Source organism: Geotrypetes seraphini, chromosome 14 (assembly GCF_902459505.1).
Source record: "Geotrypetes seraphini chromosome 14, aGeoSer1.1, whole genome shotgun sequence".
Taxonomy (NCBI): domain Eukaryota; kingdom Metazoa; phylum Chordata; class Amphibia; order Gymnophiona; family Dermophiidae; genus Geotrypetes; species Geotrypetes seraphini.
In genome coordinates this window covers 18,009,435-18,131,896 of record NC_047097.1, presented here as the reverse complement: position 1 = coordinate 18,131,896, position 122,462 = coordinate 18,009,435, and the positions used below count along the sequence as shown (strand labels likewise).

At 44.7% G+C, this 122,462-nt stretch overlaps 2 long non-coding RNA genes across 4 annotated transcripts in view; one reads left to right on the top strand and one right to left on the bottom strand.

Moving 5' to 3' along the window:
- Positions 1-21,785: 21,785 nt before the first annotated feature.
- LOC117348655 lies at positions 21,786-84,589 on the bottom strand. Of its 3 annotated transcripts, none has more exons than XR_004537024.1 (8): positions 84,451-84,589; positions 82,341-82,458; positions 77,052-77,169; positions 26,630-26,785; positions 25,741-25,836; positions 25,095-25,167; positions 23,825-23,970; positions 21,786-22,684 (listed from the first exon to the last, which is right to left on the bottom strand). It is a non-coding gene; the product is annotated as an uncharacterized LOC117348655 (long non-coding RNA). The 3 variants fall into 3 exon arrangements; XR_004537023.1 differs by lacking the exon at positions 84,451-84,589 and adding an exon at positions 84,188-84,307; XR_004537022.1 differs by lacking the exons at positions 77,052-77,169; positions 82,341-82,458; positions 84,451-84,589 and having other exon boundaries at positions 26,630-28,645.
- Positions 84,590-117,154: 32,565 nt separating this feature from the next.
- LOC117348006 overlaps positions 117,155-122,462 on the top strand; it is a 6,106-nt gene continuing 798 nt past the window's right edge. Inside the window, exons 1-2 of the long non-coding RNA XR_004536889.1 lie at positions 117,155-117,468; positions 117,582-118,142. This is a non-coding gene — a long non-coding RNA (uncharacterized LOC117348006). The remainder of the gene's footprint in view (positions 117,469-117,581; positions 118,143-122,462) is intronic.

The following is a 122,462-nucleotide window of genomic DNA, read 5'->3' as shown; positions in this document are numbered from 1 at the left end:
ACATATCTGTCAGGTATTTTTTTTTTCCTTTTTGAAAAACCAGTAGAATGAACTGGTTTCTGTCTTGTACAATGGGTGAGGGGGGAGTGGCACCTAATCCACCCATCCCCTGTTTGTACCGGGCACTGTTGTCCTCTTCTGTTGAGTCCTTTTTTGGCCGTTGTAATTTGTAGAATTCCCTCCCAGCTCATAGGATGACTCTCTGTTCTCACATGAAAGTGACAAGAGGAAAGAGAAATAAATCACATGCAAGAATTCAGTCTGTCTTTTTGGTCCTAGAAATCATTTTCTATTGGTATGGATTGAATATGTGGTACATCTTGAGTATGGCAGTGAAGGTTGTAGGATGACATTTAGATACAAGAAACGTCAGAAGTTTGCAAATAACGTGTGGCTGGTTATGCACCCCAGTAAGGAGGGTAAGGTTGAATTTGAAAAGTTTCTGAAGTAAGCCGCCTAGGATTTAGACAGATAATAAATATTTTAGATAAATAAACTCACTTCACTTATCCAAACCATCTGAAACTTTTGTGGGATTCAGACTGTGAAAGTGTGCCCAGCACCGACCTCATGTTCTAAATTGCTAGGGCTCCTGAAGCCGTCCCAAGCACTGGATTGGGACGATTCATCATGGCTGTTTTATTGCAGGGAGGCTGGGCTTCAGGCAGCAATTCATTGCTCGCATCACCTTTATGCATATATTCGATTAGCAGCTAAAAGCTCTGGTGGCAGCTCCTCCCTCCCCCCAGGCCTGAGCTCCCTGCCAACCACCACCTGCTTCCCAGACTCACCCTGCTGCTCCAGGGGGCAACACAAGGGAGGGTAGGAGAGGCATCACTCCCCAGAAATGCTGAATCAGATTCATCGCACTGACACTGTTGTGCTGCATTGATCTAGGACCCCCTTCCCCAAGCCCATTCTAAACTGAATTGCAATCTACACCAAGTCTGCTCAGTACTGGCCTTAGTACAGCGGTCTCAAACTCAAACCCTTTCAGGGCCACATTTTGGATTTGTAGGTACTTGAAGGGCCGCAGAAAAAAATAGTTAATGTCTTATTAAAGAAATGACAACTTTGCCATGAGGTAAAAGCAGTGCAATGTGCAGAAAGTGAAGTTTGATCATTTTTCACTTTCTGCATGTTCTAGAATGTTGCCCACTTCACTGCTGTAACCACGCAAGCGCTTTCCTACGTCTACGCGATTGTCGTCTCCACTCCACCTCACAATCACGTACAGATGCAAGAAAGAGCTTGCGTGAGGTTACAGCAGTGAGGCGGACAACGTTCCAGAACAATGGTAATATACCGAGGGCCTCAAAATAGTACCGGGCTAGTACTGCCTTAGTACCTGCTAATTTTGTGCCTCCGATACAGATAAGTGCTGGGGCCAAAGTATAGAATTACCCTGAAAGGAACGTTTCATTTCATTTGTTGTGTATATAGAGGTTCTCGACCCAGTCCTTGGGTCACATGCATATGGATATCCTGGTTGGGTGCGTCCCGAGGACTGAATAGAGAGCCTCTGTCCTAGGCAAATTTCAAACAAATACACACAAATTCAGAGGCAAGAGAGGGAACGGGTAGGGGAGAGATGAGTGTGCAAGAAAGTCAGCATTGGTCTAAAAGTCACATCACATAGCCATTTCTTTTTGACCAATTATGCAACTTGATCCAGAAATAAGGCAGATATCCTGAACAGTTTGTTTAGTAAAAAGGCAGCGGCGAGAAGCTCAAGAAGAAGCAGGGAGTTGGCCTAACTCTGCTAGCGGGTAGATTACATTTCAACAACTGCCGCTGCTGGGTCAGACCAGTGCTCTAAATGAGTCCAGCCTCACCTGCGTACGTTCCAGTTGAGCAGGAACTTGTCCAACTTTGTTTTAAATCCCTGGAGAGTGTTTTCCCACACTGAGGACTATCATGGCAGTCAGTTGGACCTTAGCAGAAGCAGGTAGGTTTCATGATTTTCATAGCCTGCCTATGGGTTTGCCATCAAGCAGGCTTATGGTGGTCCATTACAGACACTGTGCAATATTAGGAAAAAGAAGCAGTACAGCTTCTGTAAAAAAAAATAAACCAAGAGACCGTTATTGCTACAGAGCTGAGACCCCCAGCCTCTCTGGTACCTCCAAACAGTGGCCCAGCATTTAGCATCCTTGGACTGAAAGGCCTAAACATATCAGTTTTCCCTTTCTAAAAACAGAAAAGAAAAAAAAAGCCAAAGGGAGTGATTTGATACACCACCTTGCTGTGGTTACAATCAAAGTGATTTACATTTATATACACATACTTACTATTTTGCGGCCTGTGGTCTGTACTAGTGCTGCCCACTCTTTGCAGCATCCTCCAGCTTCCCCCCTGGCCTCCCGGTCTTAGTTTCAGCTAATTACCGCAGCCTGCAGAGAGGATTGCCGATGCTGTAACGATCCAGAGGGGCGGGACTGTGGCAGAGGGAACGTCCTGCAGAGTCCAATGGCAGCCTGCAAGGAACACTACAGGAACAATCCTCTCTGTAGGCTGTGTTCATTTGCATCCTCCTCCAGCTTCCCCTCTGGCCTTCCAGTCTTAGTTGGGGAACATGCAGGCCTTCGAGGGGGGTGGGGGAAGATTTACCTCATGCAAAATTGTCATCCGCTATAATAATTCCCTTAGCGCGCATGAGTACTTCAAAGTTGGTGGGTCCGTGGTGCCGTGTCCCCGCATGCACAGTAGAGTAGAACTTTGCGCCGGTTTCCCCATCGCCCTACTTCAACAGTTTCCAGGCTCCGTCCCGCGCTGCTAACGTATAGCGGCCTGAAAAACAACAAACAAGTGCCTGCTTCAGTTGATTTCCTGATCTCTGACATCGGCTGACTTCTGACTACGCCGTGCTTGCCGGCTTTCTGACTCTGTTCCTCCGAAACCGGAGACAGGGGGAGGGAGAAGAAGCACAGCGCTAGAGCCCCCGGAGCATGGCCGTAGTCGCTTCCAGGCATTGAAGGAACATAGGGCAAGGAGGGAGGCTTCAACTCGCTGCTCCTGCTTGCTTTGGGCCTTTCTCACTGCCGGGTCCTGCCTTCACAGAAACAGAAAGTAGGTGTTACCCAGCAGCGACAAAGGCCCGAAGCAAGCAGGAGCACTGAGTTGTGAATGCTGTGCTGCCGAAAGCTGTTTGAGACCGTGGGGGTGGGAAGAAATGCTGCTGATGGCTGTGTAAGACTGGGGGGAGGGGGAAGGAATGCTACAGCAGCACCCTTTTGGGGAGACAGAGGGAATGAGGGAGAAGGAAGACCAGGGAAGGGGGGGGGGGGGAAGAGAAATGCTTTTGTTGCATAGTGGGGAGGTAAAAGGAAGGGAGATAGGCTATAGGAAGAGACAAACAGAAAGACAGAATCAGAGAGAAAGAAAGACAGACATAAAAAAATAATGAAAGAAACACCTCAGCCCCCCATTGTACTAAACGTCTACAAATTTAGCACCCGTTAAGATGTAATGGGCTAAAAAATTTTCTGCAGCCCTCCAAGTACCTACAAATCTAAAATACGGCCCTGCAAAAGGTTTGAGTTCGAGACCACTGTTGTAGAGGATCTGCATTAAAGATAGTTTTCACAGCAACCTGTGAACTTCCCTACACAGAATTTAAGTAAGTCTCAATAATGGCCCATTTCCTAGCGACTTTAGTATGCAGAGGCAAGGACTTAGAGATTAGCATTTCACGTCAATGGTGTAAAAGCACTGACTGCCACCAAAGTGGATATTTAGTGAGTCAAATGATTTCCAATGAGAGAAGATTAGTCGCAGTGCAATAACTAAGAGTGTATTAAATAGAGCATGATGTGTATCAGAAATCTTAAGAGAAGGAGCCTCCGATATAAGGATGACTATAGTAACGGATAGATTTGATTGTATATCAGAAATAGAACATACAGCAGACCAAATGTCATTCCGATAAGATTGTAAGCATGGACAATCAAATAACATTTATGTAGTCTTTGAGGCGTCCAGTTCGTTTTACGATGCAGAAGAAACACGGATCGTAACGAGTCGGCAGAAGGAATCGTTCTAAGAGTTTTGGACCAAGCCGTCTCAGAAGGAAGACAATTAAGAACAGCCTTACCGGGTCAGACCAACGGTCCATCGAGTCCAGTAACCCGTTCTCACGGTGGCCAATCCAGGTCACTAGTACCTGGCCAAAACCCAAGGCGTAGCAATATTCCACGCTACCGATACAGGGCAAGCAGCGGCTTCCCCCTAGGTAGGATTCGAACCTGATTACTTGCATAGTAAGTAGGGGCATTTATTCTCTGAGCCAGCAGCAGATAATCTGTATTAAAGAGGGAATTAGCGAACAATTTGTAGATGTTCGATGCTACATGTCCCCTTGTCGACAACGATGAAAACAAGGAGATCGGGGAAGGAGCATCTGCAGTGAGAGTAAGGAGGATATTTCATTTTTTTTAAAATCACTCTAGAGAGCCGAATCCGGTAGGGCAAACGTAGTTTGAAGTTCGGCAAAGGAAAGGAGCTTTAGGGCTAAATTGAAGATATCACCCAGAAACCAAATTCTAATCGGGGCCCATTTAGCCCAATAGATGGGAGAGTTATCAATCTGAAAATGGGGATTATGCCAAAGAGAAATTCTAGAAGTTTAACTAGATCCAATAAACAGAGTTGGAAATAACGGGATTATTTTTCCTAAGAGGTGCTTCTGAGGTTAGTAGAGGCACGAGCGATGCGGAAGTATCAAGTAAAGACAATTCTAATTGCAACCACAGCGGACAGTAGTTTGAGTAAGAAGAGAACCGTCGGCCAGCCTGTTGTATAATAAAAGCTTTACGATAAGTAAAGAAATCAGGCAGGAAGTAAGTTTCTTAAGTGCAAGTTGTGGGGGTTTATTTGTGCAAATAAAGGCAGAATATGGGAATAAATCGGGGATCCCACCGAGAGAGACGAAGGGAATGCCAAGACCGCAATAATGATTTTGCAGTAGATATAAGATCGTCCCTATTATATTTCATTGTAGCCGAGATATCTTATGTGGGAAGACCAAAGTAAGTTGTAAGCTAACATAGAACTCCAGAAAGGGAAACCCTAAATAAATATACTCTGAGAGCTTAAGGACATCTGCATAGCCAAGAAGAAGGAAATAGACCAAATGTCCATCAAAAAAACAATCTTAAAAACAGACAGTTAGGTATTGATAGTATACAACAGAAGAAAATCATAGTTTACGGGAAACTAGCCCACAAAATAATTCTTTTATTTGCGCCGGTCCATAGGTGTCAAAAGGTTGAAGAACAGTGCTCTAGGAGCACAGTAAAAGGAGATCACATCAGCAAGTCCAGAGATTGTCTAAAAGAGGACAGGGAAAAACAGATCGACGCAGAGAGCGTGATAACAAGCGACTAGTATATACGGTAAGAATATAGATACGAGAAAGTCCACTCCTATATTCCAGAGATAATTAAACCGACGAAAAGAAAGAAAAAATTAGTTTAGCGATACGATTGACAAAGAGAAGTCTATAGGTAATTACTGAGACGGCTCGGGGAAATCCTAGGAAAAGCAGCCTAAAATCCATGTCACTCCTCGGGATCTACCTAGGTACTCGGGACCCGGGATGGCCGGCGGCGGAAACAGGAGTCTGTCCCACTAAGGCAGCTCTTACGTTCCTATATTAAACAACACTACAATCGAACCTAAATACCTAAACCGTGCCATAACCCGCAACTCTGCAAACTAAAAATAAGCATAATTACACAAAACAAATCTGTTCTACAACACACTCGGAGTAAAAGTTTACAACCGAGCACACGAAGGTTGGGTCGCCGGTATCCTCGTATCCCTCAACCACCTTTCCGGCATCAGTATCACACCACTCCCATTACATCGAAGGTGATAGTTTCTTCCTTCGCCAGGAATTTGCACCTAGACACAATGAAATAGAAGTTCCAAAAACTTCCTGATGTGAAAGCCTGGCTGGCTTGAGGGATGAGTGCTGGGTTAGTAACTGGGGGTCGAGGGTCTGAGCCTCAGCTAAGGAGTAGGATCTAAGTTGTGCGTTTTTTTCAACGACTAGGATTTGAGCAAATATGGCTAAATAGAAGTTCCGAAAAGCTCTAACTGTAAAAGCTCGCATGGCTCTAGGGTTGAGTGCCGGGTTAGTAACTGGAGACTGAGGGTTCGAGTCTCATCTAAGGAGTAAGATCTAAATGATGAATTTTTCATCGACTAGGTTTTGAGCTGATATGGATAAATAGAAGTTCCGAAAAGCTCTCACTGTGAAAGCTCGCATGGCTCTAGGGTTGAGTGCCGGGTTAGTAACTGGAGGCAGAGGGTTCGAGTCTCATCTAAGGAGTAGGATCTAAATGATGAATTTTTCATCGACTAGGTTTTGAGCTTATATGGATAAATAGAAGTTCCGAAAAGCTCTCGATGTGAAAGCTCGGATGGCTCGAGGGTTGAGTACTGGGTTAGTAACTGGAGGCTGAGGGTTTGAGTCTCATCTAAGGAGTAGGATCTAAATGATGAATTTTTCGTCGACTAGGTTTTGAGCTGATATGGATAAATAGAAGTTCCGAAAAGCTCTCAATGTGAAAGCTCGGATGGCTCGAGGGTTGAGTGCCGGGTTAGTAACTGGAGGCTAAGGGTTCGAACCTCAGCTAAGGAGTAGGAACTAAATGATGAATTTTTCGTCGACTAGGTTTTGAGCTGATATGGATAAATAGAAGTTCCGAAAAGCTCTCGATGTGAAAGCTCGGATGGCTCGAGGGTTGAGTGCCGGGTTAGTAACTGGAGGCTGAGGGTTCGAGTCTCATCTAAGGATAAGGATCTAAATGATGAATTTTTCGTCGACTAGGTTTTGAGCTGATATGGATAAATAGAAGTTCCGAAAAGCTCTCGATGTGAAAGCTCGGATGGCTCGAGGGTTGAGTGCCGGGTTAGTAACTGGAGGCTAAGGGTTCGAACCTCAGCTAAGGAGTAGGAACTAAATGATGAATTTTTCGTCGACTAGGTTTTGAGCTGATATGGATAAATAGAAGTTCCGAAAAGCTCTCAATGTGAAAGCTCGGATAGCTCGAGGGTTGAGTGCCGGGTTAGTAACTGGAGGCTGAGGGTTCGAGTCTCATCTAAGGAGTAGGAACTAAATGATGAATTTTTCGTCGACTAGGTTTTGAGCTGATATGGATAAATAGAAGTTCCGAAAAGCTCTCAATGTGAAAGCTCGGATGGCTCGAGGGTTGAGTGCCGGGTTAGTAACTGGAGGCTGAGGGTTCGAGTCTCATCTAAGGAGTAGGATCTAAATGATGAATTTTTCATCGACTATGTTTTGAGCTTATAAGGATAAATAGAAGTTCCGAAAAGGTCTAGATGTGAAACCTCAGCTGGCTCAACGGTAGAGTGCTGGGTTAGTAGCAAGGCCCCATAAGGGTTCAAGCCTCAGCTCGGGGCAAGTACTGGGTTAGTAACAAGACCCCCTAAGGGTGGTTACTGATCCCAAGTAAATAAGGAGGGGGGGGTGTATACTGGGTGGGGCTAGGGGAGGAGGCCAGAGCAGGAGGAGGAGGAGTAACAAGACCCCCTAAGGGTAGTTACTGCTCCCAAGTAAGGAGGACTGGGTGGGGCCAGGGGAGGAGGAGGAGGAGTAACAAGACCCCCTAAGGGTAGTTACTGCTCCCAAGTAAGGAGGACTGGGTGGGGCCAGGAGAGGAGGCCAGAGGAGGAGGAGTAACAAGACCCCCTAAGGGTAGTTACTGCTCCCAAGTAAGGAGGACTGGGTGGGGCCAGGGGAGGTAGCCAGAGCAGGAGGAGGAGTAAGTAGGAGGGGGGGGTGTATACTGGGTGGGGCCAGGGGAGGAGGCCAGAGGAGGAGTAACAAGACCCCCTAGGGGCCAGAGTGGAGAGCAGTGTAGGGAGAGGGTAAAGGAGGCTTAACAAGACCCCCTAAGGGTTCAAGCCTCAGGGGGAGGGGGAGGAGTAGCAGCAGAGTAGAGGCCAAGGGAGGAGCCACCAGAAGAGGAGCCAGAGAGGTGGGCCCACCAGAAGAGGCGTGATGGAGCCGGATGAAGAGGCGGAGAGGTGGGCCCACCAGAAGAGGAGCGACGGAGCCGGACGGAGAGGTGGGCCCACCCAGAAGAGGAGCGACGGAGCCGGACGAAGAGACGGAGAGGTGGGCCCACCCAGAAGAGGAGCGACGGAGCCGGACGGAGAGGTGGGCCCACCAGAAGAGGAGGAGGAGTGGTGGCGGCGAGAGGAGAGGTGGCAGAGAGAGGAGGAGAGGTGGTGGAGGCGAGAGGAAGAGGAGGAGGAGGAGGAGGAGTGGTGGTGAGAGAGAGAAGAAGGAGGAGGAGTGGGTGGTGGTGAGGAAGAGAAGGAGGAGGGGTTATGCTGCTTTTAATAATATTATTGCTGCCTCTCCCCCCCCCCCCTCTGGCACCTGTTAGAGACAGCTCTCCTCTATTACAGCTGAATCAGCTCTAAGAGCTGTCTCTAACAGGTGCCAGAGGGGGGAGAGGCAGCAATAATATTATTAAAAGCAGCATAACCCCTCCTCCTTCTCTTCCTCACCACCACCACTCCTCCTCCTCCTTCTTCTCTCTCTCACCACCACTCCTCCTCTCTCCGCCACCACCACTCCTCCTCCTCCTCCTCTCGCCGCCACCACCACTCCTCCTCCTCTTCTGGTGGGCCCACCTCTCCGTCCGGCTCCGTCGCTCCTCTTCTGGTGGGCCCACCTCTCCGTCAGGCTCCGTCGCTCCTCTTCTGGGTGGGCCCACCTCTCCGTCTCTTCGTCCGGCTCCGTCGCTCCTCTTCTGGTGGGCCCACCTCTCCGTCCGGCTCCGTCGCTCCTCTTCTGGTGGGCCCACCTCTCCGTCTCTTCGTCCGGCTCCGTCGCTCCTCTTCTGGTGGGCCCACCTCTCCGTCAGGCTCCGTCGCTCCTCTTCTGGGTGGGCCCACCTCTCTGGCTCCTCTTCTGGTGGCTCCTCCCTTGTCCTCTACTCTGCTGCTACTCCTCCCCCTCCCCCTGAGGCTTGAACCCTTAGGGGGTCTTGTTAAGCCTCCTTTACCCTCTCCCTACACTGCTCTCCACTCTGGCCCCTAGGGGGTCTTGTTACTCCTCCTCCTGCTCTGGCCTCCTCCCCTGGCCCCACCCTCCTACTTACTCCTCCTCCTGCTCTGGCTACCTCCCCTGGCTCCACCCAGTCCTCCTTACTTGGGAGCAGTAACTACCCTTAGGGGGTCTTGTTACTCCTCCTCTGGCCTCCTCCCCTGGCCCCACCCAGTCCTCCTTACTTGGGAGCAGTAACTACCCTTAGGGGGTCTTGTTACTCCTCCTCCTCCTCCTCCGGCCTCCTCCCCTGGCCCCACCCAGTCCTCCTTACTTGGGAGCAGTAACTACCCTTAGGGGGTCTTGTTACTCATCCTCCTGCTCTGGCCTCCTCCCCTGGCCCCACCCAGTCCTCCTTACTTGGGAGCAGTAACTACCCTTAGGGGGTCTTGTTACTCCTCCTCCTCCTGCTCTGGCCTCCTCCCCTGGCCCCACCCAGTATACACCCCCCCCTCCTTATTTACTTGGGATCAGTAACCACCCTTAGGGGGTCTTGTTACTAACCCAGTACTTGCCCCGAGCTGAGGCTTGAACCCTTATGGGGCCTTGCTACTAACCCAGCACTCTACCGTTGAGCCAGCTGAGGTTTCACATCTAGAGCTTTTCGGAACTTCTATTTATCCTTATAAGCTCAAAACCTAGTCGATGAAAAATTCATCATTTAGATCCTACTCCTTAGATGAGACTCGAACCCTCAGCCTCCAGTTACTAACCCGGCACTCAACCCTAGAGCCATCCGAGCTTTCACATTGAGAGTTTTTCGGAACTTCTATTTATCCATATCAGCTCAAAACCTAGTCGACGAAAAATTCATCATTTAGTTCTTACTCCTTAGCTGAGGTTCGAACCCTTAGCCTCCAGTTACTAACCCGGCACTCAACCCTCGAGCCATCCGAGCTTTCACATTGAGAGCTTTTCGGAACTTCTATTTATCCATATCAGCTCAAAACCTAGTCGACGAAAAATTCATCATTTAGTTCCTACTCCTTAGCTGAGGTTCGAACCCTTAGCCTCCAGTTACTAACCCGGCACTCAACCCTCGAGCCATCCGAGCTTTCACATTGAGAGCTTTTCGGAACTTCTATTTATCCATATAAGCTCAAAACCTAGTCGACGAAAAATTCATCATTTAGATTCTACTCCTTAGATGAGACTCGAACCCTCAGCCTCCAGTTACTAACCCGGCACTCAACCCTCGAGCCATGCGAGCTTTCACATCGAGAACTTTTCGGAACTTCTATTTATCCATATAAGCTCAAAACCTAGTCGACGAAAAATTCATCATTTAGATCCTACTCCTTAGATGAGACTCGAACCCTCAGCCTCCAGTTACTAACCCGGCACTCAACCCTAGAGCCATCCGAGCTTTCACATTGAGAGCTTTTCGGAACTTCTATTTATCCATATCAGCTCAAAACCTAGTCGACGAAAAATTCATCATTTAGATTCTAATCCTTAGATGAGACTCAAACCCTTAGCCTCCAGTTACTAACCCAGTACTCAACCCTCGAGCCATCCGAGCTTTCACATTGAGAGCTTTTCGGAACTTCTATTTATCCATATAAGCTCAAAACCTAGTCGACGAAAAATTCATCATTTAGATCCTACTCCTTAGATGAGACTCAAACCCTCAGCCTCCAGTTACTAACCCGGCACTCAACCCTAGAGCCATGCGAGCTTTCACATTGAGAGCTTTTTGGAACTTCTATTTATCCATATCAGCTCAAAACCTAGTCGACGAAAAATTCATCATTTAGATCCTACTCCTTAGATGAGACTCGAACCCTCAGCCTCCAGTTACTAACCCAGTACTCAACCCTTGAGCCATCCGAGCTTTCACATTGAGAGCTTTTCGGAACTTCTATTTATCCATATCAGCTCAAAACCTAGTCGACGAAAAATTCATCATTTAGATCTTACTCCTTAGATGAGACTCGAACCCTCAGTCTCCAGTTACTAACCCGGCACTCAACCCTAGAGCCATGCGAGCTTTTACAGTGAAAGTTTTTCGGAACTTCTATTTAGCCATATCAGCTCAAAACCTAGTCCCCAAAACTTAATGAAGCACCCGATACATTTCCAGTGATAGGAGATGAAGGAGTAGGCTTAGATGCCAAAACTAAGTGTCTCTCAATAGGGCCTGGGAGAGTTGTTGTATTAGTTGGTAATAATTTAGGATTTACCTTACGTTTCCCCATACTCACAACATGAACAAAAAAATAGGCAAATTTCTCAAACCGTTTTCTCTACTGCAACGGAACTCCATCAGGACTCCAAAGGGGCGTGTGCCATAAGGCATGCCCCTTTGTCCATGCCCTGCGGTCACGCCACAGGAAGTGGCAAGTTCTTAACTCCGATGTAGCCCTGCCCCTTGAAATCAGCACGGGGAAGTCAGGAACAGCTGACAGGATGAAAAAAGCTGCAAAGCCACCGGGTCTCTCCTCTCTCCCAGGCAGAAGTGCCTCCTCACTCTCCAACAGCCACAGGAAGTGGCAAGTTCTTAACTCCGATGTAGCCCTGCCCCTTGAAATCAGCACGGGGAAGTCAGGAACAGCTGACAGGATGAAAAAAGCTGCAAAGCCACCGGGTCTCTCCTCTCTCCCAGGCAGAAGTGCCTCCTCACTCTCCAACAGCCACAGGAAGTGGCAAGTTCTTAACTCCGATGTAGCCCCGCCCCTTGAAATCAGCACGGGGAAGTCAGGAACAGCTGACAGGATGAGAAAAGCTGCAAAGCCACCGGGTCTCTCCTCTCTCCCAGGCAGAAGTGCCTCCTCACTCTCCAACAGCCACAGGAAGTGGCAAGTTCTTAACTCCGATGTAGCCCCGCCCCTTGAAATCATGGGGAAGTCAGGAACAGCTGACAGGATGAGAAAAGCTGCAAAGCCACCGGGTCTCTCCTCTCTCCCAGGCAGAAGTGCCTCCTCACTCTCCAACAGCCACAGGAAGTGGCAAGTTCTTAACTCCGATGTAGCCCCGCCCCTTTTGATTTGGCTTTAAAATAACTGGAAAGCCCTGAGCTATGAGAGAATTTGTTGGTCTCAGGCTCTGGTTGTCTTCTGATGACTTGCTTGCCAGGGTCTCCTTCTTTCTTCTTTCTCCCTGCTAACCATCCATCTTCCATCTCTGTCCTCCCCTTCCGTTTCTCTTCCCTTCCCAGGAGATCTGGCATCTTTCCTTTTTTCATCTGCCTCCACAGATCCACCTTTTCTTAACTACCCTTTCATCCAGCATCTCTCCTTCCTTCCCCACCACCCCAGGGTCCACCATCTCTCCCTTTCTGTTCCTTCCCTCCCTAAATCCCATTGTCCATCATCTCTCTCCCTCGCTCCCTCTCTTCTATTTTCAGATCCATTTCTTCCTCCCCAAAGTCCAGCATATGCACATCTCTTTGAACCCCCCCCTTCCCTCCCTCTGTGTACTTCTATACCAGGGCCCCCCTCCCATGAAGGTCTGTCCCCCATTGAAGGTCTGTCCCCCTTTGAAGGCCTGCTCCCCCCCTGAAGGCCTGCTTGTCCCCCCCCCTTGAAGACCTGTTCCCCTTTGAAGGCCTGCCTCCCCCCTTGAAGGCTTGTCCCCCCCCTTGAAGGCCTATCCCCCCTTGAAAGCCTATCCTACTCCTGAAGGCCTGCCTGTCCCTCGTAAAGGCCTGTCCCCCCCCCCTTGTATACCTGTCCCCCCCCCCTTTGAAGGCCTGCCTCCCCCCCCTTGAAGGCTTGTCCCCCCTCAAAAGTCTATCCCACCCTTTTGAAGGCCTGCCTGCCTGTCCCCCCCCCCCTTCCCCGGTGTCCGGCTTCCACCCCCCTGGCCTCCCCGCACTGTTTACCTTCCAGCCAGAAGAGCCTGCAAGCAAGATTGCAGTGTTAGCGATCTTAGTACCGCTTCGGAGCTGGTTCCTCCGTCGCGGTCCTGCCTCTTCTCTGACGTCAGAGAAAGGGGTGGGACATTCCTCGCTCCTGCTTTAGGGGGCGAAGGGGGAGGGTCAGATGAATCGGGAAGCCGTTTTTTTTTTTTTGTTTTGAACCGATTCGAATCGATTCACCCGAAGTGAATTGGTGAACCGATTCGAATTGTAAATCGGGTAGCACTACTGCATACTGAGTATATATTGTAAAAACTCAATAACTGCGGATGGGCCGATGCTATGTTTTCCCAACCTCTGGGCCAGCGAGGCTTTCTCACTAGGACCTTTTCGGAACTTCTCCATGTCCTCTTCTGGGCTTAAGAGCGCTGCAGAATAGAGAAGAATATGTAGAGAAAGACCAGTTCTCAAGAGCTGCTGGTGGCTCAGAGAATAAATGTCCCCGCTTAACGTGCAAGTAAGCAGGGGTTTATATCCTACTTATTACTTTAATTTAAAGACTATATTAAAATACAAGAGCCCGTAAGTTGCTCTCTTATAATGAATGACATTTTCTAACATATAATAAAAAGTTTAATGGATTTTGAAGTTTGAGTAGACTCTAGTTTAATCCTGTCAGGTGACATATCTCATCTTTCCCCCCAATACACAGCCAGTGTCTCATGTCTGATTGCTGTTGAATGCATTCAGTGGAAAGGCTCTGTACGGTGCCTGATTTTCATGGGACAGGGAAAGGAATCCTCCAGGTCTGATCCGTCAAAGAGATCGCTGCGGCACTGACGGTCCTGAGGCTTCAGATACAATCCTGAGCAGATAGGAGATTTCAGGTGCTGGAGATGGATTTTATCTCTCCTTCCTGTGATTCACAGGAGAGAAGATTGAGGAAACAGAGACGGTGTTAGGATGAGAACCTTCTTTATTCACAAACATGATGCAGAGACAGGTGTAAATTAGTTTGTGTGCTATTGGAGATATATACAAACATCTCTATAGAGCAGGTGTATCAAAGTCCCTCTTTGAGGGCCGCAATCCAGTCGGGTTTTTAGGATTTCCCCAATGAATATGCATGAATATGCATACAAAGAAAGAAGTGCATGCAAATATATCTCATGCATATTCATTGGGGAAATCCTGAAAACCTGACTGGATTGTGGGCCTCGAGGAGGGACTTTGACACCTGTGCTATAGAGGAAACTAACCCACAAATGCAAAAACAGTAAAACCTCGGTTTGCGAGCATAATTCGTTCCGAAACCATGCTTGTAATCCAAAACACTTGTATATCGAAGCGGATTTCCCCATAAGAAATAATGGAAACTCAAGACGATTCATTCCACAACCTGAAAACTTTAATACAAAATACCATATGTACTCGTATTGCAAGACCTCGCTCGTTTAGAACAGTCGCTACACTCCCGCAATGTCGGAGAGAGAAGAACCATCGGCTCAGTTGTGAGGATGTGATGTGTGCATACTATATGTACTTGTATTGCAAGACATTGTTTGTTTATCAAGTTAAAATTTAATAAAATATTTTGCTTGTCTTACTTCTACTTCCACCCTTCACATACAAAAAAAACTATGATACACAGCCAAGCCCCACAAGACCGCTGCATCTACTCTGACCCAAGAGACAAACACCTCAAAATCCTGACTTAATCCTTCAAACGAAACAACCCATAGAGGGAGCGTCCCTTACAGTGACATACAATCCAGAGCTGGAAAGACTGAGAAGAATCAGAAAAGATCTCAAGCCGCTACTCCAGGAGGATGAATGACCGAGGGGCCGATTCTCACTCGGTGCTTTAGCAAATAGCGCTGGATCCATAATATAGTAACATAGTAAATGAAAGCAGATAAAGACCCAAATGGTCCATCCAGCCTGCCCAACCGTACATGCTCCATAAAGTAAAATAGCTCCTCAAAACTGAATACTAATAGCATGCAAATTATATGTGCACTGTGAACTAAAAGTACAGGGGGGGAGGGAGGTGGAGGGAAGATATGGCCAGACAAACCTGGAAGTGAAGCACATATCAGTGTCATTCTTCTGCACCGGGAAGGGGTAAAACGTGGATCTCATCCGCACGTCCTTAAAAATCTTCATTTATTGACCGATGAGGTTTCATATTTCGTGTGTGCAGGTCTGCGTTTTAGCCCTTCATTCCACCGCTGTATCTGTCGCCGTTTCTCGCCCCACGGATCTGTGGCGACAGTCTGACGGACCCTAATGCTTCTTCCTCCCTATGCTGAGACTAAATGTGGCAAAAACCAGACAGGATCTGGGTTCCCTATAACATCATAAATCATAAAATTATACTGTTGTCACCCCCCCCCACACCTCCACGGATTGTCCTTTCATGTCTTTCCCCCCCCCACCCCCCAATTCACTCCTGACTTTCCCCTTTATTTATTTTATTTATTTATTTATTTGTTTAGATTTTTATCCCGTCCTCCCAGTAGCTCAGAACGGTTTACAAGTAAACATTCACAATGGAGTGAATTGGACATACAAGATTATACAGTAGATTTAAATACTTGGACATACAAGACTGTGCAGCAGTGTAAATATAGGGACTATACAGCAAATTAAGAACAGTAGTTTAAATATAAGTAGTTTAGTTTAGATACAAGTTATTTGAGTATAGGCTGAGAGTGGACTATACAGAAATTTTTGGCAGAAGATTAGAATGGAGAAAGAAGTGTAGAGGTGGGGTTTAAGGGGTTGGGTGTAGACTGAGGGTGACCTTTAGTTGAAGAGGAGGGTCTTTACCATTTTCCAGAATGTCATTAGTGAGTTCTGTAGTCTGAGTTGAGGGGGAAGTTGGTTCCAGAGTTGGGGAATGAAGTGGCTGTAGGAGCGTTTGCGGGCGGTTTCTGAGAGGAGGGACCTTCCGGGGGGAATGCATAGGCGTATCTCCGTTTCTGAGCGGAGGGTGCTGGTGAGGATGTAGATGGGTAGCTTGGATTTTATGTAGGAGGGGGTGGTGGCATAAATTATTTTGTGTGCTATTGCCAGGGCCTTGAATGCACAGCGTTGGTTAATTGGGAGCCAGTGTTCAGTGTGGAGTGCTGGGGAGATGGGATCATGGTAGTTGAGGCTGTGTAGGAGGCGGATAGCTGCATTTTGGACCCGTTGGAGGCGATTGAGATCTTTTTTGGTTATTCCATTAAACAGGGAGTTGCAGTAATCCATTCTGGAGAGGACATATGCGTTGAGGAGTTGGGCTAGGTCAGGTGTGGAGATGTAGGGTTTGATCCTTCTCAGTTGGCGGAGGTAGTAGAAGGAGGTAGAGACTACTTGGGATATGTGGAGGGATAGGGATAGGTGTCAGTCTAAGGTTACTCCTAGGCTGCGTACTTGATCTGTTGCCGTTAGTAGAGTGGAGTCCCATGATAGTGTTGGGCGTGTGTATTTGGTGTTTTTGTTCCTGATCCATAAGAGTTCGGTTTTAGAGGCGTTCAGTTGTAGTTTGTTGTTTGTCATCCAGGTTTTCATGTCAGAGAGGCAGTGTTGGAGGTTAGCAATTTGGGATGATCGGTTTTCGCCTAGTGGGAGGAGCAGCTGGATGTCATCGGCATAGGAGTGGATTTTAATGTTGTACTTTTGCGCTATATCAATGACAGGTCTGATGTAGAGGTTGAATAGGAGGGGGGATAGAAGGGCACCTGTAACTAGCGCACATTTGTGTTTCAAATATATAATGACACAAATCATTTGCTCATGTCTGAATATCCAAGAAAAGATTTTCCCTTTATCCTCCAGCAAGACAATCTCCTTCACATTTCTAACAAGATAGTGTCCTGACCCCTGAGCTTATATTCCACCCCAGCCCCACCCCACCCCCAGGAAGAGGATGGTTTAATGGAAAAGTCTCTTTATTATCCCCCCCTCCCCCCCACCTTGCAAGAAAACCTCCCCAGTATCCTGATCTTTACTCCATTCCCAAACTCACTTCAAGTTTCCAGGGCTGCATTGTCCAGTCAAACTCATTAGCTGGAGTCAGCAGAGGAGTTGGAATTAAAGGAGAAGAAATGCACTTCCTGCCTTTACAAAACAGCTGTCAACTTAACCAGTTCAAGGAAGTCTTGTTGGCAAGTCCTGGTTTTGAACTTATGTCCCAAGACAGAGTGGGATTTGTAGTCCCTGTTTCCTACCCATTGAAATCAGCGTTGCGGGTCCCATAATGCACCAGGATAGGGTTAGAAATCCAGGACCGGCCCCAAGTTTCCTTCTTGGAACTGAGCAGTTTGGAAACTGTTATGAGGAGCTTGGTTCTGGGGTGTCAAATTGCAATAATGGAGGGCTGCAAAACAGTCCGGTTTTCATGATATCTTTAGTGAATATGCATGAATATATTTGCCTACAAACAGATCACCTGCATAATCATTAGGGATATCCTGAAAACCTGGCTAGTTTGTGGCCTTCCAGGACTGCAGTTGGGCTAGGAAGGGGTGAAGGGTATTGAAAAGGATTGTGGGAGAATTGTGCTGTGAAGAGCAGGAAGAGGGAGAAAAGAGATGTAAGGGGAAGAGAGGCTGGCTGATGGAGACAGGCTGAGAGTGGAGCTGTAGGAAGAGGAATAGGAAGGAGTTACTTACTGGCTGGGAGTGAGAATGTAAGAAGAAACAGAAAGAATTAGATGGTCCCTGCTTGAAAGAGCTTACAATCTCTTTTGTGTTTAATGTACAGCGCTAGTGCTATAGAAATAACAAATAGTGGTAGTAACTGTAAGTGAGAGAAGGGTGAGTGAAGCTATGGAGAGAGGAAGGGGGAAAGGGAATGGAACGGGGTTACTGGTTAGGAGAGAAAATGCTGCTATAAAGAGCCAAAAGTGTCTGAAAGCTATATCAGATTTATGAATAAAGGTCTCATCCTTTTACACTGCCTCTATTTCCTCTCCCGTGATTCACAGGAAGGGGTGATATAATCCGTTTCTCCAGCACCTGAAATCTATCTGCTCAGGGCTGGCTCTGAATGGATCAGACCTGAAGGATTTACTGCCCTATGAAAAGCTGGTATTGTACTGAGATCCCACCAATCCTTTCCACTGAATGCATTCGACAGAAACCAGACATGAGACATAGAGAGTTGTGCGGGGACAGAAATCCCACCCGTCCCCACCCATCCCCAGGAGGAATTCCTCCGTCCCCACCCGTCCCTATAAATTTCAGAAATAGTTATTTCTTTTAATTATGGTATTGAATTAAAGGCTCTGGTAGAGACCCATTTTCAAATAAGCAAAGACACTTTATTAATTGGGAAGAATACATACTTTGTAAATGGGTTTCTACCAGAGCCTCTAATGTAAATATAAAATATAAATACTCAGCTGATGAGGACCTCCAAGCTATGTCAGCTGAGGACTTCCTCTGAAGGTGGCCGGGGCTCCCTTTAGCCAAGCTTGGCAGGCAGCAGTAGCGTCCCTGAGTCACAGATGCTGGCACCTCAGTGGCTCATGGATGCTGCCAGTGGCTGCTGCTGCACTTAGTGGAGGGGAGTTCTGGCTATCTCTAGAAGAGGTCCTCTGCTCACGGTGCTTGGGGATCACCACCAGCCACAGCCAGGGGTCAGCAAGTACTTCAACTGTAGAAATAAAACCAGAAAAGCATTTCCTTTTCTTTTGAACACAATACAAAGACACTATATACATTTCCCAAAGCTAACATTTTTATTTTTGTTTGACTGGAGAATTATTTTTCCAGCAAGTTGGTCCCAGTTTCTTTTTTCCGCTTTCCCATCCTCTGCAAATTCTTCAGTTGCTGTCCATTGGTTCCTCCTAGCATGGTCCTGCATTTATCCCTCTCTCATTGCCCAGACCATGTGCAGCATTTTTCACCCCTACCCACCAGCCCCATGCCCAACATTTATCCCTCCATTCCCTTCACCACTATGTCCAAAATTCCTCCCTCTTGCATCCCTTTCAATCTGTCCCACTGTTCCCTTTCCACCACATTTCTCCCTCTCATCTTTCACTTCCCTATCTGTACCTCCCTCCCTCTGACCAAAAGTTCTCCACTTTCTTCCATTCCCCGTGTACACCATCTTTCTTTCCCTCTCCTTTTTTTACGCTCCCAAACCCAACTACCACTTACCCAGTTTGAACAGGTTTGACCTTGAGTGCTATCAGCCTATCTTGAGATATTATATATATTCATATCTCCAAACACAAAGGAAACATTGAACTAATGTGCCCTCCACTTTCTGAAAACATGTGAATTTCTTCTAAAGTTTGACAATATTTCCACAATGCTACAAAATAAATCATGTTTATTCATGCCTTTAATAAATCTTAATCTTCCGGTTTCTCACAGTGACTATGTCAGCTGAACAACTCACGGGCCAGCCCTATTGGTAGTGGCTGAACCGAGGGAAATCTTTAGGCCTGTTTACTAAACTGCAGGAAGCAGTAAAGGGGCAATTCTATAAAGAGCGGTAAAACTTAGGTGCCCAAAATCTATGCACTAAAATAGTATTTTATAATGGCATTGAGACACTCAGATTCTGTACCTGAACAGAGCCTAAATTGAGATTAGGGTACCTAACTTTAGGTGCTAAAATTTACACCAGTGACTCTCGCATATCCACAATGAATATGTATGAGTAGGTAGGGTGGACCCCCCCCCCCCCCTAGGCTCGCCCCATCATGCTCCAGTTCCGCCCCCAATCCTGCTTTCCTAGACCCAACCCCAGCCGCCAGGTGAGAAAGCAAGCAAGCAAATCCCATCCACTGTCCTAGATAAAACCCTTCTCCAAGTAATTTATGTGAATTTTGCTGGCCAAGTAAAACCATACAGGAAACTTATCAGATGCTTGCCTAATGATGGCAGGTGCCCAAACAGTGTCTGTTCTACCTTCAAGGCACAATAACCAAAGGTCAAGTACCAGATGAGCCGAACAGAGACTAAACTTGCGGTACTTTTTTTTTTTTTTTTAATCTAGAGAGGTATTGGGAACACTGGCACTCATGAAGTATAATGGTCAGGAAAATGCAAAGAAAGACACTATAGCTAATAGAAAAGATTAAACTTAGATATGTAAGGCATATCAAAATCCCTAGATGTCCCTAAAATAAGAGATCCTCAATATTACTAAACTTAGAATATTTCCCTGTATCCAGAAGTATCTGGCATAGTAACCTAGAATAGAATGAGGGCTAAAGTTTTGACATCTATTTTACCTAGCCCCCTGGATAGACACCTTGTAGCAACTGGTGTGACTGGTCAAAATGTGAACACTGACTCTTTTTCAGGGGCATCATTCAGCCCTTTAGAGCATGCTCCACCTCCTTCTCCAAATACAGCTCGAGGTAACAGTGACTCAATGACTGGGTCTACTTCTCTTCTGACAGGTTCACCTGCGCAATTAGCATCCTCCCTATGGACCTTTGGGGAGATGCCTAAGGCTCTATCCCTTCACAATAAGGCCTTACTAGCACAGAAGTCCCGGGAAGAGCCTCAGGATGCTTCCTTATAAGATTTGTGGGCGATTAATACTACCGTGGAAGGGTTATTGCAGTCAGTGGTAAATTGAAATATTACATTTTCAGAAGAAGTAGTGCATAAATTAGAAAATGTGGATGATAAATTTGAAAGGTCTGGAGAAATATATTGTAATAATTGAATCCCAAATTACAACTTTGCAAGCAGTTTCATCTTCATCTGTTACAGATTTACATTTTATTCATACTCGATTTGAACTCATGGAAAACATGTTGAGGGCAAAGAAACTACACCTACTCAATTTTCCAAAAACTTAATTTGTTAACATCAGATATTTGTTACATAACTATTTTAAAGAAGTTTTGAAATTGACTGACACAGAAACTTTGTCCATAACAAATTCTTACTATATCCCACAGCAGAAAAAGATTTCTGCTGAGCTGGGAACAGATCAATTAGAACCAATAGAATTTGATCTGATGGGTTTCCTGGAAGATTCACAGGATACAATACATACAAGATCAACCCTACTGGTGACATGTGTAAGGGAAAGAGATAAATCTTTAATAATGAAAGCATATTATCAAAACTAACATGTAAAAGGCTGTGGAGATAGAGTTTCCATTTTTCCAGATGGCACCAGGGCAACTCAGTTGAAAAGGAAGGCTTTTTTGGATCTGAAACCTAGAGTATTAGCCTTGGAAGCTACATTCTAGCTTAAGTTTCCATGTAAATGGATCTTGAAATGTAAAGATTGTAAACATACATTTTGGGATTCAATACAGCTTGAACAATTTTTGCAATTGCATGAAACTAAAAAGTAATATCCATCGGACTTCAATAGGAAAGCACCATTGATAGTTGATTTGTTCAATCATGATTATGTTTTAATTTTCTTGCTGATCAGGTTACTTTCCCATTATGTGGACTAGAGGATTTGTAATAAGGAACTTTATTTTATTTTAATTTTTTTTTTATTTCCATGTAATATCCTTTCCTTGTTATTATATGTAGTAATAATAATGTTTAAAAACTCAATGAATAAAAAACAACAACAACCTAGAATTGAATGCACTAAGATTGTAGAATAAATGCAAAGTGATACTCCTAAGAAACCCAAATATATGTGTAATAGATAAACATGACCCAATGAATATGCATTGAAAGCAATGCATGCACATAGATCTCATGCATATTCATTGGGGAAATCCTGAAAACCTGACTGGATTGCGGCCCTCAAGGAAGGACTTTGAGACCCCTGGTGGAGGTGTATTTTTTGGGATTAAAGTAATCATAAATCAAGTGTTTATCATAATACAGGCTTGTTAAATTATATATATATATATATATATATATATATATATATATATATATATATATATATATAAAAAGGAAAAGCACAACAGTTGCACAATTAAGAGAAAAATGTGAAAATCCAGATAAATTACATAACTAACGTTAACACCTAAACAAAGCAAAATTTCTTAACAAGAATGCATCATAAAACATATGACAACAATTGACAATATAAAACCAAGGAAAATGTAAAGGAAAGTGTGGATTGGCTGGTAACTTGTGCAAACTCTTCTGACAGTAGATTCGCAACAGTCTCTCAAAATCAGGAGTTAGCCACAGTCATTAGCTTGATGTCTTGTGAAGCTTTAAAAGGTATGTATGTTTCCTTTTGATTGGAAGTTAAACCTGTTCACATCATCACTGGTTTATAAAAAAAACTTCGTATACATATCAATAAATAAATAATTTCCATTCATACAGAATCAAATATTTTTCAAAAGTTTCTTCAATATAAGTAGTGTAAGCAAAGTTCAATGCATTAGATCATGTCAAAAAAGTGACCAGAATCCCAAACTAACTAAAATATTAGCGAGGGCTACAGCTCAACTTCACTTGTATAAACGGTTGTGGAGGCGTAGGGCATAGAATCACAGTAGAAGAGAAAAAAAATGCACTCATCTGAAGGTGTAGTCCCGGTCTTTCACAACTGAGGTTTATTTTTCTCCGTTGTATTATGATTTTTCATACAGTTGGTGTTTTGTCAACAGTTCGTGTATATGTGGCATGAATGACTCCCTGCTATTAAATATCACCTACAATACATTTTTGATACATATTTACTGATTATATATGATTGTATTCCTTAATATATTTAGTTGTACAATCCTTTTGATTGGAGTCATAACAGGGCAGAGAAATATGACTGTCCATAGATTTCACGTATGCAGTCTGGAAAGGTCCCCTGTCTGCCTGATGCAATCTGCAGACCTCATCTTCTACCATCTACAACATAATCAGAGGCAAAACCACATTAATACAATTTCCAAATGACCAACTATTAAATTGCAAATTCATTAATATCTAAAGGAGAAAATTAAACTTTCTATTTGAATGAACTACTGTCACTGTAGAAGGTTCCTGTTCCAAAGAGCTTACCTGTCAAAAGATAAGTTTAATCTAACACTATGCTCAGTGTCAACCCTGCCATACAGTTGATAATTGTCAGCATGTTCTGTTGGCTTAACCAGCGTCAGCAAAAGCCTATGGAAGATTACATCCATCATATCTAATCTTGGGCATACCTAGATTACATCTAGGTTATCAGTATTTAAGAGTAACAAACAAAAGACCTCGGCAGAAGCCTAAGGGTCAACAGACATGATAAGATGTACTAAGGTAGTTAGGGAAGAAAAAGACCCCAGCTACAGAATCTAGATATTTTACAGTAACTCCAATTTATGAGGGACATTTCACATCTTATTTACCAGTATTTCAACCAATTTACAGAAAGACATGGTTACATAACATCTATTATTGTTATTTTCTAAATATTATAAAAATAAGAGGTTAAAATCCTTATCCTCTTCTCTAGAGCTTTTGACCATCTCCTCTTCGCTAAATTCTCTTCAGACCCATCCATCGGTCACACCCAAGAAAAACACGCATTCATGCAGGCAGACAGTCAGTCCTTTCTCTCTCACACACAGAAGCAGTCTCTAAATCCACTCTGTATTCATAAAACTCAGCATATTTCTGATGTATTTTTTCTTATAAGCATGGTATCTCTATTGGAATAAATCTTTTTCTGCACAAAATATTCTTTCACTGTTAGCTATCATTGACACTGTTTTCACTTCCAATCATTCACGTGAGACGCCACACTTTTTTTGAGACGGTTTGACACGCGACTTTCTTATTTCAAAACGAGTTGCGTCCACGTTTCAAGCAGCTACTCATTTGTTTTATGATTCTTAAGACTCCTGAGGCAGGCCTGTTGGCCGAAACATGTACATGTCGAGTCATTGAATCATTGATTGTACCATCATGACATTGGAAGAATTCAAGATTTGTACATCTACAGATAAGTTTGTGGACACTTTTTTAGTGCACATCTGTCTTTTTGGATAATTCCACTCTTCTTACCTTTGGCCTTTTCGAGTAGTACCATGTCCTTCTTCATGTATGGCGACCAGTGCTAGATGCAGTATTCCAGGTGAGGGCGTACCATAGCCCGGTACAGCAGCATGATAACCTTCTCCGTTCTGTCCGTAATCTCCTTCTTGATCATTCTGTATGTTTAAGTGAGAAGCAAGATAAGACTCCTAAGGATTTATGACATAGACAAGTAACTAGAACTTGCACATACAATCACACACATACACACAAAAAAAACCCATTTAAATCTTGTTTCTGATTACTTTGAGCTCTGTTTCACTCATTAAAGCATTGAATTGCAAAGATCTCTCTACACCTTTAGTTTAAACAGGCTATTTCTAAGGTAACACATCTAGAATTTGACTCGTGCAAACTCTCAGAACCTTGAAATGCGTTGAATGCTTGAAAGGATGGGGTAAATCTATTAGTACATCCCTTTAACAGGCAGCTTAATGAAAAATATACCTGAAATAAAACAATTTTTATTCCTCGCTCCTCTTGCTCTCCACACTTTTTCTTTTTTTTTTTTTCCAAAAGTGTACAAACTACTTTTAACGTTTTAGTACAGGAAGCCTATTTGTCTGGTCATGGAAAAGATATCCTAAATTATTTATTCAACTATTGTATTATCCTAATTCTGGAGAGCCAGTCCCGTATCTACTACAACAATATTTCTATCCAGCTAAATTAGCACACTATATGGTCACATAGGGCAAAAACCTACACTCTCTCCCAGATCTGCTGGAATGTTCAAAGAATGCCAGCCCTTATGGTTTAATAATTAGGGGCTATGCTGTGTACTCCACATCCCTCTAGAGCCTATAATGATCTGTAAATTAATTCCCTGTACTCTTCAGTACTTTAATTTAATTGTAATTTCTCTATCTGCCTTTATAGATTATACTTTAAAATTCCTCAACTGGCTAATGTAGTTAGAAAAATCTCACATCAGCCCCTCCCTGTTCACCACAACTGGGAATGAACCTCCTGCAGTGTCCTTGCTTTAATTCTAAGATCTATACCCAGAAAAAAGTAATCTGTCCCTTTGCCCTAATCTAATTTTTTCTTTTATATTAACATACATATACACAATGGCACATGCACTAATGCTGTAACTTTATAACTCTTATATACAGGCCTCATACAAAAACACATTATACTATCATTAGATAATATTATTCTGTGTATAATTTTACAGGTAGCAAATGAATATCATTTAATAAAATAAAGCATGCTTGTTTAAAGAATTTATACTTACAGTTGGCTGGCCATGCCTTCCATAACATGCTTTCATAGTTCATACTTTATTAAAATTTGATAAAACGTGTCTCCTGGAATACAAAGTGTTGTACATTAAAAATGTAAATATGAGTAGGAAACAAACAATGAATAATAAACATGGAACTTCCAAGAATGACATACTTGGTTGGGGTTAAGACATGAGAACAATAGAAAAAAAACGGAGGAACTACAATTTATTAAGAAAAAGCACATAAAAGGGAGGAACAGTAGGGAAGATGTGACAGGTCAAGATACAATTTTAGCCTCTGTGTCCCTGGGATATTTACAATAGCTTTTCATACATACAAATTCAACAATTCAGCCTTCATGGGATACTCGTCGCCTAGTTTGACAAATTCAGCAGTGCAGCCTTCCATGGGATACCTCTGCACTACCAGTTTTATTTTTGTTTTTATTGCATCACCAGAGCCAACTGTAAGGACACAACATGATCACACCAAGTGCTTTTCCTCCTGCCTATATGGTTCACTCTTGAGTGGCGAATGAAATGTACATTTTTTTGGAAGTGCACGTGAAGCCACTAAATTGGTATAGGAAACATTTTGGCTATTAAAAGATGGTAGCTTCAGAGGTTCCAAAGAGCTTGTCAGCAATGATTTTACCATCATATTTTGGCATGTTGCCTCCAAAATCTGCTGGCATGATATCAGGATCAATCTCCTAAAAAAGGCTTCCAAGTCTTCTCCGTGGACAAAAACCTGTGGTAACATAAAATAAGCATGCGTCTCAGAGATGTGGGTGTAACATTCAAGTTTCTTCAAGTTTCTTTATTTTTGATATACCGTTTATCATACAAGTATCTAAATGGTTAACAATAAAATAAAATATAAAAATTATAAAACTTAAAATAAAAACATGGCTAAGCTAAAAGGAGGGAAGCACTTACGCATTTACGTACATGATACGAAAGGGAAACAAGGAGAGAGGAGAGTTTATAAATACATTGAGATGGAAAATAAAAATAAAGAGAGGCAAAATGGGAAAGGAAGTACAATTGGATACGGGGGGGGGGGTTGCATCAAAAGAAGCATATTGATTGTCATTGAGGTTTTACGAAAGAGGAACAATGGTTGTTAAAATCAGGGTTTATAAGGTATAGGCGTCTTTAAATAGGAAAGTTTTGAGTTTGATTTTAAATGTATCTAATGAGTTTTCTAAGCGAAGATCAACAGCAAGGGCATTCCACAAAGTGGGAGCTGTAACAGAGAAAATAGATGTGCGAGTAGTGTCGTAGAAGAGTTCTCTTATTGAGGGGATGATGAGGAGATTTTGATTACTAGATCGAAGAGTCCTACAGGATGCATACGGAATTATATTAGGCACATTAAACCATATTTTTTTGTTGTGACACCACATTGCCATTTACCTGATCACATCTATACATTAACTCAGAAACGACATAAATAGAGGGGACTGGTGAAGCTGAAACAAAGCTATTTACATTGACACCTTAATGACATACGAAGTGGCGAGAACTAACAAGTGACCCACCTCATCAAACGTGATCTCTTCATAGTCCCAGTTCTCAATGTCGAAGAGGAGGATCACCCGGCCATACTCGTCTCGATTGGATTCAACGCCGGGGTATCCAGCTTCAATCTTGCTACGCACAGCCTCTGTGTGAATGTTCTCAAAGAGCTCTGGATACTGTTGGCGGAAGTGGACATAACCTTAAGGGTCAATTAGAGGCAAAGGGTTAGAAAACAGCAAGGAAGATAAATAACATTTCAGAATGCTAGGAAAACAAGAGGAAGAATTCAAAGTTTGTCTAAAGAAATACAAACAAAGGTGAAGGATTTCAGGAGGCTGGATGACATCTGTATGATCTCCGACGGGTACGATGGAAGGATCACATGCATTGGTCTATCCTGGAGAGTAGTACTGCCCTTTTATGATTCTTGGTTTTACTTTCAGTGAAAGCAATGCAAAGGAAAACCCGATGTCTCGATCTGTCGTCTGGAGCTATATAGTAACTCTAAACTTATATCTTCATACTGAGTAAAACCTTTGGTCAGTTCACAATAGAATAAATACATTGAAGAGTTCCCTTCTGATTTTATAACTTCTAGGGTCAGTTTTGCAAATTCTGTCTAGTAGAGAACTCAAGAGAGCAAGACTGCGTTTTGTTGATTAACAAGTTTTCAGATGTCATGGTAAGCTGAAACTGGAAATCTTTGTTCAGATGAATTTCGATTGCCATTGGGATGAAACCCAGTCATTAGAGGGTACTGACCCATCTAGAAGACAAGATGTGTCTCACAAAGCTGCTAAAATTAGCTTGGCCTTCTTTTGTTTTAGGGAGAATCACTGAATGTTAATTTCATAATGAAATTATGCATAGTTTGAGATTCAACTCTGGCCACCTTGTTGGGTAGACCGGATAGCTCATACAGGTCTCCCCAAGGGCCATTATTCAGACCGTGGGAGGCAGCCTAGCTACTTGCCATGGTTGGCGGCAAACCTGGCATTGAATTTGTGGTCTTCTAAGTTCAGCCACAGTTGACATAGCCGGCCAAGCCAATATTCATCTGCTGACTAGCTAAAGCATAGTGGTCAAAAATAGATCAGCTATTTATGTGGGTATATCTGGCTGCTAGACTTAGCCATCAGCCAATGAATATTGGCACTAGCCAGCTGTGTTGCGCAACATAGCCGGTGATCGGGACATTCAGCTGGAGATAGCCCTATTGCCCATTGAATATTGGTGGTTAGCCAGCTTAGAGCCAGATGCTCTAAAATCGCCATTAAAATCCCGTGGGTCACTGTGGTGCTGGTATCTCATCAGATCTTAATACAGTGATCGATGTTCAAACAACTTTGCATGCAAATGAGTTAAACAGAGGTCCTCCCCCCCCATCCAATCAGTCGTAGGAGAAAGTGAATTACACATATGTAGAATAGCTACATTGCAGGGATGAATGAGCATCAACCATGACTTTTGGTAGTGCATCTTTTGCGCACATCCTAAGAGGCAAGGGACGAAGAGCTAACAACAAAGCATGCAAATGTGAAAACGCAAGATATATATGCTTTTTCTTTAATATGCATGCACGAGACACGCTCATTACACATGCGTACATTATGTGGACCCCAATCCCATAAAAGTATTTTTATGAACTTCCACATGCAATCAGCAGCTCAGACCTGCCTGTATAAGCTTCTAACAAACATGTTTCAACGCTACCGGCACTTCCTGACCTGTCACAAATTTTGGATCCTTAAAGGCTGGCTCTTCATGTTGTGCATCATCTGGGCAATCGTCAGAGTGCCCATTTTAATACTGATGAGCTCGCTGTAATCCATTTACAAACAATTATCGGAGGCTGCTATAAACCACAGAGAAGAATCCATTTTGGGCATCAAATGTTAGGAGTTATCAAGAACGGAATGGAAAACAAAGATGAAAATGTTATAATGCTCTTATATCGCTCTATGGTATGGCCGCACCTCGAATACTGTGTGCAGCTCTGGTCTCCGTACCTCAAAAAAAGATATAGTGCATTTAGAAAAGGGATATAAAAATGATTAAAGGGATGGGATGAATTCCCTATGAGAAAAGGCTAAAGTGGCTAGGGTTCTTCAGCTTGGAGAAGAAATGACTCAGGGGTGATATGATAGAGGTCTATAAAATACCGAGTGGATTACTTGTTCATGTTTTCCAAAAATACGTGTAATTAAACTCTGGAATTAACTGCCAGAGAATGTGGTGAAATCAGTTAGCTGAGCGGGGTTTAAAAAAGGTTTGGATAATTTCCTAACAGAGAAGTCCATAGGCCATTATTGAGATGGACTTGGGGAAAATCTATTTTGCTACTTGGGATCTAATTAGGTACTTGGGACCTGGGTTGGCCACTGTTGGAAACAGGATACTGGGCTTGATGGACCTTCGGTCTGACCCAGTAAGGCAATCTTTATGTTCTTATGATGCTAAATTGTTTAAAACTAGTTGATCGTTAAAGGCACGGTGAGTTTTGAGCACATGGGCCCTAGTTCTATTTAGCCAGCCAGGGGCCATTCCTGACCAGCTAAATAGTGATGAATATCATGCAGACTTATTTTGCTTGCTCATATTAATTGGTGATTTTCTAATAAAAAGATGCAAATTAAAAGTAGCAGCAGTTGTTGAGTTCTAGGGCCTTCCCTTCGCATGGTTTCCCTTTTACCCCTATCTGTGCACATCCTGTTTTGCAATGCTGTAATAATACAATCAATAATAATAAAATGTTAAGCGGCAACTTACAACCTAATCCTAGGAGACCTAAACCTCCATCTCAAAGACCAATCCTCCAAACAAATAGAAAACCTACTGTCATTCCTCGAAGCCCTAACATACAAGATTTTAGACCCACAAACCACACGTGAGAAAGGTCACCAGGGGCAGGAAGTAAGATGGCGGCGGCGTGATAACAGCTTTTTAGTTGAGCTCCGTCGGTTCTTACAATTATTACCTTACTATCCCAGACTTTTAGTCTGCCAAACATGCCTCATACCAAACGTTAGGGTTTTGTCCGGATGGACCCTCCCACACCAGGAAATAAGTCGATGGAGCACTTCTTTACAAGTTCTCTGGCCAATATTGAAGGGAGCAGGAACCCAGCGATGACTCCGATGGAAGGAGCCACCGGAGCAGTGGGACTTGAGATCTCGCTCTCCCTTCCGGCAACCCGACTGCCATCTATTCCGGTGTCAGCAGACATTGAGAGCGTGAGCTCTGAGGACCTGACGAGTCCGACAGCTTCACACATAGGAGGGCCTCACGCTGGTTTGAGCGCCAGAGAATCAACAGCGGTAGGAGCGGATGATATCCACTCCTCAAAGGTGACTTTAGACGGCATTTGGCGAGTGCTCCAGAAGTTAGAAGCTGCTTCCACTAAAACTGCCAGTGAGATCTCAACGATAGTGAGTAAATTGGATGATCTTACAGTCTCTGTGCGTAATATTCAATCTGATACCAAAGTTTGACCAAGTCAATAAAGAAATTGCTTCACTTCAAAATCTTACTGCAACATTTACTAAAGAAATACTTTTCTTTCAAAGGAAAATTGAACAACTTGAAAACCATAACCGAAGACTTAATCTTAGAATTTTGAATTTTCCGAAATCTTCAGTTACCTCTCCATTGGACGTGTTTAAAAAAATACCTTATTGAAAATTTAAAAATTTCCTCAGGACTCAATTCCACCTATAAATAGGATATACTATCTTCCTAAGAAAGTTGGTTCTTCACCACAAGACGCAAAGGCTGCCGGATCACAACCTTTGGATTTAAATAACTTAACTGATATCTTAGAAAACTCCCAGGAAGAAATAGAATATCGGGGTACTTTGATAATATCTTTTGTTTTTTTAACAAGACCTTAATGCTATACTGAAAATATTCTTCCGACATGTTCCCCTCATTGAAAATAATAGGAACTAGACGCCATGACATCTTCTCAGTCATGGCACCTCTTATCTGGAATACCCTCCCCCTATATATCAGAAACATCAAAGATCTTAACTTATTTAAAATTAATCTAAAAACATATCTCTTCAAATCCTCATTTAACCTTTAGAATAACTTCTCAGCGTACATCTAAACAATTAATACGTCCTCACACATTTTCCCCAACCTAATCGTTTGGTCCTACCCATATCATACCCCTTTCTTCCCTTGAGGAAACAACAATTTGTAACTTTTATTCCCTAATGTCCTTTCCTAATGTTTCTTAGTTCGTCTGTATTGTCAATCTGTCATAGCCCTTTGAAAATTGTTAATGTAAAATAACTTGTTTTACTGTTTTATACTACTATCCTTTTTATTATGTAATTCGCTTAGATTTAATAGGCGAACCATCAAATTTTATTAAACTTGAAACTTGAAACTTCAGAGAATTTGGATATTCCCCGACGTTACAAAATCTACTCAAGATCGGAGGAAACTGTTCTTACTAATGAGAGAAGAAATTAAAGCCCTGGGAGCTACTTTTGTATTAAGTTACCCCTGTAAATGCTTAGTAAGATACACTGGAATTAAATATGTCTTTTTCCTTCCTGAGCACCTTCGAACCTTTTTGGACACAAAGAAAATTAGGCCCGTGAAAGCACGTTAAGCCATTTCTTTTGACAATTGTGATTTTTCTTAAGACCTCCTTGTCTTTTATAAATTGCTTCTCCATATCTTCTTGAGGGCTAATTAAGTGTTTAAGGTTATGATTAATTTTTATATATAATTCTTAAGGATTCCTAAATTGTGATTAGCTTTACCTTAGCATTAGCTTTGAGTTCTTTATAAGCTTGGGAACTTTTCTTTTATGGTATACTCTGTATTACTGTAACAAGTAGATACTTGTGATTTCATTTAAAAAAGATAAATAAATATTAAAAAAAAAAAAAAAGAGAAAGGTCACCAACTAGACATCGCAGTCTTCATGACCCAACAGCCCTTACTGCCAGTGATTCAAACATCAAATGAAAAGTGGTCTCGATCCCTCTGGTCAGACCACTACACATAGTCCTTCAACATCAACTGGACCAAAGACAAAACCAAACCAAAACCCAAAATATCAACCTACAACTCACGTAAATACATCGACCCCTCCAAATTCTGGACTAAAACAGATGCAAAAATCCAAGAATGCAACCCCATGGACTTCATCTCACAATTGTGCAGGATAAGCACAGCTACCCTAGATGAGCTAGCTCCAATGCAAATAAAAAACAGAATTAGCAGACGATCAGACAAATGGTTCAATAACGAACTACTCCTACTCAAAAGACAATGCAGACTAGAAAGAAAATGGAGAAAGAACAACCAAGAACCCATGAAAACAGCATGGAGAAAACTAAACCAACAATACAAGCTAATACTAAAAGAAAAAAAGAAAGGCACACTACACCAACCTAAAAGAAACCCAAGACACAAAAAAACTATTCCAAATACTAAAAAAACTCACAGACACCAAACCCTATCTGGCCAATGACATCCCTCCCCCCTCAGCCACCCTTTTAGCTGAATACTTTAAAAACAAAATTACAACTGCCAGGACTACCCTCACCGGAACCCCAACCCACCTAGAAGAGATCACAATGCCGCCCCCCCCCCCCACAGAAAAAGAATCAGCTGCGGCAAACAGAACTTGGTCCCACTTCCCCACTATACAATGATCCGACCTTAACAAATTCTACAAAAATTATAGCAATTCAGCCTGCGATCTCAACCACTGCCCTCCATACCTATTAAAATCCTCCAGTATCAAATTCCACGCTCTCCTCTTACAATGGATACAAACCATGCTTGCAGATGGCCTTTTCCCGCAAGACCTCAGCGAAATCGTCGTCACCCCGATCCTAAAAGACCCTAAAGGAGCAACAGATCAACCATCCAACTATAGAACCATAGCCTCAATACCACTTTATGTCAAACTAATGGAAGGCCTAGTAGCCAAACTCCTCACCAACTACCTAGAAGACCACAACATACTCCACCCTACACAGTCTGGTTTCTGAACCAATTACAGCACAGAGACACTACTAGGTTCCCTCCTGGACACAGCTAGACAACACCTCAGCACAGGTAGAAAAATGCTGATTATACAACTGGATCTCACCGCAGCATTCGACTTGGTAGACCATAACATCCTACTACAAATACTAGATACAATAGGAATCACAGATAAGGTACACACATGGTTACAAGGATCCCTACAATCAAGAACTTACAGAGTAAAGTTGAACAAAGAAAAATCAGAACCATGGCCGGGGCAGGATTAATTCGTCGAGGGCCCCTAGGCACATGAGTACACTGGGCCCCCTGCCCTGCCCCACCTCACCATGTGCCCAGGTGGAAACAGGAAGCTGTGTCAGAGGGATGCTTTGGGCAAGCAGCACCGCTTGCACAACTACAGTTCCCGTTGCTTTTCATACCCACGTCGCTTGCTTGTCTTACTTTCCGTCAATGGGGGGGCTCCATTGCCGATTGGGGTGGAGCCCGCGTTGCCGGTCAAAGCTGGAGGGGCCCATCGCCATTTGGAAAAAACAATGTTGATGCCCTCCTTCATCAGGCCCCCCCTGACAATTTCGGGCCCTAGGCACGTGCCTACTTGGCCTATTGGTTAATCCTGCCCTGACCATGGTCCAACCCCTGCAGTGTGCCTCAAGGATTTCCACTATCCCCAACTCTCTTCAATCTCTATAATGCATCCCCCGGCACCTGCCTGGACAAATTAGGCTTGACCTCCTATAGCTATACAGATGACATCACCATGCTCCTTCCTTTTGATCAACCAATGTCCTCCATGACAAACTCACTACACAGGATACTTGAAACAGTAACAACATGGATGAAAAATCACAAACTGAAACTGAACCCTGACAAGACAAAATTCATTCTTCTTGAAAATAATAAAACCCCAGCCATAACAAATCTAGTAATAAACTCAATCACATACCCAATACAACCCACTCTAAAACTTCTAAGAATGACGATAGACAGATGCTGTAGCTGTACCATGCAACCACAAATCAACAAAACAATACAAAAATCATTCACGAACATGAGAAACTTGAGGGAAGTTCAAAAATTCGACAGAACACAATTCCAGCTCTTGGTCCAGTCCCTAGTCTTAGGTTTTCTAGACTACTGCAACATCCTCTATCTCCCCTGCCCTACAACCATGATAAAACAACTACAAACAGTTCAAAACACAGCACTAAGACTTATCTATTCACTGAGGAAACACAACCACATCACAGTGGCATACCTCGATTCACACTGGCTCCCAATACAAGCAAGAATACTATTCAAATTCTACTGCCTACTATTTAAAACCATAATCAGAGACAGCCCAGACTACCTAAACAACCGCCTAATCCAAACTATCTCTATCAGACATAGGAGAACCCACAAACCGTTCACGCATCCCCCAATCAGAGACGTCAAACGAAAAAAACTGTACGATGGCCTTCTAGCCACACAAGCAGCAAAACTAGACTACCAACTCTCCAATTTACAGATAACGACCCCAGACTACAAATCGTCCAGAAAAGAAATAAAATCCATGCTATTCAAGAAATCCTTGAAGACAAACTAACACCTCAAGACTCGTCCCAATTTTCTGAAGCAACCGGCTTTACTCTTCAATTCCTCTGGAAATGGCTAGATAACTCCTTTTATAATCCGCCTTGAACCGCAAGGTAATGGTGAAATAGAAATCACTAATGTAATGTAAATTACAGTTAATCCTTGATTCACATGAAAGGAAATGTCCACAAGAAAGGGAAATACGTAACATCTGGGATGGTGTTAATTGAAAATGTGGTGTAAGATAGAAAAATGGTAAACACTGCCCCCTAAATTACAAGAAGAATCTTAATTTTTCTCTTGATTAACACAGGCATTCTGAAATCACCTTTTCTTAACAATAAAAAAAGCTTTTTTCCTGTGATAGTGGAGTATTAGATCATCCTTATCTTTGTTACTCCCTCCATTAGAACCAAGGGCTAGATTAACTGAGGCCATGGATCGGATCCGATCCGTGACCGGGGGGGGGGGGGCCGATTCACGAATCGTCCTCATGCAAATGAGCGTAATCAGACTCGCACCCCCAACCGATTGCACGGATCGCTCTCCAGCAGTCCCGACACATGCACAGACCATCTCTAGATGGTCTGCAAATGCGCTGGCCCTCTATGCCTGGCAGAGCTGGAAAGAAAACTTTTTTGTTTTTTACTTATGTTTCACGTCAGTCTTTTTGAGTCGAAAAATACATGATTTTATAAACTGTACAACGCTTAGTAAATTTTAATAAGTGATTTATTAAACAAAATAAAAATCTTGAAACTTGAAACTACTATTTCACGAGCCCGTGGTTTTAACCCGCTTTAAACCTGCGGGGAAGGGCAGGAGAGTCGGGGCGGCGAGAGCAGAGTCGGGTCGAGTTCAGGGCGGCTAGTCGAGGAGGCAACAGAAAGGAGAAACTGGGGAGAAGCAGATTGCCACTGTGTGAAGACATTTAAGAGATTTGGGGCAGAAGCAGGGTGGCGAGTTGGGGCGGTAAGAGAGATTCAGGGCAGAGAGGAGAATCGGGGCAGGAGAGCAGGAGATGCAGTCGGAAAGCACGTGAGCGACTGGTCCCCAGCAGTCGCTTCTTTTGTTGATCGGCCAGCCCAGTCGGTGCTCCAGATTTTTTTAGTGAATCGCTGCCTGTCTACATTTGCATGACGTTCCCCCTCATTTGCATGCGTGGATCGGATCGGAGGTTGCTCAGCTCCAAGGTTAGTGAATCGGGTCAGGGAACAATCGGATCGCAAAGTGGTCGGGACATTATCGGTGTCCTTAGTGAATCTAGCCCCAAGTCTTTTCTTTAAACAGGGAAGATAAGCGGGTGACATCTATCTGGCATCCCGCTGAGCACATGGCTATATATTCCCTATCTAGCCTTTCTCTTTCAGTCAAATGCCCCAATAACCATCTCCGGTATCATGCTTCTCAGTTTTCTTCATTTTGTTTTTTGGGGGTTTTTTTGCACTTACTTGAGGAGAATTCAACTTCAAAAGCTAATCATAAAGTGTTAGGTTAGTCTATTGAGATGGTGCCAGCTTGTTGGTTTTCACTTCCACGAGTCCCTCATTATAAAGTGCACAAAAAGTTGAAGAATTGGGCTGAATGTGAAAATGTGAAGCTTCTCTCAAGCTGAACAAAAAGTTGCTGATCAAAAGTAAGTGTTTAGAATGTTCTATTTGACCTACAAAGAAGGAATATTTGACTTTCAAAATCCACTTAATGCAAGAAAGAATGTCTTTCTTCAGATTTATGTCAGAGATTTACATAAATGATGTAAAATGCAGTCTAGTGCAAAAATGTCTTATGAATTCTGAAGTTTTCAGGTAATTTTAAGAACTTGACTCTGGACCAGTGGTGTACCTAGCATGTGTGACACCCAGGGCCCATCATTCTTTGACCCCCCCCCCCCATATCTATATGAAAAATATGATTTTTAGTAACAATCCACATATCGTGCAACAAGAGTGTACCGAGGAAAAGGCAGCATCTTAAACACTGCAGTGAGCACTAGAACACAAACACATACATTGTAAAACTAAACAAGCCAGATCCCGCACAGTCAATTAATCCTGTAGTCAATGCCAACTGAAAACTAAGTCCTTTTCATACACACAGAATAGAAATACACCCTTGCCCAATATGGGATAAACACAAACTAAAAATAGAAATATGTAGACAAAAAAACCGAACCGCCAAGAAACCAGACTCTGCATACAATGCAACACCACACCACCACAGAAACAGTGACACATGTCCCCTAATACTGTGCAAAATATAAAGACAGTAGATGTAAATTTGAAAAAACTGATACATAACAATCACCACTTTACAAATTAACAAACAGAAATAAAACAAAACAAATAATGAGAAATAAGAAAATACCATTTTATTGGACTAATCCATTTTTCAATTAGCTTTCAGAGGCCAAATCTTTCTTCAGAACAGGTATATTGCTGTTATGGTATCCTGTCCTGACCTGAGGAAAGGGGTTTAATCCTCCCAAAAATGGCAACTATTTATAAAGTTTCTTCAATACAGTTACAATACATAAGCTTCTAAAATTTTTCATTTTCAAAAGTTCAGGTATTCAAATAAGCAACACTGAAGGGGGACTTCGTCTTGATAAAGCCTATGGCGAAACATGTCGGAGCAGATAACATAGAAACAGAGTATGACGGCAGAAAAGGGCCGTCGGCCCAACAAGTCTGCCCACTCAAAGAACCTTCCCCATAAAAGAACCCGCCCCCTAAGCATTTTTCCGGAGTGTACCTACATGTTTATCCCATCGTCTCTTGAAGTTGAGCACATTGCTGGCCTTGACAACCTGACATGGAAGACTATTCCAACGATCAACCACCTTTTTGGTGAAGAAGTATTTCCTGATGTTACCATGAAGTCTCCCATCCTTGAGTTTGAGCGGATGCCCTCTTGTTGCCATGGGACATGTAAGGAAAAAGATATCTTCCTCCACCTTAATATGGCCTGTAAGATATTTGAACGTCTCTATCATGTCTCCCCTCTCTCGGCGTTCTTCGAGAGAATATAACTGCAGCCTGCTTAGACGTTCTTCATATGGGAGATCCTTGAGCCCTGAGACCATCTTAGTTGCCATTCGCTGAACTGACTCCATCCTCTTCACATTCTTTTGATAATGTGGCCTCCAAAACTGAACACAGTACTCCAGATGAGGTTTTACCATGGACCTGTACAATGGCATTATAACTATGGCATTATAACTTCAGCTGATGAAACTTCTTCAGATGCAACCCAGCATTTGTCTAGCTTTGGTTGAAGCTTTCTCCACTTGATTGGTAGTCTTCATATCTTCACTAATGATTACACCCAGGTCCCATTCTGCGACAGTTCTTGTTAAGGTTTCATCATTCAGGGTGCATGTTCTGCAGGGGTTACTGCTACCAAGGTGCATAACCTTACACTTTTTGGCATTAAAACTCAGTTGCCAAGTATTAGACCATTTTTCGAATAAAAGTAGGTCCTGCCTCATATTGTCGGGCACGGTTGTGATGTCCACTACGTTAGATAGCTTAGCGTCATCGGCATATAATGTAATTTTACTTCGAAGTCCCTGGGGCAGGTCTCATACAAAGATATTAAATAGTATCAGACCCAAGACCGAGCCCTGCTGCACTCCACTGGTCACTTCCGACGTTTCTGAGGGAGTACCATTTACTACCACCCTCTGAAGTCTACCACTGAGCCAGTCTTTAACCCATGCAGTCAATGTTTCTCCTAGTCCCATTGTATTCATTTTGTTCAATAACCTACGGTGTGGGACACTATCAAAGGCTTTACTGAAGTCCAAATACACTATATCCAGGGACTCTCCCCTATCCAGTTGTTTCATTACCTAGTCGAAGAAGCTTATCAGATTGGATTGACAAGACCTTCCCTTCGTAAAACCATGCTGGTGGGGATCCCTCAGCCTTTCGTCATCCAGAATCATATCCAATCTGTTTTTAATCAACGTCTCCATAAGTTTACACACTATTGATGTGAGACTCACCGGTCTGTAATTTTCAGCTTCTGACCTGCATCCCTTTTTGTGGAGCGGAATGACGTTAGCAGTTTTCCAGTCCAAGGGAACTTTTCCCTTGTTTAGGAAAGATTGAAAAGTCCCTATGCGATGGTTTAAGATCAACTAGTAGCAACTCATGCAATCAACAAGCATGAAAGTAAAAAGTTTAAAAAAAAAAAAATATTTGAAAACCTGAACTTTTGAATAAGAAAAATTGTAGAAGCTTATTTATTGCACAAAGAAAAGCACTTTATGAAATTGGCTGGTGGTTAGCACATTCTGAAGGTTTAACACAAAAAATTCACATTTAAGTTATCAATAGTGAATGGGTTAAAAACTTATAAGCTGCTTTATATGGAAAGTGGGTAACGTAGTGGCAGCCAATAGAATTAAATGGTTAAATATCTATACTATTATAGGGTAACTAAGTTACCGACAGGTCTGCAGGTTTTTTGACAGGCCTGCCTTTCTTTTTTATTCTTTTTTTTTCCCATGGCACAGATATTTTGTGTTGCACATGCAAAATATCTGCCCCATTAAAAAAAAAATAAAAATGGAGACAGGCAGACCTGTCAAAAATGGCTGGGATGGCCCCCAACAAGCGCAATCCCCCCACCAACAAACACGAACCCCTTCCGGCAACCCACAAATAGCAGTAAGAGTAATGGGATTTGATATGTTTGTTATTAAACCTCTTTCTATACCATCTACACTACAAATAAGAACAAAGCGGTCTACAAAATAATCCAATGAAAGGAACTCCATTAAGAGAAAAAAAAAAAAGTCAGACATAGACAAATTTAAAATAATAACACAGACCATACATACTTTCTAGCACATATATACTATGCAATGCAGGTTGTAAGAAAGGATTTCAGTCAGCTGAACTTAAAAAGCGAACTGAAAATAATGAGCCTTAAAATCTCTTTTATATATTTTTTAAAGATTTCTCCTCTCTCAACCTCAATGATAGACTGTTTTATAAACCTGGGACAAGGTAAAGAAATGCAAAATTTCTAGTTGACGCCAAATAAGCCTTAGAAATGCGAGGTAAAGTCTGTCTGTCTCTCTCTCTCTATATATACATATATACAAACTACTTTTCTGTGGAACAATCAACCCCCCACCCTTCCCCCTTTTACAGAACCGTAGCACGGTGTTTAGCGCTGGCTGTGGCAGTAACAGCTCCGATGCTCATTGGAATTCTATGAGCACTGAAGCTGTAACCACCACAGCCGGCGCTAAAAACCACGCTATAATGTTGTAAAAAAAGGGGGGGGGGGGAGGAAAGTGATTTACTGGCCAACACTCATTTTGGTGCCTCCAACGCTAGACCTGTTTCTAAGTATATTTGACCCTTGATTCCAAAAATGGCAAAATACAAGCAAAATGGAATCCCATTCACAATCATTGAAGGATCCCTCAGTTGGTTAGTCACTCAACACAGTATTTCTTATAACTCCGGGGGGAAGGGGGGGGGGGCTTAGAGCATGGAGCTATACACACAGCAAAGCCACACTGTTTTAGCGTATTTCATCCAGAACTTCTAAATGACACCAGTTTTCTCCTACCAGCTCTAGGTTTTGAGATACAGAACATGTGCCATTTGCCTCTCTTCACTCTGCTCGCCCATTAAAAAACCTGGATATTTTAATGTAGTGTTTAAGAGCATAAGAATTGCTACTGCTGGGTCAGACCAGTGGTCCATCGTGCCCAGTAGTCCGCTCACGCGGCAGCCCTTAGGTCAAAGACCAGTGCCCTATTTGAGTGTAGCCTTACTTGCGTATGGTTCTGTTCCAGTAGGAACTTATCCAACCTTGTCTTGAATTCCTGATGGGTGCTTTCCCCTATAACCCATTACTCCAGCGCTCTATGCAGCTCACTGGTTACCAGTCAAAAAGCGATGCATCTTCAAATCCACAAGAGATTCTATCAAATAATTCCAGCCATCATAGCATCCAAGCTACACCTATACACCCCTAACCGCCTCCTCCGCTCCAAAGCAGAACAAAGACTCAGCATTCCCGCAGAGAGATCCCTCCAAATGAGTACGGCGTAACATAGTAGATGACGGCAGATAAAGACCCGAATGGCCCATCCAGTCTGCCCAACCTGATTCAATTTAAATTTTTTTTATTTTTTCTTCTTAGCTATTTCTGGGCAAGAATCCAAAGCTCTACTCAGTACTGTTCTTGGGTTCCTACTGCAGCCCATCTACACCCTCCCAGCCATTGAAGCCCTTCCCAACCCATCCTCCACCAAACGGCCATATACTGACACAGACCGTGCAAGTCTGCCCAGTACTGGTCTTAGTTCAATTTAATATTATTTTCTGATTCTAGATCCTCTGTGTTCATCCCACGCTTCTTTGAACTCAGTCACAGTTTTACTCTCCACCACCTCTCTCGGGAGCGCATTCTAGGCATCCACCACCCTCTCCGTAAAGTAGAATTTCCTAACATTGCCTTTGAATCTACCATCCCTCAGCCTCAAATTATGTCCTCTGGTTTTACCATTTTCCTTTCTTTGGAAAAGATTTTGTTCTACGTTAATACCCTTCAAGTATTTGAACGTCTGAATCATATCTCCCCTGTCCCTCCTTTCCTGTAGGGTATACATATTCAGGGCTTCCAGTCTCTCCTCATACGTCTTCTGGCGCAAGCCTCCTATCATTTTTGTCACCCTCCTCTGGACCGCTTCAAGTCTTCTTAGGTCCTTCGCCAGATACGGTCTCCAAAACTGAACACAATACTCCACGTGGGGCCTTACCAATGACCTGTAGAGGGGCATCAACACCTTCTTCCTTCTACTGGCTACGCCTCTCTTTATACAGCCCAGCATCCTTCTGGCAGCAGCCACTGCCTTGTCACACTGTTTTTTCGCCTTTAGATCTTCGGACACTATCACCCCAAGGTCCCTCTCCCCGTCCGTGAATATCAGCTTTTCTCCTCCAAGCATATACGGTTCCTTCCTATTATTAGTCCCCAAATGCATTACTCTGCATTTCTTTGCATTGAATTTTAGTTGCCGGGCATTAGACCATTCCTCTAACTTTTGCAGATCCTTTTTCATATTTTCCACTCCCTCTTCGATGTCTACTCTGTTACAAATCTTGGTATCATCTGCAAAAAAGGCACACTTTTCCTTCTAACCCTTCAGCAATGTCACTCACAAACATATTGAACAGAATTGGCCCCAGCACCGAACCCTGAGGGACTCCACTACTCACCTTTCCTTCCTCCGAGCGACTTCCATTAACCACCACCCTCTGGCGTCTGTCCGACAGCCAGTTTCTAACCCAGTTCACCACTTTGGGTCCTAACTTCAGCCCTTCAAGTTTGTTCAACAGCCTCCTATGAGGAACTCTATCAAAGGCTTTGCTGCAATCTAAGTAAATTACATCTAGCATATGTCCTCGATTCAGCTCTCTGGTCACCCAATCAAAAAATTCAATCAGGTTCGTTTGGCACGATTTACCTTTTGTAAAGCCATGTTGCCTCGGATCCTGTAACCCATTAGATTCAAGGAAGTACAGTATCCTTTCTTTCAGCAACACTTCCATTATTTTTCCAACAACTGAAGTGAGGCTCACCGGCCTATAGTTTCCTGCTTCATCCCTGTGACCACTTTTATGAATAGGGACCACAATCGATCCCACAGCCATTTCCTACCTCAGCTATGGAACCGACTACCTACACAGATCAGGTCGCTAGACTCACTAATGACCTTCCGCAGAGCAGTAAAGACCTTCCTCTTCCGCCAATCGGGCCATTAAAAACTACCTCCTCAATATACTTCTCCTAGTACTCTTCGCTATGACCAGTCTGGTCTCTAGAATAAGCTCTGTTATTGTCTACTGTAACCTATTTCTACCACTCTCTGGGTGAAGAAAAACTTCCTTACGTTTGTATGGAATCTTTTCCCTTCTAACTTAAGCAAGTGCCCTCTTTTAAGCATAGAAACATGACGGCAGATAAAGGCCTGAAGGAAACATATTAAAAATTAAGGAGTCTTTTTGTTAAGGCACACTAACCAATTTAGCACGTGCTAAATACTAAGGCATCCATTATATTCTATAGGTGCCTTAGCATTTGGTGTACGCTAAATTGGTTAGCACACCTTAATAAAAGAACCCCTAAAAGAAAGTGTACTACATGAAAATCTACTTATTTCATACCAAAAGCACAAGTTTGATACAAACTTTCCAGTCATTCGATGCACAAGAAGCTCCTCTACGATCATAACCATTACTTACCTTTTGCAACTGCATTTGGAAATATGTAAACACACAAACTGCACTTCTCCCAATGTATTTGCGGTGGTTGCGGGCGGAACATAGCCACAAATACGGAAAAACCGCGAATAATTTTTAATATATTATTCGCAGGGGTTTAACAGCCACCGTTTTTACTATTGAAACCGCAAATAACTTTGCAATTTTCTTCATGCATGTTGGGAAGCAGCGTTTCTCTGTGAACGCTGGGAAGCAGCAATTTTGAGGGTGAAAGCTTGGAAACAGCGGTTTTCTGAGTGAATGCTGGTAAGCGCCAAACTTTATCGGTACAATACAGGTACTTTACTCATGATGTAATTTTGGGGGGAGGAGTCAGCATGTGAAAAATTGCGAATAAGCGAAACCGCGAGTACGGAGGGATACGTGTATATCTGCTAACTTGTACGCAAAAACACAAACCAGCTAACAAGACAAAGCTGAAAAACTTGTTAGAATTTAAATCTAAGTGCAACTGTTTTAAACAGATCAGGTTAAGAAACCTTCAAAATACAAATTTGCATAGCCTAAGGAAACCATGCTTATCTAAATTTTTTGCACATAATTATGTAATAACTGAACAAAAAGCGATGTTGTCATTTGAGCTTTACATTTGTATTACATGTGTATTCAGCAGCACCTAACTGGTTAGTACCACAGAATATGCCCAGACATCCAAGAAAAACTTTAGAGGACTGTCCAGGTGCCCCGAGGGATTTCCAAAATCCGGCAGTTTGTCCAGGTTTTGGAAGGCCCTGAATTTGGGACCATGTCTGGAGGGCCTCCAGACCCTGCCCCGAGCTCGGGGGAAGGAGACATGAGGTTCATGTGGGGGCAGGGCTGGGACAGGAAGAGGTGAACCAGGTGTCCTCTTTTTTTTTTTTTTTAAAGAGGAAATCTGGTAACCCTAGGTTAGGGCCTAATCCAAAACCAGCTATTTTATGGGTAATCCGAAGACAGAGTTGGTACTTAACTGGCTAAGATACGTTACATTAAAAGAAATTTTATAAACCACATTTTACCATCTAGAATTCAACAAGAAAGAAAGCTTAACAACTTTCTGGAAATACAAAAAAAATCTATACCTAAAATTGCTCACAGTACTATTTTCCTGAACAGAAAAATTTTTAACCATTTTCGGAACATAGAAAAATTAGATTCTTGTCTTAGAGAAAGTGGAAGAGAATTCCATATAGACACTGCCTGATACGACAAACTTATTAAGAAATTTATACGAGTTTACAGATTTAATAGAAGGAAAACCAAATAAAAATTTCAGCCTCCCTATTTCCCGACCACACTGATTTTAAACAGAACCAAAATGGAAGACTTCCGGTATGACATAGGAAACCATAATATCATTTGGTATCATTCGCAAAGAGGCAAATCTTACATAACAGTCCTTCAGCAATATCGCTTATAAAAATGTTAAAAAGAACAGGCCCAAGAACAGAACCTTGAGACACACCACTGGTAACATCCCTTTCCTCAGAGCGATTTCCATTGACCACTACTCTCTTGTCATCTTCCACTCAGCCAGTTCTTGACCCGTCCCGTCCCTTTTGGGGCCCATCCCGAGGGCACTCAGTTTATTTATTAGATGTCTATATGGAACACTGTCAAAAGCTTTGCTAAAATCTAAATACACCACATCCAGTAAAATCTAAATCCACCACATTCCCTCTATGCAATTCTCTGGTCACCCAATCAAAGAAATTGATCAGATTTGTCTGACAAGACTTACCCTCTAGTGAATCCATTAATAACTGCATTTGAAATCCAAGCATAATAATATTCCATGTGTACACAGCAATATGTTCAAAGGCAACCGCCAATTGCCATAAAGGTCTTGTGGAGCAACAGGAAGTCTACCCGAAGTGAAGCCAAGTATGATTGAAGAGCGAGCGAGGTCCAAGATACACCTACAGTGAGTGAGGACCACCTGGAGGACAATCAAAACTGGATAGTGGAAGATGTATATCAACAGTAACAAAACAAGTACTACAACAAGTTGATATTTAGAAGTTTACCTTCTAGGAGGAAAAGATCTCAGATTTTACCACATAGGGAACATATATGTTTTCTCCCTATAAATTTGTGGCATATGGTTTCTTTCATTGATCAAAAACCTCCTCTATTAAAGATTTAAATTTAAATTTATTGTTTCGTGAATTTTTTATATAATTTTTTATCTTTTTATAATAGTGGAATGAAACTTATTAGTAACTATAATTTTTCTAAAAAACTTTATTGAATTGATTTACCGCAGACACAAACGTGTTTCCTGATGAAGCCCCCTTAGAGTGAAACGGGGCCCGTTGAATAGATGAATATAGAGTGAATTGTTGCTGTACGAGTGCTGTTTCCAGCTTTTAGTTTGTTGGAGCGACTTCAAGAGCACGATGCACTTTACCAGCTTTACCAGCTTGTTAGCTTCTTGAGATAAGTGCCGCTTTTTTGCCAGTTAGATGTGAAATACTGTGGCATCTTTAAGCATTTGCACTTTATGTTTTTCTAATGTGCAATATTTTTCTATTCAGGCATTCAGCACTTTACTTTGAAGCACCTTTAATTGAAGCACTTTCATCAAAAGCACTCAGCACTTTCACAAGATGCTTCTACATATGCAAAGAGGCAGATAAGTAACTTTCTCTGCACTTTATAAAGTTTTTTAGAAAAATTATAGTTACTAATAAGTTTCATTCCACTATTATAAAAAGATAAAAAATTATATAAAAAATTCACGAAACAATAAATTTAAATTTAAATCTTTAATAGAGGAGGTGTTTGATCAATGAAAGAAACCATATGCCACAAATTTATATAGGGAGAAAACATATATGTTCCCTATGTGGTAAAATCTGAGATCTTTTCCTCCTAGAAGGTAAACTTCTAAATATCAACTTGTTGTACCACCTGGAGGACAACCACAAGGAAGACAAGTCCGGCGCAAGCCCAACACCAGGATGAGGGAAGATGGAAGTGCACAGAGGACACGGACCTGCAGCTAGAGAGACAAGAGAAGATAGAGAGGACAGCAATCGTCGTGGGGGACTCCATCATCAGAGAAGTCGGCAGCCACATAGCGGGAGGAAAACAGGATCGGCTGGTGACCTGCCTACCGGGAGCCAAGATAGAAGATATAGTGAGCCGCATCGACAGGATCCTCAACAGCATGGAAGAGGAAATTACGGCAGTGGTGATCCACGGGGGGACAAACAACGTGAGTAACAGGAACTAAAGCAGCGAAGGACTGAAAGATCAAATCTGGATGCTAGGAAGGAAGCTGAAGACAAGAACGCCGAGGGTAGCATTCTCATAAATCCTGCCGGTACCCAGGGCTGATGAGAATAGGCAGACGGAGCTACAAGCAGTCAACGCATGGATGAGGTGCTGATGTGATAAAGAAGGATTCCACTTCATGCGCAACTGGATGACATTCTGGGGGAAGATCAAGCTATTCAGGAAGGATGGACTCCACCTCTGCGGAGACGGAACAAGGCTACTTGCAAGCAATATCAAGAGAGAAATTGAGAAGTTTTTATGTTCAAATCTTTTTTATTGTGAATGCAAAACAGACAACAAAGAACAGAGCAAAATAAAAAGAACCCAAATCTAACAATACAACATTTTTGGGTTTGTGGTTAGTAAAACAAAAGTAGAAAACCCCACCCCCTGCCTCCCCAACCCTACCCAGCCAGCAAAATCCCCTAACACAATCTCCCCCCCCCCCACACACACCCCAAATAAACATACAGAAGAGGACCAACAGGTCTCTAACATCCCAAAGGCCTTGGTAACCTCAGTAATGATTCCCCAATAGGAAGAAAGAGAAAAAAAAAGGGTGTTTGCAGTGACCGATCCCGGAAGCGGGCGCATCGCACAGCAACTAAGCTAAGCAAGAGGATTCAAAAGGAGACTACGTCCTCTAGGAGATAAGGAAGCCAAATAGACTCCCCAAACCAGCAGATAACTACGCTTGCAATGAGGGCAACCAACTGCCTCTCGTGCCTCCCATGTGGCCAAATTATGCACCAAAGATCTCCAGTTCCAAAAAGAGGGCTCAGAAGCAGTCCAGGATTTCAAAATGCATTTGCGAGCATGAAGACACACATTATGACACCATAGGGGACCACCCTTAGGAAGACCACGGAAGACCCCGGGCAAGTCCAGAACCAATTGCTCTACAATACCCGCAATTGGACTCAGAAATAAGCTCCTGAAGTAATGGACTATAGACTGCCAAAAGACTTGGACTGTCCAACAATCCCAAAAGGAATGAACAAAGGTATTGGGATCCCAGCCACATTTCAGATAGAGAGGCGAGTTGATACCCCCAATTTTATACAATTGCACTCGAGTATAATAGGCCCTAAATACCACTCTAACATAACACTCTCGAAACAGCGTTCCCATGATCAAGCTAGGAACTCCCCACAGAGCACGCAGAATATTCCACTGGCTAAGATCCATATGAAGGTCCTGACCCCAGCTCCCTTGTATCCATGACACATCTTTGGGGCCAGTAAACTCCGACACTGAAGTTGAGCGGATCACCACTCCTTCAAAGAAAACCCGAAGGCGCTCTCCCATCGGCTGTGCGATCCGTTCCTGAGGAAGTGAAAGAAAATAGTATTTAACTTGAAAATAGGCGAAAGTATCACCCCAGCACCCGCCCAAGCGATCCCCAAAAGCATTTAGGGGTTTCAAACCTCCCTCCGCAGTCAACAGGTGTTCCACGAGACAAATTCCGTGAGCAGCCCAGCTAAGAAAAGCAGGGTTATCCCGGCCCGGCTGAAATGCTAAGTTCCCATGAAGAGGTAACTGATTTGTCACTCGGGGGTCCCCTCCCAATCTACTTATCAAGCTCCCCCACACAACACGCATTGATTTCAAAAGAATACAGGCACAAAACACAGCTAGAATTTCCTTAGCAGGCAAATGTAAGAGACTAGACAAAGAATGAGGTGCGTAAAAAGCCCGTTCAAAATCCAAAGGAATATATTGTGTTCATCTTGCAAACAATCTTTCAGATGCCAGAGTAAACAGGCTTCATTGTAAAGGCCTAAATCGGGGAGACCGAGGCCCCCCTGAGTCCAGCCACCCACCAAATAATGAAAGCAAACTCACAGCTTACGGGAATTCCACCTGAAACGCGATAGTAAACTGTTTAACCGAGCAAGATCCTTCTTTAACAACCGAAGTGGCAAAGTTTGCAACACAGAGCTAACGAGGGAAAATCACCATGCGCATCAAAGCTATACGGCCCATCAGTGTCAAAGGGAGGTCACCCCAGGCCTCAAGTTGGAGCCTGGTATCCGCCAAAAGCTAAGTAATATTAAGTGAATAAAGTTATGCCATAGAGGTCAAAAGATACACCCAAAAAAACCAAAAGGAGCCCGGAGCCTACCGTAAAGGGAAGGAGTCACCCCATTGAGCCTGCAAGACCAAGGAGGATGGAAAAGCCTCGGATTTGACTAGATTTAGACGGAAGCCTGCATAGTCACCATATTCCCTAATAGTCTCCAAAAGGGCCTGCAAAGAAGAAAACGGATCTGTTAAGAGCCAAAAGATCGTCCTCAAAGGCAGTGACTTTAAAACTTTGATTTCCCAGGAGAACTCCCTTAATGTCCAAGTTCAAGTAAATATCACAAAGAAGCGGGTCAAGGGCCAATACGAATAATATAGAAGATAGGACACCTCTGACGGGTTCCTCTATGAATCTCAAATAAAGATGATCTACAACCATTAACCCATAGAGTGGCCTGGGGCGTATCGCCAAAACAAAGCGACCCTGAAAGCCATATTTAGTCAAAGTAGCATATAGATAATCCCAACGAATGCGGTCGAATGCCTTAAGAACATAAGAACATAAGAATTTCCGCTGCTGGGTCAGACCAGTGGTCCATCGTGCCCAGCAGTCCGCTCACGCGGTGGCCCTCTGAGACTAGCCCTACCTGCGTAAGCAAAGAAGGCAATGCAAGTCTAGAGATATATTCTAAAGAGAGCAAGATTTTGCGCAAATTTTTGGTCACTGATCGACCCTTCACAAAACCAACCTGGGACTCATGAAAGAGTGGCAACAGCCGAGCCAAACGATTGGCCAGAATCTTCGCCAGAAGTTTAACATCAAAATTGAGGAGCGAGCCAGGACGATATGATTCTGGGAGGGCAGGATCTTTCCCTGGCTTTGGAAGGACAATGATCTGAGCCACATTAAGATGTTTGGACATTACTTCAGCATTGATCATCACATTAAACATAGCAGTAAGCGGTGCCACAATTTCAGGTTTCATAATTTTATAGTCAAATATATCTTATTGAGCAAATAGAACTGCAACAAAACTGAGGTAACAAATACAAATCAGCTCCCGCCCCAAACAATCCCCCCCCCCCCAGGTCCTCCATCCAAATACACAGTACCAAAAATATAGCAAAGAAATAGGTATGCCATTCTATACAAAATAAATCACAAAACAAAATCAACAATTAAGCACCCGGCTACGAGCCAAAGGAATCAAGGTAGTCCAAAAAGGTTCCCAAGTACGCTGAAAGATGCGGCCTGGGAGAGAAGAGAGATCCTTCACATCCCACATCAGGAGAGTAATCGTACGGCAACGCCACAGGGAATAGTCCGGAGCATCAGCCTCAAGCCATTTCAGCAAAATACATTTCAGGGCAATCAGGATAGTCTACTTGAGGAAAGCTGCAGCACCATTGGTCCGAGGGAAGTAGTGAGGAACAGTTCCAAATAAGAGCAAGGGGGAACGTCGAATAGTAATATTCCAAATGCTCTCCACAAAAACAAAAATTACAGTCCAAAAGGCTTGAACAGAGGGGCAAGACCAGAACATGTGTCCCAAGCCCGCTTCCGGAGCCTGGCAGCGAGGACAGGTAGCAGTCTCACGGAAGTGTGACAGATAAGCCCTCTTAGGAGAAATATACAAACGAAAGATCAACTTAAAATGTTGTTCCCAAAAGGTGGTGTATTTACGAAAGGCAGGAAGTCGACGGACAGCCTGCAAAAGAACATCAGTGGGCAGCTCAGCAGCAAGATCACGAGACCAAGCCTCTCGCAATTTAGACTGGTCAAACAAAGGGGACTCATCCTTTAAGAGGTGATGATGGAACTTGAGGGGGACAGGAAGCTGGGAGCCAATGGTAAAGGCCGTAGACAATGTCTCTTGGCAGGAGGCTTGTAAAGAACTAGAGGGCAAGGAAGAAATGTAATGATGTACTTGCATATAAGCAAAATAATCTGGTTGGGGAAGATCAAATTCCTCTAGCAACTGAGCGAAGGATTTAGGGTTCCATCATCATCTACCAAATGAAGTACATAATAAATACTCCATTTCCCACCCAGTAAAACTCGGCCCATCTATCCCAGGTAGAAAGGAGCTATTGAAGCGGATAGGAAGGAAGGGAGAGACAGAAGCAGAAAGAGCATGATGTTTACAGATCCAGCGCCAAACCTTCCGCAAAGGACTGTGCAGCACCTTCATAGGAAGAGAATTGGGTACAAGAGAAGGAAGGGAATGAAGATAAGCGCTAAAGTGAGTAGAGTGAAAACAGGAAAGCTCCAGAGAAGTATTGGTGAATGACGAAGTACCCCTAAAAAGATCATTATTGTGGGGCATGCCACAGTCAATAGTCAGATATCTGAGGTTCAATAAGCCCAAACCACCCCTGTACCATGGAGTTGCCGCCCATTTATAAGGCAAGCGGGGTCTCCTCCCAAGCCAAAGAAATCTCTGGACCAGGCGTTCTAGCCGTCTCTCATCTCGGGAAGTCAGATAGAGAGGAAGGACCTGAAAGACATAGAACCAACAGGGGACTATGAGCATGTTATACAGATGCACCTGACCTAAAAGTGAAAAGGGGAAAGTATCCCAAAGTTGCAATATATTCTGAAGGGCATGAAACAACGGATCCACGTTTAAGCGATACAAACTAGATAAGTCCCGAGGAATAGTAACCCCCAAATACTTCAAATGGGATTCAGCCCAACGAAGGGGAAAAACTCCCCTCCACGCCGCTCGCAACTCAGATGGGAAAGGCAAGGCCAAAGATTTATCCAAGTTAAGGGACAGACCCGAGTAAAAGCCAAATTCAGAAATTAAATCCAACGCTAGTGGTAAAGAATCTTCAGGCCGAGTAAGAATCAAAAACATGTGTCATCCGCATACGCTAAGGTCTTCAACTCAATCTCGTCAACCCGTAGGCCCCGCACCTCCGCAAACCCTCAAAGAGTACAAAGCAATGATTCCAGAGAAAGAAGGAACAACAGGGGAGATAGAGGGCAACCCTGTCGCATTCCATGAAGAATAGGGAAGGAGTCAGTGCGGGACCCGTTCACCAATAGCGAAGCCCGTGGATTAGAATAGAGAGAACAAATGGCATCTAAACCCTCCCATCCCAACATGTTCCAGGGTACGAAACAAGAATGGCCAATGGACGCTGTTAAATGCCTTAGAAGCATCGAGACTAACAAATAGAGCAGGAATATGGTGAGAATGACAATGAGCCAGCGCAGAGGACCTTCCGGACATTAACCAATTGACGGCCCCGAACAAAACCAACCTGATCCTCATGGATGAGCGTAGGGAGATGGGGAGCAAGACGATCAGCCAACATTTGCAAATCGTGGAAAGGGGCCCCGCTCAACAGCTGCATTAAAGTAAGCCAGTAGTGGCCCATAAAGAGCAGAAGAAAGAAGCCAATAAAAGTCTCCAGAAAAACCATCCGGATCCGGGGCCCGATCCAAGTGGAGAGCTTTGATGGCAGACTCCAATTCAGCCACCTGAAACAGACTATTGAGAGAAGACACCACGTCCTCTAGCAGGTGAGGAAGACCAGTAGACTGTAAATAATCTGTCAACAAGTCCAGAGAAACACCTTCAGGAGCATCATATAACCGGCGAAAAAAGTCAAAGAGGGCCCCAGAGATAGCAGACGTTGATGTCACCACCCCACCACTCGGGGTCCGAAGAGATAAAACAGGTTTCTTCCCAGATGCAGTGCTAACCACACGAGCCATGAGACGGCCAGGCTTGATCCCGTAACGGTGATAGCGGTGCTGATAAAAAGCCCTCCATTTCTGGGAACGAGAAAGAAGTAGCAAATTTAACACTTCTTGAGTAGTTAAATAGCTTTCCTGAGTCTCACGCGAAGGACGGGAATGGAAGACCCGCTTAGCCAAGCATAAGGCCTGTTCTAAGTTAACGATACCTCTGTTAATACGCTTATTGCGAGCACTCAGGAAAGAGATAATGTGTCCCCAAAGCACCGTCTTCCCGGCCTCCCAAAACAAAAGGGGATCGTCCATGTGGGGAGCATTATTGGTGGAATAATCATTCCATTGAGTCTGCAAAAAGGTCCGAAATTCCATATCCTGAGCAAGATAAAAGGGAAACCTCCAGGATAACGTCCGAAGATACGTAGCGTCTAGGTGAATGTCCACCCAAATAGGGGCGTGATCTGAGATGTTCAATGGACCTATCTCGGCCGTCAAGACCGAAGAAAACAGAGACAAAGATAGAAAAATATGATCAATCAGAGACCAGGTGCCATGTGAACGAGAAAGATGAGTGTAATCACGAACTTCAGGGTGAAGAAGGCGCCAAGGGTCCACTACTGAAAGAGTATCACAGAAATCAGAAAGAAGACGACCCCTAGCACCCAAAGAGGAGACAGGGGATCCAGATTTGTCCAAATCAGGGTGCATCACCAGATTAAAATCACCCATGAGAAGAAGAAGATCCCCAAGAAAGCGAGAACAAAGTGTGAGCAACTGCTGAAAAAAGGCCGATTCTCCAGAGTTAGGGCCATAGACCACAAGGAGAAGATAAGAATGGGCTCCCAAAGTAAGTCGCAGAAGTAAAGATCTACCATCCACCGCTGCATCAAGAACTTGTACGCCTATAGGCGAGGACTTACGGACCAACACAGCAATGCCCCCATGGCGGCCCTGAGAAGAGGCAAGATATACCTCCCCCACCCAAGAACGGCGCAACTTAAGATGTTCAGCGTCAGTCAGACGGGTCTCCTGTAAACAAGCAATATCCGACCTATAGCGCTGCAAAGCAGCTAAAATTTTAGACTGCTTTACAGGCGATGTGATGCCCCCAACATTCCAAGATGCTAGTGTAAAAGGAGTACTCACGTCAGGAAATCAAGAAAAGCACAGCAGAAAGGAAAATAGAAACAGAAGAATACCACCCCAAGGGCCCAGCCATCCCCCAGAGCAGTGCCGAATAAGTGGCAGTGACCATAAAATAAACAAAAATATAGCACATGTTGATAACATGAAACAGGCCAACGACGGACGGAGGACCTCCCATCCCCCAACCCCCACCCCCACCTCAACCCAACCCCCCCCCCTTCCGTTACCACCCAAACCCATTTTCCCAGAAGCCCAACCACCAGTGAAAACCTTGTCTCACAAACGTGGAACAAAGAGAGAGTCATACTAACACGTAAACAGGGCCCCCAATCCCTCAACCCCACCCACTCTAAACTCACCAAGATCCAACACAGTATGCCCCCCACTCAACACTCTGAGCCACCCAGGAGAATCCAGAGGCAAACGGAGCCTCAGGTAGCACCACAACCCCCCAACCTACCCTCCCAAAAGGGGTCTCTAACATCCATACCTGAAAACCACACAGCATCCGCAAACGCACAGGAAAACCCCAATCAGCTGTAGATCTAGAAGGAAACACCAAACTCAAAGGCCAAAGCAAAACCCCAAGCAAACAAAGAAACAAGCTCACTCCCCCCTTCCAACTCAGAGCTGTCCCAACACAGTCACTCCGCAACCCCAAACGAGAACAGCAATCCCCCAGGCATTCCCTAGCAAGCACAAACAACAAACTCACATACTAAACGAACATCAAGCACTCAAGGGCCCACGTAAGGGAGGAGGCAAGGCTGCCACCCACAAAAGGGTCACCGAGAGAAGACACCAAGGTGAAACAGCCTAATAAGGAGCAACACCAAACCCCACTCCCCTACATCCAGACAATCACACCAAAAAGCGGTCCCCCCAGGTCACTAGCATTCAAGATTGTACCCAACAAATGCATAAAAGAAATACATGGTGTTACACTTGGTAATGGGGTGCAAACTCAAAAGAAAGCAGGATTGTAGTGTCACAGGTGCGACGTAGCAGCGCAAGAGCAGGGCTAGAGCAATCACCCCACTCGGAACCAGGAGGCAAGAGGTCTGAAAAAGATCAGGGAGGTAGCAAATCCCCAGAGACCCATTATCAACAGGAACTAGGAGTACTTCTCCCCAAAGGAAATCCCAGACCACGATCCAGCCGCGCCACAGGGTTCAGGGGGCCGAGGAAGGCCCAGCCTCTCCGGGCAACGCATCCAAATAGGCCTGCGCCACCTCTGCCGAAGTATAGGTATGCCAGCCTGTGGGGGTCCAAATCTTTAGCTGAGATGGATAGAGGAACTGGAATCGATGCTTCCATTCATAGAGTGCCGAGCACACATGGGAGAAGCACCGCCGACGGTCCTGCAACGCGGGGGAGTAGTCCTGAAATAAGCGCACTGGGGTACCCTCGTAAAAAAGGGTATTCTGTTTCTGGCGATATTGCCTCATCAGCTCAGCCTTTGCAGCCGAGTTGTGGATTTTAAAGATAGTGACCCGAACCTGATCTCGGTCGTCGGATTGCCAGCCCAGGCGATGCGCTCGGTCTAGCTTCACAGGACCCACACCAGCCGGAAGAGGCAATTCTATCTGGAGCCAGGACTCCAAGGCTGAAAGTAGACGAGAGTCCGGGACCGCTTCGGGGAGGCCCACCAGGCGTAAATTATCCCGTCTCGAGCGATTCTCGAGATCCTCCAATTTGTCAGCTTGCCTCTGGAGTTGAGCTTTCAGGGATGTTAAATCAGCCGCCGAAGCGGCTTACCTGTACGTCTGGTAGTCTCCTCCAAGAGGGATTCGAGCAACGAGAGTTGGCTCGATAGGTGGTCAAAACAGGAATCCAACGCCCGCACTACCAAAGCCGACAACGCGGCAATATGGGCCTCAGACAAGGGGAACGCGGAACCTTCATCTCCCGCCGCCATCTTGGATTCAGGCTGCGCCGATCTGGTCTCCCTCTCTTTAGCGCTGCGGCTCGGCTTGCCACTCATGACCGGGCTGGTGTGCCGATGAATCTTGTCCATGCACCACCCCGATAGTCTAGGAAAGTGCAGGACCGGCCGAAAAGAGTAAGTTAGGCACAGAGGGATTCGGGGCCCCGGAGCATGAGCAAGGCACATCTTACCTGGCTCAGCACATCACGTGACTCGGTTTCATAATTTTATAAAACTCAGCTCTATAACCATCGACTCCAGGGGCTTTCAAAGTAGAACTGTGAGTGATAGCGAGTTCCACCTCCCCAGCCTCTATAAGCGCATTCAATCGGGCGAGCTGCTCCTCTGTAAGACATGGGAGATCGAGTCCATCCAAATATAACTCCCCATGGAGCCCCAAATCTGCAGGTAGAGAATATAGATTTGCATAGAAACGACAAAAGACATCACAGATGATAGGATCACAAGTGACCCAAGCGGACTCGCCAATACAAAGACACAAAATCTTCTTAAGACTCTCCCGCTGGGAGACCAAACGGGCCAAAAGGCTCCCCCCCCCCACCTTTATTGCATGCACATACAAGCGGAATTTGTAATAGGCAAGAGACTTGGAAGCCTGTTGACGTAAAAGTTCATTGAGTGCCGCTTGCAGGGATAAGAGATTCTGTTTGTTAGCCGGGGTGGGATGAAGACCAAAGGTGTGTCCAGACAAATGAATCAGTTCCCTTTCATGTGCCTTCCGAACCCTACTAACATAGCTAATGATAGCGCCCCAAAGTAACGCCTTCGCCGTTTCCCAATAGAGAACAGGGTTCTCCACATGTTGGCTGTTATGGTATTGGTAGTCTTTCCACTCTTTCATAAGATACGGCAAAAGGTTAGGATCATCCCTTAGCCATAAAGGATAAGCCCAGTACCCCGGAGTATGAGGCCCCGTGTCCAAGTTCCAGTCCATCCATACCCAGGCATGATCTGATATCGCGTAAGGCCCTATCTCCGCCCGTTGTGGATAAGTGTAAAGTGATGCATGTTGGTAACAAAAATCTCATGCACGAATACAGGATGTCCGGGGCTTTCCTTGGAGAAACCTCCCAGGAAAGGGACTTGGGAGTTCTGATCGACAAGTCGATGAAGCTGTCCGCGCAATGTGTGGCGGCAGTGAAAAGGGCGAACAGAATGCTAGGAATTATAAAGAAGGGGGATCACAAACAGATCGGAGAAGGTTATCATGCCGCTGTACAGGGTCATGGTGCGCCCTCACCTGGAGTACTGCGTTCAGCACTGGTCACCGTACATGAAGAAGGACACGATACTACTACTCGAAAGGGTCCAAAAAATAGTGACTAAGTTGGTTAAGGGGCTGGAGGAGTTGCTGTACAGCGAAAGATTAGAGAAACTGGGCCTCTTCTCCCTCGAACAGAGGGAATTGAGAGGGGACATGATTGAAACATTCAAGGTATTGAAGGGAATATAGACTTAGTAGATAAGGACAGGTTGTTCACCCTCTCCAAGGTAGGGAGAACGAGAAGGCACTCTCTAAAATTGAAAGGGGATAGATTCCGTACGAACGTGAGGAAGTTCTTCTTCACCCAGAGAGTGGCTCACTGTAGCGGTAAAGAAAGCAATCGGAGACAAGAAGACTTTATTTAAGGAATGGAAAAGGTCAAAAATGGACAAAAACTGGAAAAAGCACAAACAAGCAAAAACAAACATCAAAGCAGGTGCCACAAGGTGGTAAGAGGGGCCAAAAGAGACTGAGGAATAAATAGCCAAGGAGGAAAAAAACTTCAAGCCTTTCTTTTGATATATTAAGGGGAAACGACCCGCGAAGGAAGCAGTGGGGCCGTTAGATGACCATGGAATAAAGGGAGTATTAAAGGAGGACAAAGCCATCGCTGACAAACTGAACACATTTTTTGCGTCTGTATTTACTGAAGAGGATATACAGAACATACTGGAAGCCGACAGGCTATACGCAGGAATCGAAGATGGGAAACTGACAGGGTTGACAGTCAATCTAGAAGAGGTATGCAGGCAGATTGATAGGCTTAAAAATGATAAATCCATGAGACCGGATGGCATCCACCCGAGGGTAATCAAGGAACTGAAAGGTGCTATAGCTGAACTGCTTCAACTAATAGCCAATCTGTCGATCAAATCAGGAAGGATTTTGGAAGACTGGAAAGTGCCGAATGTTATGCCGATCTTCAATAAAGGTTCGAGGGGAGATCCGGGAAACTACAGACCAGTGAGTCTGATCTCGGTACCGGGAAAGATAGTAGAGGCGCTGATAAAGGACTGCATCATTGATCAACTTGACGGATGCAATCTGATGAAGACTAGCCAGCACGGCTTCAGCAAAGGAAGATCTTGCATGACGAACTTGCTGCACTTCTTCAAGGGAGTAAACAGGCAGATAGACAAGGGTAACCCGGGCGACATTGTATATCTGGATTTTCAGAAAGCTTTTAACTAGGTTCTGCATGAACGACTACTTTGAAAAATTGCGAGCCATGGAATCGAGGGTGAAATACTCACGTGGATTAAAAACTGGCTGGCAGATAGGAAACAGAGAGTGGGGGGTAAATGGACAATACTCAGACTGGAAAAGCGTCATGAGTGGAGTGCCGCAGGGTTTGGTGCTTGGACCCATGCTCTTCAACATATTTATATACAACCTGTAAATTGGTACGACGAGTGAGGTGATTTGCAGACGATACAAAGTTATTCAGAGAGTAGTGAAGAGCAGCGCTGGGCCGGCAGCACTCTAAACAGACTGCTTTGTGGCCTTTTCTCGTTGGGGAATTCCCTCTGCCGCATCACTGATGTCATCAGTAACATGGCACATGAAAGGCCACGATAAGAGAAGGCCGTGAAGCAGCCTGTTTAGAGTGCTGTTGGCCTGACGCTGCTCTGGAGGAAGGTATGTAGGGCTTTCAGTCAGCGAAGTTCGGATGGGATGGAAGGATGGAGGGGCAGCGGGGGTTCGGCTGGGCAGTGGGGGCAGGTGCTCAAGGGTTCTGCTGCACAAAGAATGGGAGGGAGAGAGGGAAGGATGGAAGCTGGGCAAGGGTTTTGCTGCACAGCGGGATGGGGGGATAGAAAGACGCTCTTACTCCGGCCCCTCTGTCAAATTTAAGAACCCATTGTGGCCCATGAGTCAAAAAGTTTGCCCACCCCTGCTCTAGTATACATTTCCATCTCCTATTCCTGTGCTCTAAATGAACTGGGAACCTGCTGAGCTGGGAAGAGTCTTTCATATGCAGAGAAGATAGAAGACGGAAAGTCTCTCTAAATAATTAATTTTAGGATACTGTGCCTTGCAGGAACCTTATTGGTTTTAAAGCCATTAATTGCTTGTTAGACTCAGAGTCACTCCAGACGGCATAGCAGAAGAGAAAAAGATGCAGATAATACAGATGAGTCTATATTTTCATCCCAACTGCTTTACACAGGAAAAACGAAGGTACAGAATTCACCTGATGCAAACATATGACCTGTGTATCCCAAGTAAACGTTGCTTTCACTTTAACAATATCATTGCATTTCAATCTCCTTCTATATTACTGTAATATAATGAAAACTATTCATAAGCCTCTGTTAGGCCGAGAGCAGAATTACATTTTCCATAGCTAGTGAGTCATTAACAAGCATATAAGTCTAGTTATAAATATCTAAAGGTATAACCTTGAAGAATAAATGACAATTTCCTTCTTAGTTATTTTTCCAAGTGATAAAATACAGCATAGATAATTTCCTCAAAATTAAGCAATAATGGATAAGATTCTCATTAACCCCCCCCCTTTTTTTTTTTTTTTTTTTTTAAACTAAGCTGTGCTAGAGATATCTTAACACTGCCCAGAGTGCTAAATGCTCCAATGCTCATTGAATTCCTATGAGCGATGGAGCATTTAGCATTCTGGGCTGTGGTAGAACTCTCTACCACGGCTTAGTAGAACATAAGATTTGCCGCTGCTGGGTCAGATCAGTGGTCCATCATGGCCAGCAATCCGCTCACGCGGCGGCCCTTAGATCAAAGACCAGTCCCCTATTTGAGTATAGCCTTACCAGCGTACATTCTGGTTAAGCAGGAACTTATCTAACCCTTTCTTGAATCTATGCAGGGTGCTTTCCCCTATAACAGCCTCTAGAAGAGCGTTACAGATTTCTACCACTCTCTGGGTGAAGAACTTCTTCCTTACGTTTGTACGGAATCTATCCCCTTTTAACTTTAGAGAGTGCCCTCTCATTCTCTCCACCTTGGAGAGGGTGAACAATCTCTCTTTCTCTACTAAGTCAATTCGCATCAATATCTTAGAAATGTCCCTCTCAGTCTCCTCTTTTCAAGGGATAAGAGGCACAGTTTCTCTAGCCTTTCATTGTATGGCAACTCCTCCAGTCCCTTAACCATTTTTGTTGCTCTTCTCTGGACCCTTTCGAGTAGTAATATCTCCTTTTTCATGTACGGCGACCAGTGTTGGATGCAGTATTCCAGGTGGGGGCACACCATGGCCCGGTACAGCAGCATGATAACCTTCTCAGATCTGTTTGTGATCCCCTTCTTAATCATTCCTAGCATTCTATTCGTCCTTTTCGCCGCTGCGCATTGCGCGGACGGCTTCAATGACTTGTCTACAAGCACTCCCAAGTTTCTTTCCTTGGGCTCTCTCCAAGTACAGCACCAGACATCCTGTATTTGTGCATATGATTTTTGTTACCAACATGCATCACCTTGCACGTCTCCACTTTGAACCTCATTTGCCATTTCGCGGCCCATTCCTCAAGTGTGTTTATTGCGAAGACCTACAACGAGACATCTTTCTGTGTCCTCACTACTCTGAATAACTTTGTATCATCCGCAAATTTAATCACTTCACTTGTCGTACAAATTTCCAGGTCATTTATAAATATGTTGAAGAGCACGGACCCGAGCACTGAACGCTGTGGCTCTCCACTCGTGATGCTTTTCCAGTCCGAGTATTGTTCATTTACCCCCACTTTCTCTTTCCTATCCGCCAACCAGTTTTTAATCCATGTGAGTATATAGTAACATAGTAACATAATAGATGATGGCAGATATCACCCTCAATTCCATGGATCGCAATTTTTCAAAGTAGATGTTCATGCGGGACCTTGTTGAACACCTTCTGAAAATCTAGATATACAATGTCGACAGGGTCACCCTTGTCTATTGCCTATTTACTCCCTCGATGAAGTGCAGCAAGTTTGTCAAGCAAGATCTTCCTTTGCTGAAGACGTGCTGGCTGGTCCTCATCAGATTGTGTCTGTCAAGGTGATCAATGATGCGGTCCTTTATCAGCGCCTCTACCATCTTTCCCGGTACTGAAGTCAGACTCACTGGTCTGTAGTTTCCCGATCTCCCCTCGAACCTTTCTTGAAGATCGGCGTAACATTCACCACTTTCCAGTCCTCCAGAATCTTTCCTGATTTGATCGACAGATTGGCTATTAGTTGAAGCAGTTCAGCTATAACCCTTTTCAGTTCCTTGATTACCCTCGGGTGGATGCCATCCGAGCCCGGGGATTTATCATTTTTAAGCCTATCAATCTGCCTGCGTACCTCTTCTAGGCTGACCGTCGACCCTGTCAGTTTCCCGTCTTCAGTTCCTATGTATAGCCTGTCAGCTTCTGATATATTGTATATATCCTCTTTGGTAAATACAGATATAAAAGATGCGTTTAGTTTGATGGTGATGGATTTGTTCTCCTTTAGTACTCCCTTTATTCCATGGTCATCTAACGGCCCCACTGCTTCCTTCGCGGGTCGTTTCCCCTTAATATATCAAAAGAACGGCTTAAATTTTTTTTCCTCCTTGGCTATTTTTTCCTCATAGTCTCTTTTGGCCCCTCTTACCGCCTTATGGCACTTGTTTTGATGTTTGTGCTTTTTCCAGTTTTCATCCATTTTTGTCCTTTTCCATAAACGAAGTCTTCTTATCTCAGATCGCTTCCTTCACTGCTACAGTGAGCTAAGCCAGTTCCTTGTTGACACGAGGTAGACAGATTTTGCGCCTCGGTGACTGTGTCCTTATAAAGGGACCATGCTTGCTCTAGGATATTTACAATGCTTATTCTCTTCCTAATCTTCCTCACCATGACTCTCATCCCTTCGTTGTTCCCTTTTTGGAAGTTCAGTGCCGTGGCAGTCGTTCTGTTACAGAGTTAGTAGTGTTGGCGTTGCTGATGGGGGGGGGGGGGGGGGGGGGGGGAGTGTTTGGGGGTGGAGTTTCCTCTATAATGGGGGGTAGTTTCCCCCCCCACACCCCCCAACAGCAACACCAACACTACTAAGTTGTGTGTGTGGGGGGGTGTTACCCCCCCACACACACCCTCAGAGCACTTTCAAATTGATGTCCTGCGCGCGATTGTCGGCCCGGCTCTGTCTGCGCGCGGTTTTGACACATCACCGATATTACAGTTTTATATTTGAAATACCACAGAGTCTTTTGGTAATCAAGTCTTATAACATGAGAAAAGGTTTTTTTGAAGTATACGCATAACTCCCTCTAGGAAAGGGAATGAGATTTGATGTACTACACTTTCTGTGGTTACATTCAAAGCAGTTTACTTACAGGTACTTACTGTATTTTTCACTCCATTAACGCACCTGATCATAATTTAGAGGAGGAAAACAAGGAAAAAACCCCATTCTGAACCAAATCCTCCCTGCCAGGCTCTGCACCCAACCCTACTCCTTGCCAAAGCTCTGCACCCTGTCCCCCCTCTGGTAGTCTAGTGGTAGGTAGGGACAGGGCGGGTAGGTAGGGACAGGCAGCAGGAAAGCCCTGGCCTCCCTCCCCATCCCCCGCGCGTGTACCTTTTTTGACCTTCTGGCGCCTCACTCGCTAAAAGTGGCACACAAGGGTTTCTGGCTGCCTGGTCCCCGTTGTGAATGGCAGATGCGGCTGCCTCCTCTTCTGTTTTCTCACGGCATAGCAGCACACCAGATTGCCTGTCTGGTCCCACGCCCGGGGTGGGGATGGGGAGAGGGACGGCAAGAAAGGGAGGGTGGCAGCATTAAAATAAGTTAACAGGGGGTGGGCAATTTGGGTATTCACTCCATTAGATGCACCCTTATTTCCACTCACTTTTGGGGAGGAAAATGTGTGTCAAATGGAGTAAAAAAAATACGATATTTTGTGCATGGGGCAACATAAGAATTGCCGCTGCTGGGTCAGACCAGTGGTCCATCGCGCCCAGCCTAAAGGGTTAAGTGACTTGCTCAGAGCCAGAAGGAGCTATCATGGGAATTGAACCCAGTTATGCTAGTTCTCAATCCACTGTGCTGATCATTAAACTACTTCTCTTCTCCAGCAGAACAGCATAGTAAAATGCTACCACCTTCCACCAAGCAGAAAGAGAGAGAAAAAAAAATCTCCCCCTACCTTTTGTTGTTTAATATCTCTATTCCATTTGTTTTCAAGGTATTTTTTTTACTATGTACCCATTTCTCCCGTTTCTGTTGTCTGGGATTAGACTTAGAACTGTTTCTGTATATGCTTGAAACCCTCCTTGGGAGTAGGTTTCTGACAGAGCTTAGAAAGGGGTGTTTGAGAACAGTGGATTTAAAACCAGTTATGTGTCTGTGTTAAAAACTAAAAAAGGGTTTCTGTCTAGCATTTATCTGACTGCAGGAGAATTGTATCTAATTTATGAAACTCACATGGCTGAGCTGCACAAAGGTTTGGTTAATACCCTATGCAAATTATGCACTGAGGGATGAACATTCAGATACTTGGGTGACATGTTATGCATTTTAAGAGATTTTTCATGAGTGGGAATAAAGTTTGTGGGTGCAAAGGAATATGGGGACATGAACTGAGCAGAGCTGAGTCAGAATAGGGGGAATTGGAAATCCACTCCCCATGAATTCAAAGGAGGGAGAAAATTGGGGGGAAGCAAGCCCAGGAAGTGTACCAATAGGAGGGCTGGTAACCAGGACTCCAGCAAGGAACTACTCCAGAAACTCCTTTCAAAAAAGAGGAAGGCTACTGGAGTGTAGATTGGTACTAGTAGCCCAACGGAAGTGCCAAGCCACTGGGGTGCAAATGGCACCAGTGGCCCAACAAGAGAAAAAGCTCCCTTGAGACGAGAGACAGAAGTGGAGTACTCTTTGAAGGGCTGGGGCCCTCAGAGCTAAGGGAAAACCACCAAGAGGCTTCCACAGGGGCAGGCATTAGAAAGAGGGATCTAGGTACACAGCCATGCCCAACTAGTGACTAAGTCAAGAAACTTGAGAGGAGCCTACAACTACAGTATTGGCAGTTAGAACAGAAAGGCACAAAAGGTTTTGGAAATGCTGAATTTGAACTGAGAATTAAAGGTTCAAGAGACTATAAACCACGGATATGAATACCTGAATAGTATATAAACGCCTTTGAATTAACTGCACAAATACTGGTTTAAGTGTAGAAGTATTGGAATTGTTGAAAGCTATTCCTGACAATTTGTTTTGTGATTAGGTCTATGTACATAGTTCAAATAAATAAGTTTAATTTATTCACCAACCTTGTTCACAGAAGCTGTTTTGGATTTTTCCAGGGGGGGGGCGAAAAGGGGGCAAACCCACTCTCTAACACTTCTTTTTCCCAGGTGGAGGCCCCGAGCGCTAACCAAGTGAGGGACCAACAGAGACTGCTTTTGGCAGACTCCAGCCAGATCGGGCCTTGGACCCAGAGCCAACCTGAAGGGGGGCGTTACATGCTTATTACCATATTTAGTACTTGGGTTGTACATCGGTGGCCCTCAAGGGCTGAAGAAAAAATCCGACTTAAGTCGGGTTGCGTCGGTGATCCCCGGTGGCTGGAAACGGCAGGGGCTCTATGAGAGAGCAGAGTCCTCCTTCCTCCGCCCGACGCCGTGCAAGCAGGAGGACTCTGCTCTCTCATAGAGCCCCTGCCGTTTCCAGCCACCGGGGATCACCGACGCAACCCGACTTTTGAGTCGGATTTTTTCTTCAGCCCTTGAGGGCCACCGAAAGCCTCCCCCCTCCCAGCGACTTCCTAGGCAGAGGAAGGAGGAAGTTTCTGCCATCTTGTCCCTCCTTCCTCCGCCCGACGCCGTGCAAGCAGGAGGACTCTGCTCTCTCATAGAGCCCCTGCCGTTTCCAGCCACCGGGGATCACCGACGCAACCCGACTTTTGAGTCGGATTTTTTCTTCAGCCCTTGAGGGCCACCGAAAGCCTCCCCCCTCCCAGCGACTTCCTAGGCAGAGGAAGGAGGAAGTTTCTGCCATCTTGTCCCTCCTTCCTCCGCCCGACGCCGTGCAAGCAGGAGGACTCTGCTCTCTCATAGAGCCCCTGCCGTTTCCAGCCACCGGGGATCACCGACGTAACCCGACTTTTGAGTCGGATTTTTTCTTCAGCCCTTGAGGGCCACCGAAAGCCTCCCCCCTCCCAGCGACTTCCTAGGCAGAGGAAGGAGGAAGTTTCTGCCATCTTGTCCCTCCTTCCTCCGCCCGACGCCGTGCAAGCAGGAGGACTCTGCTCTCTCATAGAGCCCCTGCCGTTTCCAGCCACCGGGGATCACCGACGCAACCCGACTTTTGAGTCGGATTTTTTCTTCAGCCCTTGAGGGCCACCGAAAGCCTCCCCCCTCCCAGCGACTTCCTAGGCAGAGGAAGGAGGAAGTTTCTGCCATCTTGTCCCTCCTTCCTCCGCCCGACGCCGTGCAAGCAGGAGGACTCTGCTCTCTCATAGAGCCCCTGCCGTTTCCAGCCACCGGGAATCACCGACGCAACCCGACTTTTGAGTCGGATTTTTTCTTCAGCCCTTGAGGGCCACCGAAAGCCTCCCCCCTCCCAGCGACTTCCTAGGCAGAGGAAGGAGGAAGTTTCTGCCATCTTGTCCCTCCTTCCTCCGCCCGACGCCGTGCAAGCAGGAGGACTCTGCTCTTTATTAGAACCCTTGCCTCTCCAGCCACCTCTCCAGCGAACTCTGAACAAAACCCATACATCCACTCATATAATCATCTCAAATAACTACTAAACCTCAGTCTTCACAAATACAAAAAAAAAAAAAAAAAAAAAAATGGCACTGCGTACACCCAACCTCATCCTTGCCCTCATACTAATTGCCACATTTATAGCAAAATGGAAAACCACAGGCTACCAATTACAAACCATCCCTATCCTACCAACAACACACAGACCTGTTCAACATACCAGAAAACTGCATACCACTAGAACGCTAACTCCATGCCCAATATCCAGCCAAGCCAGCATCCCCACCATCTGGGGAAAAAGACCACCACCAAAGCCTAACTCAAACACACAAAAATACCAAACCTCACCAAGAACTATCATCTATACAACCACTATCCCCACCACAAAATACACTACAATTGCTTGCGCATATATGAACATCAGATCTGTCAGCCCAAAGGCAGAATTAATCAAAGATTGGCTGACCAAAGACAATCTAGGCTGTCTCTTCCTAACCGAAACATGGCTCACCTCTGAGTCAGATCCAAGCATCACAGAATTCTGCCCCAAAGGATATAAACTTGAATTAGTATGTCGAGAAAACAGAAGAGGAGGAGGTCTAGCAATCATAACAAAAAACAATCTCAACATCGACGTACTAACCAAGCACTCCACCCCTTATCTAGATCTGCTAGCCTGCCAAATATCTGACAAATCACTCAATGGAAACCTGAACTGTCTTATTTGCTACATTACACCAGGTAAATGGAACACCTCAAAACAAGAACTTGAAGAATTCATCTTCCAGAACTCACTCTCCTCCACACATAACTTGATCCTCGGAGACTTAAATCTCCACTTAGAAGATCAATCATCCAAACAAACAACAGATATACTCTCATACCTCAACACTTTATCCTACCAAATTCTCAACCCAGAACCCACACACGAAAAAGGTCATCAACTCGATATAGCAGCTTATTCATCTCCAAATCATAACGAACAAAACATCTACATCTCAAACGGGTCCTGGCACCCTACTCTATGGTCAGATCACTACAAATATTCATTCACCATCAATTGGGCTCAAAATAACAACAAGCCCATCCCAAAGAAATCACTCATCAAGATCAGACCGAAAAATCGAACCTCACACATTCTGGAACACAGTAGACCCCGAAATCGACCCCAATAACCCCAAAGAATTCATAAACAGTTGGCGGACCCTCAGTGAATCTACACTAAACGAACTAGCTCCAATAAAAAACAAAAACAAAATAGACAGACCATCTAATAAATGGTTCGACGACGAACTTCTACAACTAAAAAGAAAATGCAGACAATTAGAAAGGACATGGAAAAAACAAAAACACAATCACATCAAAGATGAATGGAAAATCCTAATCAAACAATACAATACCAAACTGAAGGAAAAACGAAAAAACTACTACTCCAAACTCATCAGCACCGAAAAACCAGACACAAGAATACTTTTTAACATCGTAAGAAATCTCACTGATACCAAACCATTTCTCGCCACCCAAGGAAACCAAACTCCCACAGCCACCCAATTAGCAGATCATTTCAAACACAAAATCATCACAACCAGATCCACATTAAACAACTCAAGAACCAACATAGAAGAAATACGAATCAATCCCAAAACAGATGAAGCAATCCCAGCAGACAGGATATGGACAAACTTCCCAAAGATACAATGGTCAGACTTGGACAGGCTTTACAAAAAATACAGCAAATCCTCATGTGACTTAAACAACTGTCCCTCATACTTACTAGCAACAGCTTCCACCAAATTTAAAGCTAGCCTCACACTATGGCTGCAAACAACATTAAGTGAAGGTCATTTCCCACCGGAATTAGAAGAAATCATAATTACACCTATCCTAAAAGATCCCAAAGGTCCTATAGATAATCCTGCAAACTATAGACCAATCGCTTCAATCCCACTATACATTAAAATAACAGAAGGCCTTGTCGCACAACACCTCTCCAACTACCTTGAAGACCATCACATACTACATCCATCACAATCCGGATTCAGATCCAACCATAGCACAGAAACTCTACTGGTATCACTATTAGACATTGTCCGACAACATCTCAGCAAAGGAAACAAGCTGCTTCTCATTCAACTCGATCTTTCTGCGGCATTCGACCTAGTTGACCATCACACGCTACTCCAGACATTAGATGCAATAGGAATCTCAGGTAATGTTCACAAATGGTTCCGAAGCTTCCTCAAAACACGAACATACAAAGTCAAATCAAAAGAGCACATATCCGACCCATGGTCAAACCCATGTGGAGTACCACAAGGATCACCATTATCACCCATATTATTTAACCTCTTCATAGCATCCCTAGGCATAACCCTAGACGCCCTAAACACAGTATCATTCAGCTACGCGGATCCTCCTCCCCTTTAACATTCAAGACCCATTATCCACAAACCACCTGAAAATAATAATGGAAACGGTAGAGAAATGGATGTCAAGTCATAAACTAAAACTGAACTCGGAAAAAACTAAATTCCTACTACTAGAGAAGGAAAAAAAAACCATCTCTCACAGAACTAGTACTAAATACAATCAAGTACCCAATGCAAAGTACACTCAAGATCCTGGGAATACAACTAGACAGAAACTGCACAATGCAGTCTCAAATCCACAAAATCATCCAAAGAGCTTTCTTCACAATACGTAACCTAAGAAAAATAAGAAAATTCTTCAACAAAGATCAATACAAGATAGTAGTACAATCCCTAGTACTAAGTATTGTAGATTACTGTAACAGCCTATACCTATCATGCCCAAACTACATGATAAAACAATTACAGACAGTTCAGAACACAGCCCTCAGAATCATCTACTCACTCGGCAAATATGACCACATCACCAAAGCATACCTAGACTCACACTGGCTACCAATAAAAGCAAGATCCCAGTTCAAATTCTATTGTCTACTATACAAAGTAATACATGGAACAGCCCCCAGCTACCTAAATAACAGACTACACCGTAACCTCTCACACAGACTAAGGAGAACTCAGAGCCTATTCACTCACCCCCCTCTCAAAGGAACACGACGAAAGAAACTATACGACAGCCTTTTAGCGACACAGGCAGCAAAGATCGATACTACCATCACCAATCTACTGACCAAATCTACAGACATTAAAGTATTCCGAAAAGAAATCAAAACTCATCTCTTCAAAAAACACTTCCCATCATCATAACCTCACAAAAGTATTAGAAAATGTTCTCACGACCACCTCCATCACCACCACCAGCAATACCCTGAATCCGAACAGTATTATCTCTATTCGTATAAACAACCTATCACTATCCCTCCTGCTATCAATTTCTCCTGGAAAAGTCCAGACTAACAATTGTAACTGGACACACTCTTGATTACATGTACTGCAATGCTACTGGAAATGTCCAGTCCTCTAACTTGTAATCCGCTTAGAACCGCAAGGCACAAGCGGAATAGAAATCACTAATGTAATGTAATGTAATGTAATGTAATGTAATGTAGTGGTCTAACAAATTCCAAATAAAAAAAGAAATCATTCAATCAATCCATATATGAAAGGATTATTGACCTATTAGCTCAGTTCAATACCTTGTTCTATATATTCCATCTGTTCTGAGCCAGTAGAAGCAGGGCATCCTATTCAGGCTCCAATTCTATGTTTCCCTCAGTTTTTCCTGGGTTTGTAGGATTCAGATAGAGGGTTTAAAGGAGACTGTTATTCTCCCACCCACCTCCTGATAAATCTGTGTGGTTTATATGGGTCCCAGACAACTGATTCTTCTCCCCCAATCTTTCTTGCCTTGGCAATTTGCTGAGTTACGAGTATTCTGCCTCTTTGATTTTTCCTCCGGTTCAAAGCTGTACTCCAAAAACGTTCCAACAGCGCCTACTTGCTTACCAGGCGGCAAGCTGGGACAGGGAACTATGTTCTTTATTCCTAAGGTCTTGTTCTTACATTCATTTCAGAAAATTATTAAAATCGATACTATTCACAAGATTTCTAGAGAATTAAAAAAAGGTTAATGTCTAATCTGTAGATTGCTGGGATTGTCCAGTATTTTTACTTTTTGTGAATCGCATCAACCCAAGAGGTTATGTGGTTGTTCACTCAAACTTTAACAGCCCGCAAACGCTCTTATTCACAGTCTATACCCAGATTTTGGCACATCATCCCCAATCTATGGAACTTCAGGAAGGCCGTGAAAACCTTCCTCTTCACAAATCCAGCTCCTTAATGTCCAACGCTACTCACGAGCTCCATAATGACCGACGCTACTAATGGGACCTAAACTGCCGACCATCAATCATGTACTCGCTTACAACACTAAAACCTTACTACAATTATGTTCTGTTCTGTTAGTACAGTGAATGCTGTCCTAAATCTATGCTATGCCATGTAATATCTTCTACGAATGCCGCAAATTCTTTTAAGCTATGTCTGCCAAAAATGTCTTTCAATAATTTTGTCCTTCTATACTGTGAATGTACCTTTGTAACCCGTTCTGGGATCCTTTGGGAGGTCTCATCTGAAAGCTCTTGCCAGCCAAAAATAAAAAATGAGAGGCCTAATATCTATTTCCCATTCAATCTATGGAAAAGTTAGTGTTATATTGACACATGTTTCTACGCAGAACTGTTATAGAGAGCATTTTAATGCTATTTTAATGAAAGCAGTGAAAGCAAAATGCTGTTTATACTGAATGAGACATACAGTAATAGTGTCTTTGATGACACATCTGTTCATCAGTGGCTTTTTCTATGTATGAAGGAATGTAGACCAAGGTAATAAAGGAAATCTTGATTGTTAAATAAGCTTCCTTGTGCTGCTATATTACTTTTGAGTTCTAGAACACTTATAATTGCGGCCTTAGAACAAAAGAACATAAGAATCGCCTTACTGGGTCAGACCAATGGGCCATCAAGCACAGTAGTCTGTTCTCACGGTGGCCAATCCAGGTCCCTAGTACCTGGCCAAAACCCAAAGAATAGCAACATTCCATGCTACTGATCCAGGGCTAGCAGTAGCTTCCCCCATGCCTTTCTCAATAACAGGCTTCAAAATGTGTTTTCTTTCTTTTCCAATTGCTGTCCAATGACTAAAATATAATAAGTTTTTGCACTTGCTTCATCTTAATTGCAAAAGTTAGGATGCACTAAGGGCCTCGCCTATACAATAAATGCAGGGGGCATTCCTAGCATACAGGACAGACAGATGCTTCCCATGTTATATGCATTGGCAGAGAGTGCGGGAGCCCAAACGTGCAACACGGTGACAGCCCAGTACAGGTCTTCTACAGCGGTTAAATTTGATACCTTCATGATTCGATCCCTATGCCCCAAAGCAGATCCCCTGATCCCTCCATGATCCAATCTCCCCAGCACACACTCCTGAACTCTCCATGATCCACTCCCCCAAGAGCAGACTTCCAATTCCTTCATGATTTGATCCTCCCCCCAGAGCAGACTCCTGATCCCTCCAAGATCCAGTCCCACCCCCCATTCAATTCCCCTTTCCAGAGCAGAATCCGCCCCAATATGATTCTCCTTATCCGATTCTCTGAGCAAACCCCCAGATCCAAATACCCCAGTTCTGCACTAATAGCTTTCACACAGTAAAGTCTGCACCATTTAAAAGGTCCCCACAGTGAGGATTACTAATCTAATCTAATCCTTAGGTTTGTATACCGCATCATCTCCACGTTCGTAGAGCTCGACGCGGTTTCTGGAAGCACTGAAAAAATGAACAGAGAAAATGACAAGAATTAATGTTCTTAACTTGCAAGTAGACAGAGATATCACCGATTAATTAAATAAGCACTTCACTTATCTTTATGAATGGTTCAGAGGTCCCAACATGGCCCCGTTTTGGAATCTGCTTCAGGAGACCCGATTAAACGCTTACAAAATTCTCTGTGGAGAAACAGTGTCATCAATCTCCGTGATATTGTGGTCATATCTGCAATGCAAAAATAAAATAAATCATTAGAAAACAGCATACGCTAAGTAGACAGATGTTCATGCCCACATAGCAGTGCAAATTGAACAAAGTCGTTGGCAACACATGAAGATAAAAAGCACATATCTATTACATACCGTTTTAGAATGTAAAAAAATTTTCAACTGAAACAAACGCTGACATCCGATCCTGCTTTTAAAAAGAAAGGGGAGGCTCTAAGCGTGCTTTTCCGTGTTGACGTCACTCTGTTGCATTCACATTCTGGAGAATACAATAAAATTGAAACTTCCAAAACAGAAATTCAATGTGGAAATGCTGATGAAGGGCATAGAAAAAGTGGACAGGGACAGATTTTTCAGATTATGGGGAAGCACAAGTACAAGGGGGCACTCAGAGAAATTGAAAGGGGACAGGTTTAGAACAAACGCTAGGAAGTACTTTTTCACCCAGAGGGTGGTGGATATGTGGAACGCACTTCCAGAAGCTGTGATAGGCCAGAACAAGTTACATGGCTTCAAAGAAGGTTTGAATAGGTTCCTAGAGAACAAGGGAATTGAGGGGTACAGATAAGAATTAAGGATAGGGATAGGAGTAGAGATAGATTAGAAAAATAGTCTAGGACCACTGCTCAGGCAATGGGCCTGATGGGCCACCGTGGGAGCGGACCGCTGGGCGCGATGGACCTCTGGTCTGACTCAGCGGAGGCAACTTCTTATGTTCTTATAAGTGAAGTGCTTATTTAATTACTCTGTCTACCTGCAAGTTAAGAAAATTATAATTAAGAGAAGAAGAAATATTTATTGAAACAGGTTTACAAAGCTATAACGAATATACATTCAATTTACTTTGGTCTCAGAGAGTGATCATTTATTTGAAGTTCGCAATGACTGGAAGGTAAACTCTCATTGTGAGGGGAAGTCACCCCTTTCAGGAGTTTCATATCTATGAGCGTAATACAAAATATTTTTTGATTTCTCTCTGTAGACAGTCTATCAATTGAAGCCAGTTTCACTCATTTAAAACTATTCATTAGACAGCAATATCTTGTCATTTATGATCATTTTGACACTTCACCCCGTCCCATCCCCACTGTATTTTCCCCCCAGATAGTAGGTAATATGTCCTGTATACCAAGTTTGGTTGCAATCTCTCCATGCATTTCAGAGTTACGCTGCCAAAACTATGCATTAGACAGTAATATCTGTCATTTATGATCATTTCTAAACGTCACCCTATCAACCCATCCCACCGGCACAGTATTTTTCCCCCATATAGTAGGTAATATGTCCTGTATACCAAGTTTGGTTGCAATCTCTCCATGCGTTTCAGAGTTACGCTGCCAAAACTATGCATTAGACCAGTGGTCTCCAAAGTCCTTCCTTGAGGGCCGAATCCAGTCAGATTTTCAGGGTTTCCAAAATGAATATGCAATGAAAGCAATGCATGCACATAGATCTCATGCATATTCATTGGGGAAATCCTGAAAACCCAACTGGATTCGGCCCTCAAGGAGGGACTTTGGAGACCCCTGCATTAGACAGTAATATCTGTTTATAATCAGTTTTACACTTCACCCATTCCCAACCCACAGTATTTTTCCACCAGATAGTAAGTAATATGTCCTGTATACCAAGTTTGGTTGCAATCTCGCCATGCGTTTCAGAGTTACGCTGCCAAAACTATGCATTAGACAGTAATATCTTGTCGTTTATGATCATTTTTACACGTCACTCCATCCCACCCCCACAGTATTTTTTCCCCAGATAGTAGGTAATATGTCCTGTATACCAAGTTTGGTTGCAATCTCGCCATGCGTTTCAGAGTTACGCTGCCAAAACTATGCATTAGACAGTAATATCTTGTCGTTTATGATCATTTTTACACGTCACTCCATCCCACCCCCACAGTATTTTTTCCCCAGATAGTAGGTAATATGTCCTGTATACCAAGTTTGGTTGCAATCTCGCCATGCGTTTCAGAGTTATGCTGCCAGACCTATGCAGTAGACAGCAATATCTTGTCGTTTATGATCATTTTTACACGTCACCCCTTCCCACCCCCACAGTATTTTTCCAACAAATAGTAAGTAATATTTCCTGTACACCAAGTTTGGTTGCAATCTCTCCATGCGTTTCAGAGTTATGCTGCCAGATCTATGCAGTAAACAGTAATATCTGTTGTTTATGATCATTTTTACACGTCACCCCTTCCCACCCCCACAGTATTTTTCCAACAAATAGTAAGTAATATTTCCTGTACACCAAGTTTGGTTGCAATCTCTCCATGCGTTTCAGAGTTATGCTGCCAGACCTATGCAGTAAACAGTAATATCTGTTGTTTATGATCATTTTTACACGTCACCCCTTCCCACCCCCACAGTATTTTTCCACCAAATAGTAAGTAATATTTCCTGTACACCAAGTTTGGTTGCAATCTCTCCATACGTTTCAGAGTTATGTTGCCAGACCTATGCAGTAGACAGCAATATCTTGTCATTTATGATCATTTTTACACGTCACCCCTTCCCACCCGCACTGTATTTTTCCACCAAATAGTAAGCAATATTTCCTGTACACCAAGTTTAGTTGTAATCTATCCATGCGTTTCAGAGTTATGCTGCCAGAACTATGCAGTAGACAGCAATATCTTGTCATTTATGATCATTTTTACACGTCACCCCTTCCCACCCCCACAGTATTTTTCCAACAAATAGTAAGCAATATTTCCTGTACGCCAAGTTTGGTTGCAATCTCTCCATGCGTTTCAGAGTTATGCTGCCAGAACTATGCAGTAGACAGCAATATCTTGTCATTTATGATCATTTTAACACGTCATCCCTTCCCACCCGCACAATATTTTTCCACCAGATAGTAAGTAATATGCCCTGTATACCATGTTTGGTTGCAATCTCTCGATGCATTACGCTGCCAAAACTATGCATTAGACAGTAATATCTGCCGTTTATGATCATTTTTACACGTTACCCCTTCCCACCCACACAGTATTTTTCCCCCAGATAGTAGGTAATATGTCCTGTATACCAAGTTTGGTTGCAATCTCTCCATGCATTACGCTGCCAAAACTATGCATTAGACAGTAATATCTGCCGTTTATGATCATTTTTACACGTTACCCCTTCCCACCCCCACAGTATTTTCCCCCCAGATAGTAAGTAATATGTCCTGCATACCAAGTTTTGTTGCAATCTCTCCATGCGTTTCAGAATTACGCTGCCAGAATAATGCATTAGACAGCAATATCTCGTTGTTTATGATCATTTTTACATGTTACCCCTTCCCACCCCCCACAGTATTTTCCCCAGATAGTAAGTAATAAGTCCTGTATACCAAGTTTGGTTGCAATCTCTCCATGCGTTTCAGAGTTACACTGCCAAAACTATGCATTAGACAGTAATATCTTGTCGTTTATGATCATTTTTACACATCATCCCATCCCACCTCCACAGTATTTTTTCCCCACATAGTAGGTAATATGTCCTGTATACCAAGTTTGGTTGCAATTTCTCCATGCGTTTCAGAGTTACGCTGCCAAAACTATGCATTAAACAGCAATATCTTGTCATTTATGATCATTTTTACACGTCATCCTTTCCTACCCCACAGAGGTTTTCCCTCCAGATAGTAAGTAATATGTCCTGTATACCAAGTTTGGTTGAAATCTCTCCATGCGTTTTAGAGTTATGCTGAAACATACATACATCCGATTTTATATATATATAGATTATCACAAAAGAAAATGATTTTGTTCCATTCATTACCAGAGACAAAAAGTCTTTAAACTTGCATGATCTTAACAAGCAGAATGTCAATTCACTAACGTAAACCGCTCAGCTGGACATTTACCTCCAGTCATGACTAAAACCAGTTCTTGCAGATGTACATTCTAAAACATGACTTATTCTAATCAATAAATAGAAAATAAAATTTTTTCTACCGTTATCATGTGGTTATTTTGTTTTTCTAATTGTCTTGATCACAGTCTCTGGTTTCCTTGGTCTTCTCTTAACTCTCTAACCAGGGTCTCTTTTTCTATTTGCCATCTTGTATCCCTGCTGAGCATCTCCCTTCTGTGTCTGTATTCTTGCCCTGTCCAGTATCACCCTTCTGTGTCCCCAGTCCTCCTCACATGCCTATCATCCTCTGTGTCCTTCCCCATCTCCATCATCTCTCCCTTTGGCTTCCTTTGCTCCTGCCCTTCTCCCTAGGAATTCTGCAAATGTCCCTCTCTCTCCCATGGGGGTCCAGTATTTCTCCCTCTTCCTTCTTCTCCCACAGGTATCAACATTTTCTTCCCTGCCCCTAGGTTCCACTATCTCTCCATCATTTAGCCCTCCCCCCCCCCCACTTATGGTATGGCATCTCATTCACTTTCCTTCTCTCTCTCCTCCCAGTTGGCATCTCTGACTCGCTGCCATTCTTGCTCTCCCCTCCTCTATTCAACATCTGCCATATGCTCCCAACCTCAGAGTTCTTTATACTTCCTCTCAATTCTCAATGGAACTGGCAACAGCAGCAGCAGCAGCCACAAGACTAAAAGCAGATGACTTCTGGGTGGTCCACAAGCCTTCCTTTTACCGATTCCACCTCCTCTGATTCTACTTCCTATTTCCAGAGGGGTGGTACAAAAGAAGGAAATCCCCCATGGACTGCCCACAGCTGCTGCTGCTGTTGGTGATGTTGAGAATTGAGGGCAAATTTAAAGGACCAAGGAGGTGGGGGATGGAAACAAATGACAGATGTCAAACCGGGGGTGGGGGAGGAGGGAAGTATGTTAAAGATACTGAATGGCTTGGGGAAGATAAGTGCTTCTTTTTGGATGGAGAGACACCAACGCATTCACACACACAGTTTACAGAGCTTTGCAAGTTCAAATTTGGCCCCTGAGGAAAGCGATGGTATCGCCGAAACTCGGATCCTACTCGGGACTTCGTTGTTTTGGAACTTTATTTGTTTTAAGACTTGTTATGAAACTTTGATACAAACTGCAAATAAAGGCTCAATGACCACAGGTTGGATGTGACATCTCCAGAACCTCTCTTTGTTGATTTTGCTTTGCCTCGAGGCCTGGTACCTTCTTTCCCATTTCTGTAAAAAGACATTAACTATTTTTTCTGAGGCCCTCTAAGTACCTACAAATCCACAATGTGGCCCTGCATAGGGTTTGAGTTTGAGGCCACTAAGTTAAACTATGTGTTATCATTCAGCAGAGGGCAGTTGGAGTCAAATAGCGGGAATTAGGAGAAAAATGCTCTGTTTACCACAAAGCTAAACAGACAGAGTTTGTGTAGCATGTTACCCAAGCTGAGGCTGATTTTCTTCTCTTCTCTCCTTTTATTCCGGAAGTCTTTTTGAATAATAAGATACGCCTCAGTGCAGACACCTCACTGTGCTCTGGTAACTCAGTCAATAGACATATCTTCTCCTGAAAAAAATCTGTTATGAAGCAGACAAAGAAAAACCTATCGTAGAGCCAGGGAGCTATTGAACGCATTATTTCATTTCAAGCAAGAGTGAATTCATTATATCAACTTTTGATAGTGGCGATGGAATAAAATGCCAGTGAAGTCTACTGTATGTTATCTATCCCCTGCCCTAGAAGACAATAGAATAGTCCTTGAGTAGTACTAAAATAATGAGCTTCCCTGTTCCTTTCATTGTTCATCCTCTCCCTCCTTCCACTCATAGACAGACTACCGACCTTATATATGGGCATGGACCTTATAGAAAGCCTGAGAGATTTGATTTTTTTAATGGAAACATGGTTGAAACAAGAGGAAGGTGGTCTAGGGTGGGTTGGAATATATTTTTAATTTCTTAATTTGAGTGTACTTTTTGTATATAATTGGGGGGGGGGGGGTGATTTATCTATTTGTCATAGATTACAATTTTAATTGTAGTTAAGTGCTTTTATAGTGTAATATGATTGTATTATATGTTGCACTTACTTATGGCTTCAAAATGAATAAAGATATTAAAAAAAAAAAAAAAAAGAAACAAGAGGAAGATAGTTATATGACTCAGGGTTTATCTAAGATGTATTCCATCTATACTTCCCCTAGGATAGGAAGAAAAGGGAGAGGGACTGCAATTATAAGTAAGTGGCCGACGATTCAATGTACAACATCTAAGTTCCCATATAAGGGATTGTTCCTAATGAAGTGGGAGGGAATGCCTACGATGTGCATGGCTTTATTCTATTGCCTTCCGGGGTTACTCAAGACTGGTATAGGATATTTCAAACAATAGCTGAATTAGTGTTAGTGTGTCCAAACATTTATTTTTTTTTTTTTTTACATACAGATGATTTGACATCTATTCCCATCTAACAGGGATTGGGCTGGGTAAACCTGAAATAACTGTAATAGAAACAGTAATATAAAAATTGTTAGTCATATCAAACATACTGTATATAAATCAAGCACATAAAAACAATTCAAACAACAGTTTTTATTATTAATGGCCTTTACCACCACCATGGGTTCAGCCAAAAGAAGTCTTACCTCACTGGCGAAGGACGCAAGAAGACTTGAAGTGGTCCAGAGAAGGGCAACAAAAATTATACGAGGTGTGCGCCAGAAGACATATGAGGTAAGACCGGAAGCCCTGAATATGTATACCCTAGAAGAAAGGAGGGACAGGGGAGATATGATTCAGACGTTCAAATACTTGAAAGGTATTAACGTAGAACAAAATCTTTTCCAGAGAAAGGAAAATGGTAAAACCAGAGGACATAATTTGAGGTTGAGGGGTGGTAGATTCAAGAGCAATGTTAGGAAATTCTACTTTATGGAGAGGGTGATGGAATGCGCTCCCGAGAGAGGTGGTGGAGAGGAAAACGGTGACAGAGTTCAAAAAAGCGTGGGATAAACACAGAGGATCTAGAATCAGAAAATAATAGTAAATATTGAAGAACTAAGGCCAGTACTGGGCAGACTTGCATGGTCTGTGTCTGAATATGGCCTTCGGTTGAGGATGGGCTGGTGAGGGCTTCAATGGCTGGGAGGGTATAGATGGGCTGGAATGAGCTTTGTAGTTGGAACCTAAGAACAGTACCAGGCAGAGCTTTGAATTCTTGCCCAGAAATAGCTAAGAAGAAAAAAAAAAAAAATTAAATTGAATCAGGTTGGGCAGACTAGATGGACCATCCGGGTCTTTATCTGCCGTCATCTACTATGTTACTATGACATGGAGGGCCATTTTCAATGGGGCGTCTAAGTCTGACTTTGGACATTTCCCGCATGACATCCAAAGTCGGAGGTGAAGAAACATCCATTTTGGAACAAGATGTCCCCATGTCTTTGTTATTGAGAAAGACATGAAAGCCACTGCTTTCCCTTGATCAGAAGCATGGAATGTTGCTACTCTTTGGGGTTCCAGAATCTTGCTATTCTTGGAGATTCTGCATGGAATCTTGATACTCTTTGGGGTTCTAGAATCTTTTGTTACTCTTTGGGATTCTGGAATGTTGCTACTCCTTAGGTTTTGGTCAGGTACTAGGGACCTGGATTGGCCACCATGAGAATGGACCATTGGTCTGACTCAGTAAGGCTGTTCTTGCCTACTTGGATGTCTTGGCTGTCAGAGTATCTAGACCACCAGGACATCTAACTTTATTCACTATTTTTGACCACAAAAACGTCCAAGTTAGAAACATCCAAATCAGCACCATTTAGTTGTGGGAAGGGCAAGCACTGTAATGGACTGGCCACATAAACATGCAAATAAAGTGGTGGGGCACCTTAGAGGGCACTACTGCGAACTTCACATAAAGGGTGCCAGATATATATCTCACCATATACCCCTTATAATTTATGCTGAGCCCACCAAAACTACCCCCAAACCTACTATACCCACCTGTTTACTACCACAATAACCCTTATGGCTGCAGGTAGCACCTATATAGTAGTACAGTAGGGTTTTGGTGGGCTCACACTTTCCACCATTAATGTTGTGGTTAGAGTGGCTTATGGGTCTGATTTCTCCTCTCTATGGTTCACCAGTCTACGCACCTGGCCACGTAAGACACCTGTGTGGAGTTCTACTAGGCTTTCCCATTCCAGGTGCTGCTGTTCTAGACACGGGTATGGACTGTTTCATTCAGATATTTTTTTTGATGAGGGGGGAGGGGGAGTGTGGGAGGGTCATATCTTCATGCATACAGTTGTCATCTGGTCAGTTTGGTGACCATTTTGTCACTTAGATGCTTTCTGAGCACTATACAATAATATATTGCCTGATTTAATATATTTTTAAGAACATGGTTTATGATTAAGTAAATTGGAAAAAAAGTTTCTGTTGAAAAATGAATAGTGTTCTGGGATTGAAGTATTGAGAGTAAATTAGACTGGAACTATACGGTGTATTTTGCTCCTATTTTTGAAGACGATGCCAGCATTTATACCATTTTTCAGCAGATGAAAGTCTGATGCCTAAAGTTAGGTGTGGGAATCGGTACCATGGTCTATACCGCGGCACACTAGTGTGCCGCGAGATGTTGCCTGGTGTGCCGCAGGGCCGCCATCAGGGCAGTACTACAAGTCCTGCATTCAGGGGCCCGGAGCTGACAGGGGGCCCGAGGCAGGGGCACCAGTAGCTCGCCAAGGCAAAGTGAGTCGATCACCCAGGACTCACTTTGTCTTGGCGATCTAATCTATCGAGCCGATAAGTCTTCTTCTCCCCAACGTCAAGTCTGCAGTCGGAGAGGAAGTTCGGGCCAGCCAATCGCTGCCTGGCTGGGCGTAACTTCCTCTCCGATTGCAGAATTGACATCAGGGAGAGCATGCGTCCGCGTCGGCTTTGGGGTCTGTTATCCATTGGTGGGTCCTGTTCCCCGATGGCAGCGGCAGTGGCAGTGGCTTGGGGAACGGCAGGGAGAAAGAAAGAAAGGGGGCAGGCAGGGAAACAGAAGGAAAGAAGAGAAACAGAAAAAAAGAAAGAAAGGTCAGGGAGAGAGGAAGAAAAAGTTGGGGGAGGGAATGAGGTGTGGAGGAGAGAAAGCATACAGGCTGATAGAAGGGAAGAAAGATTGGATGCACAGTCAGAAGAAGAAAGTGCAACCAGAAATCACCAGACAAGGTAGGAAAAATGATTTTATTTTAAATTTAGCAAAGTGGAGGCAGTATTCCCACAGTTTTCAAAGGAATTTGCCCAAATAACTTAATAGTTAACTGGGTAAATTCCCAGAGATGAAAACTTCCCTTCACTTACTATGCACAGTTCTGAATTTATATCTGCTGTCTATATTTTACAATATGGTCACCTTTTACTAAACCGCAATAGTGGTTTTTAGCGCAGGGAGCCTATGAGCGTCAAGAGCAGCGCTGGGCATTCAGCGCAGCTCCCTGCGCTAAAAACTGCTATTGTGGTTTAATAAAAAGGATGGAGGGTATATTTGTCTATTTTTGTATGCTATAAAAACCAAATACAGAGAGAGACTGAGAGCTGTTGACGAAGAGCTACGTGTGTGTCTTTCTTCGATTCCAGCCAGAATATCAGCTTTGTGTTCAGCCAAACAGGCCCAGGTTTCGCACTGAATAAAGTATTTTATAATTTTTCACTATTCTGTTTACTTAATATTTCATAATAAAGTAATTATAAAATACTTTCTTTGTGTCTATTTGATTCCTATTCAAGAGAATTACTTTATATATAGTCAATATAGGCACAGAGTTAAATTTTTTAACATTTTCTAATGGTGGTGTGCCTCGTGATTTTTTTCATGAAACAAGTGTGCCTTTGCCCAAAAAAGGTTGAAAAACACTGGTCTATACAATAAAAGGTGAGTGCCCTTTATAGAATGACAGCATTGAATATTTGTGTGTCCATTTGGAGCACCATTTAAAGAATTCCCCCTTGTTCGTTGGCATCGTACTACTAATAATAATCATTTTAGAGCACTAGTAGACATACAGAGCACTGGACATCAAAACACAGAAGAAACAGTCCCTGCTCAAAAGAGCTTATGATCTAGTCAAGACAAACAAACTGGACAAGAAGGTGCTTCAATACACAGTGCTCAGGTGGGGGAATTACAGAGAGAATAATATGACAGATATTGGTGCTTAGAAGGCGGCTTGGAGTTTGGAATTTAAAGTATCTTCAAAGAAGTGGGCTTTGAGTCTGGATTTGAAAACTGCCCAAGACTGAGCCTGACATTCTGAGTCAGGCAGATTGTTCCACGCATACAGTGCAGCAGAGAAGGGATGGAGTCTGGAGATGGCTGTAGAGGAGAAGGGTACAGATAAGAGAGATTTACCCAACGAGCAGAGTGCCTGGGCAGAAAGAGGAGTTTGAATTGTATGTAGAAATGGATAGGGAGTCAATGAAGTGACTTGAGGAGAGGGGTAATGTGGGCTTAGTGACTGACGTAATATGAGGCATACAGTAGAAGTCTGCCCATGCACCTCCCATGTTTATGTCTACTTTGGAATTATATGCTTTAGGACAGGGGTGCCCAAAAGGTCAATTGCGATGGACCAGTAGATCGCAAGGGCAACGCAATCTCATGATCAACTCGCGTTGTCTTTGTATGCTCCCCGCTTTCCCGATGTGCAAAAGCCAGGCCTGCCCCCCCCCCCCTACCACCATGACGTCAATTCTGACATCGGAGAGGAAGTTCCGGGCCAGCCAATCGGTGCCTGGCTGGCCAGGAACTTCCTCTCTGACGCCAGAATTGGCGATGGGGGGAGGGAACGCTTGTGCAATGGATGCACAGGCCTGGCTTTTACTCGTCAGGGAAGCAGAGAGAATTTGGTGGCGGTGGCAGTTTGGGAGGGGGCAGGGAGAGAGAAAGAAAGACAGTGGATTGGGGAGGGGACAGGGAGAGTGAAAGACACAGAGCTTCATGCTTCCTGAAATTAAACAAGTTGCTGTTCCTACATTGACCAACTAACAGTGCTGCCTTCTCTGTAGACAGACAAGAGAGAAAGAAAAGCAAACAGAAAGAAAGGAGGGGCAGGGAGAGAGAAAGAAAGAAGGGACAGAGAGAGAAAGAAAGGGAAGGTGGCAGAGAGAGAGGAAGAAAAAGTCAGGGGAGGGAATGGAGTGTGTCGGGTGGCAGGGGGCAGGTAGGGAGAGAGGAAGGAAAAGTTGGACTCATGGAGGGACAGAGAGAGATGTTGGTTGGAATGAGGTCTGTAGGAGAGGAAGCATGCAGGAGGAAGAAAGATTGAATGCACAGTCAGAAGAAGAAAGTGCAACCAAAGACTCGTGAAATCACCAGACAACAAAGATAGGAAAAATGATTTTATTTTCAATTTAGTGATCAAAATGTGTCCATTATGACAATTTTATATCTGCTGTCTATCTTTTGCACTATGGCTCCCTTTTACTAAATTGCAATAGTGGATTTTAGCGCAGGGAACCTATGAGCGTTGAGAGCAGCACAGGCCATTCAGCACAGCTCCCTGCGCTAAAAAAAACGCTATTGTGGTTTAGTAAAAGGGGAGGGGGTATATTTGTCTTTTTTTGTATAGTTGTTACTGAGGTGACATTGCATACTTTAAAGTCATCTGCCTTGACCCCTTTGAAACCCCCTCCCCCTCGAATATAAATTATAAGTAACATTTTCTCTGTGTACAGTGTGCTTTTTAAATTTTTATTGTTGGTAGATCATTTTGACTTGGTTAAAAGAAGCTCGCAAGCCCAAAAAGTGTGGGCACCCCTGCTGTAGGACTTGGTGCTAATTTATAGAATAGCACCTGATGCACTTATGCATGAAAACACCAATTAAAGCCACCTTCGATGCACATAAGTGGTGCAAAGCTCAAGGCACAAGTTTGTAGAATTACCTCAATCTCTATGAAGTCCCTAAAGAAGGCATTCTTCCCAGTTGCTCTTTATTTTTATATTTACATAATCAGAAGTGAATTCCAAAAGTCTGCGTCTGACAGAGAAAGGTAATCACAGCTGAAAAAAAAAAAGAAACAGTTAAGAGAGAAGAGATTGGCACATTCTACAGTTTAAGGTTGAATAATGCATCACTCACATTTATAGGATCTCACAGGGGCGGGGCATAACGACAGAGAAAGAAGCTACTATTTTGAGATCCCTTAAATCAGGGGTGTCAAAGTCCCTCCTCGAGGGCCACAATCCAATCGGGTTTTCAGGATTTCCCCAATGAATATGCATGAGATCTATCTGCATGCATTGCTTTCATTGTATGCTAATAGACCGTATGCATATTCACTGAGGAAATCCTGAAAACCCGACTGCAGCTCTCGAGGAGGGACTTTGATACCCTTGCCTTAAATAGTCCTATCATCAGTATGCTTATGTGCACAGACAGTAAAAAAATGTCAGGTACTGGGATAATTAGGGATCAGCAACTAGAGCAGGGATGGGCACCTCTGGTCCTTGAGGGCTGGAATCCAGTTGGGTTTTCAGTATTTCCCCAATGAAAATGCATTGAAAGCGGTGCATGCAAATAAATCTCTTGCATATTCATTGGGGAAATCCTGAAACCCTAACTGGATTCCAGCCCTCGAGAACTGGAGTTGCCCACCCCTGAACTTGAGTGTACTGTTGGAATAATGTCTGGCTGACGGATTGTGGGGAGAGCATATGATTGACAGCAGTATGCAGATATGAGACAATTTAGCAGCGAGCCAGGTGGAAACGCTAACTTATTCCCACATTGTTAAAAGCATTCAGGAGAGAACAACTTATTGGACATAAAGGAGTCCTTTTACTAAGATGTGGTGAAATCTGGGCATAGCATGTTCATATTGTGACCGGGCGTGGCCGATTGGACTTGTCCATGGGCCAATACCCTAATTCACACAGACCACGATTGGGAAGGACTGCAATAAAGTTCTAAAAATAGTGCAAAACACTTGCCACAAATCTTTATTTCACCCCAGACTTGGTGCATTTAACTCAAGTTAGTAGCAATTCAAATGTAAGTTCAAAAAATACAAGCAAACAATAGTCCTTGCACAAAATACAAACAAAACCAATCTATTTGTTTCCTTTATTTGGCTTGTTGCCATCCACTGGCTTCTATGTCAGCCTTTTTAATGGTCTTCTCTGAGGCTCTCCTGCCAAATGGGGCTAGGCCCTTCCCGGCCCAACCACTGTTTTCGACCAGATTCTGCTATGACTTCTTGTCAGTCCTTTTGCTGGGGAAAATCCACCTTGGGGTTTTATTAACCAAAATACCCCCAGAGGTGTTGGGATCTGTACTGGCCCTGTAGATTTTGGTATAAACCCCCCCCAACAAAAATCCCACTAGATTTTGAATAAAGAGTTCTTCAGTGTCGTTTGACCAGCAGTGCCTTAGGTAACCAAATTTCATGCACTGCCCCAAACAGTATCACAGAAAAACAAACTCAGTCCTGCTTGGATTTAGGCTGTGCAAGTGCCATGCAACAAAGGGGCAAAAAAAAAAAAAAACCTTCTTTCAGCCAGAGGCTTTAAATAATACTGCCCGTCTAGTCTGGAATCATTCACCAACAATTTCCTCTTGATAAACTCCAAACTTTTTCTACTGTTCCTTAGCTCCACTCCATTAAATCAGGGTCAGCAGCATACAAAAAATCCTTACTAATTTCTGCCATACTGTGAGTTCATTCATTTCTATATAATTTTCATTTCTGTAGGAGTCCTCAACAAAACCTTCCCAATCCTAAGGTCCTACCTGCATTTCTGGTTCCCTTCTCTCTCCCTGCTGGGTTCCTCCTGTGTGGCTGCCTGCAACTAGGAACCCCACCCATTTCTCTCTCAGTGGCTAACTGCCTGTGCTGGAGTACAGGTGTGCTCTTAGTTCTGGCTAATTCTGAGCTCAGGTGTTTGTTGAGCTGGCTCAAAACCAGTTCTGGATTTGCTAGGCAATGGAACAATTCCAGTCCTGGCTTTAGGAATTCTCTGCCCTCGGCCTGATAGGATTTGTAGTCCTGTTACCTTGCTTTTCACTTGCTGCTTAGAAAAAGGTAAACAGGCAGGAGGAGTCTCTACCTCCTTTTGTGTATAAGGCTCTGGTGCACTTCTGTTTCCTGGCAGAGAAGGTCTGGCTCTTTCTCTCTCCCTGCTGAGTTCCTCCAGTGTGCCTGCCTGCAACTAGGAACCCCACCCATTTCTCTCTCAGTGGCTAACTGCCTGTGCTGGAGTACAGGTGTGCTCTTAGTTCTGGCTAATTCTGAGCTCAGGTGCTTGTTGAGCTGGCTCAAAACCAGTTCTGGATTTGCTAGGCCAGGGGTCCCCAAAGTCCCTCCTTGAGGGCCAAATCCAGTCGGGTTTTCAGGATTTCCCCAATGAATATGCATTGAAAGCAGTGCATGCACATAGATCTCATGCATATTCATTGGGGAAATCCTGAAGACCTGACTGGATTTGGCCCTCAAGGAGGGACTTTGGAGACCCCTGGTGTAAGGGGACAGACTCAAAAAGATCTCAATATATTGTGGTATGCCTGCTAGGAGTGTCCTTAAGGTAGCAGAGCTGGTTGAGGTTGTTAGATACATTCCAGCTTTGAGAAAAACAGAAACTCCTGAAACTGGTGTTTTCTCCAGAAGCACCAGAGGGAGCAAGAGAACAGAAGGGTCTGAAGTGCAATTCACATTGAACTGAAAGCAGTTTTAATTAGGAAGCTGAACTCTTTCACCTGGTGGTTGGGGGGTGGGGCATTTGCCTATTAAATGCTAGCTGCACTGCTAGGAGCAGTGGTTTCAAACTCTTGGCCTGCTAGGTACTATTTGGAGGACCTCAGTATGTTTATCACAGTCACAAAAGTAAAATAAAACAGTTTCTTGATCATATGTCTCTTTAGCTATAAATTATAATATTATTATTAAGACTTAGCCAAAAAGAAAGATTTATAAACTATAAAGAGTTTTACCTCATGCAAAATTGTCATTTCTTTAATAAGACATTAAGTATTTTTTCTGAGGCCCTCCAAGTACCTACAAATCCAAAATGTGGCCCTGCAAAGGGTTTGAGTTTGAGACCAGTGGCTAGGATAGGAAAAGAGAGCGGTCCTGACTGAGGAAGTAGCCAAGCCACATGGCCAGGAAGAAGCCAAGGTTGAGGGTCAGGCAACAGGAGATTTGCCATAAGCCATGGACCTAAGAGAAGCAAATGCAGACCAACAAGCAATAGAGGGCTGTTTGAACTAAGGCAAGTGAGATTATTATGAAATGCTGAGCGTGTTTAAAAGTAGAGTGGTTTTGCCTCTTGCTAGAGACTTTGAGTGTTTGTTTGATTTTTGCAATAAGGAACTCTTTGCTATACAGTATTGTGTGATACCCAAGTTCTAGGAGGAACCATTGAAAGTTTTATTTCTCTTGTGGGTTTTTTTTTTTTCTCTCTGGGATTGTGTAAGAGACTGGCTAGTGCAGAAGCACAGGAGCTGTGGTGATTAACCCAGCACAGCTCTGAAAAGAAGTTGGGTGTTTTTTTTGTTTGTTTTCTTTCCTGCTCTAACTCAGAAATTTATATGTTTGAACTCAGGGTGAGAACGGAACTCTTTTGCAAATATTCTACCTGTGTGCATTTCCTTCCTGCCCTAAAGAACACCTGGAGGGAAGACTCTGAGAGGCACAGAAAAACCCAGGAACTGTTTCCAAACGTTTTGGTTGTTGCAAGTATGAACTGATGCTGGAATTTTCTTTGGATTGGGAGCATACTGACACTGTGAACTGTGTTCTGATTTTTGTCTTTTGAATTGTTCTGTTTGGACTTTCTTTTGAGGCTGGGAAAAGTCAGAAACCTTTTTGAACTGAGTTATAATAAAGCATAGTTCATATTTCAGTTACAGATAGTGCGTGGTATCTTAATGGTTAAACACCAGTACTCAGTAGTCTCCTAAAATTTGTGCTTCCCCTAGAGCAGGGGTCTTAAAGTCCCTACTTGAGGGCCGCAATCCAGTCAGGTTTTCAGGATTTCCCCAATGAATATGCATGAGATCTATGTGCATGCATTGCTTTCAGTGCATATTCATTGAGGAAATCCTGAAAACCCGACTGGATTGCGGCCCTCAAGGAGGAACTTTAAGATCCCTGCCCTAGAGGCACATGCTAACTCCTGTCACACGCCACTCAGACCAGCTGCCGCCGGAGGGTGGATGTGACAATATGTATATTTTGGAGAAAAGGTGGGAGAGGGGAGATGTGCATGAGGTGAGTCTTTCATTTGAAAGGAAGCTCTGAAATGAGAACGCAAGAATTGCCTTACTGGTTCAGACCAATGGTCCAGCAAGGCCAGTAGCCCGTTCTCACGGTGGCCAATGCAGGTCACTAGTACCTGGCCAAAACCCAAAGAGTAGCAACATTCCATGCTACCCATCCAATAGAGCAGGGTTAGGGAACTCCGGTCCTCGAGAGCCGTATTCCAGTCGGGTTTTTAAAATTTCCCCAATGAATATGCATTGAAAGCAGTTCATGCAAATAGATTTCATGCATATTCATTGGGGAAATCCTGAAGACACGACTGGAATACGGCTCTCGAGGACTGGAGTTCCCTACCCCTGCAGTAGAGGCTTCCCCATGTCTTAATAACAGACTATGGACTTTTCCTCCAGGAATTAGTCTAAACCTTTCTTAAAACCAGCTCAGGAGTTATCTAAGTAAATACTTATTTTAATAGAAGGAGTGGTAGATGCATGGAACACTCTCCCAGAAGAGGTAGTGGAGACAGAGACTGTCTGAATTCAAGAAAACCTGGGATCTCTTAGGGCAGGGGCATCAGTCACTCCTCGAGGGCCACAATCCAGTCGGGTTTTCAGGATTTCCCTAATGAATATGCATGAAATCTATTAGCATACAATGAAAGCAGTCCATGCAAATAGATCTCATGCATATTCATTGGGAAATCCTGAAAACCTGACTGGATTGCGGCCCTCGAGGAGGGACTTTGACACTCCTGACATAGGGAGATGAAAAGATAATGGTTACTGCAGATGGGCAGACTGGATGGGCCATTTGGCCTTTATCTGTCATGTTTCTATGTTTCTGGGGGAGTGGACAGCTGGCCCACTGCGTCCAGAAACAACCTACTCTGCCGATTTCCCAAACCAGCAGCAGTAATCTTTCCATTCAGCCATCCATCATGGACCCTCCTGCTTGTCCCTATATCCGTTGATCCCCCCTCCCCCCGGTGTCATTTTCTTGTTCCACCACAGCAGAGTTGGTAACGGCAGGGAAGTGTAGAAAGATTCCACGATGGCTGCATTTAAGTTAACAGCTGCTGCTGCTTGAGAAGTATACAGCAGTGGTGGGAAGGCGAGTAGGCAGGGTAATGGGGAGAAGGAAGAAAGATGGGGGCAGATGCTGGCTGGAAGGGGTGGAGATGATATATGATGGAAGGAGGGGAGAAGCAAAAAAGGTCACATTCTGAATGGGGGAAGAGGCTACAATTAGATAATGGAGGGGGGTGAGGGAAAGAGATGGCAAGCTGTGGGTAGACTCAGTGAAAAGAGCCATTGAGGACTGGATACGAAGAAAATGTCATCTAGACCAGTGTTCTTCAACCGCTGGTCCGTGGACGGTGCTGGTCTGCAGAAATTTCTTGCTGGTCCACAGGACCGGCATGTGCATTGGGCCCGAGATAGTGATCTTCAACCGCCGGTCCATGGTGCGATGGATGCAGCTTTATCTTTGGGCCGAATCCCTCTTCTTGACTGCTGTGGGCAGCGGCTCCTATGCGCCTCCTGCACTTGAACCGGAAGCCTTCTCTCTGACATCACAACGTCAAAGGGAATGCTTCCGGATGAGGCACGGGACGCACGAGGAGCAGCTGCCCACGGCTTTGTGCACTGAGGCAGTGAGGAAGAGGGAGCCGGCCCGAAGATAACACCGGGGGAGGCATAAAACAACCAGGCTGGAGCAGGCACCTAATTGAAGCACAGCATGGAGGGAGACAGCAAAGGTAGGGGGAATGATTTTATTTTTGAATTTAGTGATTGAATTGTGCCAATTTTGAGAATTTACATCTGCTGTCTGTATTTTGCATTGTTCAGGAAGAAATGCATTTGTTTTTATTTCTCTGGAGTTGTACTGCATGCAGAGTCTTGAATCTTAGGGTTTCCTTTGTATATTTTAGTACTTTTAGTTTTTGGTCCCATATTTGCATAGGGGTTATCTGTGTTCTGGTAGGAATGAATGTTGAGAAGCATACAGTCTGCTTTGTGTAGTTTAATTTTGTGGTTAACCATTATGTGTTGTTAATAAGATTATATTGTGTGTATATATGAAAAATGAATGGAAAAAATGGTGTTACAATTAGTACTATTATGGGGGCGGGGTCTGGGGCGGAGATGGGCAAGGTCTGGCCCGCGACTTAGCTCAGTATTCTTCAATCGCCTGTCCGCGGACCGGTGCTGGTCCACAAAATAATTCTTTTATTTCTGCCGGTCCATAGGTGTCAAAATGTTGAAGAACCCTGATCTAGACAGATGGGATGAGGGGAATCTGAGGGATCCCTGTCAACATGGATTCACTAGGGGCAGGTTATGCCAATCCAATCTTATCAGCTTCTTTGACTGGGTGACAGGAAAGCTAGACTCGGGAGAGTCTCTGGACATAGTGTACTTGGATTTCAGTAAGTTTCAAGTTTATTAGGATTTTATATACCGCCTATCTAAGCGGTTTTTACAATCAGGTACTCAAGTATTTTCCCTGTCTGTCCCGGTGGGCTCACAATCTATCTAATGTACCTGGGGCTATGGAGGATTAAGTGACTTGCCCAGGGTCACAAGGAGCAGCATGGGGTTTGAACCCACAACCCCAGGGTGCTGAGGCTGTAGATCCAACCACTGTGCCACACACTCCTTAAAGCGTTTGACAGTGTCCCACACCGTAGACTATTAAACAAGATGAAATCGATGGGGTTAGGTGAGAAACTAACGGCATGGGTCAATGATTGGCTGAGTGGAAGACTACAGAGGGTGGTGGTCAATGGCACCATCTCTAAAACATCGGAGGTGACTAGCGGAGTGCCGCAGGGCTCAGTCCTGGGACCAACCCTTTTTAACATATTCATAAGGGACTTACTTACTTGACCCGAGGGCTTCAGGGAAAAGCAGCGCTGTTTGCCGACGACGCCAAACTGTGTAATATAGTAGGTGAAAGCGATCTCACGGATGGTATGGCGCAGGATCTGATCAAGTTGGAAAACTGGTCCTCAACATGGCAGCTGGGCTTCAACGCAAAAAAGTGTTAGGTGATGCATCTCGGCAGCAGAAATCCATGCAGATCATACACCTTGAATGGAGAAACACTAGCTACGACCTCAGAAGAAAGGGACTTGGGAGTAATCATCAGTGCAGACATGAAGGCTGCCAAACAAGTAGAGAAGGCCTCATCCAAGGCAAGGCGGATGATGGGATGTATCAATAGAAGCTTCGTCAGCCGTAAACCTGAAGTCATAATGCCACTGTACAGAACCATGGTGAGACCTCATCTAGAGTACTGTGTGCAATTCTGGAGGCCACATTACCGTAAAGATGTACTTCGAGCTGAGTCAGTCCAGCGAATGGCCACTAGGATGGTCTCCGGACTCAAGGGTCTCTCATACGAGGAAAGACTGGGCAAGTTGCAGCTCTACTCTCTATAGGAGCGCAGGGAGAGGGGTGACATGATTGAGACATTTAAGTACGTCACAGGTCGCGTCGAGGTGGAAAACGACATATTCTTTCCTAAGGGACCTTCAGTCACAAGGGGGCACCCACTCAAGCTCAGAGGAGGGAGAATTGGTGGTGACACCAGGAAGTATTTCTTTACAGAAAGGGTGGTGGATCACTGGAACAAACTACCGGTGCAGGTGATCAAGGCCACTAGCGTGCTCGACTTTAAGAATAAATGGGACATCCACGTGGGATCTCTACGTGGGTCGAGCAGCACTCTGACTTAATGGGTTGGGACAGTAGAGTGGGCAGACTTGATGGGCTATAGCCCTTTTCTGCCGTCATCTTTCTATGTTTCTATGGATGTAGAAAATAAATTGAGAAGGAAGTTGAGGGAAGAAAAGGAGAGAGGTGCCAACCCCTAGGACAGCCTGTGCGCTGCATCGACCCTTGCAGGAAGGGGAGGGATTCTGTAGATGCAAGCTAGGAACCAAACTCAAGTAATATGTGCAGTATGTTGAAGCAGCAAGAGGCTACACTGATGACATGGCTGCTTACTGCTGCCCACTGTGCACCCATATAGAAGTGCTGCAGACCACTAAGTTTGCAGTTAAGATGGCACAAGTTTGATGATGTAAACCTGCAAAGTCCACGAGGCCTTCCCTGACCCCAAAAATGACTACATGCGAGTACAGCAGTGATGCACACACACGTTTTTCTCAATGGAAATAAAGGTTTATTGACATATTTTCAAAAATACCTGTCTGTTCAAAACATAACAAAGACTTACAAAAATAAAAAAATCCCAAGTGTATTCTAATCACTCCATAAATTGCAGAGTACATACAGAGTACACCCTTCGCTCAGCTCCAGACTCCAAAGTACAGTACTCCCCCGATATTCAAGGAGGTTTCATTCCAGGAACCCCCACGAATTTTGATAAACCGCGAATACGGTTTTTAGGCAGGGGAGACAGGAGAGGGCAGCTGGAACGCCAGCGAATGAAGATAATCACTCGCTGTATGCTACGACCGTCTCTTCCTGTACTAAAGTCGGGCCTCACCAATCAGGAGCTGCGTGTCTTTTTTTGCCCCTGTCCACCAGCCCCATATCCAACATTTATGTTTTTATTACCCCTCTCCAGCTCCATGCCACATCTCTTCCTCCATGCCCTCCACCACCATGTCCAACATTCCTCCCTCTTGCATCCATTGCCATTTGTCCCACTGTTTCCTCTCCACCATTTCTCCCTATCTCTCATTTCTCTCCCATCGCCATGTCCAATAATTCTCCTCTTTCTTCCTTTCCCTATGTACACCATGTCTTTCCCTCTCACTCCCACCCATGCTTAACAATTCTCCTTTTCTATTCCCTTCCCTCACCTCAGCATCTCTTTCCCCCATCCTTCCATCCTATGTCCCAATTTCATGCCTCCTCCCAAGAATGTGTACCTGTGTTCTGGCTGGCTCTAAAACATCCAAGTAGGTCTCCACCTCATTCTTTCCAGCTGCTCTTCTTTCTTCGCAAAGCCACAGGCAGCAGCAGCAGAGTATGACCAGAGGTCATGGTGTAGTCCCAACTATAACATTTCATACCTCTCCTGGCCCCCACTCCATATCCCCTCCGCCCTTCCCTAGCCATGTCTTCTCTTCCTTCTCTGCTTTCCCCTCATGTCCATCTCTCCCTCACTTACTCCCTCTGTCCTTCTCCAAATCCATCTTATTGTCCCTCTCCCGCCCCCCTCTGCCACCTCTCCCTGTCCTCCTTCTACCCCCTCTGCCACCATCAAATCCAGTTTCCCTCTGTTCCTCACACATCTGACATCATTCCCTCCCTCCCTCCCTCATCTGTCCAACTTCTCTCCCTTCCCCCAGTACCATATGCTCCCTCCCTCTCTAGAAAACACCTAGCTACCGGCCTGTGTGCCCGCTAGTGGGCACTCTAACTCCTCTTTACTGCCCGTGAGGTGTGTGACCGGGCCCGTCCCTGAGTAAGTAGGAAACTGCGGCCCGGACCACAAGTAAGATTTTTGATGCGCCTTTTGTATGGCAGTGGAAGGAAGACCCGGATACCGGATTCTTTAGAATAAAGTATCAGGTTTATTACTAACCCAAAGTTCAAAGAAAATACACAGCAGAAGAAAAAAACATAAAACATTCACCTCAGTTGGTTACAGTGCTTAGAGGGCCTCTCCCCCCCTTATACTCTTACAGTCCAGGTTCTAATAAGGAGCAAGATTGCACTTCCTTATCACAAGTAAAATCCCCAGCAAACGTATAAGTCAGTTAATGCCTTCCTTGGCTCGTAGCCCCAGCCGGGCTTGATTGCTCTCTCTCTGGACTTCACCTTTTATGAGCCTAGCTAGCTGAGCACGGCTTGCGTCCAGCCTTTCCTTCTCAGCTCTCTGCATTTGTTTAACACTTGATTAGCACCTTGTTAACTCTGCCCGCACTGCTCATGCTGTCGGGTATACAAACAATAGGAGACAGTTCTTCAGGAGTTTAACTTAGGACATGCAAACATCATATTCACCAAGGTCCATGCCCTCTTCACTTATCTCATTACTTAGTATGCTGTCCATTTCCCATTCACACTCCCGGGAACTCTGGCTTGAAGTTTCTTCACTTCTTTCTGTTTGTGCTTCCCCTCCCCCTCTCTGTACGTCTGCAAAACTATCTGCAGCTTTTCTCTGGGGAGGCTTTCCCAGCCCTGCTCTTTGGGGCTTGAGTTGCCAGTCACAATACCTCTCCAGGGCAGTAACACCTTTCCCTAGGTGTGGGCTTCTTGCCCTCCGTTCCTGCTGGACTTGAGGCACCTTCTGTGACCTGGAACCCACGTGAGTAGTTTGGCTCCTCAACCACTCCTTCTGGTTCTCCTCTCTCTTCACTCTCGTTCCTTCTCTAGGTTCCTCTCTCCTCCCTTCTCCAGTAAATTGATCTTTCCTATAAGGCCAACCCCGGGGTCTGACTCCACCCCCCTTCTAAATTAGCCTCGGGTTGCTCCCTGCCTTCAGGAAAGGAGTGATAGGGGCAATCAGTGGTCTGCAGAGCCTTTCTTAATTGGCTCTTCAGCTGTGCTGGAACCTGCCTGGGCTTGCCTACTTTTGCCTGAGCCAGCTGTCCTGACTCCATGTCTGGTTTTATCCAGCCTTGTGCTGCATTCTGGGGAGTTTCAGTAGTAGTTTTCACCGTGACAGGAGCTTCCCTGTCACATACCCCCCTACTTAAACCCCTATCGGTCCTTTCTTCTTTTACACTCTTAGAGGCCTTTTCCCCTAACCGTAACGGAACTCTTCGGGTTGTGGATTTCTTTACCACCCCTTCTTTCTCCTCTGAGGAGCCCCAGCCCTGCTCCCCCCGAGCAGTGACTGTATCTATCACCTCCTCTCGCAGTTCCGGAATCATCACTCGCTCACATATTAATTGAGCTATACAATCCCCTTCTTTTATACTGTATTCCTTCTCCCCTAGATTTATTACCAAAATCTTAAGGGTTCCCCGATAATCGGGATCGACCACTCCAGCCCCTATGTGTATGCCATGCCGGAGGGCCAAACCCGATCTAGGCGCAATGCGCCCATAACACTCTTCTGGTAGAGCGATCACTAAGCCCGTATCCACAACCTTCCTGCCCCCTTTTGGCACCTTTATTTCTTGGATACTGCTTAAGTCCCAGCCCACGGATCCTAGCGTCACGCGGACTGGCAATTTAGCCTTGGGAGATAGCCGCATCACCCTTAAAATGGGCTTCTCCCTATCTGGTGTAACCTTGGCCAAGGAAACCTCTTTCGGTTGTCCGGGCGGACTCTTTCCTCTCTTGTCCCTACTCTGACCTACCTCTTCAGGTTTTCCTGGCGGACTCTTTCCTCTCGTGTCCCTACTCTGACCTACCTCTTCAGGTTTCTCTAGCAGACTCTTTCCTCTCTGATCCCTACTCTGACCTACCTCTTCAGGTTTCCCTGGCGGACTCTTTCCTCTCTGGTCCCTATTCTGACCTACCTCTTCAGGTCTCCCGGGCGAACTCTTTTCTCTCGGGTCCCTACTCTGACCTCCCTCTTCAGGTCTCCCGGGCGGACTCTTTTCTCTCGGGTCCCTACTCTGACCTCCCTCTTCAGGTCTCCCGGGCGGACTCTTCTGGCCCCTGTCCTTATGTACGCTTGCCTCTTCAGGATTAACGGGCGGCCTCTCTGCTCCCCCGTCCCTACATTTCGGACACTCCTTACACCAGGTTACTACCTCTTGGACTAGTCCGGGCCAATAGAATTTCCTTTGGATCTCTTTAATGGTCAAACCTGGGGTCAAATGGTCTAGGCCTCGGTCCCTATGGATGGACCAAAATATTTGTTTCCTAAAGCTGGCTGGTATTACTAAGCACCTTTGTGCCTTTTGGGCCCTAGGATTCCATCCTCTCCTATAGAGGAGTCCCCCTACCACCTGGAACGCACAAGCCCCCTCCCCAGCGATTTCCCACTGCTCTATAGCCGGCTCTAATGAGGGATCTTTCCTTTGTTCCTGGCTTAGAGTAGGGAATCGTTGGGCCACCTCGTAAGGCACCCAGGGTCTCCACGATAAGTGACTACCCCCTCCCTTGCCTTGCGAGCAAGATCTTTTGTCCTCTCGCCTCTCTGCTCGGCTTTTCCTTCTTTTATGGGAGGGTTCTTCTAGGACCTCCTCTGCCAGGGGGAAGATTTGGGCTAACTGCTCCTCCTGCACTGGGGACGCCTCCACCCCTCGCATGCCAAAACACTCCCTAAAGTAGGGCCATTCCCGTCCCAGGATCACATCATATGGGGGTCTAGGCATCAGGGCCATTTTTAGAGCCTCTTTTCTCCCTTCATACTCTATCCACACCTCCTTCATTTCATAGGGTAAGGAGGTCCCATGCAGGCATTGTATTTCCAACCGTCCCTGGGGTTTATCGATTTTCTGACCCCGGGCTCTTAAAACCTGCTGCCATACTTTCTGGGCCAGTATGGACTGATCAGCCCCTGAGTCTATTAGGGCAACTAACGGGATTCCCTCTATTTTTATCGGAATCATCCACTCTCTCAGGGAAACCAGGGTTGTGGACCCAACCTTGTTGGTCAGGCTCCTCCTGACCGGGCATTGCACTTGCCAATGTCCCGGATGACCACAGGCAAAACACTTACCAGCCTGCTTAACCCTGGCCCGTCCCTGGTACCTTCCCCCAGACCTCCTAAAACATCTATCAAGGCCTTGTCTCAAGGCTCCAGGGTTCTCCTTCGGGGCCAAACGGGTTCCCCGTGACTGGCTCCGATAGGGACCTGGGTCACTCTCTACACATTCTAGCAATTTTGGCTTAAGTATAGGATAGCTTACTGCTGGTTCAGTACCCAAAGTATGATATGATATGTCATCCTCTACATTCATTTTATGCAGTCTTATCGGCTCCCCAAAAGGAGCGCCTACCGGCCCGACGACACCATCACCGCTGCCGGCCGCCGGTACTGCAGGCCTCTGCGCCAGGTTGCTTATGGCCTGTATCTGAGCAGTCATTTGTTGCAAAAGTTCCGTGTGCCTTGCTTGCTGCGCCTGGTGATCAGCCTTCCAAAGCTCTGCCTGCGACTGCAACATCTCCTGGAAATGCAGCTGCATACGGTGCATCTCCCCTTCCAGACCAGTCCGGAACTTGGCTGCCTCCATCCTGAAATACAAACAAGAGAGAACAGGAACCCAAGTGCGGACTTTTCAAACTATGGTGTTCCCCTTCTGGTCCCCAAGCTTCTGGTTCCCCTTACCCACCAATCCACATCAGCCACCCCTAAGTACCGTTACCTTAGGGACTGATGTGTCTCAGCCTTGGGATATTAGGGCCTCCCCAGCCACTCCTGCAACCAGGAACTCAGGAACCTGGAACCGCTCCTCCGGACTCCGCTCCACTCTTTTGCTGACGGTGGCCTCCAGATGCCTTAATGTTGCCTCTGGGTCTTTTAATCCTCAGTCTCCAAGAAAGTCCGGTTAAGAAATTTATGGCTTTTCAAAAAAAATCCAAACCACGCTCGAATTGTTCCTACATTCCACACCACTGTGTTACCGGCGGGTGAACACAGTCCTTTCTGGCACTATTTTCCACTGCCAAAACCAGCTGTTGCTTTGCACACAAAAAAAAACAACCAACCTTCGTGTTTCTGTGGTTTTGCCGTTTTTTTTTTTGTTTGTTTTTTTTTTTTTCTTGGGGTTTTTCCTTTCCAACCTCTGGGCGTACTTCCTCCACTAACCTGTGGGCGGCGCGATCCCACCACTGCCACCAACTTCTTGTGACCGGGCCCGTCCCTGAGTAAGTAGGAAACTGCGGCCCGGACCACAAGTAAGATTTTTGATGCGCCTTTTGTATGGCAGTGGAAGGAAGACCCGGATACCGGATTCTTTAGAATAAAGTATCAGGTTTATTACTAACCCAAAGTTCAAAGAAAATACACAGCAGAAGAAAAAAACATAAAACATTCACCTCAGTTGGTTACAGTGCTTAGAGGGCCTCTCCCCCCCTTATACTCTTACAGTCCAGGTTCTAATAAGGAGCAAGATTGCACTTCCTTATCACAAGTAAAATCCCCAGCAAACGTATAAGTCAGTTAATGCCTTCCTTGGCTCGTAGCCCCAGCCGGGCTTGATTGCTCTCTCTCTGGACTTCACCTTTTATGAGCCTAGCTAGCTGAGCACGGCTTGCGTCCAGCCTTTCCTTCTCAGCTCTCTGCATTTGTTTAACACTTGATTAGCACCTTGTTAACTCTGCCCGCACTGCTCATGCTGTCGGGTATACAAACAATAGGAGACAGTTCTTCAGGAGTTTAACTTAGGACATGCAAACATCATATTCACCAAGGTCCATGCCCTCTTCACTTATCTCATTACTTAGTATGCTGTCCATTTCCCATTCACACTCCCGGGAACTCTGGCTTGAAGTTTCTTCACTTCTTTCTGTTTGTGCTTCCCCTCCCCCTCTCTGTACGTCTGCAAAACTATCTGCAGCTTTTCTCTGGGGAGGCTTTCCCAGCCCTGCTCTTTGGGGCTTGAGTTGCCAGTCACAATACCTCTCCAGGGCAGTAACACCTTTCCCTAGGTGTGGGCTTCTTGCCCTCCGTTCCTGCTGGACTTGAGGCACCTTCTGTGACCTGGAACCCACGTGAGTAGTTTGGCTCCTCAACCACTCCTTCTGGTTCTCCTCTCTCTTCACTCTCGTTCCTTCTCTAGGTTCCTCTCTCCTCCCTTCTCCAGTAAATTGATCTTTCCTATAAGGCCAACCCCGGGGTCTGACTCCACCCCCCTTCTAAATTAGCCTCGGGTTGCTCCCTGCCTTCAGGAAAGGAGTGATAGGGGCAATCAGTGGTCTGCAGAGCCTTTCTTAATTGGCTCTTCAGCTGTGCTGGAACCTGCCTGGGCTTGCCTACTTTTGCCTGAGCCAGCTGTCCTGACTCCATGTCTGGTTTTATCCAGCCTTGTGCTGCATTCTGGGGAGTTTCAGTAGTAGTTTTCACCGTGACAGGAGCTTCCCTGTCACAGGTGTCTACCTTTAACATCATAGAGAAGCGCTGCTCTTCCGCTGACCCGGTGTCTTCTCTCCACTGCAGCCTGCCCTCTCTGAAAATTTCCTGTTTCTACAATGGCTAGTGGCAGTGGAGAGAAGATGCTGGGCCAGTGGTGGGGCCAGTTTACTGGCGATGGAAGGAGTCTGGCCCAGTGAAAATGCTAGACAGACCATGCTCTAGCCTGGACATGTCTGGGGAAATCCTGACATATGGTAACCCTACCCCCACTGCCATGCACACTGTCTCCCTTCTCCCTGTACTTCTGTAACTGTGGATACAGACTGCCATGCCATGACTGGCATGGGGGTACCCCAGGACTGATTTGGAAAAGAGTGTACGCTAGTATGTTACCCCTGCTACATATTGCATCACAATGTCTGAATCGGCCTTAACTCCTCCTTAGTGAAAAGTGACACAGTCAGGAGGCGTGAGGGAATTACCATATTTTTCCCGCCATAAGATACTTTTTCCCCCCAAAAGTGGGTGGAAATATCAGTGCATTTTAGGGAGTAAATATTAAAAAATCCACCCCCCCGGTCACTCTTTGTCTCCAGTTTGCTTCGGCCCCAGCCTGCTTCAGGTGGGCGAACTAGCGACGGCAGCTATCCTGGCCCCGGGTAGCCAGAGATGCGGAAGGCAGGGGTAGGGGCCAAGAAAGAGGGGCATGATGCTAGTAAATATTAGCGTGGCGTCACAGCCGCTCTCAGGGCAATCAGGGGGCGCTCCCCTGCCGCAACCACAATGGCCCATTGTGGGAAGCATATGCACCCGCGCAGGTTGTGCGGGATGGCAGGTCGCGCCCAGCTGCAAGGGCAAGGCTTACGTGGCAACAAGTGGCAGACTGTCCCAGGGAAAAATATTTGAATATTCGTGGGTCACATGGGGGACAGTTTTTTTTTTTTTTTAAACTCTAAGCTATGTGCTCCATTAACCTACTCAAGTATTCTTTTATAGCGCCTGGCAAGAAGTGAGGGGAGCTGGGTGTAGAGGCTGGCATATTTTGTTAAATATATTAGTGCACCATTTGGCTCTGAATAAATTTTTTCTTGTTTTCCTCCTCTAAATCTAGGGTGCATCTTATGGTCAAGTGCGTCTTATGGAGGTAAAAATACAGTATATAAGGCAGAGTCAGACGCCTAGGAGAATAGAAGTAAGATGTAGGGCCAGCATACTCCTTGACATCAGGACCCAGAGGACCTCTTGACTGGGGTAAGCTAATTCTGTGTACAACCTACATATGACACTGGCTGTGGCAAGCAGTCTGAGTTTGGAGTGTGGCTGTAGGAGCTCCAGCCTCAGGCAGCCACCGGTCACTGTTCTACATGCAACATAAATGCCATATTTTTCTTGGTACGCTGTCAGTAGCACGTAGGACATTGGTGCGCCGACAATCCCAGCTTGACATTTGTGCACAGGACAAAAGCACACCACCCTATTACCTTCCGTTTGGGCCGAAATTATAAGTGGAGTGGAGCGGAAAAGTCAAAGGTTGGAGTTTGTGCGAGGAGAGCGCAAGTTGTAAGTGTAGTGGGAGGTGGGATTCCCCCCCCCCCACCCTTCCCCTCAACGAGAGCAGGAGTGTATCGGGGGTTCCCTACTCAGAGCACAAACGGGAAGGTAATAGGGAAGACAATAGAGCGCCGTACAGGGGGGTCACATGATGCAGCCTGCCTAGTTGGAAGTGCGGAAGGAGAGCTCCCGCTCCACAGAGAGTAAAACTGCAAATATACCTGCCTTTTCCTGCATCCCCCAGGTATTTTTTCATTTTACCTGCTAGGTAACCTCCTTGCTTCCCAGGGGCACCTACAGGAGTCGGCTACCGAGTCGGTTATGCCCATTAAAACGGCCCGTAGTGCTCGGGATAAGCTTTCGACTACCCCCTCCAAGATGGCAGTGGAACCAGCCACTTATACTATCCCGGCTGGAAGACTGGATCACGGACATTACCAGGTCTGTGTCCACGGCGTTGGCTGATTGGCTTAACAAAATCCAGTCAGCTGTGGACGAGATGCATGAAAAATTCGATTCCCACAGCCGACGTCTGACGGAGGTTGAGCAGCGAGTGTCCGATAAGGAGGACACGTGTATGGGCCTAGCGTCGCAGATGGCGGAGCTCCGGAAAACGTCCCAGGAGCTGGCAGATAAACTGGAGGAGCAGGAGAACAGGAGTCGCCGAAACAATGTGAGCTCGTTGGGCTCCCGGAAACGGTGGCGGACCAGGTCTTGTATACTATCTTCACCACCTGGCTGCCGGCCAAACTGGGTCTGCCCGAGGGAGCGAACCGCTATGGGTGTGAGAGGGCCCACCGCATCGGTGCGAAACCTACAGATGGTAGGAGAGTGAGAGCGGCTATTGCCCGCTACACCAACTGGCGGGAGAAGGAGATGATCCTCCAGGCTTATCGCAAGGCTGGGGCCTTGGATTATGAAGGATCCCGTGTGCTGGTCTTCAATGACTACTCGGTGAGAGTCGCAGCCCAGCGAAAGATCATGGCACCGTTCTGCACGGACCTGCACAACAGAGGGGTGAGGTTCACGCTGGTTTTCCCGGCCAAGCTGCGGGTCTGGCATGATGGCACAACCCACACCGTGTCTACGGCTGAGGAGGTCAGGGCTTTGCTGGCGAAGATACCTACTTGAGTGGATCACTCGGGAACTTTTGCTTTCTATCTGCATTCCCTTCTCCCGTTGGGACAGGCTTCTGCTCTAGAGGACTTCAGAGAACTGCCCGTGGACCGGGGACCTTTGAAGGAATCTTTTGATTCAAATGGGCCAGTGCCTGATTCATGGGGCTTGCTATTTTTCATTGTCACAAGCTGCTGAGATCTGAGAGAAGCCTTTCTCGCCTATCAACTATTGGGATGTCTGCTACGAGTCCAGTCGTACTTTTGTGAGTCACTGAGAGCTGCTCCACATGCTGGGGTTCCTGGATTTGAGACTTAGCCTGCCCATACCTGGGCTACTAGATTGGACTTATTGTTTTGTCTTGGTCTTTTTGGATTTGGGGGCTGGGGGGCTGCAGGATTGTGGGTCTATTGGGGAGTGGGGTGGGAGGTCTCCGGGTAGGCTAGGGGACTGTCTTTGGGGTTGCGTGCTGGAGGGGAGAGTATGCTTTGGGGGAGGGGGGCAGTGGGCTGGGAGTTGGGGGAGAGTGGGGTGTGAGTGGGGGTGTGCGTATGTCTGGGGGATGATTGTAGGGGATGGGTGGGGTTGGAGGGGGGTACCTTGGGAGCAGAGGATGCAATTCTTCTTTCTGGGAGCGGCGGAGCTTGGCTGGGAGGCTTGGCCTGCTCCACTTCAATATACCACTGCTGGTTCTGTACCAGAATTGCCCGATGAGCCTGGCTAAGCCTATCCTGATATTGAGGGGGGGAGGGAGGAGGTTTTCTTTTTCTTTCTCTTTCCCCACTGTATCTTTGTTTCTGTCTCCCTTTGTTTTCTTTTAGTATGGCAGACTTGAAGGTGGTCTCATTTAATGTTGATGGCATTCACTCTCCCATTAAACGGGCTCGCATCCTGACTGGTTTGCGTAAGGTAGGTGCGGATATCGCTTACCTGCAGGAGACCCATCTCATTCAGATTGAACATGCTAAGTTGCGGAAGAACTGGGTGGGAGAAGTCTATTCCTCCACTTTTAGTGGGCGGCAGCGCGGGGTGGCGATTCTGCTGCACAAACGACTGCCCTTCACGTTACATAAACTTCAAGATCGGGATGGGAGATAAATCATAGTTCTGGGGGAGGTGTGGGGTCTGAAAATATCCTCTGTAATCTCTATGCTCCAAATGTCTATAGCCATAAATTTTTTTCCACAGTCCTTTCCTTAGTATCAGCTTACCCCGAGTAACACACGATCCTGGGGGGAGACCTTAACATCATGGCGACTCCGGGGGTGGACTGCAGACCACCTAGGGCTTGTATGCGGGATCATGACAACAAGGGGGTGGGATCTTGGTGCAACATTTAGATCTGTTTGATGTGTGGCGTGCCTTATACCCTTATGACTCTGACTTTACCTTTTACTCCCATGTCCACAAGGTTTACGCCCGGTTAGACTACATTCTAAGAACATAAGAAGTTGCCTCCACTGGGTCAGACCGAGGTCCATCTCGCCCAGTGGTCCGCTCCCGCGGCGGCCCATCAGGTCTGCGACCTGTGAAGTGGTTTCTGACCACTTTTATAACCTACCTCAAGTTCTATCTGTACCCCTCTATCCCTTTATCCTCCAGGAACCTATCCAAACCCTTCTTGAACCCCTGTACAGAGTTCTGGCCTATCACTTCCTCCGGAAGCGCGTTCCATGTGTCCACCACCCTCTGCGTAAAAAAGAATTTTCTAGCATTTGTTCTAAACCTGTCCCCTTTCAATTTCTCCGAGTGACCCCTAGTGCTTGTGGCTCCCCTCAGTTTGAAGAATCTGTCCTTATTTACTCTCTCTATGCCCTTAAGGATTTTGAAGGTTTCTATCATGTCCCCTCTAAGTCTCCTCTTCTCCAGGGAGAACAGCCCCAGCATTTTTAACCTGTCAGCGTATGGAAAATTTTCCATACCTTTTATCAGCTTAGTCGCCCTCCTCTGCACTCCCTCGAGTACCGCCATGTCCTTCTTGAGGTACGGCGACCAGTATTGAACACAGTACTCCAGGTGCGGGCGCACCATTGCGCGATACAGCGGCATGATGACTTCCTTCGTCCGGGTTGTGATACCCTTTTTGATGATGCCCAGCATTCTGTTTGCTTTCTTTGAGGCTGTCGCACATTGCGCCGATGGTTTCAGTGATGAGTCGACCATCACCCCCAAGTCCCTTTCCAGGTTACTCACCCCTAGCAGTGTTCCCCCCATTTTGTAGTTGAACATCGGGTTCTTTTTCCCTACATGCATGACCTTGCATTTCTCCACGTTAAAACTCATTTGCCACTTTTTTGCCCAGTCTTCCAGTCTCCTTGATAAACGGCTGTTTTCCTGGGTTACTAAGTCCGAGATCACTGAGGTCACGATCTCTGACCATGTGATGGTGAAGCTCACATTGACTCTCTCCACGGGCCGTAAAACATCTTCTTGGAAATTGTCCCCGCATTTGTATAATGATCCCGCGTTCCGGACCTTTCTGCGGGCGAGATGGGTTGATTATCAGACTACAGACACTACCCCGGAGGTGGGACCGGTGTCTTTCTGGTATGCATCCAAGGCGGTCATGCTAAGCGCAAGGAACGAGAGGGGGAGCTTTTGCAGCTTACTCAGCAATTACATGGGTTTCGTAGGGCGCACATAGCCTGTCTGACTCGGACCGTCTGGAATACAAGGGGATTCGGGAGAAAATAGAGGCCCTGCTCCATCAGCGTGTGGAACAGTCTCTCTTTTACCAACGTTATAATCTGTATCGCTGGGGCGGTAAGGTGGGGAAACTTCTCGCTAACCTGGTTCGCCCCCTTTAAAAAACGGCAAATTATCACTGCTATTCGAGATACCAAGGGGAATCGGCATGAGGGGGAGAAGCAGATAGCCAATCAGTTTGTCCAGTACTACAAAGCCCTTTACGAGCGGAGGTCGCTGGACAGGGATGCCCTAGGTGCTTTCTTTCAGGACCTGCAAGTGGCGCAGCTGGACGCCGACCAGGCTGCTTCCCTGAGTCAGCCTGTCACTGTTGAGGAACTGAGGGCTTCAATTAAATCACTCAAATTAACCAAAGCGCCTGGGCTGGACGGGTTTGGTCCGGAATACTATCGGATCCTCCCAGACCTGATAGTGCAGCCCCTGTGTGAGATGTATAACATGGTGGCTGCGGAGGGGGGTGCATTTCCAGATAATATGGCTCATGTGGTCCTGATCCCCAAGCCCGGCAAGGACCCGGACCTGGTGGGCTCCTTTTGGTCCATCTTCCTCTTGGACCAGGACATCAAACTCTTGGCTATGACACTGGCGAGACGCTTGAACAGCTTTCTTCCTGCCCTTATTCATACTGATCAGGTTGGCTTTGTGCCGGGGCGCTATGCCACTATGAACTTGTTGAAGGTCCTGGGTGCTATCCATATTCAGTCAGGCCGGGGAGGTTTGGAGGCGGTAGCAGGTTTGGACATGGAAAAGGCATTCGATAGTATATCTTGGGAATACCTTTTTTGGTTTCTAGGTCAGGGTTTATTCTTGGCCTGGGTGTCTGCTTTGTACACTAACCCTAGGGCGAGCCTCTTGATTAATCGGGGACTTACAGTGGACTTTGGGGTGCAGAGGGGTACCTAACAGGGCTGTCCCCTGCCCCCGCTTCTTTTTCTCCTAGCCATTGAGCCTCTGGCTGCTAAGATACGGCAGGATGTGGGTATCTGAGGGATTCAGGTTGGAGGCCAGGAGTGTAAAATTAGCCTTATTGCCGACGACATCCTGTTCTATTTAGACCAGGTTACCCCTGACTTGAACAGAGCTTTGGATGTGATCAAGGCTTTTGGAGCCCTGTCTGGTTTGCAAGTTAACTGTAGCAAATCGGAACTTCTATTATTGGGGTGTGGTCCCCGGCACCTTGGCATGCCTTGCTGCCTATTCCCCCTGTGACCAAGCCTATGCGTTATTTGGTTATTTTCCTTAGTACTGACTTAGCTACTCTTTATAGCCTTCATGAATCCACCTGAAAAGCACGGCTACATTATACAGCCGAAGATCTGGAACACCGAGTCCACCCAAACGTTTATCCAGGGTACGTTTAAGCATCCCAATCCGAGGAACCCTAGATCTCTAAATAAAGCGCGAAATAGCTGTTTTAAATGAGAGTTCGTCTTGGCGTCGAAGCCAGGGTGGCATAGTTTGCAGAGGGTACAAGGTTTTTGGGACCATAACCATCTGGACCAGGGCCACCCTCCCCAGGATGCCCAGCGGCAACTCCTGCCAAGCCTGGCATAACTTCCCAATGGCTGCCAGGGGTCACTTAACCAATCTCCTGATGAGCCCAGCCAGTAGCTCGGGATACCACCATAGGGCCTGTAATGCCATTACAGGCCCACCCCCCAATAAACAGAGCTGCAACTAAGACAACACCCAATGCTCACAACCCGACGAGAAATCATACAGCAGCAAGTCCCAGCCCACATCGGACAAGTGCACTCAATCCCTCACGAACAAGCCTGTACAGGACACATCCACCCAATCATGTCTAATTTGGACCCCTCCTAAAACTCCACCCAATGCCCAACTTGACGGTTAACCTTACAAAGACCCCTGGTCCATCTCCGGGACTCCAGTTGGCGTGATCGGGGAATAATACCTGACCACAGCAGCATCGTGCCAGGGAACCATTCCAACACCACAAAAAGGATCTTGAAGATAGGAAGTGAGGTAAGTTAAACAACTCAAACAGTATATAATCCTCACTCAACAGGATGAACCATTCAAAAAAAGAAGAAAAGACCAACTTGTGACTTTCTTCATCTTTCTTTATTCAAAAATTTTTCTTTTTTCATATTATTCTTGCTCCAATGCTCAAATGCCCGACGGGACCCGTTTCGCCAGACAGGCTTTATCAAGAGTTCCAGCAAGGAGCACTATACAATATAATAAATTAAAGAGTTAATACATATATTATCATGAGTTTATATTTAACATCCTGAAAAAACTGCATTTTAACTGATAAAATTATCTATATTGAATGTGCAAAAATGCAAATCCTATAAAAATATATGTATTTAAATTAATCTATCACTTATCATTCAAATTCATTTTTCTCTAATAAATCAATATATACCTTCATACCTAATATTAATTACATAATTACATTTCTCAATGAATGAATACCTCTTTAACCACAGACAATGGTGAAATAATATTGGAAACCAACATATTTAATAAATACTTATTCATATAATGTCCAACTCATTTATGATATATGAAAATTAAATAATCAAATAATCAAATTAAGTACTTCATATATATTAAACATTTATCATATATACAAATATAAGTTTTAATGAATAACTAATCAATAAAAATTTTAATATTCTTAAAACACCATCTAACTTACAACATATTGGCTATTAATTAATAAATAAATGTAATCAATCATATATATATTCTCACACCTTTTATCCACTATATACATACTAATTCACCATTAAAGACCTATGTCTTTAAATATCAATTAATGAATAAATAATCTTTAAACACCCTTTCTCTTAAAAAACATATTAACTCATAATTAATAAATAGATGTAATTGGTCATCTATGTGCAGTCTCACACTTTTTATCTAATAAATTCATACTATAGCACCATTAATATTTAAAAAAATATTTACATATAAATATTAGTTAATAAATAATTATAATCAATCATATAAATATATGTACATATGATAGCTAACCAATACTCAAATAAAATACTTTAAGAAGTGAAGTAGTATAATCTATTACTGTGCAACTATATATAACCACTCATAAAATTAGTTATCAAAAATTAAAAATTAATAGCCAATAAAAATTTTTAAAATAATCTCATTTGCATAATGTAAAAGTCTATGTAAACTTCAAAGACTGTGTGTATTTTTGTGCCAACACTTTTAATAAAATAATAAATAATATATCAACCTCTGAAACGCTTATAAACTAAACTTATATTCATTAACTACTCTTTGCTTAATTTTCATATACTTTATAAAAAACACATGTGTGATGACTATTCTTAGGGGACCACAACTCAAATAAATTTCATCTGCCTTGTATAAACTGCTTTGGGCCTGAGTTAAATCTCTCCACAACCGGCATCATTTACGCCCGTCGTGCTGGGAATATTTTGAAAAACAAACACCATATAAAGTTTGAATATCTCAAAATCTTTAAAAGTCTACGTCAAAAATCGCTGCTTAAACTAATCTAAGCTTGATTTGGAGCCCACACACAAACGGCACAGCTCCAAATCGTCACGGAGACCGAAAATCATAGTCAGAAAATCAATCAAAAAGAGACTAATTAAACTGTCTTGATCAGAAAACATCCAAGTCTTTTTATAAAAACACTCATTGTGACACGATTTTAGAGCAAAGAAGAATTTACTAACCTTAATTTAGCTTCCTCTTGCTACCAGGACAGGAGCAATGTGCGGTGTCCATAGTGGTTGCTCTTTTATTCATAAGCGCATGCGCTAAATAGCGATTAACTCACATGTGACCCATTAAGTGTTACGCGCATGCTAATGGTGCCAAACTTTAAAAAGAAAAAATTAAATTAAAAATACCCAAAAGCACACAACTCACTGAAAGGCAAAACGGAAAAGAAAAATAAAAAACCAAAAATCACCCAGTCCCGCTACTATAGGCCAAACACACAAGCCGAATGGTGTTGCCATGGTACCGACTCGGCAAAAACAATGGTGAAAATGCAAAAACCTAAGAAACAAAACTGAACTCAAAAAGCCCAAAAGATAGAAAAGATAAAAGGTGTGAGAATATATATATATGATTGATTACATTTATTTATTAATTATGAGTTAATATGTTTTTTAAGAGAAAGGGTGTTTAAAGATTATTTATTCATTAATTGATATTTAAAGACATAGGTCTTTAATGATGAATTAGTATATATTTAGTGGATAAAAGGTGTGAGAATATATATATATGATTGATTACATTTATTTACTAATTAATAGCCAATATGTTCTAAGTTAGATGGTGTTTTAAGAATATTAAAATTTTTATTGATTAGTTATTCATTAAAACTTGTATTTGTATATATGATAAATGTTTAATATATATGAAGTACTTAATTTGATTATTTGATTATTTAATTTTCATATATCATAAATGAGTTGGACATTATATGAATAAGTATTTATTAAATATGTTGGTTTCTAATATTATTTCACCATTGTGGTTAAGGAAGTATTCATTCATTGAGAAATGTAATTATGTAATTAATATTAGGTATGAAGGTATGTATTGATTTATTAGAGAAAAATGAATTTGAATGATAAGTGATAGATTAATTTAAATACATATATTTTTATAGGATTTGCATTTTTGCACATTCAATATAGATAATTTTATCAGTTAAAATGCAGTTTTTTCAGGATGTTAAATATAAACTCATGATAATATATGTATTAACTCTTTAATTTATTATATTGTATAGTGCTCCTTGCTGGAACTCTTGATAAAGCCTGTCTGGCGAAACGGGTCCCGTCGGGCATTTGAGCATTGGAGCAAGAATAATATGAAAAAAGAAAAATTTTTGAATGAAGAAAGTCAGAAGTTGGTCTTTTTTTCTTTTTTTGAATGGTTCATCCTGTTGAGTGAGGATTATATACAGTTTGAACCATTCCAAAACCACCCTAAGATAGCCCTGTATAGTGTCAATCAGGTGCTTCCCCGTCTGGAAATCCACATTGTTACTGCCCAAATGCAGCAGCAGTACATCCGGACGGCGAGGGTGACGTTGGAAGTCCACCAGCAACGGTAATAGCTGATGCCATTGTATGTCCCATTGACCCCACCAGGAAACACGAATCCCCAAGTGCTACAGACCCAGATGCTGGCCCCCAGGCCGGATCATGGCACGCTCCCCTGCCCAGTGGACAAAGGAGTGCCCGACAATCCACACCGAATGCTGCTGCTGCACCACATCTGCAAGGCAAACCCAGCAATCAAACCCAGCCCAAGAAGAAAACCAAGTTAGTAAAGTGTCAGCACAGAACATGCAAACAACCACCATCAGCCACCCACTCCCCCAGAACCGTGCAACCCCATAGAGGAAACCAGAACAGGCCTGCTCAGCCTAGGTACCTCCCTGATCCAACCGCTGGGCCACCCCATGAGGACGAATGTAACTCCTGTAGCTCCCCGAGGACCAACGCCCCAACTGTTGAATCCCCTCATCCGGCACCCCCTCCAGAAAGGCACACGTGGCCGCCCCGATCCTAAATGAATGAGTACCGTAGAGCGCTGGGTATTCACCACACCGGTGTAAGACCTGATGCAGCACGGCCAAGAACTGATTACGCGTAAGGTTCAATCCATCCGCATGCAACAACAAGGCCAGCCCCAACTGCCATATAGGCAGCTAGAGCCGCTACCGGGCATCTAACACAGCCCACTATCTTATACAAAACCACCGTGCGGCCCCTGCCCAGCTGGTCCGTTTTGGATCTGGCCACATATAAACTAACGGAGCTGGCACCACACTGAACATGCTGCAACAAGAGGCCACGCGCACCCGCGGAATCAGCAGGATGCACCAGCAGCTCCCCAATATGGAAGGCTCCAAAGAACGCTAGAGAAAAAGCCGCTGTAAACAACTCCTCGTATCGGGAATGAGCCATGGCCGGCAACTCAGCGAGGATCCTCACCAACAAATTGTGAGAGATCGGCTGCCGGGAATCCGGCTGCTGCGGCGCAATCCAAGCCATCTATTTCTATTTCTATGTTTCTATGTTTCTATGTAGCCTTGCGGGACTCAGCCAACTGAGATATCTGCAGCAACAGCAGCCGCACCTTACCAAGGGGTAACCTTGTGACCATGGCCACAGTATCAATCTCAATACCCAGGAAAGTAAGCACCGTGGTGGGTCCCTCCGACTTATCCGTCACCAAAGGAATCCTGAAATTGGAGGCCACATGTTCAAATGTGGCCTTTAATCTGGAACACACCACAGACTCCGCCGCTCCAACGAATAGAAAGTCATCTAGATAGTGCACTACAGAATCCTCCTGCACTTCCTGCACTGTAAGAACGTACTAAACATTTCAAAGTAAGCGCAAGAAATGGAGCAGCCCATTGGCAAACAACGATTGTAATAAAACACACCCTCAAATCGAAAACCAAGCAACGGGTAAGAGGAGGGATGTACAGGCAAAAGCCGGAAGGCGGACTCAATGTCCACTTTCGCCAGCAGTGCACCGCGCCCAGCCTGCAAGACAAGTCGAAGCGCACAGTCAAAGGAGGAATAGCGAACTACACAAAGGTCTCGAGGGATGCCCTCATTGACAGAGAGGCCCAATGGCCGGGACAAATTGTGAATTAATTGGAACTTACCAGGGTCCTTCTTGGGAATGATCGCCAACGGGCTCCAGAAAAGGCCCCGCAATACGCCTCCGCCCAATCTCTTCATCCAATTTAGACCGAACCATCTCTCGGAGTCTGGCCACCGAAGAGGCATTGGGAACCCGCACCGGCTGCACCGGTTTCTCATACGGAATAACAAAACCCTCACCAAAACCCTTCTCTAAAACTACTGCTGCTCTCCGATCGCTATAACAGCTCAACCACGGCCGAAGAGCCCCCACCCTAATCGGGGTGGGTACCACAGAGGTACCCACCTCACTAAGCCGGCCCTGCAGGCACGGCAGCTCCTCTTTTAGGGCATTTAAGTGCGGAGTGACTCTGACCGCATAGTGAACAGGCGTACCGGAATCTACAGTCCAGAAACGGGCAGGTCGCTTTGTTGAACTTCCAGCAGAGGTCGTTCCCGCCCACCTGAACCCTGTCCTGTTTGCCTTGCTGAAGAACGAAAGGAACGATTTGCACCCATCGAAACCTGTTGCATCAACCGCACTGCACCACTACCAGCAGCGCAACTGGGCCTAGCCATGTGTATTAACCGCAGATTGATATCTTGGGTACCCCAAGACATGTGCTGGTTTTCTTCCATCTTATCACAAAATGCTTCGTCATAGTTGAGCCAAGCCCAACCACCGAAGCGATGATAATCATCAAGAACGGAGTTAGCATAAGCCAAAAGCAGGCCATAATCCTGAGGCCGTTCCTGACTCCATACGCTAGCCAGCCTAAGAAACGCCCGCGTCCAGTTAACCACATTATGGGAGACCTGACCTGATTTAACCCTACCTTCTTCCTTCTTAACCTTCTTTTTGCTGCTCCTACGTGCCCTACCTTCTAAGAGCCAGAAAATATCAATACACGTTCGCTTCCGAATTTTGCGGCGTAACGCTCTGGGCACCTTCTTCCAGAGCTCGGTGAGCGTCGCCAACCCCGAAGCTCCCCTATTCTGGCTCTTCTGTCCCACCTGCGCCCCCGACCCCCTAGCCTGAGATCGGGAGGAAGATGAAGAAGTGGAGGTTAAGGAGGAAGAAGATGAAGAGGAGGAAGCCCTATCACTCTGCCTGTGCTTACCCTTCCCCGTCCCCCTACCCCAGCACCCCCCCTCAGCAGCCACTATGGCTATGTTACCCATGTCCTGCGCTCCTCCAGCGATGACCACTCCGCTCGTCGCTCCAGAAGAGCCATCTGCAGCAGCCACCGTGTCGCAACACCGCCGTCTGGTCACCGCCGACGAGACCCCATCAGCAGTGGCGCTATCCGCAGCAACCATAGGGCCAAGACCACAGCAGCGTCGTGCCAGGGAACCATTCCAACACCACCCGAAGATCGCCCTGTATAGTGTCAATCAGGTGCTTCCCCATCTGGGAATCCACATTGTTACCGCCCAAATGCAGCAGCAGTACATCTGGACGGGGAGGGCGACGTCGGAAGTCCGCCAGCAACGGTAATAGCTGATGCCATTGCATGTCCCATTGACCCCACCAGGAAACACGAATCCCCAAGTGCTGCAGACCCATGGTGACGTCGGAAGTCCGCCAGCAACGGTAATAGCTGATGCCATTGCATGCTCCGCAGACTGAACTCCTCTGGGACTCCGCACAACCTCCTGGGAACGAACGCTACTATGGGAAACAGTGGCCACTGCCTCACGTCTCGCTGGAACAACGCCAAATTCCTGTGAAGAAAAATCCAGACAGAGAACAGAAAACTGCACAGCAGCAGTAGCATTAACACCAGAGGGACACTCGGAACCTACTCCCCCAAGGGCCCACCAATACGCAGGACCACCGCCTCGACCTGCCCCCCCCCTGCCCCATGTAGTTGCATTCCTCGCAAAGCTCGACCCACCCATTAGCCAGGGCACAGGACCCCAACCCACACCTCATGGCCCCAAAGCCCAGGGCGGCCAAATGGGAGAGGAAACCAGGGTCTGCAAAACATCCTGCGGCTGTGCAGTCATGCCCACATCCAAACTCCCCACCGGAACCCCAACATTACCACCCTCAATCGTCCCCAAGGCAGCCGGGATCACAACTTGCACACAACCCTCTGCAGTACCTGCAGCCCCACCTCTGCCCAGGAAAGAAATCCCAGTTGACTGAGGGATAACACATTCCCTGGCAACCGAAGCCTCACACAGCACAGTCAACCAGCTCGCTAAGGCTGCACGTGGCTCAGGCCCCGCCATACCCAGCGCCTCCCCTGTGGCCAGCAATACACTTCCCGACGCCACCACAGCACTACCTCGACCTTTACCACTGGACTGACCTACCCCCTGCGGGCCCTCCCACCGGACCACGCTACAGACACACCACCTCCCCCAACCTCAAGGGCAATGGATTCCCGGGCGACCACACGAGAGCACCTCGGTGGCAGAGAACACTCCCAGTCCAGCGCGGTACTCACCAGCACCTCCTGCTCATCGAAGGAATCACCGGCTGCAAAGGAGAGCTCTATCGCGCCGGTTCCTGCACCCATCTCCATCCCAGGTAACGCCGCGTTGGAAGAAAATCCGCTGCAAGCCGAAAGCCGCTTCGGAGGATCAGGTACGCCCCAAGTCCTCCCAAGCTCGGCTTATAAACTCTCCCTCCTCCCGACGCCCACCACGGCCGTGACTATCCAATGGCGGGTCTTCCCCAAGGTGGGAAAGACCCGCCGACCAATCACCTGTCTCCTGCTTCCCCCAACGTCCCCGCGTCTTCAACGGGCTACAACCCGGGCCTCCCAGCTCCGCGTTAGGTTCGCCTGTCGAGACGGGCTCTCAGGCTGCCTAAAAATATACATTTGTATGATTATGCAAGCAACTGTAAGCAAATCAGTTAAAGGAGAGGCGAAAGCTGTATGCATCATAATAGTAAAAAAAAAAAATAATAAGGAAGCAATAAGATATTCACAGAATGAGTGAGTGTAGCTCACTGCAAAAAGCAATGGGCGGTAGCAATGGGTGTCTGAAAAGCGACAAACCAGATAGTCAAGAGAAAAAAAACATCAAACCAGCATCCTAAGCAGTAAGGATTGTCAAAAAGTAGCTCTTGCTGCAAGTCTAATTAAGTTTAATAAGCAAACAGTTCAAAAAGCTCAAGCAATAAAGCAAAAGTAAATAGTTGAACAAACAATGACTAAGTGGAAGGTTGCCAGACTAAACAACTTAACAGAGCAAATTGAAGGAGCTCTGGAGCATGACTAGTAAATGCGGAATAACTATAAGAGTACACAAGCAATCTGTAAGGAAATAGCATGATATAGTAGAAAGAGGAGAAAATACTGGTCTAATCGGTAAGCAAATTAAGGTAGAAAGAAAGAGAGAAACAATAAAAAAAGAATATAACAGTCTGATTTAATGGTAAATAAATTGAAGTGTACTCGGAAAGCACATGAGATAAGTCACACTCGAGGACAGTTCAGTTTAGCAGCCGATGGTGAAGGGAGTACTCAGACGGCATCAATTGGAGTCGGCGATTTTTCTTCAATGTATGCAGCGAGAAGCTCAGGATCAGTGAAGTCTTTAGTCTAGTTCTGGAAGGTGATCCGCATCCATGCCAGGTAAAAGATGCCGAAGCGGTGCGCCCATTTTCTTGAGTTGCGGGCGGAAGGCGAGAAGTTGTTGTCGAGCTTTGACGGTGTTTTTGGACGTATGCCCCTTGTGAGTTAAAGGTGCAAAGGATCTTGCTTTCTGCATAATTTCTAGAACTTGAGGGTAACGTAGGACTTTGAATATGATGGGTCTTGGGCGCCGCTCATGCGGTTGGCGCGAAGATGGCGATCGATGTGCATGCTCGATTTCAAAGTCTCTTTTGAATTGAAGGTTCAACAAGGTGGGGATGAAAGTTTCTAGGAAGGCGATCATGTTATTTCCTTCTTGACCTTCCGGGAGCCCCAAAAGACGTATGTCGTTCCTACGAGAGCGATTACTTGCATCTTCAAGCTCTCATTCAATAGCCAGCGTGCGTTTCACGTGGCTTTGAAGCACCTTGATGTTGATCTCTGCAGTGGCTGCTTTAACTTCCAAGTCAGCGACTTTAGTTTTGTACGTGGTTAAATCCTCATAAATCGTGGTCAGTTCGTCTTTGATTTCTGACATGGCATCTTTGGTATCGGTAAGTATATCCTGAACCATTTTATGGCTTTCCATAAATCCATCATGGAGGGAGCTTCAGGCTTATCCGATTTCTCCGATGCCGCTGATTTTGCCGGTGATTGAGGCTCGGGCTTGTGCCTTTTGTCTGTTTTGACTGTAGCCATTGTTTATGGGATGAATGAAGCTGAGTGAAAGATTCAAAGTCGGGTGAAATACAGCAGAGGATAAAGAAGAAGAGTAAGGGTTGCCGGAGCTGAGTGTTCAGGCGACCATCTTAGTCGGGCTCCACAGCGCCGCCCCCCCTCCCCCCACCCACCTGGCATAATTTTAGTCACCCATATCCTTCTATGCCTCTCGTAAGGAGATGTGTATCTAGTTTGCTTTTAAATCCTAGTACAGTGGATTCCGCAATAAACTCCTCTAGGAGAGCATTCCTGGTGTCCTCCACTCATTACGTGAAGCAGAACATCCTGATATTTGTCCTGGACTTGACCCCCCCCCTTAGCTTCAGTCCATGTCTCTTGTCCGTGTCACATTGAACTTTGTAAATGATTTTTTTTCCTGCTCTATTTTGTCGATTCCTTTCAGTATTTTGAAAGTCTCGATCATATCCCCTCGCAGTCTCCTTTTCTCAAGGGAGAACAATCCCAGTCTCTTAAGTCATTCCTCGTATTTCAAGTTCTCCATACCTTTTATTAGCTTTGTTGCTCGTCTCTGCACCCTCTCCAGCAGTTTTATATCCTTCTTTAGGTTGGGAGACCAATGTTGGACACAGTATTCCAAGTGTGGTCTGACCATTGCTCTATAAAGCGGCATTATAACCTTCTCCGATCTACTCGTGATTCCTTTCTTTATCATGCTTAACATTCTATTTGCTTTCTTTGCCATTGCCGCGCATTGTGCCGACGGTTTCAGGATCCTATCTATCAGTACACCCAGGTCCTTCTCTTGTTCGCTCTTACCCAGAGTTGCACCTGACATTTTATACTTGTGTTCCTTATTCTTTCTGCCTAAATGCATTACTTTGCACTTTTCCACATTAAACTTCATCTGCCATTTTTCCGCCCATTTCTCTAACTGACACAAGTCACTCTGGAGTTCCTCGCTATCCTTCTGCAATCTGATTGCCCGGCATAGCTTTGTGTCGTCTGCAAACTTGATGATCTCACTGGATGTTCCTTCTTCTAGGTCATTGATGAAAATATTAAATAAGATGGGCCCAAGTACCGAGCCCTGGGGCACACCGCTAGTCACTTTCTCCCAGTCTAAGAACTTCCCATTTATGCCCACTCTCTGCTTTCTAGTCTCCAGCTATTTGCCTATCCATCTTAGTATATCTCCCTCTATTCCATAGCTTTGTAGTTTCTTGAGAAATTTCTCATGTGGAACCTTATCGAACGCTTTCTGGAAGTCCAAGTATATTATGTCCACTGGTTCTCCACTATCAATTTGTTTGTTCACGGTCTCAAAAAATTGAAGTAAATTCGTCAAACATGATTTCCCTTTCCTGAAGCCATGTTGACTGGCTCTCATCAGGTCGTGTGTATCCAAGTGCCAGACTATGCTATCTTTAATCAGTGCTTCAACCATCTTTCCAGGGACAGACGTAAGACTCACAGGTCTGTAGTTGCCCGGTTCTCCTCTTGATCCTTTTTTGAAAATTGGCGTGACGTTCACTATCTTCCAATCGTCCGGTATCTGTCCAGTTCTAATTGACAGGTTGGCAAGTTTTTGCAATAGCTCTCCGATTTCAACCTTCAGTTCTTTTAAGACTCTCGGGTGAATTCCATCAGGTACAGGGAATTTATCACTTTTAAGATTGTCAATCTGATAGTATATCTGGTCCAATTCCACTTCTACTGTGGTGAGACTGTCCTCTATTACTCCTTCGAACACTTTCACTGCTTCTGGTATTGTTGCGGTGTCCTCCTTCGTAAAGACAGATGCAAAGAAGGAATTTAGTCTGTCTGCAATTTGTTTGTGTTCCTTGATGTACCCTTTTCTTCCCTGGTCATCCAGCGGTCCCACCGCCTCTTTTGCGGGTTTTTTTCCTTTTACGTATCTAAAGAAGGGCTTGAAATTTTTGGCCTCTTGCGCTATTTTCTCCTCATAGTCTTTTTTGGCATCCCTCACCGCCTTGTGACATTTCTTCTGATCATCTTTGTGTTTGTTCCAAGCTTTGGTTGTTTTCGCACGTTTCCATTTTTTTAAAGGAGTCCTTCTTTTCTTTTATGGCTTTCTTCACCTCTCTAGTAAGCCATGCCGATTCTCCTTTGCCTTTAGTTTTCCTTTCTATGGAAATCCGCGGAATGTAGAGATTTTGTGCTTCCGTGATAGTATTTTTCAGTAGAGACCATGCCTGATCTACCGTTTTAACTTTGTCCATCTTTTTCTTGAGCCGTTGTTTTACCATGGCTCTCTTGCTATCTCTCTTCCCTTTTTAAAGTTTAAGGTCGTGGTTAAGGTTTTGGTACGTTTCCCTTTCCCGATTTCAAGTTTAAAGTTGATCATGTTGGATCGCTTGTCCCCAGCGGAACCGTGACTTCTACTTCTTTTGTCAGTCCCGTAATGCCATTTAGGACCAAGTCCAAGGTGGCGTTTCCTCTCGTCGGCTCTCCCACCATTTGTTCCAGGAAGCAGTCCCCTAGCGCTTTCAGAAACTTGGTTCGAGGTTCGCAGGTTGCAAGATGTAGAGGCTGTGACCGTAGCTTATTGAAAAGTTTGGAGTTGGAGGTTTAAGGAGCAATCACATTGGAGTTTTGTGAGTGAGCTGTTGAAGCTGTGACTGGAGCTGCTGGTGGAGGAATTCTTCGAGTTAGTCATTTTTTTACGGAGCGATCTCGAAGTTAAGTAGTGCACGCTTCTAACCAGCTTAACAACTCTGTTTTATTTATCTTTCTATTTGGTAAGTTGTTTTAAAGTGTTGGCAGTTTGATTGCGTATTTGGGGGGAGGGTGTGAGGAGACCCGTAGGTTTAGGCAATATGCACTCGATACTGTACCCTCGGGCAGGAGGTGGTAGGTTATTCAGTGTAAGCTGGCTTCCCAACTCTCCATCCTATTTCTCTTCCAAGTTGTTTAAAAGTGTGAGCCGTTTGTTTGCAGATCAGTGGGGAGGGTGTGAGGAGACCCGTCGGATAAGGGGGTTATTCAGTGTAATCTGGTACTTCTTTTAAATTCCAGGACATATATGGGCATTTTTGTTTCTAAACCTTAAGGTTGGAGGGTATGGCGATATGAGGGTACTCTTGGGGGGAGGGGGGTTTCGTTATTCTAACCTGTTACTTTCAATTGCAGGAGATATGGAGGCACAAGAGGTGTTCAACACTAAGGTCAGAGCACGCAGATTCACAGATGAAGAGCTTGCTGTTCTTGTAGATGGTGTGGTGGAAAAGTTTAAAGATCTATTCCAGAACGCAAGGCTTTCCTCTGGGATGAAACTGGCTATTTGGTCCAAAATAGCGTCTGATGTCACCGCCCTCGGTGTTTGTAAATGCACTGTCCCGCAATGCAAGCACCGTTGGCAGGACATCCGTGGCGTGGTAAAGGCCAAGTCCAGCAAGATATACAGGCATGGAAAGGGTGGTGGCCCTCCATGTGCTGTACAGCTGACTGATCTGGAGCGTCGTGTTTTTCAGACGCTGCGGCCTGAACAGGTAGTGGGTGTCCCTGGTGGGGTGGACACATCAGCGCCAGCCAGCGATGATGAAAATGGTGAGTTTTGTGTCCTTTTTTGTGGTTATTTCACATTTCTACGTCACATGTTTTATGCTGTTTTGTTGTTCTAACCGATTTGTGTTTTATCTTTTGAACCGCGATAAACAAAGAAGAAAAGTTAAAGAATTTCAACAGATATCACTTTGAGCTAAGTATACATTGACTGCTGCTTCATGAATTAAACATCTAATAGATGATCTTAGCTAACCGCGTACATAGAATATTTGTAGCTTAACCCAGCTGTTCACCTGATTGCACCCATTGCACCCTGCACTTTATAAATAATTGTTATCAATACACAAATGTGTTGATTTTATGAAATGATATAGAAAATAAAATTGGTTTTTAGTATGTATTACTTAAATAAACTAAATTTATATGAAGACGCATACCATAGCATTTAAATATTTCCACTCCAACAGCTAGCAAAATAAATATGAACCGCTTTCAAGAAGCGATCCCTCTTCCTGATGTTATATCCTCCCCCCTCTTCCCTTTAATTAATTTGTTTTTAATGATGTAATTAATAACTTTCCCCTCCCTCTTCACCCTCAAGCTCGTGTTCGTATCTGTAATTTGTCCATTTAATGTTCACATTTCCCCTCCCCCTATGATAATTTATTTTAACTTTTCATTTTTAGCATTGTAAACCGGCCAGGTGCACGTCGATGGTCAGTATATTAAAATTAATTAAACCCAAAAATGGTCTTAGAGATATTTGGAGCATTGAGATTAAGCATCAAATTTCAGCATCTCAATGGCCACAAATTTGGTCTTGGAGGATGAGATGTACAGTGTCTGCATCTATGAGATAAACTTGTTTTTTTTTCTTCTGCATAGAGCGTTTTGGACCCCAGTTAGAATTCAAAAGTTAAATAGTTCAGTCTAATAGATGCTGGCACTGTAATCTTGAAGTAGGGACTTTGGATCATCTTTTGTTTTATTGTTAAATGCGCTTTAACGTGGAAAAATGCAAGGTCATGCATATAGGGAAAAAGAACCCGTTGTTCAACTACAAATTGGGGGGGGGGCATTGTTGGGAGACAGCAGACTTGAGAGAGACTTGGGTGTGCTGGTGGATGCATCACTGAAGCCATCTGCACAGTGTGCAGCAGCCTCGAAAAAAGCCAACAGGATGCTGGGCATCATAAAGAGGGGCATAACAACCAGGACGCGGGAAGTCATCATGCCATTGTATCGAGCGATGGTGCGTCCACATCTGGAATACTGCGTTCAGTATTGGTCACCGCACCTCAAGAAGGACATGGCGGTACTTGAGAGAGTCCAAAGGAGAGCAACGAAACTGGTAAAAGGGCTGGAACACTGCCCATACGCCGAGAGGTTGGATAGGCTGGGGCTCTTCTCTCTGGAAAAAAGGAGGCTCAGGGGAGATATGATAGAGACCTTCAAGATCATGAGGGGCATAGAGAGGGTGGATAGGGACAGATTCTTCAGACTGAAGGGGACAACAAGTACGAGGGGGCATTCGGAGAAACTGAAGGGAGATAGGTTCAAAACAAATGCAAGGAAGTTTTTTTTCACCCAAAGGGTCGTGGACACTTGGAATTGCGCTACCGGAGGAAGTGATCAGGCAGAGTACGGTACAGGGATTCAAACAGGGATTGGACGGATTCCTGAGGGATAAAGGGATCGTGGGATACTGAGGGAGGAGCTGGGATGTAACACAAGTATAGAAAGCTAACCAGGTAATAAGTATAGAAACCCAACAGTTCGTGCATGTGCAAGACCGGATGGTTAGGACTTCGATGGGAAGATAGGACTTCAATGATAAACCAAGGTGGCAAGGGAGCCCCTTCTGGTGATTCAGACAGGTCGTGACCTGTTTGGGCCGCCGCGGAAGCAGACTGCCGGGCAGGATGGACCTATGGTCTGACCCGGCGGAGGCACTGCTTATGTTCTTATGTCCCTTTATCTTAGCCTTTGGAACTCAATTTGGGATCAAGTAAGTTGTTTATTGGAAAAGCATATGGCATTATCTTATGATACAATACTATTTGGTATGTCAATGAGGAAAAAGAGCAAAATATCAATAATAATAATAATAATAATAACTTTATTCTTGTATACCGCAATACCATAGAAGTTCAATGCGGTTAACAATAGAAGAGACTGTACATTTACAGCGATGATACATATTACAGTGTTGTTACATTTACAGAGATGTTACATAAATAACAGTAATAAAAAGGCATATACTAAAGAAGAGACTGTACGTATACAGCGATGTTACATGTTATAGCGGTGGTACATTTACAGTGATGTTAAATGTGAGGCAATGAAAAGGCAGGGCAATTAGATAAAACAGAGATTGAGAAAGAGAGGCCATAGTGGCTTGGGAGGGGGGCGTAGTCAGAGGGAATGGAGGCATGTCGAGGTCAGGAGGGTGCAGGGAAGGAGGGAAGGCAGCGTTAGCGGAATTTGTCGAAGAGGTAGGTTTTTAGTGACTTCCTGAACAGGTGGTAGGGCGGGGAGCTGGAGATGAGGGCGGTAAGGCAATTGTTCCATTTGCCCGCTTGGAATGCTAGGGTTCTATCAATGAATCTCTTGTAGAGGCAGCCTTTTAGGGAGGGAAAGGTGAATAGGTGGGCGTTTCGTGTGTGAGAGGGGCCTGCTATTTCAAGGTGCTCAGACAAGTAGATTGGGGAAGATCCTGTAAGAGTTTTGAAACAGAGGCAGGCGAACTTAAAGATGATCCTTGCCTCTACTGGAAGCCAATGGAGTTTGGTGTAGTAGGGGCTAACATGGTCGTATTTTTTGAGATCATAGATGAGGCGGACGGCCGCATTTTGGACTGTTCTAAGATGTTTGATGGTATTTTTATAGGATCCCAGGTAAATAATGTTGCAGTAGTCTAATATGCTTAATACCAGAGATTGAACGAGTAGACGGAAGGCTTGGTGGTCGAAGTAGCGTTTGATGGTGCGCAGTTTCCAGAGGGTACAGAAACATTTTTTCACCTGGGCACTGGTATGGTCATCGAAGGTTAGGGTGCGGTCCAGGATGACTCCAAGGATTTTTATGGTGGGTAAGATAGGGTAATCTAGCCCATTCAATCTGAGGGAAGTGTTTGTTAATTTGTGGTTAGGACTCGCTAGGAAGATTTTGGTTTTTTCAGAGTTCAATTTTAATTTGAGTTTTGAGGTCCACAGTTCTAACTTGGTGAGGATAGATGCGATGAGTTTTTCCGTTTCTAGAGTGAGTGAGGTAATGGGGACAATGATGGTGATGTCATCTGCATATATGAACGATTTTAGGTTAGAGTTTGCTAGGCTTCGTGCCAGAGGGGTCAAGTAAATATTGAATAGGGAGGGGGATAGGGGAGAGCCTTGTGGGACTCCACAAGGGTTACGCCAGTGGTGGGAGAAGGCTCCATTACTGTGGACCTGGTAGGTACGGTTTGTTAGGAAGCCTGTGAACCAATCTATTACCTGTCCGGAGATGCCGATGGAGTCAAGGCAGTTGAGCATAATGTCGTGGTCGACCAGGTCGAAGGCACTACTCAGGTCGAATTGAAGTATCAGGGCGCTTTTACCCAGTGAGAACAGGTGGAGGAGGTAATTTGTCAGGGCAGCTAGGACGGTTTCGGTGCTATGATTTGGGCGGAAACCGGACTGGGAGTCATGGAGAATATTGAACTTGTCGAGGTAATTCGTAAGGTTGTTGTTGACAAGACCTTCCATGAGTTTTTGGAAGAGTGGTATGTTGGCGATGGGTCTGTAGTTGGTGATGGAAGAGATTGGCTCCTTGGGTTGTTTAGGGATTGGGGAAATGAGGATGTGGCCAAGTTCGGACGGGAAGTGTCCAATGGACAGGCATAGAGATACCCAATTGAAGAGTTCTGCTTTGAATGATGGGGGGGGGGGGCGCATTTCATGATGGTGGGAGGACAAGTGTCTAATAGGCAGTTGGAATTGGCGTATTTAGAATAAAGTTCGAGGAATAGATTCCAGTCAGGATTTACAAAGGAGGTCCAGGACATGTCGGCTATTGAACCTTCTGTATCTGCTGCGCGTAGGTTGAGTGGGGGATCGGGGCTGTACAGCTGAAAGAGACAGTTTTAGAGTGTGGATTTTGTTTGCGAAGTGGTTGGCTAGAGTGATTGCGGAGGGAGGGAGGTCGGAGGTGGAGCGTTTGTGAGAGTCTATGTCGAATAGGGAGTTAACTAGTCTAAAAAGTGCTTTGCTGTTTAGAGAAGGGGAGTTTATTAGTTGGGAGTAGTGTTTACTGCGCTTATCGATGATCTGTTTTTTGTATTCTTTGACTTTCAGTCGCCAGGTAAGTCTGTCTAAATCAGTCCCTGATTTACGCCAGATTCTTTCATGTTTCCGGACTTCTCGTTTTATGGTCAGGAGGTTCGCGTCAAACCAGCTGTTTGAGGGGCGAAGAGTTTTCGAGCGAAGTTTAAGAGGGGCAGTGGTGTTAAGAACCTGGTCGCTAAATTTTTCCCAATTTAGGTGGAAGTTGGGGGTCTACGTCGGAGTCGGAGATGAGAGTGTAGTGTGACCAGAAGTCTGCTGGATTAAGATGTTCTCTTGTCCAGATGAATTGCTTTGTATGGATGGGGTTAGGCTTTTTGTCAGGTTGTTTTTTGTGCCAGGCAAGTTCAAAATTGCACAGGAGGTGGTCAGACCAGGGGGTATTTGACCAGGTTTGGTCTAAGAGATTTATATTGGGGGTGGTGTTGGTATTGGAGAGAAAGGTGATGAGGTCGAGGTGGTGGCCTTTGTTATGGGTTGTGGTTTGGGGGGGATTGGAGAAGCCTAGTGTCGTGAGGAAGGAGAGAAGGTCTGCGACATTTGAGTTCTCTTTCTGTTCTAGGTGTAGGTTGATGTCTCCTGCTAAGAGATTGTAGGTACCTGCTGAGGAGTTCGCAAGAAGGTGCTCGTAGAAATCATCTTTTGCTTGATTCCATTTATTAGGGGGTATATAGAATAGCGTGACGATTAGGTTATCTATACAGTCTGTTTTGG